This window comes from Ranitomeya variabilis, chromosome 4 (genome assembly GCF_051348905.1).
Source record: "Ranitomeya variabilis isolate aRanVar5 chromosome 4, aRanVar5.hap1, whole genome shotgun sequence".
NCBI classification, from domain to species: Eukaryota; Metazoa; Chordata; class Amphibia; order Anura; family Dendrobatidae; genus Ranitomeya; species Ranitomeya variabilis.
The window spans coordinates 226,941,687-227,065,569 of NC_135235.1; the positions used below are offsets into that span (position 1 = coordinate 226,941,687).

Sequence of the window (123,883 nt, forward strand, 5' to 3'; positions counted from 1 at the left end):
CTCTCCTGTGTGGTACTGACTGAGCTGTGTATCTAATCCTATCCTGTGTGATACTGTGCTGAGCTGTGTATCTAATCCTCTCCTGTGTGATACTGTCTGCTGAGCCATGCATCTAATCCTATCCTGTGTGATACTGTCTGCTGAGCCGTGTATCTAATCCTATCCTGTGTGATACTGTCTGCTGAGCTGTGTATCTAATCCTATCCTGTGTGATACTGTCTGCTGAGCTGTATACCTAATCCTCTCCTGTGTGATACTGACTGCTGAGCCATGTATCTAATCCTATCCTATGTGATACTGTGCTGAGCCTTGTATCTAATCCTATCCTGTATGATACTGACTGAGCTGTGTATCTAATACTGTCCTGTGTGATACTGACTGCTGAGCTGTGTATCTAATCCTCTCCTATGCACTCCTCTCCCCCGTTATGTGTGATCTATATGGCGGTATTATGTGTGATCTATATGGCGGTATTATGTGTGATCTATATGGCGGTATTATGTGAGATCTATATGGCGTCGTTATGTGAGAAGTATATGGCGGTACTGTGTGTGATGTATATGGCGGTATTATGTGTGATGTATATGGCGGTATTATGTGTGATCTATATGGCGATATGTGAGAACACTGGTGGTATTATGTGAGATTTATATGACGGTATTATGTGTGAAGTCTATGGCGGTATTATGTGTGAAGTATATTGCGGTATTGTGTGCTCTGTATTGTGTGTGCTCTATATGGCGGTATTATGTGTGCTCTATATGGCGGTATTATGTGTGCGCTATATGGCGGTATGCTCTATATGGCGGTATTATGTGTGCTCTATATGGCGGTATTATGTGAGAACACTATGGCGTCGTTATTTGCGATCTATATGATGGTATTATGTGAGAACTATGGGACAGTATTATGTGTGCTCTATACGGCGGTATTATGTGATCTATATGGCAGTATTATATGAGATCTATATGGCGTCGTTATATGAGAAGTATATGGCAGTACTATGTGATGTATATGGCGGTATTATGTGTGAAGTATATTGCGGTATTGTGTGCTCTGTATTATGTGTGCTCTATATGGCGGTATTATGTGTGCTCTATATGGCGGTATTATGTGTGCTCTATATGGCAGTATTATGTGTGCTCTATATGGCAGTATTATGTGAGAACACTATGGAAGTATTGTGTGCTCTATATGGCGGTATTATGTGTGCTCTATATGGCGGTATTATGTGTGCTCTATATGGCAGTATTATGTGTGCTCTATATGGCAGTATTATGTGAGAACACTATGGAAGTATTATGTGTGCTCTATATGGCAGTATTATGTGAGAACACTATGGAAGTATTATCTGCAGAAAGGGGACCCAATCTAGGGTGGTTCCGGTTGAGCAGCTGCACGCGGGTCTGGGGTAATAGCATGACCTCCAGTTAGATGCAGTCAGGGGAGGGCTGGTAAGGCAGCTGAAGAAAGGGGTCTCATGTTTATCGTTACTATATGGCTACATTTCCTTCCCAGCATCACCCCGGACTGCGCCTGTCACCTCGCTTTCACACATCGCCAGGACAGGATGGAGAAGACAGGATCTGAGGAGGGGAATGGGGTCTTTGCATGCAAAGTCTGGATCGGAACAGGCCATCAATCAGCAGAAATGTTTCCTGGATTTCTGAGGAGACGGTCCATCCATGTGTATAAAAGACAGCGCTCTATGTACAATCCCTGGCTGCTCCGCGCACCAAACAGGGTGCCCCCCATAGACCAGCACACTGCTCTCCTGAAATACTCTGTGCTGCTGTCACCCTGCTCCCTCCACCATATATCTCCCAGAATCCTTGCTGCCTGCCATCCTCGGTGACTGTCTACTTGTCAGTATAACTTTGCAGTCACCAACAAAATGGCTGCTCACTGTGTTCCTGAATCCTCTCATCCCTTAGCAAACACCAGAAGGGGAGGAGAGGAGTGACATCACACACGTCAGCAGACTCAGCCCATAATTACTGCAGTGCAGTAATGTGAGCTAGTTGTACACTAGGTTTTTGTCAAATTTCATTAGCTGCTCCCCCTAGTGTTTAAAAGTGGAAATGCCAAACCTTTTAGGCTACGTTCACACGATCCTTTTTTTCATCCTTTTTTTTTCAGGTCCTGTTTTGAAAAACCGCAGCTAAATTCAGCGCTGATCCTTTTTCTTCTGCGGATTCCACTGCGGGTTTCCAAATGCAGTTTCCTATTGGTGCTGCTGGAAACCCGCAGCGGAATCTGCAGAAAGAATTGACATGGTACTTCTTTTTTCTGCAGGCAAAACCACTTCGGATTTGCCTGTGGAAAAAAGGATCGTCGGCACAGCGGGTCCTTTTTTCCATTGGGTTACATTGTACTGTAACCTACATGGAAAACTGCTGCGGATCCGCAGTGCAATTCCGCTGCGGATCCGCAGCAAAAACCGCACCGTGTGAACATAGCCTTAAAATTATTTTTTATATTTTACTAAATTAAAAATAAATGATAATATTTTTTAAGAAAATGTAAACATTAATTCTTTACATTTTTTCAATCGCTGGAAAAAATTTTTTTTTGGATGGCACCTTCCCTTTAAGAGATGTGAGTCCTCTTTTCAGATCTGGGGGGATGGAGGCGACAAGTGCAACCAGACTAATCTCTCAGTCAGCCCTCATAGATCCATTGATAGCCTAAATAATATGGGATCAGAAGAATTTTCTGAAAATATAGCTGCATCAGGCTATATTAAAACTGACTTATCTGACTATACTTTATCTATACACTCTTCAGTTAGTGACGTTTTGTGTGAGAACCATTCACAGGTTGAAAACTCCGATATAGGTGGATCCTCTCCTAGTTTACTACTTATTGAAGAGATCCCTGCATCGGACAATCAGCCAACGGAGCGTTTAATGATTGATATACCTTTTGAAAAATGAAACTAATGGGGATAGGGACAGGGACTTACTACATGACCATAACAAACAAAACAACCCTATGGCATCTGAAACTTTTATAAAAAAACTTTTCAAAGACACGCTACTATCCGTGACTAATGACGCTGATTTAACTAACTCAGAATCCCCCATGGGTCCAAACTACGCTTCTGAGTCAAAAAACCCTGAATCAAAAAACGAAGTAAAAGTCTCCCAAAGCTATTACCTACCCCTAAAATCACTGGATAGGATTCAAAAGGATATTTCTGCCCTCAAAACTAATTTGGCTGAATACAAAAACTACAAAAGACAGAACAATGTTAAAATAGAGGAATCCCAGAATCAGTCCAAACTTTCTAGCTCAAAAATTACATTACATCAATGGTATCTCACTTGTTTTCCAACATCAGCGAAAAATTCTTAATAAACAGACTGTTCAGAATATGCAGGCCATCATCTCTCCCCCAGGACGTTTCGAGGGATGTAATTGTCACCTTCTATCCTAATTGGATAAGAAATGCACTCCTCAACATATCAAGGGAATCAGAATTTCGTGCTTCGCCATATAGCCACCTGGTCTTCTTTAAAGACCTATCAAAAGAGACTCTACAGAGAAGGAAAGATTTTTCCCACATCAACTGTGGACTCAGAAGGGCCGGGATCCTCTACACTTGGACACGGGAATCGACTCTCAAGGTGAACTATGCCTCAAGCCTTATCTCTATCACCTATCCGAACGAGGGTAAAGCGTTTATACAATCAGCCGGATTACGACTTCCTGCGGCCTCCTCTAGGTCTTTCTCCAGATCCTCCTCTATGCCGATGGAGCGACCCCACACCGCCGCAGGGCCGAGGGGTACCCGGAGCCGGGCCTCTGGGTCTCAGTCCTGGGGTTGTCACGGTGGCTAGACCCGGTCCGTGGCCCTGTCTGTCAGTGGGGGACGTCCGGTGCAGTAAGTGGTGTTGTAACGGTGCAGTTGTGGGGTGCAGGTCGCGGTAAATAACGAGGACACCAGGTTGCAGTCTCTTTACCTCTTTACTGGAGATCTCTGAGTCCTCAGTCCAGAATACGGTTCACCAGGCTGCGCAAGTCCGGCCGGTCCAATGGCACCTCCAGAGTTCACTTCACAGGTGGAAATCGGTGCCTTCCTTCTTAGCGCTATGTGTTGTAGTCCTCCCCTGCTGTGCTTACGGAAAGTACCCCACAACCGTTGTGTCTGTTTCTTAAGTTCCCTCACAACTCGATTAAATGATGTTCTTCTAATCTTCCGTCCCTTCCTGATGTTACAGTTAGAACGGCACCCGTTTGTCGGATAGGCCTGGAGTTCTTCCGGGACCCTAGAGACGCCCCTCTCCCGCAATTGCCTCCCAAGACTTCATAGGTGATATGTGTTAGACAGCCCGCCTTAAACTGACTGTCCTGCCGCTGTTTAGAGTATTGCTTGAAGCTGAATGTTATAATACTCCCTCGGCGTTCCGGCCACCGGTAGTGCGCCTCAGTAGGGTGTTGCTTCGGTCTTACAGCACGACCCCTACTGGAATTCTCCTATTGCTTGATCTCGTTTCTCACTCAGCACAATCTATCTCGCTTCTAGTCCTTCCTTGGATCCCGCCGCTTCCCGGAGCTGGTGCGGACCCGTTACGTTCTTTTCAATGCCAAGCCTCTGTCAGGATCCCACCCCTGACAGAGACCCTACTGTCTCTTCCTCCACAACACCCTCTGCCACTAGGTGTTGCTTCGTCCAATCCAGTCAGCTTTTCTGATCTAACTTCCTGCCTGACCCCCAGTTTACCCACTATGGTGGGGAGTGGCCTAATGAATAGAACCCTTAGCTCCCCCCGGAGGCCCGGCTGTGAAATGTATTGGTGTCTGTGATACCTGGTCAGATGAACTCCTTCAGTGCCATCGGACGCACCATGGCTCCCCATAGTGGCGGAGCCACAGTACTGCAACGACCAGGACTCTGGGGCGCTGCACCGACACCAGATCTGAACTCCGATGGAAGACTACAACATCCTATGACCTCCTCTGGATCTCCCTCTACGCTGACATCAGATCTGGACTCCGACGGGGGATTCTGAACCAGACTTGTCTATCTCCACTTGGAGCTTTTTGATTGAACCGAACATTGGCCCACAATGGGTCTTAAGGTCACCTAAAGGTGCACTGGGACCAGACAGACGTCCATATTTATATGTTGGTAAATGCATACTGAAATAGCCATTCTTTTTTTTCTCCTAGGTACCAAATTTAAGCAACAGACTTTTAGCTAATTTTAAGCATATGTATGTCTGTCACTTCTTTTTCAGGTATAGATACTAAGCAACTGATCCTATGGTTAATCCTACTTGTATTTTTATATGCCTGTCTTTCCTTCCCTTCCCCATGTCCTTTTCCCCTCCCTTCCCTCCCTTTTCCCACCTCCTCTTCCCCAATTGAGAAGCAATCTATTATCTACAAATGCAATGTTAATGTTAAAAATGTTCAATAAAATTATTTGAAAAAGAAAAAAATAGAAATAATTACAGAATTTCTTAGAAAAAACTGTTTTTGATCATTAAAAGTATAAAAGCCATCCTACAGCGTCAAGGTGTACCCAAATCGGGATGGTGTCATTCTTTCTCTAGTATTGAAACCTTACCTTGTGTTAAAAAAAACCCAAAAAAACTCAATGAGAATAAGGGAAGAATCGGGGCCCAACTATGGACACCCAACTATGCGATTCTATATAAATGTAATATCCAGCTCACAAAAGGGAGGTCTCACCCTTGTCTGCACTGAGTGCAAGAACCTAAAGCAAAATTGATAAAAATGAACTGGAGTTCAAGTTGGTATGCATGCACATTGTCGGAGCATGTTCACACTGGCCATTGAAAGAGAAAACCTAAGAAAAAGAGAAATGAGCATGTACCCTGCTGTAAATAAGTAAAAAGTAATAGTACTTATTTTAATACTAGAGATAGTTTAGGACATCCCAATTTGGGTACACCTTGTCATGGTGGGATTGCTTTAACGCTTTTTTTTAAAATCGAAAACAGTGTTTACTATGCTCCCCATGTTATTTATGCACACTATGACTTTTTATTTATTTACAGAAGGGTATATGTTCATTTTGTTTCTAACTTAGGTTTTGTCAATAATGTGCAGAAGAAAGACCATCCAAATTCCTTGCCTGAAATAGGCACGACAAGTCTCTTTCAATTTTACAACAAAAGTATAGAAAGGATAGTTGTGCTATATTGACCTTTAATGACTCCCATTAACGTAATGAAGTTAATTTTTTAGCCAATTGACTATGATCAGGGCTCGATCCCTTTTCTAGCTCTTTAATAATAGATGTCTATATCTGTGATGGATGAAATAACAGCCAAGATCCTGCAAGATATGTATCTAGTCTTGTTGGGCCTCTTTTATATGTCACGTACTACAGAAAGCCAAACATATTTTTGCCATGTCTCCCTGGTTGACATCTCTAGCAAGCACAAAAAGCAGAAGACAAATCATTAACCAGGTAAATCAAGAACAATGTCATATTCTCTAGCAAATGAGTTTCTTATCTTAAGAATGAGTCTGACAACTTTATGGCTTTATAACTAATGATTAGTGAGTAAAACTGCTGTTACTGCATTCACTGGAGAGAAAGTTTTGGACTAGAGACATCTAGGCAGGGTTTAATATACTGTAGCTGTGGCAGAACTTGTATATCACTGCTGCACTGGTAAAAAAAAGTCCTTCTCAGGGCTAAATATTTTCCTTACTGTAGTAAAACCGGTGTTACCTGCATTCAGCAGAGGGATAGTTTTGGATTAGAGTCATCTAGGCCATGTTTAATATTACTGTTGCAGCACTTGTATATCGCTGCTATGACGTTAAAGAAAAATCCTTTTCAGGGCTACATATTTTCTTTTCCCTACCGGAAAGTTTGCAGGCATATATTATATGCATAATTTAAAATTTATGAGATGTGCGGTACGGGACAGGGAAATGGGCGAGTTGTTGATAGCGCCCACAGAGGCCGAGGACATGGGCCAGATAAAACTGTGCCTGCTGTCAGAATACAACAAACACGTTCATCCAAGAATCCAATCTTCCTGTCCCACTTTGCATGGGGGCAAATTATACCACTCTTGAAGCCAGAACCATGCAAACAGGTTGTCAGTTGGATGGCAGATAATGCTTCCAGTATGTTTCCCAGCACCACCCTGTCTTCCAGATGGTCCAGTTTCACTAACAAATAATCTGGACCACATAATCCTCACCCTCATCCTTCTTCCTGTCACCATGGTGACTCCCAGGAAACAAGTGATCCCACACTTGGACACTCAGAGGAGCTCCATACATTTCCATTAATTGTTTCTGGCCTTTTGCCCTGCACATTTTAAGTGGGACATGAAGAGAATGTGTGTAGTGATGCCCAAATATTTGAGCATGGTCAGCTGAGGACAATTGTTGGGAACAGGAATTAGTGTCCCAAGAGGTAGAAAATGATAAAACACAGTTGTCAACAAGTGATGTTGTTATAAGTCAATAAGCCAGGAGGACCAGAGTGCAGATATGGAAGGCGAGGTAGTGGATGATGAAGTTACTGATCCAACCTGGGATGATACCATGTAGATCGCAGAAAGCAGCACAGAAGTGGAGGATCCACACTACCACACCAGGCAGGAAGGACAGTGGAGTGGCCAGAAGGATAAGATAAGCAACTCCCCAGAGCACCCACACACGGGAAGTTACTCAGGCCAAGGGTTATGTGTTCCTCAGTCTGGAAATTATTTTAAAGAACGTGTGGATGATAAAAGAATGGTCATTTGCAACCTGTGCCATACCCATATCAGCAGGATCCTGATCACTATCAGCCTGACTACCACCAGCATGCTCAGGCACATGTCCTCAAAGCACCTTACTAGGTGGGCCGAATGCCTTGGTCCACAATCCGTGTCTGCAAGTGACACCGCTGCGTCTTCCCCTGTGCTATGTGCTCCCATCTTGCTCCTGTCGTTGCACATTCGCAAACAGCATCAGCAACAACGTTCACTTCTTTGACCCAGAGTTCAGCTGTCCCTACCCCAGGTCTTGGAACAGCAGTAAAAATACCCAGCCAAAACCCACAGGCCCAAAACACTGAAAGGTCACATTTCCAGACTTCTTGCCCTAGAAATGTGGCTGTTTCGGCTTGTGGAAACTGTGGCTTTCTGCAACCTCATAACAGCAGCCATCCCTCAGTACTCAGTCCCCAACTGCCACTATTTTTCCCAAAGTGCCATCCCTGCCTTACACCAGCACATGTCCAATAACATCACTCATACCCTGACCAATGCAATTAATTGGAAGGTCCACTTAAAAACCGAAGTGTGGACAAGTGCTAGTTCAGCGCCCCAGTGTCCTGGTCGTTGCAGAACTGTCGCTCCGCCACTAAGGGGAGTGATGGTACGTCTGATTGCACTAAAAGAGTTCACCTTGCAGGTATCACAGACACACATGACACTTCACACTCCGGCCGCCAGGGGGAGCAAAAGGTCCTATCTACTAGGCCACTCCTCACACATGGGTAAAACTGGGGGTTGGATAGGAAGTCAGGAAGAAAGTAGCTGGGGTGAGCTTGAGAGAGGACCTGTCAGGGGTGGGATCCTGACAGAGGCCTAGAAAAGGACAGATCGTTACGGAGCCATGCCTGTGCCTTATAGCGGCAGACTCCTAAGAAAGGACATGAAGCAAAGCATATTGTGGAGAAGTGAGAATCAGGATCACAGCACAAAGGAGATAGAACCAGAAGGAGTCGTGCCTCAAGATCAGCAACATCCTTCTGAGGCGCGTAGCCGGCGGCCGGAACGCCGAGGAAGTAAGAGACTCTGTGCATTACTTTGAACTACGGCCGGGCAGTTAACTTTAGGTTGGCTGTCTCACCCTTACACCTAACGAAGACAATGAAGTAGTGTTGAGCATTCCGATACCGCAAGCATTGGGTATCGGCCGATATTTGCTGTATCGGAATTCCGATACCGAGTTCCGATATTTTTGTGATATCGGAAATCGGACTCTCCTTCAGGCCCCGGGATCCATATTCATGTAAAAAATAAAGAACAAAAATAAAAAATATGGATATACTCACCCCTCCGGCGGACCCTGGACCTTAGCGATGTAACCAGCAGCCTCCGTTCCTAAGAATGCAGAGTGAAGGATACCGATACTTTCGAATATCGGAAGGTATCGCTCAACACTACAATGGAGGCAATTGTGGGAGAGGGGCGTCTCTAGGGTCCCTATAAAATAACTCCAGGCCTACCCCGTCATACGGGTGCGTCCTATCCATATCATCTGGGGGACAGAGAGAAAGAACAGAAACATACACGACAGTTGTGAGGACTATCCCGTGGTGCTCAGCAGGGAGGTCCTACAACACACAGGCGCACACAGGTAGGAAGGACACTGATTTCCACCTGTAAAGGGAAATCTGGATGTGCCTTTGGAACGGCCGGTGTCAGCCAGCCCTGTTAGCAGTGCTCTGGATTGCGGATGCCGAAGCCTTCAGTAAAGAGGTAAAAAGACTGCAACCCTGTGTCCTCATTATTTACTGCGATCCACACCGTCACCTACACCTTTTATTGGGCGCCCCTTAGCAGGACCACGGACCGGGTCGGGCCACCTTGACATCCTCAGAACCGAGAGACCCGGATCCGAGTACCCCGTTGTCCTGTGTTTGGGGGCCGCTCCAACTTGGCGTCACGAACAGGATCTACTTAAGCCTGAAGAATCAGCTCATGTGTGCCTTGGTACTGTGATTGAATTGTGCTTGAACCGTGATTTATTGCAAAGACTGTGTATTGCTATTTGCCGCCAAAATCCGCAATCGCCGCGCACGAGGGGAGGAGCCATAGCTTCGTGGGCAGAGCCGGCCAAAAAGAGCGCTGAACAAGAAGACGCGGTGAGGTGCCAATTCCGGAAGAGGAACCCCGACTTCCAGTAGGTTAGCAGGGGGGAGGAACGGCCATGTCTGATTCGGGAGGAGACCCAGGGGCGCCTCCGGGCCCCGCAGTAGACACAGCCGCGGGCCTTCTACCACCGCCGGTTGCCGCAGAGCTTGCCGCCCCCATCAGCCAGCCGGATACTGCCGCGGATACAGCAGCCTTAATGCCCTTCTCCATGCCGTACCTACCTGGAGCAGCCTGGCTCCCGCGATACTCTGGAGAATCACATACACTAACTGACTTCAAAGAAGGGATCTGCAGCCTGCTCGAGTTCTATCCCTTGACAGAGCCCCAGAAAGTTCATATGATAACAGGCCAACTCTTTGGAGCGGCTCTGAGAGAAGTGAAGTCCTGGCCCGCGGCGGATAAGAGAACTGCGCAGCAGGTCTTTGCAAAGCGTAAAGCCACCTTTGACACCCGCACCGCTACAGAAATTAAATTGAAGTTCTATGGGTGCAAGCAGAGGCCGCAGGATAGCTTACAGGACTATGCCCTTAATCTCCAGGAGGCACTGCGGGCCATCAAGCAGAGTGACCCAAACAGCATGCAAGATGAAGATAAACTCCTGAAAAAGTGGTTCATCGAGGAGCTCCTGTGCAGTCATCAAAGGGCTCAATTACACTTCCTGGCCATGCAGAATCCAGACCTGACTTTTGCGCAATTCAAAGATAAACCATCCAGGTGCTACCGGAGCGACAACCCAGCTGTGCCGTACTTCCCAGACGTCAAGCCCTCATGTACCACCAGGAGGTGGCACCGGATATGCCAATTTCCGCTGAGGCCGATGCCCAGATCCTGGAAGATGACTCCCCTGCAGGACTGTGCCTCCAGATGCAGGAGCTGACCAAGAGCGTTGCTGCCCTAGCCCGGACCGTACAGTCTCTACAGGAGGCCCCCAAGGAGAAGATCCATCTGGCTTCCAGACCGGAAGATGTCCCCTGGCAGCGACATAGGAGGACTCCGACGACCAGAGGCAGGGACGGACGACCTATCTGCCGCCACTGCCACCAGGTGGGCCATCTTGCAAGGTACTGTCATTTAAACGAGCAACCCCTGGGGCAGAGGGCCAACCCCCAGGAGTAGGATGATCAGGCCCGCAAAACTGGAGAGCCAAATACATCGGGGGCGACCAGTTCTCCCCATCGTGATCGACGGTATCCCCATGAACGCTTTGCTGGACACCGGTTCCCAGGTGATGACTATGCCTTACATCCTTTATAAACATTATTGGGAGGACACCGACATTACCCGTGGCCCCGATGATGATTTCACCATAATAGCCAGTAATGGTCAGCCATTGCCACAAGTGGGGTATAAAGAGGTCACCATCAAAGTGGGGCAGGCAGAATTGGAGGCCCAAGGGATTGTAATTGTTGATATTGACCACCGCGAATGTAATCCCATGATGACCATTGGTACTAATGTCATGGAAAACTGTCTTGCAGAAGTTATTGTTTTGTTACAGCAGGTAGCAGAAACAGCTGGCTACAGTGAACAACGCGCCCTACAAAAAGAAATCAGGGCTCTGATGCAGAGACAGCAGGTGGAGCTGACTGGTGGTGAAATTGGTCGTGTCACAGTGAGTGATTCAAACCCCATTGCGATACCCCCCAGGAGTGAAATGTTAATATGGTGTCGGGCAGCCATAGGCCTCAGGGGTAAAGACTATCAGGCCCTGGTAGAACCCATTTATTCAGATAATAGGCCTACCCTCCTGACAGCCAGGGGGGTGGTTGACGTCCGCAAGGGGAGGGTGCCAGTACGTGTTCTTAACTGTGGGGAGGAGGAAGTCCATCTAACCAAATATGCCACACTTGCCAAACTGTTTACTGTTAATAATAGCGTGATACAGGCACCCGGACCCTTGGTCCCGTCCAATCCGGCGGAGAACAACGGTTCTGCAGGGCAACTGAAGGATTGGTGTCGGGAATTGCACATGGGCACTGACTCTACCCCATCTCACCAGAAACAGGGGGCCTACAGGGTGGTTCACGAGTACGAGCGGGTATTTAGCAAACACCCCCTAGATTTTGGGCAGGTAAAAGGGATTCAACATCATATCCCCACAGGAGACCATCGACCCATAAAAGAGAGATACCGTCCTGTACCCCCAGCTCATTATCAGTGTGCCAAAGACATGTTGCGAGAGATGAAGGAGGCTGGGGTAGTGAGAGACAGTTGTAGCCCCTGGGCAGCCCCATTAGTCATCGTTAAGAAGAAAGATGGCACAATGAGGATGTGTGTTGATTATAGGCATTTAAACCGCATTACACATAAGGATGCATACCCACTGCCCAGGATAGAGGAGTCCCTGGCTGCTTTAAAATCTGCTAACTACTTCTCTACCTTGGATCTCACCAGTGGGTACTGGCAGGTTCCCGTGGCAGAGGCGGACAAGGAGAAGACGGCCTTCACGATGCCGATGGGTCTCTGCGAATTCAACTACATGCCCTTTGGATTGTGCAATGCCCCGGGAACGTTCCAGAGGATGATGGAGTGCTGTCTAGGGCACAATAACTTTGAAACCGTGTTGCTATACCTGGACGATGTCATCGTCTTCTCCAAGACTTATGAGGACCATGTGAAGCACCTTGCCGAGGTGTTCGAAGCCCTGTCCAACTTTGGTCTAAAGGTAAAACCGTCCAAATGCCATCTACTAAAACCCAAGGTGCAGTACCTGGGCCATGTAGTGAGTGCTGATGGGGTGGCCGCAGACCCCGACAAAGTCACGGAGATCAAGGACTGGCCAAAGCCCGGCAACCTCCATGAAGTCCGGCAGTTCCTCGGGTTGGTAGGCTATTACAGGAGGTTTATCAAGGACTTCACCAAGAAGGCCGCACCATTGCAAGATCTGTTGGTGGGCCAATCCAGGAAGACCAAGGGTAAGAATACCCCATTTGATTGGAACGTGGGACTGGAAGAATCGTTCACTTGCCTAAAGTTGGCGCTGATGGGAGAAGAGGTACTGGCCTACCCTGAATATGATCAACCGTTTGTGCTGTATACGGATGCCAGCAACGTGGGACTGGGAGCCGTGTTGTCCCAGGTCCAGAAAGGCAAGGATAGGGTAATCGCTTACGCCAGCAGAAAACTTCATCCCACTGAAAGGAATCCGGACAACTACAGTTCCTTTAAGCTGGAATTCCTCGCCATCATTTGGGCAGTGACGGAGAGGTTCAAACACTACCTGGCCTCAGCAAATTTCACCAACTTCACAGATAACAATCCACTAACGCATCTGGACACAGTAAAGCTCAGTGCCTTGGAGCAGCGGTGGATGGCCCGGTTGTCCAATTATGACTTCACCATCAAGTGAAGGGCAGGGCACGAGAACGCGAATGCCGATGCATTGTCCCGGATGCCCAACTTGCCAGAAACGGGAGAAGACCCTGAAGCACTTGAAGAGGTAGAGCTGCCTGCTTTCCATCGCCCCAAGGCCACCCAGTGTTCCCATCAGGTGGAGAACAGGCGCAGGAATAAGCAGGGCGCCACGCTGAACCCTCTGCCCCATCACGGGTGGGCAGAGACCCAGGATGGTGACCCAGCGGTCCGTCGGGTGAAAGAGCTTCTGACGCAGGCAGGTTTGCATCCCGGCCCAGATGACCCACAAGAGACACAACAGCTGTGGAGGGGGAGAGGCAAACTGTTTATTCACGATGGTAAGCTGTGCCGGAAAAGCATCGACCCACGCACTCATGAATTGGTATGGCAGATAGTGGTCCCAAGACAAGATGTGCCAATGGTTCTGGGAGCGTACCACGATGGGGCAGGACACTTCGGATGGAGGAAGCTGGAGAGGCTACTCCGTGGGAGGTTCTACTGGATTGGCATGAAGAAAGCCATCGAGAAGTGGTGTCGAGAGTGTGGCCCATGTAGCCTACGAAAGAAGAACCGTGACAGCCAGCGGGCTCCCTTGCAGCCCATCATCACCAAACGGCCACTCGAACTGGTCGCGCTAGATCATGTGAAGCTAACACCTAGCCGGTCAGGCTATATCTACGCCACTCACCATCGTGGATCACTACTCTAGATTCCTGGTAGCCGTGCCCATCAAAGATCTAACGGCCAGGACGGCCTCCAAAACCTTCCAGCAGTACTTCTGTAGACCTCATGGGTCCCCGGAAAAGGTACTGACCGATCAGGGGCCAGCATTTGAAGCGGAGATGTTCCAGGAGTTCTGCAATCTGTACGGGTGTAAGAAGATCAGAACCACACCGTACCATCCACAAACCAACGGGATGTGTGAGAAAATGAACCAAGTGGTAATTGACTTACTGAAGACCTTACCTGTGGAGGAACGGAACTTGTGGCCAACAAAGTTGCCCGACTTGGTAGACATGTACAACCATATCCCAGTGAATTCCACCAACTGCACTCCAGCGTACCTGATGCGAGGAAGATCTAGCAAGTTGCCTGTTGATCTGGACATGGGGGTCCTAACCCTGAAGATACCTCGCCAGATGCAGATTGGGATACAGAAAGGCAGCAAAGGTACCGCAAAGTACAAGAATGCGTGGAAAGAAGTCTCGCCCAAGCCAGACAAAAACAAGAAAGGGACTACAACCGGCATGCTCCTGCTATTCCCTTGTCACCCGGTGAGCAAGTACTCAAATGGAAGATGAGGCTACACAAGCTTGACGACCAATGGGAAGCGGAACCGTATACCATCCTGCCATCCGATTTCGACAACACGAAGGTCTGTCTCATCAGCAAAGATGGAGGGGAAACCTCAACGGCAATATCCAGAGACCACCTTAAAATATGCCCTGATAAGTTGAGAGAGAGGGAAACAGATCCAGGAACCTCTCCACCTGAAGAAGAGGAGAAGATGATACACACTGTTCTTGGCGATTTTCCCCAGTATTGGACTCAAATAAATCAGGCCATCGTTGTACCTGTCTTAACATTTCGTCAACTGCAACCACCAGAACTAAATGTGGTGCCAGATCCTCCAGACCCGCAATCGCAGCAGACCCCACCAGAGGATGCCATGCCAACCGTTGAACCGGCAAGTCCTCCCTCTGCTATCGGTGAATCTGCCATACCCACCATTAGTAGTAGCAGCCCCGAGGGCTCCAGCATGCCGGTGCTACCCAGACTCACTAGAAGTGTAGCTAGAAGACAGTGCACTACACCAGTGATAGTAGGCATAGCGGGCCCTGTTAGGCCAATAGCAACCCCTGCACTGCGGAGGTCTACACGTAGCACAAGAATCAGACTCCACTTCGCTACAAAACTTGGAGATATTAACGATAGTTGCTGTTTGGTTGAAAATGTTGTGTAAATATCTTTGTTACAGGTTTAAAAATGGACAATGGAGTAATGGACAGTGAATTGCTCCAAAACTTTCACAGGGACCCCTTTGTTTAAACGGGGTCCCTGCTGTTTCAAGGTTGCACCCACTGAACTGGGAGTCATGAACTGTGCATGACCAAACTTTCGCAATGTTTAAGTGTTCTCACCTCCCATAAAGGGAAGCACTGTTAAACTTACTTGTTTATTGCATTTCAAAATTTTGTATGTCTTTTGCTAACATGTATTGTTGTTCTTCTTTCCCAGTCCGGGAGTACTGGATTTAACTGGGGGGGAGTGCAGCGCCCCAGAGTCCTGGTCATTGCAGTACTGTCGCTCCGCCACTAAGGGAAGTGATGGTACATCTGATTGCACTAAAAGAGTTCACCTTGCATGTATCACAGACACACATGACACTTCACACTCCGGCCGCCAGGGGGAGCAAAAGGTCCTATCTACTAGGCCACTCCTCACACATGGGTAAAACTGGGGGTTGGATAGGAAGTCAGGAAGAAAGTAGCTGGGGAGAGCTCGAGAGAGGACCTGTCAGGGGTGGGATCCTGACAGAGGCCTAGAAAAGGACAGATCATTACTGAGCCTTGCCTGTGCCTTATAGCGGCAGATTCCTAAGAAAGGACACGAAGCGAAGCATATTGTGGAGAAACGGGATCACAGCACAAAGGAGATAGAACCAGAAGGAGTCATGCCTCAAGATCAGCAACATCCTTCTGAGGCGCGTAGCCGGCGGCCGGAATGATGAGGAAGAGACTCCACGCATTACTTTGAACTACGGCCGGGCAGTTAACTTTAGGTTGGCTGTCTCACCCTTACACCTAATGAAGACAATGGAGGCAATTGTGGGAGAGGGGTGTCTCTAGGGTCCCTATAAAATAACTCCAGGCCTACCCCATCATACGGGTGCGTCCTATCCATATCATCTGGGGGACGGAGAGAAAGAACAGAAACATACACGACAGTTGTGAGGACTATTCCGTGGTGCTCAGCAGAGAGGTACTACAACACACAGGCACTGGTAGGAAGGACACTGATTTCCACCTGTAAAGGGAAATCTGGATGTGCCTTTGGGCCGGCCGGTCTCAGCCAGCCCTGTTAGCAGTGCTCTGGATTGCGGATGCCGAAGCCTTCAGTAAAGAGGTAAAGAGACTGCAACACTGTGTCCTCGTTATTTACTGTGATCCACACCGTCACCTACACCTTTTATTGGGCGCCCCTTAGCAGGACCACGGACCGGGTCGGGCCACCGTGACATCCTCAGAACCGAGGGACCCGGATCCGAGTACCCCGTTGTCCTGTGTTTGGGGGCCGCTCCACTTGTGGCCAGGGACACTAAATTTCCCTGATGGCACACTAGGTGAACCTAGTGGAGGCCAGGACCGACTCAAACCCTGGGATGGCACATGTGCTATTGACTCAGAGAGTTGCAAACCCTAGATATATCATGTTTTTCCCCCATCCTCCTATACCAGTTCCTGCAGCCCCTCCTCATCCTCCATCTTCGAAGTGTCATCTTGGAGTTCGTCAACCTTATCAGTCGAAAGCTGGAACCAACTCAGTGAAGCGGCAAAAGGCTGAAAACTAATTGGTTTGCGTAACAAACAGCATACCGTCGCATAATTTTGGAAAGGCCTAACAGACCAGAAAGATCTGTAGCTCTCGCTGCTATACCTAAATCCAGGCATGGTCATGTTTGATAATGGCCATTACCTGGTGGCAGCTCTAAAACTTGATAAAGTTTGCCTGGCCCACAAGCTCAACTTAGTGATTCAGTGCTTTATAAAAAACTACCCAGGCCTGCATGAGCTACTTGTGAAGGGTCGCTGCATGTGGGGCAATTTCCATAAGTCAGCTATAGCTGCAACCGTTCCGGCGGAGCTGCAGCAGCGCTTGCAAGTTCCAGGTCACATACAGGTACGTGACGTGACCACGCTCTTGAACTCCACCTTACACATGTTGACAAGGCTTTGTGAGCAGCAGAAGGCAGTAGTTGAATACCAGCTACATCATGCACAACAGTATTTTGGTCAGCCTCTGTACATAAGAGTTGATGAGTGGGCGTAGATGTGTGACATCTGTGAGGTTCCACAAAACTTCGAAGAATCAACCAAGATGGTGAGTGGCAATTATGTCATAATTGGAGTAACCATCCTGCTTCTGTGTTTATTCAATTGATCGTTGCTCAGAATTAAAAGGAAGCTGTACATGTGGAGATGTTGGAAGAAAGGACACAGGGTGATACTACTCACCCCAGCCTCATCCCTGTTAGAAGTAATGTTAGGAGTTGAGTTCCCACCGCTGCACAGGAGGAATCTTGAACCATCTCTGCTGCGGTCTCTCATTCTGCATCAGCTGCAGTGGAGCCTGCTCAGCGGAGACGTCGGTCCCAGCGTCTCTCTCAGTCTGATTCTGAGCAAAGAGTTACTGCTGCATTTCCAAGCTCTGCCATTGTAGCCTGTACTGATCAGCAGCGAGCAGACATCTCTGGGACTAAGTCCTGCTTTTCCCCTTCTGAGCATGCCCAAAGGAAGACCTCTCAGTGGAGGTCTGGGGTCACATGCTCAGGTACTTGCAGTAGCTCCTATTGGTCCTCTAGGAAGGTCCTGAAGTTGCTCAGTTACTGTAACAGTTCTCATTGGTCCTCTAGGAAGGTCCTGTACTTGCTGCAGCTATAAAAGGTTTGCATGGCCACACAGCCATGCGCTAGTATACACTTGTTTATTTGTGTGTGTGTTGTGAGTGAAAGTCGCTCTTTAATCATCCCCTCCCTTGTGTTTGAATGCTCGCGTAAGGAGGATGATTGTAATCTAGCGCCCGACTTGTTACCAACACTTGTGCCCAAACAGCGTCTATTGCTGTGACCGACAGTGCGGCGCCGCGCGCTATCATCGCACTTTCCAAACCCAAGTCTGGGTGGTTAGTAGCATCGGCCAGTGCGGCACCGCATGCACTTTCGTGCTATTTTATTTATTACTTCTGTTACGTGCGGTACTGCGGCCCTGTGACGCAACAGGGTTCGCTTCTTTCACACAGGATGAAGCTAACCCGTGTGTGTATCTTCATTGTACCGCCATATAGTCCTTCATTGCTTAGCAGCAGGTTCCCTCTCTGCACGGTGGATCCCGGGCTGCGAAGACACCTTATTCCTTTTCTCTAATTATTTGGAGCGTTCCGCTAGCCCTATCATTATACTAGCGCAGAGGTGTCAAACTGCATTCCTCGAGGGCCTCAAACCATGAGTGTTTTCAAGACTTCCTTAGCATTCCACAAGGTGCTGGAATCATTCTGTGCAGGTGATTAAATTATCACCTGTGCAATACAAAGAAATCCTGAAAACATGACCTGTTTGCGGCCCTCGAGGAATGCAGTTTGACACCTCTGTACTAGCAAAAACACAACAAAATTCTCCAATGCTGATGGTAATAGAACGTATAGCATCCTCTACCCTATCACGTGTAAGACAACTGCGGTTATTTATTGCGCTAGCTGCCCATGTGATCTTAAATATATTGGTTTAACCTCAAGGGAACTAAGACGGAGAGTGAGGACACCTTTTTTAGGGGCATATTACCTATAGCACTACGTTACTTGCGGTAGACGGGATTTACTGGTTGCCTTTACTCTGATGTAGGACGCTAATTGCTGCGGTAATGCGTTGCCCAGGTTTCCATTGTGGCTGTGCAGGCTCCGTAACGCCACTTCCGGTTTTACTCCGTAACGTCACTTCCGGTTTGGCGGTGACAGCTCTGGGTCTGTGCTCCACATAGTGTTTCACGATTTTACTCCTTTTAATGAGATTGGTCACTTTGGTATTGTATTCCCCTCTGTTTATGTGGTAATTGTATATGTATATATATGTATAGATGTACACAATATGTTACTTCCGGTATCGCCGTATAATGGGCTTAATGCTCATGTTATTTTATTACATTCACTGCTGTGCACTGTTTAATGTGATCGGTTACTGTCAGATCATGTATTGATCTCTTTTATGCGAGGTGCCTGTTCCTTTGTTTATTTATGTTAATTTATATAGGAATATGTCACTTCCTGTCTTGCCGTATTTTGTGTTTTATGTTTTTCTAATTTTATTATATATTAAGTGTTCATTGTTCTAGGATGTATTTTAATGAGTGAAACATTGGATTCCATATATATATTTATATATATTTTTTTTTTAGCAGGGTTAATTATTTATTTTGCTCACATGATTCCTCTGATTCCATTTGATTGGTGGGGGCTATGTATAAGAAACACCTCAGTCTCACTTTGTCTTCACTCCTTGAAAAAGCCACTTAGGTGAAACGTACGTTGGGGTCGGAGTCCTTGAGGGCCACAGATCATCTTCACACTGGTACTAGTATTTTTCCAGAGATTTATGCACTTTAGTTGTCTGGGTTAGACTATTTATTATTGATGCATATGCACTTTATTAGGATAGATGGCCTATTATTAGTACCATCTATTGTTTTTTTCTTTTTGCACTTTGGAAGGCTATATATATTTATATGAGTTTTTCATATTTTTCTAGTATCTTTTTTATTATATGGATCTGGTCTCCTCATTAAATATATACTTTGTAAGATGATGTAGTATTATTTGTTGTTTTTCTTCTTTTCTGTAATTTTCATTATTTCTTATTCTAAATAAAATTATCTTTTAATATATATTTTTTCTATGTGATTATTTGATCTATGTTCACTTTTGATATTGGTTTCACCTCTGTACTAGCGCCAGAGTCTGGCTAAGTAATGACGGACAAACAGCGATTGCAGGGGTACATCCAGCTACAGGAGGGCAGGTTGGCGGCTCTCGAGCGTGCAACCTCAGCGGTGGATGTTACCGCAATAGCTGTTCAGGCTGCTAGCGTGGCTGCGGCAGCTTTACCCACTGCCATATCTGTTCCGACCTTATCTCACCTCCCGCTGCCAGAGAAATACTCTGGTGAAAGTAAATCCTGTAGGGTTTTCGTGCACCAGTGCGGTATACACCTCAAGCTCCTGGCTGCACGTTTTCCCACAGAGTGGGCAAAGGTGGGATTCATAATTTCTCTGCTGTCGGACAGGGCATTGAAGTGGGCTACGCCACTGTTTGTAATAATTATAGGGGATAATTCAGGAGACCCTTTGTGTGGAACAAGACAACTACAGGACACAGTTTTATAAGTGGTAAAGTCTATATTATCACACAGTGATTCAAACAGGTGCAGAGAGAAACTCAAGTCCACAACACTTGGTGCAAATAATAAACGCAGCTTAGCAGTCTATAGGAAACTTCAGAGGAAAATGCAATCAAGCAGAACGTCTATGAAGCACAGTTATTCTTGAGGATACTTGACACGAATAAATCCTTGTCTTAGTCCAGGCACAGATAGATATGCTTATTAGGCAGTTCAAATCATATCTTAGCTCAAACAGGGAGGCCTGGTTAATAGTCTCAGGTTACTGCAAAGCAGCAACAGCTTACATGACCAGCAAATGCAGATGGAAGTAAACACGAACAGCAGATGGAGGATTACTGGAAACTTGTGTATGCAGCAGGAACTCAGAGCAGAGTAGCAGGATCACCACACAGGTTCACAGGAGCAGGTGCATAGCCAGGGAGTAATCAGAGGTCAGGAGCTGGATGCAAGGCAGAATACTCTAGCACAGACTGAAGGCTGGAGTGGAGTTTTATAGCAGGAGACACAGTGCACATGAGACCAAAGATGCCATCTTGAAAAAGGGCAGTAATGCACAAATGTAAAAAATGTTCAGAGTCCTGACACTGTGGGAGCGCGACGATCATGTGGTGCAGAGTGCTCTTCGGTTTTTGAGCACTCTGAAACAGGTCTTTTTAGGACCCCAAGTCACCCATGATACGGCCCTCCAACTGCTGGCATTGACTCAGGGTTTGTCCATGGTCAGCCATTTTGCTGTCCATTTCCAGACATTAGCGTCTGAGCTGGAATGGTTGGATAAAGCCCTTATCCCGGTATTTTGGAGAGGGCTGGCTGACCATGTGAAGGACGCTTTGGCCACTAGGGAGATTCCCGCCACACTGGAGGAGCTCATAGCTTTGTCAACCGGCATCGACCTTCGTTTTCATGAGTGAATGTTGGAGCAAACCCAGTGTAGGCAGAGGTTTTGGCTGGCTCCCACCTTCGCCAAACCTCAGGAATCTCTGGTCAAGGCATCTGAGCCACATGAGGCCATAGAGGCGTTGCATGCGGAATCTAAGTCCCGGTCCACTCATGCACTTATAGTCTGTCATGTTTGCCGGCAGTCAGGACATCTTGCTTCCAAGTGTTCTCAGCGGTCGGGGGAACGTCGGCGTCTAGTGGTAGTTGGAGGAGGTACACTAGACACTGAGACGTTTTCCTCTAAATTGTCCTTCAAGGATACAATTACCATAGGCCCATCCACTCTTATGGTAGAGCTTTGCCTGGACTCCGGGGAGGAAGGAAATTTCATGTAATCTGCTTTCTCCCAGCGTCACACAATACCCCTGGTGATGCTCGCCAAACCTGTGACCATTCGAGTGGTAAATGGGTCGACACTACCCTCACAAATTACACATCAGACCATTCCATTCACTCTTTCTATGTCTCCATCACATGAGGAGATTATCTCCCTATTAGTCATTCCTGAAGGAATTGATGAGGTCTTATTTGGGATACCATGGCTTCGCTATCATTCTCCTCATATAGAGTGATCCTCAGAGAAAATTTTGGGATGGAGTAAATCATGTGAGGATAGATGTCAGAGGTAGTGCGTTCAGGTTGCTTCTACAGAGGTACCCGCAGATCTTTCCTCTCTCCCCAAGCACTATTGGTCCTATGCGGACATGTTCTCCAAAAGGGCTGCGGAGACCCTTGCGCCCCTATGACTGTCCTATTGACCTCTTGCCTGGTGCAGAGCCTCCCCGGGGTTGAGTCTATCCATTGTCTCTCCCGGAGACGGAGGCAATGTCCCAGTACATTCAAGAGAATCTGGCAAGAGGATTCATTAGGAAGTCAGTGTCACCTGCAGGGGCTGGGTTCTTCTTCGTGCAGAAGAAGAACGGAGAACTACATCCATGCATAGAATACAGGGGTCTTAACGCAATCACTGTTAAGAATAAATACCCACTACCCCTGATATCTGAGCTTTTTAATAGGCTTTGAGGAGCAAGGGTATTTACTAAGTTAGATCTGCGGGGTGCTTACAACCTGAATGGCATCCGTGAGGGGACAAATTTAAAACAGCTTTTAACACCAGGTATGGGCACTATGAATATCTGGTGTTGCCCATCGGGCTCTGTAATGCCCCAGACTTTGTGAATGACATCTTCCGGGAGATGCTCTCCACCTCAGTCGTAGTCTGTCTGGATGATATTCTCATCTACTCTCCAGATATTGACTCCCATCGGATAGATGTTCGCAATGTTTTCAACCTCTTACGGGCAAACTCCCTCTTCGCCAAGTTGGAGAAGTGTGTGTTTGAGCAGGAGTCCTTGCCTTTCCTTGGCTATATCATCTCTGCCCAGGGATTGGCTATGGATCCTGCCAAACTACAGGCTGTGATGGACTGGCAGGAACCCCATTCTCTTAAAGCAGTGCAGCGCTTCATGGGGTTCATTAATTACTATCGCCAGTTCATCCCACACTTCTCAACTTGGTTGACCTCACCAAGAAGGGAGTAAATTACAAGTTGTGGTCGGAGGAGGTCTCCAAGGCCATTCTCTCGATTAAGTCACACTTCGCTAGCACTCCCATCCTACATCGCCCCGTTATAGATAAGCCATTTATTATGGAAGTGGATGCCTCATCCGTTGGTGCTGGAGCAGTCCTCTTCCAAAAGGATGCTCAAGGTCGGAAGTATCCTTGCTTCTTCTTCTCCAAGACCTTTTCACCAGCGGAGAGGAATTATTCCATTGGGGACAGGGAGTTGCTAGCAATGAAGTTGGCTTTCTCAGAGTGGAGACACCTCTTGGAGGGAGCACGCTTTCCCTTCCAAGTGTTCACAGACCACAAGAGCTTGGTGCACTTACGGACGGCCCAGCGGCTGAATTCTCGCCAGAGTAGATGGTCCCTGTTCTTCTCCCAGTTCCATTTTACTCTCCATTTTCTCTCCGGGGAGAAGAACATTCGTGCCGACGCTCTCTCTCGCTCTGTTGCATCATCTGAGGAGGAGGAAGAGGAGCCTCGGCTTATTGTCCCTTCTGAGAGCTTGAGAACCTTGGCACTGGTTTCGCTAGAGTCTATGCCCCCGGGCAAGACTTTTGTACCAACTAATTTGCATCCGGAGGTTCTCTCTTAGGCTCACTTGTCCAGGGTGGGTGGACATTTTGGGACCAAAAGGACATTTGAGCTGCTGGCGACGACGTCCTGGTGGCCGCATACGGCCTGTGACGTCAGAGACTATGTTCGGGCATGTGTCTCCTGTGCCAAGAACAAGTTCCCTCGACAACGGTAAAAAATAAAGAATAAAAATAAAAAATATGGATATACTCACCCGTCCAGCGGCCCCTGGACCTTACCGATGTAACCGGCAGCCTCCGTTCCTAAGAATGCAGTGAGTTTATGACCTGCGATGACGTCGCGGCTTACATGACCGCTTACAGGCAGGGCAGTAGCGTTTTATCAGAGAGGGTTTTTAGTGCCACCAGAAGCATAATAACTAATCGGCGCATCCACCTGTCAACTGAAACTGCTGACAGGCTGACTGTTATCAAAATGAAGAAGGCCTGGATTGGCCCAGACTTCTCACTTCACTGGATGATAGCAGCGGAACATAAAGCCTATTGAAATGTTCCTTTTTTCTGATCTGTTCCCATGCATCCCTTCCCACCCAAAAAAAGGGTACATGGTTCCTGGTTTTTTGTTTGTCTTGTCACCCTACTCCACCTCCACCATATGAACAGGGTCATCGAGGGGCCCTTGATCAAAATCTTTATGGGGTCATCAGGCAGTCCTCACTCAAAATCTTTATGGGGTCATCACTCGGCCCTCACTCAAATTTGTTATAGGGTCATTAGGCTGCCCTCACTCTAAATCTTTATAGGATCAAAGGCAGCTCTCATTCAAAATCTTTACGGGGTCATCAGGCGGCCCTCACTCTAAATCTCTTTAGAGTCTTCTGGTGATTGGGTCATCAGGTGGCCCTCACTCAAACCTTTTAGAAGTTCATCTGGCAGCCCTCACTCAAAATTTTTAGAGGTTCATTAGGCAGCCCTCAGAAAGTCCCTTCTAATTTTTTGCAGTCCCTGCACTTAGTGCATAGGCTTTGTGAGTCTAGAAGTCCCAATACCTAACAACTTTAACAGAATGTGTATGGGACCCTCCTTTATGTACAGGGTGTATCTGCATCCCACTTCCTTCTAAGTTTTGGCAGTTCTTGCACTTAGTGCATATCGTTGACCAGTCTAGGAATACCACTCCTTAAAAATGGGAAAAAATGTTTTCTAAGGTCCACCTCTATGTGTTTTCCAGGGTGTATTGCAGCTCCTCCTTCTAATTGTTTGCCTGTCCTTGCACTTAGTTTATAGGCTTTATGAGTCTAAAGGTACCTTCACACGAAACGACTTTGTAACGATATCGCTAGCGATCCGTGACGTTGCAGCGTCCTCGCTAGCGATATCGTTTAGTTTGACACGCAGCAGCGATCAGGATCCTGCTGTGATGTCGCTGGTCGCTGAATAAAGTCCAGAACTTTATTTGGTCGTCCGATCGCCGTGTATCGTTGTGTTTGAAAGCAAAAGCAACGATACCAGCGATGTTTTACACTGGTAACCAGGGTAAACATCGGGTTACCAAGCGCAGGGCCGCGCTTAGTAACCCGATGTTTACCCTGGTTACCAGCGTAAAAGTAAAAAAAACAAACAGTACATACTCACCTGCGCGTCCCCCAGCGTCTGCTTCCTGACACTTACTGAGCGCCGGCCCTAAAGTGAAAGTGAAAGCACAGCGGTGACGTCACCGCTGTGCTGTTAGGGCCGGAGCTCAGTCAGTGTCAGGAAGCAGACGCTGGGGGACGCGCAGGTGAGTATGTACTGTTTGTTTTTTTTACTTTTACGCTGGTAACCAGGGTAAACATCGGGTTACTAAGCGCGGCCCTGCGCTTAGCAACCCGATGTTTACCCTGGTTACCCGGGGACCTCGGCATCGTTGGTCGCTGGAGAGCGGTCTGTGTGACAGCTCTCCAGCGATCAAACAGCGACGCTGCAGCGATCGGCATCGTTGTCGCTATCGCTTCAGCGTCGCTTCGTGTGAAGGTACCTTAAGAGTCCTACTATCTAGCAATTTTAACAGAATGTGTATGATCCCTTCTTGATATGTAATACAGGGTGTACCGGGGTCCCTCTTCTTTCTAATTTTTGGCAGTTCTTGCATTGTCTCCATAATCTTTGTGACACACACCACATGTCACACACATCACATGCGCAGATAAGGTATTAAAATGTTAAAAAATTCATTTACCGGTGACTACTGTTGGGTGTAGCTTTATTTCTTAATCTACTATGTCATTTACTTTAGTCATAGGCGATTGGGAAATAAGGTGAGAGATAGCCCGGTTGTTAAAGGGTGGAGGAAACAATATATATTTTTGTATTTTATTTTGCCTTATATACAAGTCATTTGATCTTGGATTTTGTATGTTTTATTATCAGTCCATAAAAGTGGCATAAAACTCTGACAACATTGTTCACAGCAACGACCTGGGAGTCAGAGATGCACCCAGGCGTCTTCCCCATGCTGTTCCCATTCCATTTGAGAACTGTTTCCATCCATTTCAGTGATTTTCCCGAACCTCCCCCAGCCCTCCATTTAGGGTCAGCCGGAATAATGCTCAAGTTTCCCAATGACTTCCATTATACTTGTTACTCGAGTCGAGGCCACCCGAGCATCCGACCTGCTTGATTCGAGTACTGAGCACCCGTGCATTTTAGTGCTCACTCATCTCTAATCATAACCAATGGAAAAATCATCCAAATAACCAAGCCTTGATAATCAAATCTTGCTTAGTTCTCATTTTTGAAAGTTTCGTAGCTATTAGTCTTATCTATGTTTATTATGAATCATGGGTAATTAATGAGTTTCGGCACACTCCCATAAATTACCCATAATCTTTAGAGACAGTTGATCAATAATGTCATGAAACTGTACTATTACTTACATGTGATCTCTTACAATAAAATGATCTATTTATGAAATAAAAACCTTGTGTTTAGCAGTCCTGAGTCTGTTACATATAGATTAGAATAAATTGTAATAAATGTAAAGCTCTACGGCAGACCCTGATTAGTTTAGTGACTTTATTTGGACTTATCATCATTATTGGTACAGTGATGTTAAAAAGAACTGTTTACATGTCAGGGCGTTTTCATTCAGTATGCTGTATATAAAATACGTATTATTTCACTATTTTTCATATACAAATTTAAGAGGAAATATGAAACACATTTTGCAATATTCAGTCAGGTCGCAGAGCTTTTTAAAAGTATGAATAGTCCGGTTCTGTAGAGAGAACATTTTAAAAAAAAATCATCTCAATATCATCACAAGCAGGATTATAAGGTATTGAAAACATAATATACAGATAACACTGGATCTACCATTCACAATAGGTGATGTCACAGCTCACCTCCTCCTCCTGTACAATGACTGATAGCACCTCTATAGATAACACAGGATCCACCATTCACAATAAGTGATGTCACAGCTCACCTCCTCCTCCTGTACAATGACTGATAACACCTCTATATACAGTAGATAACGCAGGATCCACCATTCACAATAGGTGATCTCACAGCTCACTTCCTCCTCCTGTACAATGACTGATAACACCTCTATATACAGTAGATAACACAGGATCCACCATTCACAATAGGTGATGTCACAGCTCACCTCCTCCTCCTGTACAATGACTGATAACACCTCTATATACAGTAGATAACGCAGGATCCACCATTCACAATAGGTGATCTCACAGCTCACTTCCTCCTCCTGTAAAATGACTGATAGCACCTCTATATACAGTAGATAACATAGGGTCCACCATTCACAATAGGTAATGTCACAGCTCACCTCCTCCTCCTGTACAATGACTGATAACACCTCTATACACAGTAGATAACGCAGGATCCACCATTCACAATAGGTTATGTCACAGCTCACTTCCTCCTCCTGTACAATGACTGATAACACCTCTATATACAGTAGATAATGCAGGATCCACCATTCACAATAGGTGATGTCACAGCTCACCTCCTACTCCTGTACAATGACTGATAACACCTCTATACACAGTAGATAACACAAGATCCACCTTACACAATAGGTGATGTCACAGATCACCTCCTCCTCCTGTACAATGACTGATAACACCTCTATATACAGTAGATAACGCAGGATCCACCATTCACAATAGGTGATCTCACAGCTCACTTCCTCCTCCTGTACAATGACTGATAACACCTCTATATACAGTAGATAACACAGGATCCACCATTCACAATAGCTGATGTCACAGCTCTTCTCCTCCTGTACAATGACTGATAACACCTCTATATACAGTAGATAACACAGGATCCACCTTACACAATAGGTGATGTCACAGATCACCTCCTCCTCCTGTACAATGACTGATAACACCTCTATATACAGCAGATAACACAGGATCCACCATTCACAATAGATGATGTCACAGCTCACCTCCTCCTTCTCCTGTACCATGACTGATAACACCTCTATATACAGTAGATAACACAGGATCCACCATTCACAATAGGTGATGTCACAGCTCACCTCCTCCTCCTCCTGTACAATGACTGATAACACCTCTATATACAGTAGATAACACAGGACCCACCATTCACAATAGGTCATATCACAGATCACCTCCTCCTCCTGCACAATGACTGATAACATCTCTGTATACAGTAGATAACACAGAATCCACCATTCACAATAGATGATGTCACAGCTCACCTCCTCCTCCTGCACAATGACTGATAACACCTCTGTATACAGTAGATAACACAGGATCCACCATTCACAATAGGTGATGTCACAGCCCACCTCCTGTACAATGACTGATAACACCTCTATATACAGTAGATAACACAGGATTCACCATTCACAATAGTTGATGTCACATATCACCTCCTCCTCTTCAATGACTGATAATACCTCTATATACAGCAGATAACATAGGATCCACCATTCACAATAGGTGATATCACAGCTCACCTCCTCCTTCTGTACAATGACTGACAACATCTCTATATACAGTAGATATCACCGGAATAACCATTCACAATAGATGATGTCACAGCTCACCTCCTCCTTCTGTACAATGACTGATAACACCTCTATATACAGTAGATATCACAGGATCCACCATTCACAATAGGTGATGTCACAGCTCACCTCCTCCTCCTGTGATCTCACCTATTCTGAATGGTAGATCCTGTGTTATCTACTGTATATAGAGGTTTTATCAGTCATTGTACAGGAGGAGGTGAGCTGTGACATCGCCTATTGTGCATGGTGGATCCAGTGTTATCTACTGTATATTCGTGGTATCAGTCGTTGTACAGGAGGAGGAGTTGAGCTGTGACATAACCTATTGTAAATGGTGGGTTCTGTGCTGTCTACTGTATATAGAGGTGTTATCACTCATTGTACAGGAGGAGGAGGTGAGCTGTGACATCACCTATTGTGAATGGTGTAACTTGTGTTATCTACTGTATATAGAGGTGTTATCAGTCATTGTACAGGAGGAGGAGGTGAGCTGTGACATCACCTATTGTGAAGGGTGGATCCTGTGTTATCTACTGTATGTAGAGGTGTTATCAGTCGTTGTACAGGAGGAGGAGTTGAGCTGTGACATGACCTATTGTGATTTGTGGATCCTGTGTTATCTACTGTGTATAGAGATGTTATCAGTCATTGTACAGGAGGAGGAGGTGAGCTGTGACATCACCTATTGTGAATGGTGGATCCTGTGTTATCTGCTGTATATAGAGGTGTTATCGGTCATTGTACAGGAGGAGGAGGTGAGCTGTGATATCACCTATTGTGAATGGTGGATCCTGTGTTATCTACTGTATATAGAGGCGTTATCAGTTATTGCACAGGAGAAGAGGTGAGCTGTGACATCACCTATTGTGAATAGTGTTGAGCATTCCGATACTGCAAGTATCGGGTATCGGCCGATATTTGCTGTATCGGAATTCCGATACCGAGTTCCGATATTTTTGCGATATCGGAAATCGGAATCGGAAGTGTTCCCAGTCATCTTCGGCGTGTGCGGTCCGTATGGTTCCCAGGGTCTGAAGGAGAGGAAACTCTCCTTCAGGCAGTGGGATCCATATTCATGTAAAAAATAAAGAATAAAAATAAAAAATATGGATATACTCACCCCTCCGGTGGACCCTGGACCTAGCAGTGTTAACCGGCAGCCTCCGTTCCTAAGAATGCAGTGAGTGTAGGACCTGCGATGACGTCGCGGCTTGTGATTGGTCGCGTGAGCGGTCACATGAGCGGTCACGCGACCAATCACAAGCCGCAACGTCATCGAAGGTCCTTCACTCTGCATTCTTAGGAACGGAGGCTGCCGGTTAACACCGCTAGGTCCAGGGTCCGCCGGAGGGGTGAGTATATCCATATTTTTTATTTTTGTTCTTTATTTTTTACATGAATATGGATCCCAGGGCCTTAAGGAGAGTTTCCTCTCCTTCAGACCCTGGGAACTATCCAGGATAGCTTCCGATACTTGTGTCCCATTGACTTGCATTGGTATCGGGTATCGGTATCGGCGATATCCGATATTTTTTGGATATCGGCCGATCCCATCCGATACCGATACCTTTGAGTATCGGAAGGTATCGGTCAACACTAATTGTGAATGGTTGATCCTGTGTCATCTGCTGTATATAGAGGATTTATCAGTCATTGTACAGGAGGAGGAGGTGAGCTGTGACATCAGCTATTGTGAATGGTGGATCGTGTGTTATCTACTGTATATAGAGGTGTTATCAGTCATTGTACAGGAGGAGGTGAGCTGTGATATCACCTATTGTGAATGGTGGATACTGTGTTATCTACTGTATAGAGAGATGTTGTCAGTCATTGTACAGGAGGAGGAGGTGAGCTGTGACATCACCTATTGTGAATGGTGGATAATGCGTTATCTGCTGTATATAGAAGTGTTATCAGTCATTGTACAGGAGGAGGTGAGCTGTGATTTCACCTATTGTGAATGGTGGATCCGGTGTTATCTACTGTATATAGAGGCGTTATCAGTCATTGTACAGGAGGAGGTGAGCTGTGATCTCACCTATTCTGAATGGTAGATCCTGTGTTATCTACTGTATATAGAGGTTTTATCAGTCATTGTACAGGAGGAGAAGGTGACCTGTGATTTCACCTATTGTGAATGGAGGATCCAGTGTTATCTACTGTATATAGAGGTGTTATCAGTCATTGTACAGGAGGAGGAGGTGAGCTGTGACATCACCTATTGTGAATGGTGGATCCTGTGTTATCTACTGTATAGAGAGGTGTTATCAGTCATTGTACAGGAGGAAGAGGTGAGCTGTGACATCACCTATTGTGAATGGTGGATCCTGTGTTATCTACTGTATATAGAGGTGTTATCAGTCATTGTACAGGAGGGGGAGGAGAGCTGTGATATAATTTATTGCGAATGGTGGATCCTGTGTTATCTACTGTATGTAGAGGTGTTATCAGTCATTGTACAGGAGGAGGAGGTGAGCTGTGATATAATTTATTGTGAATGGTGGACCCTGTGTTATCTACTGTATGTAGAGGTGTTATCAGTCATTGTACAGGAGGAGGAGGTGAGCTGTGACATCATCTATTGTGAGGCCATGTGCACATGTTCAGTATTTTTCGCGTTTTTTTCTCGTTTTTTCACTATAAAAACATGATAAAAACGCGAAAAAGACGCAAAAAAACGCTTACATATGCCTCCCATTATTTTCAGTGTATTCCGCATTTCTTGTGCAAATGTTGCATTTTTTTCCGCGAAAAAATCGCATCGTGGAAAAAAAATCAACATGTTCATTAAATTTGCGGAATTGCGGGGATTCCGCACACCTAGGAATGCATTGATCTGCTTACTTTCTGCATGGGGCTATGCCCACCATGCGGGAAGTAAGCAGATCATGTGCGGTTGGTACCCAGGGTGGAGGAGAGGAGACTCTCCTCCACGGACTGGGCACCATATAATTGGTAAAAAAAAAGAATTAAAAAAAAAATAGTGATATACTCACCTTTGATGGCCCCCGGAGTCTTCCCACCTCTCATCGGTGCACGCTGCCACTTCCGTTCCTATAGATGGTGTGTGTGAAGGACCTGCGATGACGTCGCGGTCACATGACCGCGATGACGTCGCGGTCACGTGACCGCGACGTCATCGAAGGTCCTGCACATACACACACCATCTATAGGAACGGAAGCCGCTGAGGAGATCGGCTGTCTGCAGGTGAGTATAGCCATTTTTTTAATATTTTTAAACATTCTATCTTTTACTATTGATGCTGCATAGGCTGCATCTATAGTAAAAAGTTGGTCACACTTGTCAAACACTATGTTTGACAAGTGTGACCAACCTGTCAATCAGTTTTCCAAGCGATGCTACAGATCGCTTGGAAAACTTTAGCATTCTGCAAGCTAATTACTCTTGCAAAATGCTAAAAAAAAACGCGAAAAAAACGGGAAAAAAATGCAAAAACAAAAATGCGGATTTCTTGCAGAAAATTTCCGGTTTTCTTCAGGAAATTTCTGCAAGAAATCCTGACGTGTGCACATACCCTGAATGGTGGATCCTGTGTTATCTACTGTATATATAGGTGTTATCTGTCATTGTACAGGAGGAGGAAGAGGTGAGCTGTGACATCATCTATTGTGAATGGTTGATTCTTTTGTTATCTACTGCCTCTAATTTTAAAGAAAGTGTGAGCCAAATTATACAAGACTACCGTAGTATTTTTTTTAAATTATTATCATATTATAAATGTAAAACATTCCTAATAAAAAAAATACATGTAATACAATTATCTTACTGAAACAAACGGTCATTTTCTGTCTACAGCTTCCTGTTAATCACACTACCGCAGTCAAGTGCAGAGTTAAATCTCATCACCTTTCCATTAACTTGGGTGTGCCACAGTTAGAAGTAAACGGAATAATATCGGAAGTCAGCCCGGGACTTTTTTTAGTAATGGGCAGATTTTTAATTGTTTGGAATTACTGAGGCCCATCCTACCTCCACTCCTCAAAAACCTAAGTGATAAGTACTGTACTTCATCCAAAGTTTCCATCTCACAATAAGACACGTTCCCAGTTGAAGAACGATGAGCTCGCTGATTGGAATTCTGATTCTCCTCTCTGCTCTCGCAGCAACAAGCAAGAATTTTCAAAAACCTCCAAATTTGAATTTTTATTTTGTTTTTCATTTTTTTGCAATTTTTTATTTTTTTATTTTTGCAATAGTATTCTTATCAATATTATAATTATTATTATTTATTTTTTTGCTTTATTATTGTTATTGTTATGATTCTTTTTTATTTTTGCATTTTCATTATTATTTTTAAGATTATTACTGTTTTTTTGCATTATTATTGTTATTATTATGATTCCTTTTTTATATTTGCATTATCATTCTTATTATTATTATTATTATTATTATTATTATTAATAAGATTACTACTGTTTTTTGTTTTTGCACTATTATTATTATTATGGTTATTATTATTATTCATTAACCTGTGAGTTAAAAAGTGCAATTTCTGAGCTGCCAAAAATATTCTGAGTTATTATGTTGTTAATGCCTGATTTTGGGTGTAAACTCCTTAATATATCCCCCCAAAAGTGTTAACTTTATTCTTTGGGTCAGTAACAAATTGGTGATAACAGATTTATATCGTTTTATTATTACGTACAATAACCTCACAATTGCAAAAACAATCATTTTTTTATCGGTGGCCAAATTCTAATTTTCCATCCATTGTACAATGGCTTGTGTTTCGTATGGCAAACAAAAGCTTTTTTTTCACACGATTTTTCAGAACTTATAACTTTTTGATCAGTTTTTATTAGACTCTTCTTCACCATTTGATATGATTGTTATAACATCTATACGCCATGGGGCGGTACAATGCACCGTTATATAGGTGATTTATACCGCCGTTGATTACAAACATGGCGCTTTCAAATATGTGTTATTTTTGAGATTTTTCTTTTTTTACAACTACATTTCTTATTATTAATCCCTTAATGACCACCGATACTCCTTTTAACGGTGGTCGTTAAGGTCCTTTTTCCTCAGCACTGCCCGGCGGCGGCAATTCCCACGGGTGCCAACTGTTCATGACAGATGACACCCTGTAGTATCGGTTTTTAAGCCAATCGGGGCCGAATAACCACTTAAATGTATCTAAGTGGATACAAGGGGGTCAAAAGACCCCTTTAGTAACCATCGGACCCCCTTGATGAGAAACGCGGTTCCTGATGGTTATCATGGTACCCTGAGGTCATGTGTTGACCCCAGTGTTCGGTGGCCTGTGAGATCCAGCTATAATCTGAGTCTCACGGTGACTCACTGACTGGTCTCATGCATTGCAGTACACAAGTACTGCAGTGCATGAGATCAGTGATAAAAATTATACATGCCCCAACAGTGGGACTAAGTGAAAAAGTGAAATAAAATATGTAAAAAAAACCCACAAAAATGCACACATAAATCACGAAAAGCCATTTCGCCACCCAAAACGTAGCATTTGTGAAAAAACTAAAATAATCAAAAAGTATACACACTTGATTACGCTGCATCCGGAACGATCCGCTCTATAAAACTGGCACGTTATTTATTCAGTGTGGCGACCGTCGTAAAAAAATAACTAAAAAGCATGCCAAAAATATCGCTTTTCATCATACTGACTCACAAAAAAAGTGAATAAAAAGTAAAAAAAAAATGGTATATCTGAAAACGCCAAAACCGTCCTGCAAATAAAAAGCCATTCGGCAAAAAAATAAAAACGTTACTTACAGCTCTCAGAATAAGGGGATGCAAAAATTCATTTTTGTAAAATATTGTTTTTAGTGTGTAAAAATACCAAAAGCATAAGAAAAAATCGTACCGACCCGACGAAAAAATCGGTTTTATGGTGAACGGTCCAAAAAGTAAAATAAAAACAATAACTGAATTGCTGGTTTTTGTTTATTCTGTGCTTGAAAAATCTGAATAAAAACGATAAAAAAGTTATGTGCCCCAAAATGGTACAATAGAAAAAACTGCAACTCATTCCCCCAAAAATAAGCCCTCATACAGCTCTGCTCGTCAAAAACTTAAAAAGTTACAGCTCTCAGAATATGGTGATGAAAAAAATTACTTTTTCTAAAAAGCATTTTACTGTGTGATAGTAGAAAATGTATGGGGTAGTACAATATATGGGGACCTACACTTTATAGGGGCACAATTTATGGGAGTGGTATGATATATGGGGGGATCTACACTTTATTGGGGCATAATTTATGGGAGTGGTATGATATATGGGGGGATCTACACTTTATAGGGGCACAATTTATGGGAGTGGTATGATATATGGGGGGATCTACACTTTATAGGGGCACAATTTATGGGAGTGGTATGATATATGGGGGGATCTACACTTTATTGGGGCATAATGTATGGGGCAGTACAATATATGAGGCTCTACACTTTATAAGGGCACAATGTATGGGGGCAGTACAATATATGAGGCTCTACACTTTATAAGGGCACAATGTATGGGGGCAGTACAATATATGAGGCTCTACACTTTATTGGGGCACAATGTATGGGGGAGTACAATATATGAGGCTCTACACTTTAATGGGGCACAATATATGGGGGCAGTACAATATATGAGGCTCTACACTTTATAGGGGCACAATGTATGGGGGCAGTACAATATATGAGGCTCTACACTTTAATGGGGCACAATGTATGGGGGCAGTACAATATATGAGGCTCTACACTTTATTGGGGCACAATGTTTGGGTCAGCACAATATATGAGGCTCTACATTTTATTGAGGCACAATTTATGGGGGCGGTACAATATATGGGGGATCTACACTTTATAGGGGCATAATGTATGGGAGTGATACAATATATGAGGCACTACACTTTATTGGGGCACAATGTAAGGGGGCAGTACAATATATGAGGCTCTACACTTTATAGGGGCACAATGTATTTTATGAAACTATTTTTTGTGACATATCTCTCTGATTTAAGGGCATAAGAACTAAAATTTTGAAAACATTTTGAACATTTTCTACATTTTTGCCAAATTTCCAATATTTTAAAAAATAAACGCAAGTCATATCGAACAAATTTTACTAGTATCATAAAGTACAATATGTCACGAAAAAATATTCTCAGAATCACCGGCATCCATTGAAGCATTTCAGAGTTATTAGTGGCACTGCTCAGATTTCAACTATTTGGCCTGGTCATTAAGGTCAAAATTGGATATGTTTTTTTTTTACATTTAATAAGATATTTTTTACAACATCTACTGGTCCCATAATGGGTCTTGGTCCTCGAATTCATTGACCACAGTAATAATACACTCTAATATTTATGTATTTTACTTATTTTTGCATTTTTGTCTCCTCACTTTTTATCAGTCCTAATTTTATATTTTTTTTCATTAAAGGGGTTGTCCATTTCTAAGATAATTCCCTTCTTGCTCTGAATGTTTGGCGCCAATAAAATGAAAACATTTCTACTCACCTCCGATGCCAACGGGTTCTAGCGGCATCGGCACTCATGTTCCCTCGTCTCACATGCGCCAAATCAGAACTTGCTTCACTGTACTTACCTTAGATCAAATCGAAAATCAAGAGGAAGTCAGAGAGCAGACTTCCTCTTGATTCGTCCAAAGGTGGTGGACAGTGCAGCCGGCACTGACTTGGCGCAAGGCTTACCTGTCATAATAACCGCACATGAGCCCTGGGAACGCGAGTGCCGACACCGCTGGAACAGCGCCGGCACCGCTGGAACAGCGCCGGCATTGGAGGTAAGTATAGGTGTTGTTATTTTATCAGCGCCAAAGAACTGAAAGAATTTTTTGCGTCAAACATATCGCAATAATATCAAATTTAAAAGCCCCCTATTGATCTGCATAAAAGACCGCCAACCATTAGCAATAAGTTGGTTAGTGCACACTATTGCTCCGTTACAATTGCAGGTAATAGAAAAGGCAACAATCTCAAGAAGACGGGATAATATTAAAAAAAATTCTCCATAGAGAGGCATACTGAATACATACTCTTAACTCACTATCGAGATTCTGAAATATTTTTGTTTGTTTTTTTTCTTCAGTTTTTTTTTTTCTACCAATTTTGCTGTTTTTTTTCTATGTTTTAAGATGTTTTTCTTAGTTTCTTATAGACATCCCATGTGCTCTAATTCACAGTAATGGGTTCTTCTAAGAAAAGATATACGAAAAGAGTGGATTTAGATAAATTGTATATGAATAAACTTGATTACGTATTTATACTCTATCGCTATTATATTTATGGTATGTGAAACAATACTTGCAAAATAATAATAAATATTTAAGAAAAAAAAATCATTAAGTATTCATCAACAATAATATACAAAAAAAAATCTTTTTAACCTATGTAATTAGTTAATCGATCCACTGTATATCTGATCCATTCCCAGTGCAGTAATAGATGTATTTACATCAATAACACCAATATTTGTATTTTTATCATTTTTAAAAATAATATATTTACATATTTGTCCTATTTTTATTCTTGTATTTATTTTAGAAAAAAAAATATGTAAATTGTATCTAATATATTACTGTCTTCACACCTTATTATGTAATTTCTTTGAATGTGACCCTGTATAAGTAAAGTCTTGTATTCTTACTGCACTATTGAAAAAAATTGTTACATTTTTCAACATTTTTTTTTTTTGTTTTATACTTTTTCCTCCCAATAACCTGTTAAAAAGTTCTTACGGTCATGTGAATTCCTACTATAAGTAGATATTTTGTTTTTATGAAATAAATCTGTTACTTGCCAAGTGCTATGTACCCAAAGGAGAAGACAGTGGTGATAAACAGCGTCTGCCTTCTCCCATTGTCCATAGCCATGTGTGACAGTCATGACTGGAACTGTTTCAGGTAGATTGCAAGAGAAGGAGCTTTAACCCTGCTCTGGTTAAAGTCCAGAAGCAAGCGCCAGAAATATATTGCACTTGCTCATTATCTGGATAATAATAATAATTATAGAATAATATTAATGATAATAATAAAAGTTATACAATAATAAATACTAAAAATAAATTTGCAGTATTTCCAAAAAGTGTTGATAAATACTATAACATTGTCATAGAGCAATGGGCTGATCGATGTGCTGTTTGTGATTTAGGTGATGCTCTCTCGTGCACGCACTGTATGTCTGACACGACTTCATGCACGGGCAGCAGCGTGTCTTGTTCTTCTGGACAATTGTGTGGAACCGTTTACTCCGACAGTCGTGCTGGTGAGTTATACCATTGCATTTCTCAATATAAGATTTAGTAGACTTGAGGAGGCTGATGTGCTTACTTCGAAACTCCGCTTGTGAATGCCTTGTAATTCCTTGTAAAAGATTATCTCCATCATTAGGTCCATCATTCTAAAAAAACAACAACGTTTCAACAAACATCTAAGCCTTTGTTTAGCTTGTTTGATAAATAAGATGACTTTTTGATATTATATATCCTATGTCCTTTCTACTTTTTTTGAGTTCTGGTGGGGTTGATGGACTCAGGCCTTTATTGGATGACCTGAATTACCCTTAGGCCTGTTTCACTCGTCAGTGGCTCCGGTACGTGTGGTGACAGTTTTCTCACGTACCGGAGACAATGACTCACGTAGACACATTAAAATCAATGTGTCTCTGCACATGTCAGCGTGTATTCACGGACCATGTGTCCGTTTGAAAAACACGGAGACATGTCAGTGTTCGTGGGAGTGCACGGATCACATGGACCCATTAAAGGGGGTGGAGCCGCATATTCATCACTGTAACGAGCGGTACCATGTGACCGCTCACACAGGACAAGCTGCGGCGCTGAGAGGAAGCATCGCGGGAGCTGGGTGAGTATTTTAATGCCAGCGGGCGGGCGCACAGGGGATGGGAGGCGGGAGGTGACTAGGAACTTTATTTTAAACACAAAAAAATAAAAAAAAACTAGATTTTTAATTCCTTCTCTCCAGCGAATGCTGCTGGGGAGAAGGAAGGAATGAATGCCGGCTTCAGCACCACACGCAGGGGGGACAGCGCTTAATCTAGCGCTGTCTCCTGCATGGTCCGTGTGGTCCTCAGTCGGCACATGGCTGCCGCACGTGTGCCACACTGATGTGCCACGTGAGCACACGGACACACGGACATGGATAACTCCGGTACCAATTTTTCCAGAACCAGAATTTTCTGGACGTGTGAGACTGACCTTATAGAGCAGTTATTTTGTCTCTTCTTCCTTTTATATCTTCAGTCATGACAACTTTCAAATAGAATCATAAAACCAATGTAACAGGTATTTTAATAAAAAGTACAACAGCGTCAAATAATAAGTACAACAGCGTCATTGACTCTAAGTGTATGTGCACATTGATCTTTTTTTCAACTTTTTGGAGCAGAAATTGAGCCGATACTGCAAGTTTTTGAGTTTTCAGGACTTGGACACTTTCTGCTTAGTTTCTGCTATTTCATCTTCAAAACTTCTCAAAAACTTACGTGTGAATATACCCTAAGTGAACTATTTGACAATGAATGTGGTTCTGAATTCAATTTTGCTTTTTTTTAATTCCTTCCTATTTTAAAATCCCAACCTGTTGTCAGTGAATGGACAGATTCCTGTTACATCCAGAGGCTGAAAACGTATAAAGACCTAATAATTGTCAGAGCTGAGAAATTGTTACAATTGTATCCAGTCGAGACAATCTTCTGTAAGCTAAGAATCTGGAGACTAGGCTAAAACATCTTATGTCTACTGTGAGATTATAGAAAAGTATCAAGACAGGTAAGAGATTAAATCTGCATTTTAGCTCACAGAGGATTATCTACACTAATGCAATGTTACAATTCCAGCATCTGTGAGAGCAACACTCAGTCAACATTGGATTTCAGTATATAATGGTTAGGAATTCAAAGGATGGCAAGTATATCATCATAGTAATAACACATTTTTATTTCTATGGAGACAACATATTCCAAAGCACTTTTATAATGATTCCACCCCTCAGTGTGTCTTAAGATGCTGTGATTCATAGCTCAGTCATCTAGTCTGATGCAGGGGCATGCTGAGCTGTCTGTATTTTGATTGACAGCTCAGTTGTCCAGTCTGAAACTAAGAGGTGCTGAGCTCTCGTTTGCTGCTCCCTGTTCCCTGGGAGTTGCTGAACTCTCATCAGGTGCTCCCTGGGAGGTGCTGAGTTCTCATCAGTTGCTCGCTTTTCCCTGGGAGTTGCTGAGCTCTCGTTAGGTGCTCCCTGTTCTCTGGGAGTTGCTGAGTTCTCATCAGGTTCTGCATGATCCCTGGAAGGTGCTGAGCTCTGGTTAGGTGCTCCCTGTTCCCTGTGAGGTGTTGAGCACTCGTCAGGTGCTCCCTGTTTCCTGGGAGGTGCTGAGCTCTCGTCAGGTGCTCCCTGTTCCCTGGGAGGTGCTGAGTTTTTGTCAGGTGCTCCCTGTTCCCTGGGAGTTGCTGATCTCTTGTCAGGTGCTCCCTGTTCCCTGGGAGGTGCTGAGTTCTCACCAGTTGCTCCCTTTTCCCTGGGAGTTGCTGAGCTCTCGTCAGGTGCTACCTGTTCCCTGGGAATTGCTGAGCTCTCGTTAGGTGTTCCCTGTTTTCTGGGAGTTGCTGAGCTCTCATCAGGTTCTGCATGATCCCTGGAAGGTGCTGAGCTCTGGTTAGGTGCTCCCTGTTCCCTGTGAGGTGCTGAGCACTTGTCAGGTGCTCCCTGTTCTTTGGGAGGTGCTGATCTCTCGTCAGGTGCTCCATGTTCCCTTGATTACTCAGCTACATAACTAGGCTGGCAGTCAAAGAGATCTGTCAGCTGTAGCTTCAGCTTAGTGTGGTTAAGTTTCTCTGTGCATATTGCTTTGCTTGTTGATCTATCACTGCCTGATCTTGGACCTCATTCTGACCAACTGTTTGTTTAACCCTTTGTTCTGATGCACTATGCTCCCAGTATGAATGGTGATCATATACATAATTAATATGAAGGTTTAATAACATGACTAGTTATTTATAAGGGATCATGGTCAGGAATCCTATCTAAAGAAATATTTTTTCTACATAATAGCATATTATCGGGACCTAGTGTATCACAGCTGTGACAACAATCTTAATTGCTGGGATCCTATGTGCATCCACAATGGTTTTTAACATAACTATTTACTAAATAAGAAATAAAAGTTAATTTGTATTCACACTTCTTTCTCTTTCCCCTTCCCAACTAATCTACTAACTACACTTTTGTCTTTTCCCTTTGTTTATGATGTACCCTCGTGGCTTTTGAACTTGGACTCCTTGACTATCCCGACTCTCGGCTCATCCGTGAGATACGACTTAGCGTCACAACTTTATAATTAAGTGGGGACATATACAAACAATAAAGACATGACAAAGTAACACCTTGTTCACCAGTTACAGGAGGAGTGAGGTCCCTACTCACAAGCTTACAATCTATAAGGAAATAGGGGGAGACATAATATGTAAAAAGTGTTTGTCATTTATGATCCACTCATCATTATAATAAATTGGGTATTTAAAACAGAACTGCATGATCCAGTCACCAGCCTGGATCTCTCTAGGTACAGTTGCCAAGTGCTATTGAGTGTATGAAAGATGTGGACACGGATGAGTAGAAAGGACCAGAGTCTGAGAAAAATTTAGAAAGAGGGAACAGAGAAAAGTTAGATCAATTAAGTGTCTAAAGAAATATGTTTTTGAAGCACGTTTAAAATGTAGGCCTAGGTATTAGACAATCTGCCCAGGGTAGTGCATTCCAGAAAACTAGTGCAGCAGAAGAGAAGTCTTGGAGATGGTGTTGAGAGATTTGGATTATGGAGAATGTTAATCATAGATCAGCTGCAGAATGGAGGGCACGGGTAGGGTGATAGACAGAGATGAGGCAGGAGGTACATGCAGAACTATGGAAAGCATTGTGGGTGAGAAAGATAAGTTGGTATTGTATTCTGTAGTGAATGGATAACCAGTACAATGACTGGCACAAGGTGGAGGCATTGGTGTAGCGGCTGGACAGAAATACGACCATGGCTGCCACATTATCTCTTCATTACACTATCATCTCTGTCTCTCCCATCTTTTGACAGCAGGAACTGATGACAGGGGCAATGTGATGGTTACAAAAAAACCTAATGTAAAATCCAAGCTTTTTTGTTACTTGATTAAAATGCCATGGTACTCCAATAGAATACCCATAGATGAGTAGAAAAGTGATGCGTTTCGATCAGACTCCTGCAGTTCTTATCGGTTCTCTGATTAGGATCACAGGGTCACACGTCATTTTTTTCTCCATTCTGGGTATTTTATTGAAGTGTCATGGAATTTTAATTATGTTACAATAAAGCTTGGATTTTACATTAGGAGCTGTAATGCACGATGCTTTTTTGCATCTGTGTGCATGTTTCATCAGAATGGAGTTCCGTGCACCTGTCACAATTTGACTTACCTGGTGAGCTGGCTATATTGGCAGTGATGGTGCAGAGTTCTGCCCAATTTTATTACATGGACTGATAAAAAAAATCATCAATGGTGGTAAGAAGGAATCAGAGAAGAGTCCAAGAGTTGCCACTTAGAGTGACTGATAGAGATGCCACTAGACTAGCAAGGAGTCTAGTTGCAAAGACCAAAAGAGTATTCAGCAGCCTCTATGAGTATACCCCAGGACAGTCCCTGTGAGAAGACATGAGTGGGTCAGGAAAAATTCTAATTTGCATATTTGAGTGTATTTTCCCAGGCAATTTGAAAGTTATTCTATGCAAAATTAAAGATGTTGTCCACTATTTTTTCATTTACTAGCCTGTACTTAGGATAGGTCATCAATGTCTGATATGTGGAGGTGTGATACCCACCACCCCACTGATCAGCTGTTCTTGACGTCAGCCGCAGATGGAACTGCTCAGTTACAGAACCGCACAGCTCCATCAACTCTATAGTGGCCGCGCAGGGTACTGCACATCCGCCCCCTATTCAAATCTATAGGGGGTTAATGTGCAGTATCCTGCCACAGCCACTATTCCAGCACTAGACCTGTGCTGTGCAGCTCTGTGACTGAGCAGTTCTAACTGCCTCTGACACCAAAAACAGATGATCGGCAATTGTGCCGGGTGTCGCACCAGCACCGATCAGACATTGAGGAGCAATCTTAAGGATAGGCCATCAATTTAAATGTAGTGGACAACCTATTTAATATCTCTTATTACAAAAGGGATATTAAAAGACCACAGAGCATAATAAATGTAATATGTAAAAAATAAACCAAATATTTATACTCACCCTCCGCTCACTTCTCTGGCTCTTTGCTCTTCACCTTCACCCGTCTTCACCACAGCTTCAGATTGCTGCAGCTCAAGCTGAAATCCACAGACTTCTCACGATTATCCAAGATTTATGGCTTTGATGTGCACCAGTAGGGTTCTGCTCAGGTTCTTGCAAGGTCACATCACACACCATAACATTATGATGCCATGACCTTGCACAGAATCCTCCTGGGCCCTTCACGCTAGGCCAAGACTTCCGGTTTTGATGAGGACAGGATGAGCAACAGGGAGGACTGGGAGAAGTGAGCAGTAAGGATTTTCTTAAAAATGTTTAACATTTTGATGGATTTCTACCAGTCAGTAAAATGGTGGGCCACAGGCCAAATCCACACGGAACCAAATTCCCCCCCAAAAAATCTACATTTTGACAATTGTGGATTTTTGTAAACTTTGATCAGACTTCAATTTCACTTGGATTTATTCACTCATTTCCACCTGTGAGGCTAGTCAAGGTGAGACTTAGTGGCTGCCATGAGAAAGCAACACGCGAAACACGCATTGGGTATTTGAGGAGGACCATGTATTAACTACACTATGGGTCAGCACTTGTATACCACTGAGTAAATAGAGTGGCGGCTGTAACTGCTCCCCCAGCCTTTACTAACAGCCTGCCCCAGTGAATGTCAGTCAGGGCTGGGGGTGCGGCTACAGCCGTCATTTGATATACTCAACGGTGACTCAAATCAGTGACTGGACAAACGCCGGCGCCTTCCCCATGATTAAGACCATTTGTGCAGGTTAATAGTCTTTTTTTCTGGTGACAGGTACCCATTAACTATGTGCATCTTTTCACTTGTCTATCTCCTTACCCTTTGGCCAAAATTAAAGGGACTTTAAAAAATGCTGACACCCAGTATCCCTTTTCACCACACAAAGCATTGAAGAGATTGCTGTCTACGGAAAATCCATTCCCATAAACCCTGTTGGAGAATTTGTAATTATTAGAGGGGAGGTCCTCTATTCTGGATCCACATCTCTTGCCCTGATTTTAGAGTTTTTCTTTCTTTATAGCGGACATGTCCTGTAGTAAAATTACAACCCATTGATTTGAATGAACACTGATTTTTTTAATTCAGTAAAAACAAAAATATTTGCTATGTTTATTTGTAGGTTCACTGTCGTCTACGAGTTTCATCAGGTCATGCACACCGTCATCTCAATGTAACTTCACAGGCAGCATGACCATACAGAATGGATATATGAGGATGGCCATTTCATGCTGCAACACTGACAACTGTAATTCTAATGTTCCTTCATGTAAGTCATTCATTTCTGCTTTTTTTTCTACATGCACCTGTAATTTGGTAAAAGAAAAAATGGATTGACTCTATGGTCCATTGGTAATAGCAGAGCCAAAATCCCGCATTATTACAGATGTCTTCTGGCGGGTGTGCACAGTACTGGTTCATACCCCCTTCACACTTCCATTTTTTATGTCTGCATGCGGCCTGTTTTTTAAGGACAGCAAGTACAGACATAAGAACACCTATTGTATTCAATGGTGGTGCACAGATGTCAGATTTTTCACACGGACTGCGTGTCCGTGTGAAATACCCTCAGACATGTCAGTTTTTTTGTGTAACACTGGACAAAATGCATGCTGCACATATGCACACTGATGACTAACAGATTATATCTGCGTGTTATTAGCGTGACACGTCCTGGAGCCTGGAAAGAAGCAGTACAGTTCATGCTGTTCCAAGGTGCTGGCCGGCTGCTCACACTAAGATCAATGTAGCCAGGAGCAAGGTGCTGGCCGGCTGCTCGCGCTAAGATCAATGTAACCAGGAGACAATCATGGGAGTTACAATCAGCAGCTGTGTAACTTCTGTAGAAAATAAATAATTACATTTGAAAAATGGAGTGGGCTCTGGCGCAATTTTCATAACCAGCAGGGGGAAAGCCCACAGCTGGGGGCTGATATTAATAATCTGGGACAAAGGACAATACTCCATGTGGGTCTATCTATTAACAACAGCTGTCATCTGTTTGCTTATCCCTTATTTGTGAATTTACAGGGGACGCCAGAAACAAAATGACATAGGTCCTCTCTATTAATTCAAACCAGCAAAGGCTAAACAGACAGCACTGGGTTGATATTAATAAACTAGGAATGGGCCATGGATATTGTCCCCACTCCCAGGCTACCAAAATCAGCCCTCAGCTGCTCTATAAATGGCGCATTCATAAAATGCACCAAATCTGGCTCTTAGCCTCATTCTTCCCACTTGTTCTGTGGCGGTGGCAAGTGGGGTAATGTTGGTAGCCTGGAGGGTGGAAATATCTCTGACTACTTCCCAAGCTAATAATATCAACCCACAGCTGTCTGTTTAGTCTTTGCAGGTTGAAGTTATAGGGGAACCCTTCATCATTTTTTTCTGAGAATCCCAGTAAATTCACCAGTAAAGGCTAAGCAAACAGCTGTGAACTGTTACTAATAGACTTGAAACTTTATGGGATATTGTCCCTTGTCCCAGATAAGTAATGTCAGCCCCCGACAATGGGCTTTCCCTCTGCTGGTTATAAAAATTGCACAGGAGCCCACAATATGTTTTATTATCTAATTCTTTATTTTACACAGGAGGGACACAGCGGGTGCTTAATACAACTCCCACAATTGTCTTCTGGTTGCGCTGATCTTAGCGCAAGCAAGACACAATGATGAGATCTGCCTTCAGCAGCTGGTGCCTGGGATCAGCGCTAACTGTACCACTTCTTCCCAGGCACCGGTAGGTGTTTCATGAATGGCACACTGATGTAACACACGTACACACTGACACATGGATGACACATGGATGTCACATAAGTACACACGAGCCACAGATCTCACCAGTACTGATTTTCCTGTACAGCAATCATCAGGACGTGTGAAGGAGGCCTTAAAGTGGTAAATGAACAAAAAATTGCACTCCCCTCCTAAATGCCTTTTGCTGCCCTTGTTAATCATTTTGTCTATTCTTAAGCCAATACATTGCTCATGCTTCTTCTTAACGTTTTACTGCAGAAACCGATCACAAAGTGGCAAATGAACAAAGACAAATGCAAAATGGCGTCAATAGTTAATTCAATGAGATAGTTGTAAAGAGGATTAAAGTAACATGTCTAAAGGTACCTTCACACTAAACGATATCGCTAGCGATCCGTGACGTTGCAGCGTCCTGGCTAGCGATATCGTTTAGTTTGACACGCAGCAGCGATCAGGATCCTGCTGTGATATCGCTGGTCGTTGAACAAAGTTCAGAACTTTATTTGGTCATCAGATCGCCGTGTATCGTCGTGTTTGACACCAAAAGCAACGATACCAGCGATGTTTTACACTGGTAACCAGGGTAAATATCGGGTTACTAAGCGCAGGGCCGCGCTTAGTAACCCGATGTTTACCCTGGTTACCAGCGTAAAATGTAAAAAAAACAAACAGTACATACTCACCTTCGTGTCCCCCGGCGTCCGCTTCCCACACTGACTGAGCGCCGTAAAGTGAAAGTGAAAGCACAGCACAGCGGTGACGTCACCGCTCTGCTGTTAGGGCCGGCGCTCAGTCAGTGCAGGAAGCGGACGCCGGGGGACGCGAATGTAAGTATGTACTGTTTGTTTTTTTTACATTTTACGCTGGTAACCAGGGTAAACATCGGGTTACTAAGCGCGGCCCTGCGCTTAGTAACCCGATGTTTACCCTGGTTACCCAGGGACCTCGGCATCGTTGGTCGCTGGAGAGCGGTCTGTGTGACAGCTCTCCAGCGATCAAACAGCGACGCTGCAGCGATCGGCATCATTGTCGCTATCGCTGCAGCGTCGCTTAATGTGAAGGTACCTTAAGAGATCACCTAAGATGGATCTCTGACTCAGGGATTCATTCTATTTGACAGATGTAGATTCGAAGAAATTTTTTTTCTACAATGTAGACTTTTTAGGTGTAATAATTGGTTTCTGCTTCATTGCAAAGAATGTATTGAGATTGGTCGATTTATGTGATTTTTCAACCATACTAACTACACTATATGAAGAAGAGTACTGAGACACATATCTTAATAATTTAATCGTGATTTCTCCTACAGTCTGATTAGCCACAATTGTATATCCTACAGCTTCATTGCCCCAGTGTATAACCTACGGCCAATCATCCCCCCCTCCGGGTGTATAACCTCTGGTTCCTCATCACCCCCAGTGTATATCATCTTGCCCCTCACACCCAGTCGAAAACATCCGACCCCCACCATATCTTCTGACTTTACTAACATGACATAATGGCCGGTGGTGCAGAGATTACTTATACCAGCGCGGTCCTATAATAGGAGCCATTGGTGTAATAAGTCTGTTCATGATATTTCTTTCTACTGAATCTTCCTCGTTCACCTGTGAGTGATATTATTGAGTAGTTGAAGGAACCGCAGCAACTTAGGCATGAGGGAAGACCCCGTAAGGTCATAGGGGTAGAGGGATGAGGAGCAGAGGACAGAAAAATTACCACCGCTCTGCTGACCTCACAACTCCAGAACCCAGACCTCCTCTGGTATCAGCACAAACACCAGGAGCTTCATGGCCGAGCAGCTGCATGAAGCTGTTCATCACCAAGCACAATGCCGAGCGTCAGATGGAGCGATGTAAAGCTGCCAGTACAGGACGTTTTCCGTGCAATGGCAAATCGCATTTCTCTATCTGGCATCTGATGGAGGAGGAGTCTGAGTTTAGTGAATGCGAGGAGAGTGATACCCACCTGGCTTCATCGTGCCCACTGTGCGGTATGGTGGAGGAATGGGTAATATTGTAGGCTTGTAATGGGGTCGACTTTGGCCCTTTGTTTTAGAAAAGGGAAATCATAAGACTTCAGGAAACCAATACATATTGCACAATTGAATGCTACCAATGTTTCGGGTACAGTTTCGGGAAAGGCCCTATGACTGTGCATCAGTACATAAAGTACATGAAGAAATTGATGGTGGAAGAACATGAACGGCTGCAAACAGCCCTGAATTCATCCCCATCCAACATCTTTAAGGATACAGTAGATTGTGATCCTGTTGGGACTCATATTTCTACTCCTGCTCAATGACTTCTGCTTAAATGTATGACAACAACGTTTGAGCGTAAATGGGATTTCTGTCTCTATATTTGCCCAGATAGCAAATGTCATGTGTTACCTCTAGAATCAATTAGTTAGAGCAAAAGGCTGTTACCATAAGTCAGATTTGGCACTGGAGAGCCACTAGTGTCTGTGTATTGCATGGATCACTTGACTTCAGTCCATGGAGACGGCGACCACTGTAGGCTTTGGCAGAAGGACAACCCCTTTAGCAAAGAGAAGGATGAATGAATGCTGAAAATTCTTCATAGGTTCATACATGAAAAACTTTATAGTGTTAAAGTAATAACAGTAAGATCTGATTTTATTTCCATTTCTCTCCCCTTCAACTCCAGTGCCCAAGATGAATATGACCAAGAATGGACTCGTCTGCCGCTCCTGCATATCTGGTGACTCCGACTGGTGTTACACTTCAGAAACAATGCAGTGTACAGGGGTTGAACATATGTGTTTGCTCCAAAGAACAAAAGCAGGTACCAAAAATAATTTATCTTTTATTAATCACTGTAAAAAAGGAACCGAAGGCAAAGACTGATCTGATCTCTAAATAAGATTTTTGAAAATGAACACAAGGAGGCTAGAAAAAGAGATGTACTGTGCATGTGAAAAGAAAATAGAAAAATAATTTATTAAAAAAATAAGTAAATATAGAAAATATTGTGATAACATAATTTCTAAATGAATTAAATTAGCGAATCTTTCTTGTTTTGTCTATGGAGATAATGATTACAGTACAATGAAATGGCTGCTATCTTGTTACACTGGCAGAACCATGAATATTCAGGCAGGTGCTTGTGAGCAGGTGCAGTCATAATCTCCACATCTTCCTTTATTTGCTGTAGGAAGCTTTGTGCTGGGACCTGAGAATCACTTTTGTCATAAACTTCAGGGCAGCGGAGATTTCTACTGCACATGCTCATAGACACTTGACTTTCATTTCCCCTTTCCCTTCCCATTCCTCTCCTTTTCTTTTGCTTTCCTTTCCCTTTGGTTCAATTCCTTTCCTTTTCTTTCCTTTTCTTTCTTTTTCTTTTCTTCCCTTCCTTTCCTTTGTTTCCTTGGCCTTCCTTGCCTTTCCCTTCCTTCACTCTCCTTTCCTTATCTTTCCTTTACCTTCCTTTTCCTTTTCTGCCCTTTCCCTTTTCTGTCTTTTTCCTTTCCTTTAATTTCCCTTTGTTTCCCTTCCTTTTTATCATTTCCTTTCTTTCTCCCTGTTTCCATTCCCTTCCTTCCTTTTGTGTCCTTTTCCTTTCTTTCCTTTCCTTCCCTTCCCTCTCCTTTCCTTTTGTTTTTTTTTCTTTCCTTCCCTTTCCTTTTCTGTCCGGTCCTATCCTTTTCTTTTCCTCTATTTTCCTTTCCTTTCCTTTCTTTTTCCCTGTTTCCTTTCCCTTCCTTTCTTTTGTGTTCCTTTGCCTTTCTTTCCTTCCCTCTTCTTTCCTTTTGTTTCTTTTTTTCCATTTCTCTTTCCTTTTCTTTTCTGCCCTGTCCTATCCTTTTCCTTTCCTTTATTTTCCTTTCTTCCTTTTCTTTCTCTTTTTCATTTTCTTCCTTTGTCTCTGTAGACCCTATAGCATAATAAAAAAGAACCTCAATATTCACCAACCCATTCACCGGTCCTACCACCCCCACCCCCCACTGCCCTCTGTCTGCTGCTCCGTGGCTGATCTTTCCGGCATCCAATGCCATCTCCAGCCTCTTCATTCTAGGCCAGGACTTCCAGACATGAGCAGGCATAGGACATTCCTGTGCCTCATGCCAGCACAATGTATGTCATGACATAACAACGTATGTCATGACCTTATGATGCATAGTGGCCTGATCACGCCTAGAGTGAAGGCCCGAGATGTGGCATGTGACTGCAGAAAGGAGTAACACGTAGGAAATGGACAGCAAGTAGCTGGCAGCAAGTGCAGCACCACAAAGGAACAATTAGGTGATTCTTTCTTCTTTTTTTTTGGCAGCCCTTTATAATTCAACAAAATGGCACGGCGTGAACTGAAAAAAAAATCTAAATTCCAGAAAATGTGGATTTTTGTGAAATCCCACTTGAATAAATTTTCCCATCTCTATTATCAAGCTTTTCATTTAGAAATACAAGAGACTAATATAAACTATATTCCATAAACCTAATTTCTGAATACTGTACGACAGAAAAAAGGAGTTTTCCATGAAAATATATAAAATGAAAACTCAACTGTAAATGGTCTCTGCTGCCAATGAGAAAACGTTAAAGGTCAGACCATGTTCCTAGATAAGGTGTAATATTGACTTAATTTTTTTATCTTTTTAGGATCTATTAAAACAGCCATCAGGGGATGTGCAACAAAATCCATCTGTGATCTTGGGAAATGGACAGAATATATTGGAAGTACAGCAGCCGAAGTGAAGTTCACCTGCACTAGTGGTGGCATAAGTGTCCATAAAGTTCTCCTGACTCCGGCCATCGTGTGTCTCCTGCTGATGAACTTTTTCTTCTAACAGTTACCGTATTTGGGATCTTTGGATGCAGTAGGCCAAAAAGGATGACCACTGTGTACAGTGTAGAATTTGATTTATATTATTCTTTCATTTTTTTTCTTATTGAATTTTGCCACTAAAATATCCAGGAAATGAAATAATAGAACTTCATTTATTAAAAAAAAATTACTCTTGTTTTGAAAAAACTGTTTCCATTAATTATAACTTATGACTTTGTGAAATGCACCTCAACCACTTACACAAAAAATATACAACTGATTTAGGAATTTGGAGAGAAAATTTCAATTTGGAAGATTCGCTCATAATCTGTAGGGAAATTTTGATTCACAATAAAGTTAAATGAGAAAATTATCCAGAAAGAGGAAAAAAGTGGCACTCACCCTCCAAATAAAACGTTACATTTTTCATCTTGTAAAAAAGTTCCAGCAAGAGAATAGTGGAACACTTCCAAGGACGATGGCCGCTTTGCGCTTCCTGGGGGTCAACAGAAGTATAGGACCCGTTGAAGCGCAGATGGGGAGAAATGGCCATTGTCCTAAGAGTGTTCTATTATTCTCCCGCTCCAACTTTTTTACAAGATGAAAGATTATACATTTTATTTGGAGGGTGAGTACCACCTTTTTTCTGTTTCTGGACAATTGTTCTGGCGTCCAGAAGGACCGGAGGTTTTATGCAGGTTGATGAGGTATATTGTGGTGGCAAGACATAGGGGATCTGGTGCCGGTATTTTCTCTGGTCTTGTGAAAAATTGAATGAGACTCGATTGCTGTTAAAAAAAAAAATCAAGAAAAAACAAAAATAAAACAAAAACACTGATTTATTATGCTCTAAGGTCTCCCAACCCTGTAGTATAAAAAATGGATCGGCCTGGAAAGGGGTGAAATAACAGTAATGATAATAATCACCTAGTTCTTCACCTGATCCCCCGATAGCTTTGTAAGGCCCCCACTCCACTCTGCCATTGGTCTCCTCTTCACTCTCTGTCAGCGTTGACCAAACCTCAATTAAATTTCTGATGTCTTGACAACATGAATTTCCCAGCTCTACCGCTGGCTTCCATTTTCAAAAATTGCTAGAATAAAATTTCCCCAAATTTGGAATTACTAAATTCCAAACATTTTTGGAAATTATAACGAATTTGAATTTATTGAGAATCAGTTTTTTTATATCTTTTTGATGCTGGAAAATATGACTTGATTTTCATGAGAAATCCAAGACTTTTTTTTAAGAGGTTTTCTAAAGTTATTTTCACACGTTGCATTTTTGAAGATTTTTTTTTTTTGCTGTGTTTTTTATGCAAATTAAAAGCTGCTTTTTACAGTGCCAGAAAAAGCTATGAAATTACAGAAATCTCATGCACATGATTGATTTATTTTCTTCTGATTGAATTGGAAAACAGCTGAGATTTTAAATACTGGAAGATGTCAATTTTTTAAGCTTTTTTGCATCATTTTTTTCACCGCAGAAAGCAACAGGGAAGTGCAAAAAGGCAGCAAAGGACCATGCGATTTTGCTGAATAAAACTAAATATGTACTTTAGGCAAATGACACATGTAATCTGCACCAAAAAAGGAATTCTCTGCATTGTGCCGCACTGCTCATTCATTCTTCTTTCTGCCCATTGCTGAGTGAACATGCACAGTAAGGCTATCGTCACACTATCAGTTTCTTGCTGGCAGCTTCCTTTAGGCTGGTCGACTGATGTTCATTGGTAACCACTCTCACTTCCCTTTAAATAGTCACATGAGCCATCAGCTGATCGTCAGTTAGAGAGGAACTTCTATGCAGACTAGGTAGGTGTGTGAAGCTCTCCTGTAACTGGTATTGCCGCTGTTGGAGTCAAGCTATCCTGGTGCCATTTTCTCTGCTGCTGTAGAGTACCAGATTCTGAGCTGAGTTGTATTCTTTCTGTCAGTTCCCTGTTTGTCTCTTTCCCTGTGTAATATTACCTGCAGTGACAAGGCTAGTGTCCTTACTGGCCAGTGCATAATACAGGTTTAGTAGAGGTGAAAGCCAGGGACTAGGCATGTGACAACAGCGGGGGGCAGGACTCACATAGGGCATTAGGGGAGCTTAGGGTTAAGCACAGGTTGATGTCAGGAGGTGTCTCATAACCCTCTCCCTAACGTTAGGGCCTTCCTCTCCCTTTATTATCCTGTTGTACGCATATGTTGTGTCATCCGCTGGACATACCCGTGTCTTTTCGTGACACATAGCTCTTTTATGCGCTGCGCCACCCTTCTGCTACGTAAATATCCATCTCGGCACCGTCAAAAAACTAATAAACCTGCTTTTCATGTTGTTTTCAGAGGCTTTTTCTACACTTTGAAGATTCGCCAACTATTCCAAGAGTTTAACATTTTTTCCATATTTTTGAGAGATGGGGGAACAATTTAGGAGAGTTCGCATGTAGGCAGTAAAGGAAAATTGCTCCTGCCCCAATCACATCTAAAAATTACCAATTCTAAAGCCCATAAATAAAAACCCGAGATCAGAACCAATATCTCGTTATGAAGCTGAGAAAGTTTGCAGCTGCACCATGTTTGGGACCCACACAGAAGCAGTAACAGTTGCTGCTCACATTTGATCCGCAGACATTATTGCATGTCACAGTTTCATCATAGTTTTTGATGCAATTTAACCTAAAACTTAGAAACAGCTCCCACCGACCCTGTTTTTTTGGGGGTAGCTAAATAGGTTTTCAAGCTTCTACTAGGATCCAAGGGGTAATGTTTCTCCTCGCGCAAAGTGACATGTCAAGTCTGACATACCGATTTGAGGAGACTTTTATGCCTTGCAATGCTCCTCTGGGAAATATGCAAATTGTCTCTTCAGAAAGGAAGAGAACTAGAACTCTACTGCCACCTATTGGAAGTAGCAATTCTACAAGTCAATATCAATCATCTGAAGAGCCTTGCCAGATGACTTAGGATAAAAGCCAAAAGCAATCTCTTAATTTGCAGACGCTGTGTTTCGGGGTATTTTCTTTGTTTCATTTTATCAGCTGGAGTCAGCACCCTCCGCTCTCAACTCTTTATGTTTAGGGTTGAATATGCTGTCAGTGCACATATTTGTCTGCAAGAGTAGAAGTGCAGAATGTTCTATGCTCGAACACGTGGGTCTTTTTTTTTATCATGTGCAATAACAGGTGAGTGTTGAAGAACGTAGATGTTTTTTATACGCCAGGTTACAGGTGCAGATTTTTTATTTCTATATTTCCTTATTGCAGCAAAGGACAATTCCATTATTGATCTTTGATGTTTGCTACCTTATTTGTTACCTACACGAATGTTCACAATTACAACGCACTTCCTGAATGTTTTTGCTATTATCTATGTAATTATTTATATACATAGGAAAATATTATATATATGTATATATATATATATATATATATATATATATATATATATATACATACATATATGTAATGCTCAGGGGCATAATCTAGGAAGGGGAGCGCCTATCTCAGCTTGATGTGCTAGATTGATCTTTGATAGGTATGATTCCCATCAATTGTATGACTCTTTGAGATTGATTCATTTTCTAGCCCTATAATGATAAATGCCTATGGGTGAAATAACAGCAAAAGAGTGTGGAGGATAAGTAGGTCATCTTTTGGGGCATCTTTTACATACAGTGGGGAAAATAAGTATTCTCCTGTATGTCCTGTAGCCCATCCCAGCTTTGTGCAGGTCTAAAATTTTGTCCCCGCTGTCCTTAGACAGCTCTTTAGTTTAGGCCATGGTGGAGAGGTTAGAGTGTGATGGAGTGTGTGGATAGACTTCTTTTATACAGATAACGATCTAAAACAGGTGCAATTGCTAGACGTAATAAGTGCAGAGTAGGAGAACTTCTTAAAGAAAAACTAACAGGTCTGTGAGAAGCAGAATTCTTGCTGGTTGGTCGGTGATCAAATACTTATTTCATGCAATAAAATGCAAATATAATTATGTGAAAATCATACAATGTGATTTTCTGTTTTTTTTTGTTTTTAGATTCTGTCTCTCACAGTTGAAGTGTACCTATGATAAAAATCACAGACCTCTCCATTCTTTGTAGGGGGGGGAAACTTGTAAAATCGGCAGTGTATTAAATACTTATTTTCCTCACTGTAAGCAAGCGCTTAAAAAAATTAAAAAATACAACCTCGTTGTTGCCATGCTTCACTGGTTAAAAACTGTATAAGCAGGGAATGAAGAGTTAATCAGTAATACCTTGGCTCTAGTCCTCAGAAACTTTGTTGCATACAGCATCAGCCCAGGAATCAAGGAGAATATCACTATCTCTGGCAGGTGAGATTCTTACCAGCTTGCATCATTCTCCCCTGCTAGCGCTGCGATCTGTGCTAGCAAGGGACAATGTTGAGAACTGTATTCAGCTGATAGCAGAGAAAGCAGGTAGCGGCTGATAAATACTTTCACATGACATCAGCCCACTTCTTACTAATGGAAAGGCGTCTATAAGACACCTATCCATTACTAATCCTATAGTTGTATTGTAGATAAACACACAGCCAGAATACATTCTTTTATTAAAAATAAAGCAAAACACACATTTACTTTTTTATTTAAAAATAACAAACACAGTTATATTCACCTAACGGCTATTCTATTGAAGCACTTGTCTCCTGTAATAAAACAAAAATGAAAAACAACAAAATCCCTCACCTCTCTGTTGTTCTGTCCTATACCGTAATCCATGTCTGGGGATAAACTGCTTATCACGTGGACGGTGCCAAGATGTGACCAAAAAGAATGAGAACCTCTGAGGAATGAGCTACTGTGAGCGCTGCATCAGTGACCAGCGGTGACTTAATCGAGGTTACCACAGGTCACTGAGGCTGCGTTCCCAGCTGGGAACTGCAGTGACCTCAGCACTGTGAGAAAAAGTCAGTGAGTTCACCGCAGTTCAGCTCAGTGAGTTCAGAGCAGATCACCGCAATTCATTCTGCAGTGAACTCACTGACCTGAACTGCGGTGAACTCACTTTTTCTCATGGTGCTGAGGTCACCACAGTTCAGCTCAGCTGGAAACACAGCCTCAGTGACCTGCAGTAACCTCAGTGAAGTGAACATTGCCCACTGATGCTGCTCTTGAAGAAGCTCATTTATCAGTGGTTCTCAGCCTGGACAGATGCATCTTGACGGACAGGTGAGGGTTTTGGTTGTTCTTAATTTTTGTTATATCACAGGAGATGAGGGATTTAACCCCTTCATGACCCAGCCTATTTTGGCCTTAATGAGATTCTGAGATTGTTTTTTCGTGACATATTGGGCTTCATGTTAGTGGTAAATTTAGGTCGATAATTTCTGAGTTTATTTGTGAAAAAAACAGAAATTTGGCAAATATTTTGAAAATTTCGCAATTTTCACATTTTGAATTTTTATTCTGTTAAACCAGAGAGTTATGTGACACAAAATAGTTAATAAATAACATTTCCCACATGTCTACTTTACATCAGCACAATTTTGGAAACAATTTTTTTTTTTGCTAGGAAGTTATAAGGGCTAAAATTTGACCAGTGATTTCTCATTTTTACAACAAAATTTACAAAACCATTTTTTTTAGGGACCACATCACATTTGAAGTCAGTTTGAGGGTTCTATATGGCTGAAAATACCCAAAAGTGACACCATTCTAAAAACTGCACCCCTCAAGGTGCTCAAAACCACATTCAAGAAGTTTATTAAACCTTCAGGTGTTTCACAGCAGCAGAAGCAACATGGAAGTAAAAAATGAACATTTAACTTTTTAGTCACAAAAATGATTTTTAGCGAAAATTTTTTTATTTTCCCAAGGGTAAAAGGAGAAACTGGACCACGAATGTTGTTGTCCAATTTGTCCTGAGTACGCTGATACCTCATATGTGGGGGTAAACCACTGTTTGGGCGCACGGCAGGGCTCGGAAGGGAAGGAGCGCCATTTGACTTTTTCAATGAAAAATTGGCTCCAATCTTTAGCGGACACCATGTAGCGTTTGGAGAGCCCCCGTGTGCCTAAACATTGGAGCTCCCCCACAAGTGACCCCATTTTGGAAACTAGACCCCCCAAGGAACTTATCTAGAAGCATAGTGAGCACTTTAAACCCCCAGGTGCTTCACAAATTGATCCATAAAAATGAAACAGTACTTTTTTTTCACAAAAAAATTATTTTAGCCTCAGTTTTTTCATTTTCACATGGGCAACAGGATAAAATGGATCCTAAAATTTGTTGGACAATTTCTCCTGAGTACACCGATACCTCACATGTGGGGGTAAACCACTGTTTGGGCACATGGTAAGGCTCGGAAGGGAAGGAGCGCCATTTGACTTTTTGAATGAAAAATTATCTCCATCGCTAGCAGACACCATGTCACGTTTGGAGAGCCCCTGTGTGCCTAAACATTGGAGCTCCCCCACAAGTGACCCCATTTTGGAAACTAGACCCCCCAAGGAACTTATCTAGAAGCATAGTGAGCACTTTAAACCCCCAGGTGCTTCACAAATTGATCCATAAAAATGAAAAAGTACTTTTTTTTCACACAAAATTTTTTTAGCCTCAATTTTTTCATTTTCACATTGGCAACAGGATAAAATGGATCCTAAGATTTGTTGGGCAATTTCTCCTGAGTACGCCGATACCTCATATGTGGGGGTAAACCACTGTTTGGGTGCACGGCAAGGCTCGGAAGGGGAGGCGCACCATTTGACTTTTTGAATGGAAAATTAGCTCCAATCGTTAGCGGACACCATGTCGCGTTTGGAGAGCCCCTGTGTGCCTAAACATTGGAGCTCCCCTACAAGTGACCCCATTTTGGAAACTAGACCCCCCAAAGAACTTATCTAGATGCATAGTGAGCACTTATAACCCCCAGGTGCTTCACAGAAGTTTATAACGCAGAGCCGTCAAAATAAAAAATAATTTTTCTTTCCTCAAAAATGATTTTTAGCCCAGAATTTTTTATTTTCCCAAGGGTAATAGGAGAAATTGGACCCCAAATGTTGTTGTCCAGTTTGTCCTGAGTACGATGATACCCCATATGTGGGGGTAAACAACTGTTTGGGCGCACCGCAGGGCTCGGAAGGGAAGGCACGCCATTTGGCTTTTTGAATGGAAAATTAGCTCCAATCATTAGCGGACACCATGTCGCGTTTGGAGAGCCCCTGTGTGCCTAAACATTGGAGCTCCCCTACAAGTGACCCCATTTTGGAAACTAGACCCCCCAAGGAACTTATCTAGATGCATAGTGAGCACTTATAACCCCAAGGTGCTTCACAGAAGTTTATAACGCAGAGCCGTCAAAATAAAAAATAATTTTTCTTTCCTCAAAAATGAATTTTAGCCCAGAATTTTTTATTTTCCCAAGGGTAATAGGAGAAATTGGACCCCAAATGTTGTTGTCCAGTTTGTTCTGAGTACGATGATACCCCATATGTGGGGGTAAACCACTGTTTGGGTGCACCGCAGGGCTCGGAAGGGAAGGCATGCCATTTGGCTTTTTGAATGGAAAATTAGCTCCAATCATTAGCGGACACCATGTCGCGTTTGGAGAGCCCCTGTGTGCCTAAACATTGGAGCTCCCGCACAAGTGACTCCATTTTGGAAACTAGACCCCCCCAAGGAACTTATCTAGAAGCATAGTGAGCACTTTGAACCCCCAAGTGCTTCACAGAAGTTTATAACGCAGAGCCATGAAAATAAAAAATAATTTTTCTTTTCTCAAAAATGATTTTTAGCCCACAATTTTTTATTTTCCCAAGGGTAACAGGAGAAATTGGACCCCAAATGTTGTTGTCCAGTTTCTCCTGAGTACGCTGATACCCCATATGTGGGGGTAAACCACTGTTTTGGCACACGTCGGGGTTTGGAAGGGAAGTAGTGACGTTCTGAAATGCAGACTTTGATGGAATGCTCTGCGGGCATCAGGTTGCGTTTGCAGAGCCCCTGATGTGCCTAAACAGTAGGAACTCCCCACAAGTGACTCCATTTTGGAAACTAGACCCCCAAGGGAACTTATCTAGATGTGTGGTGAGCACTTTTAACCCCCAAGTGCTTCACAGAAGTTTATAACGCAGAGCCGTGAAAATAATAAATGTGTTTCCTTTCCTCAAAAATATTTTTTTAGCCCAGAATTTTTTATTTTTGCAAGGGTAACAGGAGAAATTTGACCCCAAAAGTTTTTGTCCAGTTTCTCCTGAGTACGCTGATACCCCATATGTGGGGGTAAACCACTGTTTGGGCACATGCCGGGGCTCGGAAGGGAAGTAGTGACGTTTTGGAATGCAGACTTTGATGGAATGGTCTGCGGGCATCATGTTATGTTTGCAGAGCCCTTGATATGCCTAAACAGTAGAAACCCCCCACAAGTGACCCCATTTTGGAAACTAGACCCCCCAAGGAACTTATCTAGATGTGTGGTGAGCACGTTCAACCCCCAAGAGCTTCACAGAAGTTTACAACGCAGGGCCGTGAAAATAAAAAATCATTTTTCTTTCCTCAAAAAAGATGTTTTAGCAAGCAATTTTTTATTTTCACAAGGGTAACAGGAGAAATTGGGCCCCAATATTTGTTGCCCAGTTTGTTGTGAGTGTGCTGGTACCCCATATGTGGGGGTAAACCACTGTTTGGGCACACGTCAGGGCTCGGAAGGGAAGTAGTGACATTTGAAATGCAGACTTTGATGGAATGGTCTGCGGGCATCACGTTGCATTTGCAGAGCCCCTGATGTGCCTAAATAGTAGAAACACCCCACAAGTGACCCCATTTTGGAAACTAGACCCCCCAAGGAACTTATCTAGATGTGTGGTGAGCACGTTCAACCCCCAAGTGCTTCACAGAAGTTTACAACGCAGAGCCGTGAAAATTAAAAATCATTTTTCTGTCCTCAAAAAAGATGTTTTAGCAAGCAATTTTTTATTTTCACAAGGGTAGCAGGAGAAATTGGACCCCAATGTTTGTTGCCCAGTTTGTTGTGAGTACGCTGGTACCCCATATGTGGGGGTAAACCACTGTTTGGGCGCACGTCAGGGCTTGGAAGGGAAGTAGTGACATTTGAAATGCAGACTTTGATGGAATGGTCTGCGGGCGTCACGTTGCATTTGCAGAGCCCCTGATGTGCCTAAACAGTAGAAACCCCCAAGTGACCCCATTTTGGAAACTAGACCCCCGAAGGATCTTACCTAGATGTGTGGTGAGCACTTTCAACCCCCAAGTGCTTCACAGAAGTTAATAACGCAGAGCTGTGAAAATAAAAAATAATTGTTCTTTCCTCAAAAATTATGTTTTAGCAAGTAATTTTTTATTTTTGCAAGGGTAACAGGAGAAATTGTACCCCAACAGTTGTTGCCCAGTTTGTCCTGAGTATGCTGGTACCCCAAATGTGGGGGTACACCACTGTTTGGGCGCACGTCGGGGCTTGGAAGGGAGGGAGCACCATTTTACTTTTTGAACGCAAGATTGGCTGGAATCAATGGTGGCACCATGTTGCGTTTGGAGACCCCTGATGTGCCTAAACAGTGGAAACCCCTCAATTCTAACTTCAACACTAACCTCAACACACCCCTAATCCTAATCCCAACTGTAGCCATAACCCTAATCACAACCCTAACCCCAACACACCCCTAACCACAACCCTAACCCCAACACACCCGTAACCCTAATTCCAACCCTAACCCTAATCCTAACCCTAATCCCAACCCTAACCCTAATCCCAACCCTAACCACAACTGTAACCCCAACACACCCCTAACCCTATCCGTAACCCTAACCACAAGCCTAATCTTAACCCTATTTCCAACCCTAGCCCTAATTCCAACCCTAACTCTAATTCCAACCCTAACCCTAAGGCTATGTGCCCACGTTGCGGATTCGTGTGAGATTTTTCCGCACAATTTTTGAAAAATCTGCAGGTAAAAGGCACTGCGTTTTACCTGCGGATTTACAGCAGATTTCCAGTGTTTTTTTGTGCGGATTTCATCTGCGGATTCCTATTGAGGAACAGGTGTAAAACGCTGCGGAATCCTCACAAAGAATTGACATGCTGCGGAAAATACAACGCAGCGTTTCTGCATGGAATTTTCTGCACCATGGGCACAGCGGATTTGGTTTTCCATAGGTGTACATGGTACTGTAAACCTGATGGAAAACTGCTACGAATTCGCAGCGGCCAATCCGCTGCGGATCCGCGGCCAATCCGCTGCGGATCCGCGGCCAATCCGCTGCGGATCCGTGGCCAAATCCGCACTGTGTGCACATGCCATAACCCTAACCCTAACCCTACCCCTAGTTCTAACCCTAGTTCTAACCCTAACCCTAGTGGAAAAAGAAAAAAAATATATTTTCTTTATTTTATTATTGTCCCTACCTATGGGGGTGATAAAGGGGGGGGGTTTATTTATTATTTTTTTATTTTGATCGCTGTGATAGAACCTACCACAGCGGTCAAAATGTACTTTGTAATGAATCTGCCGGCCGGCAGATTCGGCGGGCGCACTGCGCATGCGCCCGCCATTTTGGAAGATGGCGGCGCCCAGGGAGAAGACGGACCGACTTCGGGAGGCTCGGTAAGTATGAGGGGGTGGTGGGGGGGTGGATCGGAGCACAGGGGGGGGATCGGAGGACGGGGGGAGCGGACAGGAGCACGGGGGAGCGGACAGGGGGACGGAGGGGGGTACCGGACAGAACGGAGGACTGGGGGGGAGATCGGGGGTGGTGGGGGGGGGCAGAACATGATTTCCAGCCATGGCAGATGCTATTGCAGCATCGGCCATGGCTGGATTGCAATATTTCACCATTTTCATAGGTGAAATATTGCAAATTGCTCTGATTGGCTGTTGCACTTTCAACAGCCAATCAGAGCGATCGTAGCCACGTGGGGGCAAAGCCACCCCCCCTGGGCTGAAGTACAACTCCCCCTCTCCCTGCAGATCGGGTGAAATAGGAGTTAATCCTTTCACCGGATCTGCAGGGACGCGATCATTCCATGACGCCACATAGGCGTCATGGGTCGGATTGGCACCGACTTTCATGACGCCTACGTGGCGTCAAAGGCGGGAAGGGGTTAATGAAATTAGGCGTTAGGTGAGAATAACTATGTTCGTTATTTTTAAATAAAAAAGGAAAACTGTGTTTTGTTTTATTTCAAATAAAGGACTTTATTCTCATTGTGTCTTTATTTGCAATAGAACTATAGGATAAGTAATGGATAGGCATCTCATAGAAGGTAATGTCATAGCTTACCGCCTCCTATAGTGGCCACTGTGCTCTGAAAGCTTGCAAACATATTATTTTCTGGTTAGCCAATAAAGGTATCACTCCTAGAATACTTCTGTCATCATTGGGCAGAAAAGTATTCACATCGATTTTTCTGGCTAACACGGTACCACAATACAATTTGTTATTGTACAGCTAGGTCATTATTAGTAATTTGAACTGAATACGCTGAGGGAATGGGAGCCAGTGAAGAGATTTGCAGAGGGGAGAAGTGGTGGAGTAGCGAGGAGAGAGATTAATTAGTCGGGCAGCAGAGTTAAGGACGGACTGGAGAGGTGAGAGAGTGTTAGCAGGGAAGCCACAGAAAAGGATGTTGAAGTAGTCGAGGTGGGAGATAAAGAGGGCATGCATAAGCATTTTAGTAGATTGAGGGTTGAGGAAAGGACGGATTCTGGAGATATTTTTGAGCTGGAGGCGACAGGAGGTGGAAAGAGCTTGGATGTGTGGTTTGAAGGACAGGGCAGAGTCAAGGGTTACTCCGAGGCAGCGGACTTTAGGTACGGGGGAAAGCGTAATGTCATTAATGATGATAGATAGATCAGGTAAGGAAGATCTGTGAGATGGAGGAAAGATGAGGAGTTCAGATTTGTCCATATTGAGTTTGAGGAAGTGAGAGGAGAAGAAGAAGGATATGGCTGATAGACACTCTGGGATTTTGGACAGCAGAGAGGTGACGTCTGGGCCAGAGAGGTAGATCTGAGTGTCATCAGCATACAGGTGGTACTGGAATCCATAGGACTTTATGAATTGTTCCAGGCCAAGTGTATAGATTGAGAAGAGTAAAGGTCCTAGAACAGAGCCTTGGGGGACTCCAACAGAGAGAGGGTGGGATGAGGAGGTAGTGTGGGAATGGGAGACGCTGAATGTGTGGTTAGAAAGGTATGAGGAGATCCAGGATAGGGCAAGGTCTTTGATGCCAAAGGAGGAGAGGATCTGTAGTAGGAGGCTTTGGCCGTAAGTAGGTCGTTAGTAATTTTGGTCAGAGTAGTCTCAGTGGAATGATTGGGACGGAAACCAGATTGTAGATTGTTAAAGACCAAGTTAGAGGAGAGGTGGGAGGAAAGTTCAGCGTGGACGTGCTGCTCCAGGAGTTTGGAAGCTAATGGGAGCAGCGATATTAGGCGATAGCTAGACATAGCTGTTGGCTTTTTAAGGATAGGCGTGATTGTGGCATGTTTGAAAGCAGAAGCGAAGGTGCCAGAAGTTAGTGACAGGTTGAAGAGATGGGTTAGGGATGGGATAAGTGTGGTGGTGAGGTTGGGGAGGAGGTGGCATGGGATGGGGTCCAGTGCACAAGTGGTGAGGTGTGATTTGGAGAGGAGACAATAAAGCTCCCTTTCAGTGATGTTGGACAGAGAGGTTATGGGGATGGGCATTGGTCTGGTATACAAAGGGGTTGTGGTGGTTGAACAATAAAGACTTGCCTTGTTTGGTCGATCTTATTTTTGAAGTGTGATGTCACAGTTCACCTTCTCCCCTTTCTGTACAGCGACTTATTCCTTGTCAAGTGCAGGGATTAAAAGTCAGTACGTTTTATGCAAAACTTCCATAAACTGGGGTTTATCACAGTAAATGCATAACTTTGGTTATAAAAGGAAGTCAAGTTATTGCTTTGTTTATTAGAGTACAGGTTTCTATTTCTTTAGAATTCCTGAAACCCACCCCACCCCCACTCCTCTATAACCCACAATAAGATGTGTCTTCACTGGCAGAACAATGATCTCCCTTATTGGAATTCTGAGTCTCTTCTCCTCAAAATGGGAAACATATATTTCAGGAAGGAGGACATTTAGTTGTGTGAAAAAGTGTTTGTCCCCTTCCCGATTTCCTATTCTTTTGCATGTTTGTCGCATTTAAATTTTTCCGATCACCAAACAAATGTAAATATTAGACAAAGATAACACAAGTAATCACAAAATGCAGTTTTTACATGAAGGTCTTTATTATTAAGGGAAAAAGAAATCCAAACCTACAGGGCCCTGTGTGAAAAAGTGATTGCCCCCTTAGGCGATGCATTTACGATATCGCTGTGTCTGACACGCTACTGCGATCCGGATCCCCGCTGAGAATCGTACGTCGTAGCAGATCGTTTGAAACTTTCTTTCGTCGTCTAGTGTCCCGCTGTGGCAGCATGATTGCATTGTGTGACACAGGTTGTATACGATTGGAGCGCCCCCACACCGCCGCAGGGCCGAGGGGTACCCGGAGCCGGGCCTCTAGGTCTCAGTCCTGGGGTTGTCACGGTGGCTAGGCCCGGTCCGTGGCCCTGTCTGTCAGTGGGGGACGTCCGGTGCAATAAGTGATGTTGTAGCGGTGCAGTTGTGGGGTGCAGGTCGCGGTAAATAACGAGGACACCAGGTTGCAGTCTCTTTACCTCTTTACTGAAGCTCTCTGGGTCCTCAGTCCGGAATACGGCTCACCAGGCTGCGCAAGTCCGGCCGGTCCAATGGCACTTCCAGAGCTCTCCTTGCAGGTGGAAATCGGTGCCTTCCTTCTAGCGCTATGTGTTGCAGTCCTTCCCTGCTGTGCTTACGGAAAGTACCCCACAACTGTTGTGTCTGTTTCTCGTGTTCCCTCACAACAACTTAATTCGCAATGATCTTTCTCGTCCCTCCAGATACTATGGTAGGAACGCACCCGTATGACGGGGAGGCTCGGAGATCTTCCGGGACTCTATCTGCGCCCCTCTCCTGTTGGTACCCCCCTTTGCCTTCCTGGGTGATGCGTGAGACAGTCCGCCTCAAGCTAACTGCCCTGCCGTAGGTCTGAGGTATGGCTTGAAACTCTTTACCTCCTCGGCGTTCCGGCCACCGGTAGTGCGCCTCAGTAAGGTGCTGCCTCTTTCAGCACAACCCTCACTGGTATCTCCTTTCGCTTGATTTCGTTTCTCACTCAGCACAATCTATCTCGCTTCTTAGTCCTTCCTTGGGCACCGCCGCTATGCTGAGCAGGCACGGTCCCTTTACGTTCTTTCCATGCCAAGCCTCTGCCAGGATCCCACCCCTGGCAGAGACCCTACAGTCTCTCCCTTCACAACACCCTCTGCCACCAGGTGTTGCTCCGTTCAATCCCGTCAGCATTCTCTCTAACTTCCTGCCTGACCCCCAGTTTACCCACTATGGTGGGGAGTGGCCTAATGAATAGCACCCTTAGCTCCCCCCGGAGGCCCAGCTGTGAAATGTCTTGGTGACTGTGATACCTGCTCAGAGAACTCCTTCCGTGCCATCGAACGCAGCATGGCCCCCCTTAGTGGCTGAACCATGCTACTGCAACGACCAGGACTCTGGGGCGCTGCACTCCCCCCTGGTTAAACACAGTACTCCGGGACTGGGAAGAAAAACAACAATACAGGTTAGCAAAAAGACATACAATTTTGTTGAGTGCAAATAACAATAAGTATACTTAAGTAGGCTTCCCTTTATGGGAGGTGAGGACACTTGTAACGTTACAAACATAATTAACCTTATAATTTACAGAGTATAAATAACTTCTGTTACCCAACCGGGTATTCTATTTAGTGCAATTTTTGAAATAATAACTTAACATTGCCTTTAAGAAACTCACACTCTTAGTCTATCAAAGGCCTTCCTATAATCACATTATAAGGCATTTCAACTTTACATTCTCCTTCTTGTGAACCTGCAGGACCGCCTGTCCCTACGGCACCAGACCTACTGCCTCTCCTTTCTTCTACAGGACCGCCCTGTTCAGCCAGGGCCTACTGCCTTTCGCTACTATACACAGTATAGACATAACATTCCTTTCGGTTGAAGAACTCTGAGCCAGCTCTACTCGGCCCCTTTAAGGACTCACTCTCTAACCCCTACGGGTTCACTCTCTGTCCTTAGCAACAAAGTAACTTTTCAATGGGGACGCAGGGTTTACCTTCTATCCTCACCCTCATTATTACTTCTCTTACTTTCAACTATGCAGACCTCCACTTCTACCCCTACGGGCTCTCTGCATCCTTCCTGTCTTCAAAACATTATTCAAATTTCACATTTTAACAAATTCAACACATATAACTCGGCATGTAAAACAGTTACATTTTCTTTTCAAGGCATCATTACCACATTACTATTCTGTAACAGTATCGCTTTCAAGTACAATTCTTCACATCCCCTTTAAGAGGGGACCAGGTCTCTCTGAGGTAGCTCGTCTTCTCAGCCTACCAGTCTCATGCAAAGTTCCGGTCCGGTATCTTCACAAAGTGTCTTTAACTAGGACCAGTAGGAACGGTTTCTTCGCAAAGTGTCTTTTGACTAAAACCAGTAGGGAGCACCTTTAAGAAAGTGCAAACTATTTACAAGGGAAAGTTTGAATCATGCGCAGTTCATGATTTCTGCAGTTCTCTTTTTTTTAAAACTGTATAAACTTCGGGAAAACAACAGTGACCCCAGGTCAACAAAGGGGTCACCTTTAACCCTAGACGGGTTTAGCAGCAAACAGGAACAGTTAAAGGAATGAACAGTTAACTATTTACATTTTCATGGTATCGAGGTTTATTCTCCTTCCGGTGGCTTTGGTTCCTGGACCCCGGTCACTGTGACACGGATTCCAGCGGCAAGCTCCACAGGGGCCACCAGGTCACTCGGTGTCTGGATTTGAAGACTAACCCGGCGGGCAAGCTCGGGAGCCACTACAAAGCGCACCGTGGAGATAGTAACGAGATCCGGCAATTCTGGATCACCCGTAATTGGGGCCACAGGTGAGACTCTCTCAGGCTCACATCGCCGCACCTTCCGGGCACGCCATCCTTGCGCATTCTGGTGGCGGGTGTACGTCACTTGATCTCCCTCCCGTAGCGGCTCGCCCTCCCGATCACAGCAGGGGGTGTCCACGTCGTAGCCAGCAACGAAGATGCCAGTAGGTAAACCTGATTCCCAAATGGAGCCCCACCCTTTCTTGGGGTAGAAGGCCGATACAATTCCTCGTCTTACTGCGTCCTTTCCACCATATATAAACTTCTTACTTTGCATCTCCTGTTTTTCAACTTCTTCGCGCTGCTTCCAGTGTTGGAGTATGCATTGTTTGTACTGTTCCCAGGTAAACACCGCAATAGTGAGACCATCCACTGGAACCCCGTCCTGCTCGACCCAGGGGGTATCCCATCGAAACATCACTCCTCCCGGGTCCATCTCTATGGGTTCCCCCCACTTGGTGGGTAATGGTGGTAACAGTTTCCCCATCGCGCCAGGGGTGAGGATCGCCCGGTCAATTGTGAAGGAAGGGTTACTGTTGCGGGGGAAATCGGTCGCGGGAGCGGGATCGAGTGCGGGGGCAGGGGCGCCTTTCGTACCTGCGCCTAGTGTGGTCCCACCGTGGTCGATCTGGTCCGCCGACAAGGGCGCTGGAGTCGGCTGCAGCCCGGACCGTGGCTCCTCCAATGGGATTCTCGGATTCGGTTCCGCTTGCTGTGGTTCCTCCTCCTCCAACTCCGAGGTCGGGATTGGTGGAGGTAATTCCGCTGTCAGCTTCACAGGCTCCCGGTCTGTCGCTGGTGAAGGATGGTAGGCCGGGATCGCTTCTTCCTTGCTCAGGCACTTGCTGCTCGTCATCGCCGCCTGATAGTCGCCGGCAGTGCATGCACCTAACTCCGCCATTTCTCCGAGGTCGGGCTTCCCGCCGTTGCATCTCAGGGGGTTGTCTTCTGTTTTGGGGCAGGTCATCTCTTTGCAGCCAGAAGTGCAGGGGGCGGTAGCCATTTCTCGCGCCACACTGGGAGTCTCCGCCCATAACACACCCTCCTTCTCCTGGGGTGTAGCAATGGCGGCGCCTTTTGGCGGGAACTTCTGGCGGCCAATGGCGCAGCACAATCTTGCAATAAAGTACAGTAAATCACAGTCTCTAGGCACACATGACCTGATTCTTCAGGCTTAAGTAGATCCTGTTCGTGACGCCAAGTTGGAGCGCCCCCACACCGCCGCAGGGCCGAGGGGTACCCGGAGCCGGGCCTCTAGGTCTCAGTCCTGGGGTTGTCACGGTGGCTAGGCCCGGTCCGTGGCCCTGTCTGTCAGTGGGGGACGTCCGGTGCAATAAGTGATGTTGTAGCGGTGCAGTTGTGGGGTGCAGGTCGCGGTAAATAACGAGGACACCAGGTTGCAGTCTCTTTACCTCTTTACTGAAGCTCTCTGGGTCCTCAGTCCGGAATACGGCTCACCAGGCTGCGCAAGTCCGGCCGGTCCAATGGCACTTCCAGAGCTCTCCTTGCAGGTGGAAATCGGTGCCTTCCTTCTAGCGCTATGTGTTGCAGTCCTTCCCTGCTGTGCTTACGGAAAGTACCCCACAACTGTTGTGTCTGTTTCTCGTGTTCCCTCACAACAACTTAATTCGCAATGATCTTTCTCGTCCCTCCAGATACTATGGTAGGAACGCACCCGTATGACGGGGAGGCTCGGAGATCTTCCGGGACTCTATCTGCGCCCCTCTCCTGTTGGTACCCCCCTTTGCCTTCCTGGGTGATGCGTGAGACAGTCCGCCTCAAGCTAACTGCCCTGCCGTAGGTCTGAGGTATGGCTTGAAACTCTTTACCTCCTCGGCGTTCCGGCCACCGGTAGTGCGCCTCAGTAAGGTGCTGCCTCTTTCAGCACAACCCTCACTGGTATCTCCTTTCGCTTGATTTCGTTTCTCACTCAGCACAATCTATCTCGCTTCTTAGTCCTTCCTTGGGCACCGCCGCTATGCTGAGCAGGCACGGTCCCTTTACGTTCTTTCCATGCCAAGCCTCTGCCAGGATCCCACCCCTGGCAGAGACCCTACAGTCTCTCCCTTCACAACACCCTCTGCCACCAGGTGTTGCTCCGTTCAATCGCGTCAGCATTCTCTCTAACTTCCTGCCTGACCCCCAGTTTACCCACTATGGTGGGGAGTGGCCTAATGAATAGCACCCTTAGCTCCCCCCGGAGGCCCAGCTGTGAAATGTCTTGGTGACTGTGATACCTGCTCAGAGAACTCCTTCCGTGCCATCGAACGCAGCATGGCCCCCCTTAGTGGCTGAACCATGCTACTGCAACGACCAGGACTCTGGGGCGCTGCACGATGTGCGCACAATAACCAACGGCTTCTACATCGCAAATACGTCATGAAATTATCGCTCCAGCGCCGTGTATTGCAACGTGTGACCGCAGTATACGACGCTGCAACGTCACGAATCGTGCCCTCGTAGCGATGAAAATGGCACTGTGTGACGGTACCCTTAGACTAATAACTGTTTGAACCACCTTTAACAGCAACAACTACAATCAAGGGTTTGCCATAACTGGCAATGAGTTTTTTACAATGCTCTGGAGGAATTTGGGCCACTCGTCTTTACAGAATTCTTGTAATTCAGCCACAATGGAAAGTTTATGGGTATGAACTGCATTTTTAAGGTCATGCCACAGTATCTCAATTGGACTGGTCAGGAATTTGACTAAGCCACTACAAAGTCTAAATTTTGTTTTTCTTAAGCCATTCACAGGTGGACTTGCTGGAGTGTTTTGGGTCATTGTCCTGCTGCATAACTCAGCTGCGCTTCAGCTTGTGGTCATGAATAGATCGCCGGATATTCTCCTTCAGAATTTTTTGATAAACAGCAGAATTCATGGTTCCATTTACCACAGCAAGTCTTCCAGGTCCCATCAAAACAGCCCCAGACTATCACACTACCACCACCATTTTTTACTGTTGGTATGATATCCTTTTCTGAAATACTGTGTTACTTCTATGCCACATGTAATGGGACATACACATTCTAAAAAGTTTAACTTTTGTTTTGTCAGTCCACAGAGTATTCTTTCAAAAGTCTTGGTTATCATCAAGAGATTTTCTGGCAAAACTGAGATTATTCTTACAGCAATTCGGATTAAAATTTAACTTTTAATATCAATGTCCATAAAAGTATCACAAAATAATCTTCACCACAAAGTGCAAGGTGCATAAGACATACAACACTAAAACATTAATAGACAAACAACGGAGTGCATATAATCAATGGGGTACTATATACACTAGCCCCTTATATGCAGGAGCCTGACCGTCATATCCGACTGCATGCTGCAGGTGGGGTATTTTTTGTGTAAACCACTCGTATATAGGAAACCGACCATCAAATCTGCTCATAAACACCAAATGAATGGCCCGGTTTCGTGGGCACTTATAAACAGTATGTGTTACCCCCTAGTAGCTCTGCTCCATGTATTTCAGCAATCTCAGCATCACTTATTCAGCGTCTAGGATAGAACCTGCTTCAGCCTTTTTACGGTCCATTCCAGGTTAGCATATAGGACCCTTCCTTATGTACGGAAAACACATAATAAGGGTCATTGATAGTGTTGAGCATTCCGATGCTGCAAGTATCGGGTATCGGCCGATACTTGCTGTATCGGAATTCCGATACCGGGATTCCGATACTCTTGTGGTATCGGGTATCGGGTATCGGAACAACATTAATGTTAAAATGTGTAAAATAGAGAATTAAAATAAAAAATATCGCTATACTCACCTGTCCGACGCAGCCGGGACCTCAGCGCAGGAACCGGCAGCGTTGTTTGTTTAAAATTCCCGCTTTTACATGGTTACGCGAAGTCCCGGCTTGTGATTGGTCAGGGCGGCCATGTTGCCGGGCCGCGGACCAATCACAGCAAGCCGTGACGAAAATACGTCACGGCTTGCTGTGATTGGTCCGCGTCCCGGCAACATGGCCGCCATTAACCAATCACAAGCCGTGACGTCACGGGAGGCTGGAAACGCGCTCATTTTAAAAAGGGCGCGTGTCCAGCCTCCCGTGACGTCACGGCTTGTGATTGGTTGCGTCGCGGTCAACCAATCACAAGCCGGGAGGCTGGACACGCGCCCATTTCAAAATGAGCGTGTCCAGCCTCCCGGCTTGTGATTGGTTGATCGCGGCGCAACCAATCACAAGCCGTGACGTCACGGGAGGCTGGACACGCGCCCATTTCAAAATGAGCGCGTCCAGCCTCCCGGCTTGTGATTGGTTGATCGCGGCGCAACCAATCACAAGCCGTGACGTCATGGGAGGCTGGACACGCGCCCATTTTAAAATGAGCGCGTGTCCAGCCTCCCGTGACGTCCCGGCTTGTGATTGGTCAGGGCGGCCATATTGCCGGGACGCGGACCAATCACAGCAAGCCGTGACGTAATTTCGTCACGGCTTGCTGTGATTGGTCCGCGTCCCGGCAACATGGCCGACCTGACCAATCACAAGCCGGGAATTCACGTAACCAAGTAATAGCGCGATTTTTAAACAAACAACGCTGCCGGTTCCCTCGCTGAAGTCCCGGCTGCGTCGGACAGGTGAGTATAGCGATATTTTTTATTTTAATTCTTTCTTTTACACATTTATATGGTTCCCAGGGCCTGAAGGAGAGTTTCCTCTCCTTCAGACCCTGGGAACCATCAGGGATACCGTCCGATACATGAGTCCCATTGACTTGTATTGGTATCGGGTATCGGTATCGGATTGGATTCCGATACTGTGACGGTATCGGCCGATACTTTCCGATACCGATACTTTCAAGTATCGGACGGTATCGCTCAACACTAGTCATTGAGTGTTCATAACATAGTCCTCCCAAATGGTGCAGTCTAATAATAAAATTCAATTTCTCTATTGCTTAATAGCTGCTAATACCAATCATAGGAGTTTACAGACTAATATTGTTTGAACATATGTGGCAAATTAGAGGGATCTCACCCATCTGGAAGTTGCTTCTAAATAATACCCTCCATTCCAAGATGCAGTGGTGGACCCTGTCCCCCTCTGTGCCCGACGCGTTTCGTTCTCCTCTTCAGGGGATAGCACTGGGGCCAATATATCTATGCCATCAGTGGGACGCTCTCATCACACGTGTGTTGTGCAGCGCTATATGGCCTTATATACGTGCCTTGCATTCAAACATCTACTTACTTCTGGCTTGGGCATTGCGTAGTGTCCAGCTTCCCGGGCCGGACACGCCCACCGGATATGTGCTCAGTGGAACGCAGGAGTACAAACACAGGTACGTGCCTGCGTCCCCGACACCATCATGCCACGCGCGCGCCTCACCCGCGCATGCGCGTATTACATTATATGCTTGCCGCTCATCATTCACTGGCGGCGGGGCTACGTAAGATACTCCGCCCCCTACCAAGGGCAGTTAGGATGACACTTCCATTGCCGACACTCAGAATGAAGCCAATGGAAAATGCGTATCAAACTTCCACTTAATTACGTACAGGTTATATCTCGCAGATATCATTACACAACAACATCAGGGCTTTTTTAGTAGAGAGTAACCCCTACAGGAAACGATAACAGAAAAAAACAGAAGAAACTGTCATGTCAGACGCTGTTCGGACCAGGTCGTTCGACAGACAGCGGTAATTCCGCTTTTCACCACTATTTGCTCATTGGCGTCGGCTGGATTTTGTCTAGCTGTTCTGGGGTTAATTTACCTGTTCCTCGGATTGGAAGCTGGGCCATGCCCATTGCCTTTAAATAGTTCTCCTGATCATTGGGCATCGCTGATTATAGCTTCTGTCTTGTGCGTTGTTATCTCGGTTCGGAGTGGAGAGCTGGTTGTTGGAGATTCGTTGCTGGTGGTGTATTTTCCTTAGTCTTATTTACTCCTTCCTATATTTGTATTTATTTTGCCCTGCACATTTATAGTGTATTCCTGTGTGACTGCGGCGTGGTGTATATTTTCCTTTATCCTTGTCTGTGCTAACTGTGGGTATTGGTGTATTACCTCTTCACTGGGTGGTGGGCGGTTGGTTTCAGCCTAGGGTTGAAACAGGAGACAGGGTGAGGTTCGAGGCCATCAGTGTAAACTCCAGGTAGAGGGTCAGTCAGTATTTCCCTAGTCTGAGTGAAATTGCAGGGGCCCGGGTTATTAGCTCTCGCTCACCTAGTCTCCCCGTGACATTATAATCGGCCCAACAACAAAAAAAAGAAAAAAAAGGGGTTTCCTTTTTTTTTCTCTTGTCATGGATCCCATGACTTCCATAACCCGCCAGTTGGAGGTGCTGTCCCTACAGGTCACTGAGTTGAGGGGGGCAGTTCAGCAACAGGGACTAGCAGTATCTAATGTGCAAGATGGAGCGACAGGAAGAGTTGCTGAGCCTAAATTCCCTTTGCCTGAAAAATTTGCTGGGGAACGCAGTAAATTTGTTTCTTTTTGTGAAGCTTGCAAACTATATTTCCGTATGCGCTCGATCTCCTCGGGTAATGAGGCTCAGCGTGTGGGCCTGGTGTTGTCATTGTTAAGCGGGGATCCCCAAGCATGGGCGTTTTCTTTGCCATCTGATTTTGCTGCATTTGACTCTGTGGAGAGTTTTTTTTCTTCTCTTGGGAAAATCTACGATGAACCTGACAGAATGGCTCTAGCAGAATCTAAGATATGTACTATTCACCAGGGGGAGCGAGTTGCAGAGGATTACTGTTCTGAAGTTCGACGCTGGGCGATCGATACACAATGGAATGATCCAGCATTGCGGAGTCAGTTTATTCATGGGGTTTCTGGAAGGGTTAAAAAAGCCCTTCTGATGTAGGAGACTCCTGCTTCTCTATATTCCGCTATGAGTCTGGTTGTCCGCATTGATCGCCGTTTGCGTCAGGGGGAGCATGAGACACCGCCTATGGAAGAGGGTTTAGGTTCACGTGTGGTTGCTGCAGGTGAGCCCACAGAGCCTATGCAAATCGCAGGGGTGTCACATGTGAAGCGTCGAGCCCCTGAGCTCAGGAAGCAGGGAGCCTGTTTTTACTGTGGTAAAACTGGTCATTTTATTAACATCTGTCCTCTGCTGTCTAAGAAAAATGCAACGGCGGAAAACTTCTAAGCTCAGATGGTGTGGAGGAGACCAATCAGAGCTTATGTATATCCTCCATGGTGGTTTCTCAATCCATGCTCCCTGCTAAGGTTATAATAGCTGGCAGTGAGATGCCAATTACTGTTTTTGTGGATAGTGGTTCAGCCACAAATCTCATTGATGAGGAGTTTGCGCGCACAGCAGGTTTTAGGATTGAAAAACTGTCTCATCCTATCCGTGTGGTCACCATCAATGCTGCTCCTCTCTCTCAGGGGGAGATTACTGAATTTGTGGCTGAGGTGAAACTCCACATTGGGGTTCTACATTCCGAGCGGGTTACATGTAAGGTGCTCAGGAATCTTCCTGCTCAGGTGGTTTTCCTTGGATGTCCATGGACAACCCGGTAATTGATTGGAAAACTCAGGACATAATTCAGTGGAGTGAGTTCTGCCAGGAGAATTGCCTGGCCACATGTGTGGCTGCGGTGACTTCAAGCGTTCCGGAGTCACTTCTGGATTTTGTGGATGTGTTCTCTGAAAAGGGTTGTTAAGAGTTGCCGCCACATCGTCCCTATGACTGTTCTATCAGGTTTAAACCAGGGGCCAAGTTGCCTAAAGCAAGGATGTTTAACATCTCCGGTCCGGAGAGACAAGCATTAAAAGATTATATTGCTGAAAGTTTGAGCAAAGGGCACATCAGGCCGTCATCTTCGCCGGTGGCAGCAGGGTTCTTCTTCGTGAAGAAGAAAGATGGCGGATTACGCCCGTGTTTGGATTTCAGGGAGTTGAACCAGATTATGGTTCGTGATCCATACCCGATGCCACTGATACCAGATTTGTTCAACCAGGTGGCGGGTGCTAAGTGGTTTACCAAGCTTGACCTCAGGGGGGCGTACAACCTCATAAGAGTGCATCAAGGTGATGAGTGGAAGATGGCTTTTAATACCCCTGAGGGTCATTTTGAAAATTTGGTGATGCCTTTTGGGTTGACTAACGCACCTGCAGTGTTCCAACATTTCATCAATGATGTGTTCTCGCATGTTTTGGGGAAATTCGTTATCGTGTACCTAGATGACATCCTCATATATTCTTGCGACCGTGATGCTCATTTAAATCATGTCAGGCAGGTGTTACAGCTTCTCAGAGAGAATAAGCTGTATGCTAAACTTGAGAAATGTGTATTTTCTGTTCAGGAGTTGCCGTTCTTGGGTTATATTGTGTCTGCTTCTGGTTTTAAAATGGACGCTGCTAAGGTGCAAGCGGTGCTGCATTGGGAACGTCCTGATAACCTGAAAGCACTTCAGCGGTTCCTTGGGTTTTCTAACTACTATAGGAAATTTATCAAGGATTTTTCCATCATTGCTAAACCGCTAACTGACATGACTAAAAAGGGTACCAATTTCTCTGTTTGGCCTGAGGCTGCTGTGCGCGCATTTGAATTTCTTAAGAACAGTTTTGTTTCAGCCCCCATTCTTGTGCAGCCAGACGTATCAAAACCCTTTGTTGTGGAAGTCGACGCGTCTGAGTTTGGTGTTGGGGCGGTACTATCTCAAGGCTCATCTTTGAGTGATTTGCGTCCGTGCGCCTATTTCTCCAAGAAACTGTTGTCCGCCGAATGTAACTATGATATCGGCAACAGGGAGTTGTTGGCAATCAAGTTGGCCTTTGAGGAATGGCGACACTTCTTGGAGGGGTTGGTACATCAGGTTACTGTTATTACTGATCATAAGAATCTGCAGTATTTGGAGTCAGCCAAGCGTCTGTCCCCCAGGCAGGCTCGCTGGGCATTGTTTTTCACGCGGTTCAATTTTGTGGTCACTTACAGACCAGGGTCTAAAAACACTAAGGCGGATGCTCTGTCCAGGTGTTTTCCGGGGAGTGAACCTCGGGAAGATCCAGTACCCATCCTCCAAAAGGGTGTTGTGGTTTCGGCTCTCACTACCGAGGTTGAGGCTGAGATTGCCGAGGCTCAGGAGGAGGTACCATCTGAGCTTCTCATCAACAAATCTTTTGTACCACTTCATCTCCGCTTGAAGGTTTTGGCGGAGCATCATGATGCTGTCCTGGCTGGTCACCCAGGGGTTAGAGGTACCTTGGAGTTGGTGTCACGTTGGTTTTGGTGGCCCAAGATCCGACAGGACGTGGTCTCATACATGTCAGCTTGTACCACATGCGCTAAGGCTAAGACGCCCCGCTCCCGTCCTGTTGGCACACTACTTCCTCTTGAAGTACCTAGTAAGCCATGGATGGAAATCTCCATGGATTTCATCACTGATTTGCCCTCATCAGCTGGGAACACGGTCATCTTGGTGATTGTTGATCGGTTTTCTAAAATGTCGCACTTTGTGTCTTTGCCTTCGTTGCCTAACGCTAAGACTCTGTCTCAGGTATTTGAGCAGGAGGTGGTCAGACTTCATGGGGTTCCGTCTGACATCGTGTCTGATAGGGGGTCTCAGTTTGTGGCAAAATTTTGGAAAGCATTTTGCTCATGGCTGGGGATCAAGTTGTCTCATTCTTCGGCGTTCCATCCTCAGTCAAATGGTCAGACTGAGCGTATGAACCAAAATTTGGAACAGTACTTATGCTGCTTTGTCTCTGATAACCAGGAGGAGTGGTCTACCTTTCTTCCATTGGCTGAGTTTGCCATCAATAATCACCGCCAGGAGTCATCTGGGGAGTCTCTGTTTTTTTGTGTTTATGGGCTACATCCTCAATTTTGTACCTTGAGTCAGAGGGGCTCTTCCGACGTTCCAGAGGAAAATCAGTTAGAAGCATAATTGTCATCAGTCTGGAGGAGAGCCTGTTGAGTGTGGGTGCTAGGTACAAACGTGTGGCTGACAGTAGGCGTGTGCCAGGTCCGGACCTGAGTGTGGATGACTGGGTGTGGTTATCCACAAAAAACATAAGACTCAAAATACAGTCCCTTAAATTGGGTCCACGGTTTATTGGTCCATTTAAGGTCACCGCCGTCATTAACCCAGTAGCGCACCGATTGGAGCTCCCTACAGTGTATAAGATACACAACGTGTTCCACAGGTCTCTTCTAAAGAAGGTGGTGGGTTCTGCGGACGCGGCGCCTATGCCACCTCCAGTCTTGGTGGATGGTAATTTGGAGTTTGAAGTCTCCAAGGTGGTTGACTCTCGTGTAGTGCGTCGCACTTTACAGTACTTGGTACACTGGCGTGGTTATGGGCCTGAGGAGAGGTCCTGGGTACCAGCCTCGGATATTCATGCTGATCGGCTGGTCAGGTTTTTTCATTGTCGCCATCCAGACAAGCCGGGTCCTATAAGCCGTGAGGGCCCTGGGGTCCCTCGTAGAAGGCGGGGTACTGTCATGTCGGACGCTGTTCGGACCAGGTCGTTCGACAGACAGCGGTAATTCCGCTATTGACCACTATTTGCTCATTGGCGTTGGCTGGATTTTGTCTAGCTGTTCCGGGGTTAATTTACCTGTTCCTCTGATTGGAAGCTGGGCCATGCCCATTGCCTTTAAATAGTTCTCCTGATCATTGGGCGTCGCCGATTATAGCTTCTGTCTTGTGCGTTGTTATCTCGGTCCGGAGTGGAGAGCTGGTTGTTGGAGATTCGTTGCTGGTGGTGTATTTTCCTTAGTCTTATTTACTCCTTCCTATATTTGTATTTATTTTGCCCTGCACATTTATAGTATATTCCTGTGTGACTGCGGTGTGGTGTATATTTTCCGTTATCCTTGTCTGTGCTAACTGTGGGTATTGGTGTATTAACTCTTCACTGGGTGGTGGACGGTTGGTTTCAGCCTAGTGTTGAAACAGGAGATAGGGCGAGGGTCGAGGCCTGGACATGCACACCATCAGTATAAACTCCAGGTAGAGGGTCAGTCAGGATTTCCCTAGTCTGAGGGAAATTGCAGGGGCCCGGTTTATTAGCTCTCGCTCACCTAGTCTCCCCGTGACAGAAACAGAAAAAAGAATCCCTATACCTAGCGCATACATCCTAGAGATCTATAACCACTGGCAATGACGAGGCCGAGTGTTATGACCCCAATGGCAGAGGGTCTCAGAAGTAATTACCAAGTCTGCAAACACAAAGAACCAGCTCATAGGGCAGTGGTAACTGGGCTGACCATATATCTAATCCTAGCACCACAAATAGCAGCAGCCGGGGAACGTGCCTACGTTGGTTCTAGACGTCTCGCGCCAGCCGGAGAACTAACTAACCCTAGAAGGGAAAAGATAGACCTTTCTTGCCTCCAGAGAAAAGACCCCAAAAGTTGGATACAAGCCCCCAACAAATAATAACGGTGAGGTAAGGAGAAAAGACAAACGTAAGAATGAACTAGATATTTAGCAAAGAGAGGCCCACTGACTAATAGCAGAATATAGTAAGATGACTTATATGGTCAGCAAAAACCCTATCAAAATTTCCATGCTGGATATTCAAGAACCCCCGAACCGTCTAACGGCCCGGGGGGAGAACACCAGCCCCCTAAAGCTTCCAGCAAAATCAGGAATCACATTTAGTACAAGCTGGACAAAAAATAAGAGCAAAGCAAATAGCCAAAAAACAAGGAAGCAGGACTTAGCTTAATTTTGCAAGATCCAAGACCAGCAGACAGGAGCAAACAGAAAGGAACTGATTACAACGATGCCAGGCACTGGACTGAGAAACCAGGAAGTTAATATAGCAACACCCCTGGACTAACGACCCAGGTGGGTGCCAAACTGAGGAAAGACAATCCCAGAGTCATATCACTAGTGACCACAAGAGGGAGCCAAAAAAGTCTAATTCACAACAGTACCCCCCCTTTAAGGAGGGGTCACCGAACCCTCACCACGACCACCAGGGCGATCAGGATGAGCAGCGTGAAAGGCACGAACTAAATCGGCAGCATGCACATCAGAGGCAACCACCCAGGAATTATCCTCCTGACCATAGCCCTTCCACTTGACCAGATACTGAAGCCTCCGCCTGGAGAGACGAGAATCCAAGATCTTCTCCACCACGTACTCCAACTCGCCCTCAACCAACACCGGAGCAGGAGGCTCAACAGAAGGAACCACAGGTACAACGTACCGCCGCAACAAAGACCTATGGAACACGTTGTGAATGGCAAACGACACAGGAAGATCCAAGCGAAAGGACACAGGATTAAGGATTTCCAATATCTTGTAAGGACCGATGAAGCGAGGCTTAAATTTAGGAGAGGAGACCTTCATAGGAACAAATCGAGAAGACAGCCATACCAAATCCCCAACACGAAGTCGGGGACCCACACCGCGGTGGCGGTTGGCAAAACGCTGAGCCTTCTCCTGTGACAACTTCAAGTTGTCCACCACATGATTCCAGATCCGCTGCAACCTATCCACCACGGAATCTACCCCAGGACAGTCAGAAGGCTCCACATGTCCCAAGGAAAAAGGAGGATGGAAACCAGAGTTGCAAAAAAATGGCGAAACCGATTATTAAGGGCAAACTCAGCCAACAGCAAGAAGGTCACCCAATCATCCTGATCTGCAGAAACAAAACACCTCAAATAAGCCTCCAGAGTCTGATTAGTTCGCTCCGTTTGTCCATTAGTCTGAGGATGAAAGGCAGACGAAAACGACAAATCAATGCCCATCTTAGCACAAAAGGATCGCCAGAACCTGGAAACAAACTGGGATCCTCTGTCAGACACAATATTCTCAGGAATGCCGTGTAAACGAACCACATTCTGAAAGAACAAAGGAACCAGATCGGAAGAGGAAGGCAGCTTAGGCAAAGATACCAAATGGACCATCTTGGAAAAGCGATCACATATCACCCAGATGACAGACATGCCCTGAGACACCGGAAGATCTGAAATGAAATCCATGGAAATGTGTGTCCAAGGCCTCTTCGGGACAGGCAAGGGCAAGAGCAACCCGCTGGCACGAGAACAGCAAGGCTTAGCTCGAGCACAAGTCCCACAGGACTGCACAAATGACCGCACATCCCGTGACAAGGAAGGCCACCAAAAGGACCTAGCCACCAGATCTCTGGTGCCAAAAATTCCCGGATGCCCTGCCAACACCGAGGAATGAACCTCGGAAATGACTCTGCTGGTCCACTTATCAGGAACAGTCTGTCAGGTGGACAAGAGTCAGGTCTACCAGCCTGAAATCTCTGCAACACACGTCGCAAATCCGGAGAAATGGCTGACAGGATAACTCCCTCTTTGAGAATACCAACATGTTCTGCGACTCCAGGAGAGTCAGGCACAAAGGTCCTTGAAAGAGCATCAGCCTTCACATTCTTTGAACCTGGTAAATACGAGACTAGTGTTGAGAATTCCGATACTGCAAGTATCGGGTATCGGCCGATACTTGCTGTATCGGAATTCCGATACCGAGATCCGATATTTTTGTGGTATCGGGTGTTGTGAATTTGCTTTTTGCTCCCTCTAGTGGTTACTAGTTTTTTGACTCTGGTTTTTCTGTCATTCCTTTTATCCGCACCTGGGTCGTTACTTAGGGGTGTTGCTATATAAGCTCCCTGGACCTTCAGTTCTATGCCTGGCAACGTAGTTATCAGAGCTAGTCTGCTGTGCTCTTGTCTACTGATCCTGGTTCCAGTTATATCAGCTAAGTCTGCCTTTTGCTTTTTGCTATTTGTTTTGGTTTTGTATTTTTGTCCAGCTTGTTCCAAATCTATATCCTGACCTTTGCTGGAAGCTCTAGGGGGGCTGGTGTTCTCCCCCCGGACCGTTAGACGGTTCGGGGGTTCTTGAATTTCCAGTGTGGATTTTAATAGGGTTTTTGTTGACCATATAAGTTACCTTTCTTTATTCTGCTATCAGTAAGCGGGCCTCTCTGTGCTAAACCTGGTTCATTTCTGTGTTTGTCATTTCCTCTTACCTCACCGTCATTATTTGTGGGGGGCTTCTATCCAGCTTTGGGGTCCCCTTCTCTGGAGGCAAGAAAGGTCTTTGTTTTCCTCTACTAGGGGTAGCTAGATTCTCCGGCTGGCGCGTGTCATCTAGAATCAACGTAGGAATGATCCCCGGCTACTTCTAGTGTTGGCGTTAGGAGTAGATATATGGTCAACCCAGTTACCACTGCCCTATGAGCTGGATTTTTGTATTCTGCAGATTTCCACGTTCCTCTGAGACCCTCGCCATTGGGGTCATAACAGTTTGCCAGGCCAGTATTAAATGTTTAATGCATTGCAGAAGAGGGATTATAAGAAAGAAGATTCTGAGTTTTTTTTTTTTTTTTCTTCTTCCCCTTTACCTCAGAGTGGCTATGCTTGCTGCAGACATGAATGTCCAGACCTTGATTACAAGTGTGGACCAGCTGGCTACTCGTGTGCAGGGCATACAAGACTATGTTATCAGAAATCCTAGGTCAGAACCTAAAATACCGATTCCTGAACTGTTTTCCGGAGACAGGTTTAAGTTTAGGAATTTCGTGAATAATTGTAAATTGTTTTTGTCCCTGAGACCCTGTTCATCTGGAGATTCTGCTCAGCAAGTAAAAATTGTTATTTCGTTCTTACGGGGCGACCCTCAGGATTGGGCTTTTTCGCTGGCGCCAGGAGATCCGGCATTGGCTGATCTTGATGCGTTTTTTCTGGCGCTCGGTTTACTTTATGAGGAACCCAATCTTGAGATTCAGGCAGAAAAGGCCTTGCTGGCTATGTCTCAGGGGCAGGACGAGGCTGAAGTGTATTGCCAAAAATTTCGGAAATGGTCCGTGCTGACACATTGGAACGAGTGTGCACTGGCCGCTAATTTTAGAAATGGCCTTTCTGAAGCCATTAAGAATGTTATGGTGGGTTTTCCCATTCCCACAGGTCTGAATGATACTATGGCACTGGCTATTCAAATTGACCGGCGGTTGCGGGAGCGCAAAACCGCAAATTCCCTCATGGTGTTGTCTGAACAGACACCTAATTCGGTGCAATGTGATAGAAAAACCGCAAATTCCCTCATGGTGTTGTCTGAACAGACACCTGATTTAATGCAATGTGATAGAATCCTGACTAGAAATGAGCGGAAAATTCATAGACGCCGGAATGGCTTGTGCTACTACTGTGGTGATTCTACACATGTTATCTCAGCATGCTCTAAACGTATAGCTAAGGTTGTTAGTCCTGTCACCGTTGGTAATTTGCAACCTAAATTTATTCTGTCTGTAACTTTGATTTGCTCACTGTCATCTTATCCTGTCATGGCGTTTGTAGATTCAGGTGCTGCCCTGAGTCTCATGGATCTCTCATTTGCTAAGCGCTGTGGTTTTACTCTTGAACCATTAGAAAATCCTATTCCTCTTAGGGGTATTGATGCTACACCATTGGCAGCCAATAAACCGCAGTATTGGACACAGGTTACCATGTGCATGACTCCTGAACACCGCGAGGTGATACGTTTCCTGGTTTTACATAAAATGCATGATTTGGTTGTTTTAGGGCTGCCATGGTTACAGACCCATAATCCAGTCCTGGACTGGAAGGCTATGTCAGTCTCAAGTTGGGGCTGTCGTGGTATTCATGGGGATTCCCTGCCTGTGTCTATTGCTTCTTCTACGCCTTCGGAAGTTCCGGAGTATTTGTCTGATTATCAGGATGTCTTCAGTGAGTCTGAGTCCAGTGCACTGCCTCCTCATAGGGACTGTGACTGTGCTATAGATTTGATCCCAGGCAGTAAATTTCCTAAGGGAAGACTGTTTAATCTGTCGGTACCTGAACATACCGCTATGCGTTCATATATCAAGGAGTCTCTGGAGAAAGGACATATTCGTCCGTCTTCTTCCCCTCTTGGTGCGGGATTCTTTTTTGTGGCAAAAAAGGACGGATCTTTGAGACCTTGTATTGATTATCGGCTTTTAAATAAGATCACTGTCAAATTTCAGTATCCTTTACCGCTGTTGTCTGACTTGTTTGCCCGGATTAAGGGTGCCAAGTGGTTCACCAAGATAGACCTTCGTGGTGCGTACAACCTTGTGCGCATTAAGCAAGGTGATGAATGGAAAACCGCATTCAATACGCCCGAAGGTCATTTTGAGTACTTGGTGATGCCTTTTGGGCTCTCCAATGCGCCTTCAGTTTTTCAGTCCTTTATGCATGACATTTTCCGGAAGTATCTGGATAAATTTTTGATTGTTTATCTGGATGATATTTTGGTTTTTTCTGACAATTGGGATTCGCATGTGGAGCAGGTCAGGTTGGTCTTTAAAATTTTGCGTGAAAATTCTTTGTTTGTCAAGGGCTCAAAGTGTCTCTTTGGTGTGCAGAAGGTTCCCTTTTTGGGGTTCATTTTTTCCCCTTCTGCTGTGGAGATGGACCCAGTCAAGGTCCGAGCTATTCTTGATTGGACTCAGCCCTCGTCAGTTAAGAGTCTTCAGAAGTTCTTGGGCTTCGCTAACTTCTACCGTCGTTTTATCGCTAATTTTTCTAGCATTGTGAAACCTTTGACGGATATGACCAAGAAGGGCTCCGATGTAGCTAACTGGGCTCCTGCTGCCGTGGAGGCTTTCCAGGAGTTGAAACGCCGGTTTACTTCGGCGCCTGTTTTGTGCCAGCCTGACGTCTCACTTCCCTTTCAGGTTGAGGTGGATGCTTCGGAGATTGGGGCAGGGGCCGTTTTGTCGCAGAGAGGCCCTGGTTGCTCTGTTATGAAACCTTGTGCCTTTTTCTCTAGGAAGTTTTCGCCTGCCGAGCGAAATTATGATGTGGGCAATCGGGAGTTGTTGGCCATGAAATGGGCATTTGAGGAGTGGCGTCATTGGCTCGAGGGTGCTAAGCATCGTGTGGTGGTCTTGACTGATCACAAAAATCTGATGTATCTCGAGTCTGCTAAACGCCTTAATCCGAGACAGGCCCGCTGGTCATTGTTTTTCTCCCGCTTTGATTTTGTTGTCTCGTATTTACCAGGTTCAAAGAATGTGAAGGCCGATGCTCTTTCTAGGAGCTTTGTGCCTGATGCTCCTGGAGTCGCTGATCCTGTTGGTATTCTTAAAGATGGAGTTATCTTGTCAGCTATTTCTCCGGATCTGCGACGTGTGTTGCAGAGATTTCAGGCTGATAGGCCTGAGTCTTGTCCACCTGACAGACTGTTTGTCCCGGATAAGTGGACCAGCAGAGTCATTTCCGAGGTTCATTCCTCGGTGTTGGCAGGTCACCCGGGAATTTTTGGCACCAGAGATCTGGTGGCCAGGTCCTTTTGGTGGCCTTCCTTGTCAAGGGATGTGCGGTCATTTGTGCAGTCCTGCGGGACTTGTGCTCGAGCTAAGCCTTGCTGTTCTCGTGCCAGCGGTTTGCTCTTGCCCTTGCCTGTCCCGAAGAGACCTTGGACACATATCTCCATGGATTTCATTTCTGATCTTCCGCTATCTCAGGGCATGTCTGTTATCTGGGTGATATGTGATCGCTTCTCCAAGATGGTCCATTTGGTTCCTTTGCCTAAGCTGCCTTCCTCTTCCGATCTGGTTCCTGTGTTTTTCCAGAACGTGGTTCGTTTGCACGGCATCCCTGAGAATATTGTGTCAGACAGAGGATCCCAGTTCGTTTCCAGGTTCTGGCGATCCTTTTGTAGTAGGATGGGCATTGATTTGTCGTTTTCGTCTGCTTTCCATCCTCAGACTAATGGACAGACGGAGCGAACCAATCAGACTTTGGAGGCTTATTTGAGGTGTTTTGTCTCTGCTGATCAGGACGATTGGGTGACATTCTTGCCGTTGGCTGAGTTTGCCCTTAATAATCGGGCTAGTTCCGCCACCTTGGTTTCGCCTTTTTTCTGCAACTCTGGTTTCCATCCTCGCTTTTCTTCGGGTCATGTGGAGCCTTCTGACTGTCCTGGGAAGGATTCTGTGGTGGATAGGTTGCAGCAGATCTGGAATCATGTGGTGGACAACTTGAAGTTGTCACAGGAGAAGGCTCAGCGCTTTGCCAACCGCCGCCGCGGTGTGGGTCCCCGACTACGCGTTGGGGATTTGGTATGGCTTTCTTCCCGCTTTGTTCCTATGAAGGTCTCCTCTCCCAAATTTAAACCTCGTTTTATTGGGCCTTACAAGATATTGGAAATCCTTAATCCTGTATCTTTTCGTCTGGATCTTCCTGTGTCGTTTGCTATTCACAATGTATTTCATAGGTCCTTGTTGCGGCGGTACATTGTGCCTGTAGTTCCTTCTGCTGAGCCTCCTGCTCCGGTGTTGGTTGAGGGCGAGTTGGAGTACGTGGTGGAGAAGATCTTGGATTCTCGCCTCTCCAGGCGGAGGCTTCAGTACCTGGTCAAGTGGAAGGGCTATGGTCAGGAGGATAATTCCTGGGTGGTCGCCTCTGATGTTCATGCGGCCGATTTAGTTCGTGCCTTTCATGCCGCTCATCCTGATCGCCCTGGTGGTCGTGGTGAGGGTTCGGTGACCCCTCACTAAGGGGGGGGTACTGTTGTGAATTTGCTTTTTGCTCCCTCTAGTGGTTACTAGTTTTTTGACTCTGGTTTTTCTGTCATTCCTTTTATCCGCACCTGGGTCGTTACTTAGGGGTGTTGCTATATAAGCTCCCTGGACCTTCAGTTCTATGCCTGGCAACGTAGTTATCAGAGCTAGTCTGCTGTGCTCTTGTCTACTGATCCTGGTTCCAGTTATATCAGCTAAGTCTGCCTTTTGCTTTTTGCTATTTGTTTTGGTTTTGTATTTTTGTCCAGCTTGTTCCAAATCTATATCCTGACCTTTGCTGGAAGCTCTAGGGGGGCTGGTGTTCTCCCCCCGGACCGTTAGACGGTTCGGGGGTTCTTGAATTTCCAGTGTGGATTTTAATAGGGTTTTTGTTGACCATATAAGTTACCTTTCTTTATTCTGCTATCAGTAAGCGGGCCTCTCTGTGCTAAACCTGGTTCATTTCTGTGTTTGTCATTTCCTCTTACCTCACCGTCATTATTTGTGGGGGGCTTCTATCCAGCTTTGGGGTCCCCTTCTCTGGAGGCAAGAAAGGTCTTTGTTTTCCTCTACTAGGGGTAGCTAGATTCTCCGGCTGGCGCGTGTCATCTAGAATCAACGTAGGAATGATCCCCGGCTACTTCTAGTGTTGGCGTTAGGAGTAGATATATGGTCAACCCAGTTACCACTGCCCTATGAGCTGGATTTTTGTATTCTGCAGATTTCCACGTTCCTCTGAGACCCTCGCCATTGGGGTCATAACAATCGGGTATCGGTATCGAAACAACATTAATGTAAAAATGTGTAAAAGAAAGAATTAAAATAAAAAATATTGCTATACTCACCTCTCCGACGCAGCCTGCACCTTACCGAGGGAAGCGGCAGCGTTCTTTGTTTAAAATTCGCGCTTTTCTTTCCTTTACTGAAGTCCCGGCTTGTGATTGGTCGCGTGCCGACCATGTGGCCGGGACGCAACCAATCACAGCAAGCCGTCACGTAATTTCAGGTCCTTCAGGATTTTAAAATTACGTTCCGGCGTTGTGATTGGTTGCGTCGCAGTCACATGGGCAACGCAACCAATCACAGCAAGCCGTGACGTAATTTCAGGTCCTTAAGGATTTTAAAATTACGTCCCGGCTTTGTGATTGGTTGCGTCGCAGTCACATGGGAGACGCAACCAATCACTAGCCGTGACGTCACGGGAGGCTGGACACGCGCGCATTTTAAAATGGGCGCGTGTCCAGCCTCCCGTGACGTCCCGGCTTGTGATTGGTTGCGTCGCGGTCAACCAATCACAAGCCGGGAGGCTGGACACGCGCGCATTTTAAAATTTTAACCATTTTAAAACATTCAACCTTGGCCTGGCATACTGTTATGACCCCAATGGCAGAGGGTCTAAGTAATTACCAAGTCTGCAAACACAAAGAACCAGCTCATAGGGCAGTGGTAACTGGGCTGACCATATATCTAATCCTAGCACCACAAATAGCAGCAGCCGGGGAACGTGCCTACGTTGGTTCTAGACGTCTCGCGCCAGCCGGAGAACTAACTAACCCTAGAAAGGAAAAGATAGACCTTTCTTGCCTCCAGAGAAAAGACCCCAAAAGTTGGATACAAGCCCCCAACAAATAATAACGGTGAGGTAAGGAGAAAAGACAAACGTAAAAATGAACTAGATATTTAGCAAAGAGAGGCCCACTGACTAATAGCAGAATATAGTAAGATGACTTATATGGTCAGCAAAAACCCTATCAAAATTTCCACGCTGGATATTCAAGAACCCCCGAACCGTCTAACGGCCCGGGGGGAGAACACCAGCCCCCTAGAGCTTCCAGCAAAATCAGGAATCACATTTAGTACAAGCTGGACAAAAAATAAGAGCAAAGCAAATAACCAAAAAACAAGGAAGCAGGACTTAGCTTAATTTTGCAAGATCCAAGACCAGCAGACAGGAGCAAACAGAAAGGAACTGATTACAACGATGCCAGGCACTGGACTGAGAAACCAGGAAGTTAATATAGCAACACCCCTGGACTAACGACCCAGGTGGGTGCCAAACTGAGGAAAGACAATCCCAGAGTCATATCACTAGTGACCACAAGAGGGAGCCAAAAAAGTCTAATTCACAACAGCCGAGACAACTCAAAAAGAAGGGGGGAAATGGTAGAATTGGATAAAGGATCCCATATAACCCCTTAATTAATATGTCACAAAAGACAGAATCATCCCATATTAACCCTTTAGTTAGTATGTCTCAGGAGACTGGATGTGAGAATTGGGAAAAATGAAAAGAGAGAGTAAGGGAAAGCCTATAAATACCCTAGGGTGCCCTATACTGACTAATAGCTACCTAACGCGGAGGTTGGGACCCTACATCCTGCGCAATGGCGCCCCCACTCGTCGGCGGCTGTCCCTCTCTAATGGCTCTACATCGAAGGAAAGAGGCAAAGGAGAGTTGATCATTCAGACCATTCGGACATACAGTTTGCAACCAAAAGATCCATTTACACTCCTTGTGGAGGATTATTTGGTCCCAATTACCTCCTCTAACAGGAGGATTGATTCTGTCAATTCCCACAAACGAGACCTTTTTGGGATTGCCTTGATGGTGTCTGTTTACATGATTTGCTATGGAGGTATCCCTTTTGTTAATAATATCACGGACATGTTCCCCTATCCTCCTACAGAACTCTCTTTTAGTTTTCCCTACATATTCTAGGCCGCAGTCACAAGTTGCTTTATATATGACTTCCCTGGTTTGGCAATTAATAAATTGTCTAATGTGATTTGTCCTACCCGTGTTGTTACTTATGAACACTTTACTCATTTTCAAGGAGTCACATGCTTTACATTTTCCGCATTTGTAACATCCTGCGGGCTGTGTACCTAACCAAGATTGAGCCTTTGGGCTCCGGTAATGGCTGTGGACGAGCCTGTCTTTGAGGGATTTTCCTCTACGGAATGTGATCTGTGGAGAGGCATTAATCGCGTCCCTGATGTCTGCGTCCATGCACAAGATCTGCCAATAGCGCTGTAGTATACTTCTGATCCCTTCCGCCCCATTTGAGAATTTTGTAACAAAGCGTGTAGTCTTTTCCTCTACCTTCTCAATTGCTGGTATAAGTAGATCCTTACGATCTCTTAGAAGAGACGACTTATATGCTTCTTTTAGCATCCCATCTGGGTACCCCCTATTTCGAAACCTGTTTCTCAAATAATCCGCCTGCTCCTTAAAGATTCCCAGGTCTGAACAGTTTCGATGAATTCTAAGATACTGCCCCTTTGGAATACCTCTTTTTAGGGGCCTCGGATGACTACTATCCCATCTCAAAAGGGAGTTGCGGTGGGTTTACGATAATTCTTAGTGATGATTTCGCCATTTTCACCTCTCTGGATTAGGACATCTAGGATTGCCAGTTTATGCCTATCGGCCTCATAGGTGAAGTGTAGGCCCAGATCGTTCACATTCAAGTCCTCAACAAACCTGCCAAAGTCTATCTCTGTGCCTCTCCAGATCACAAACACGTCATCAATATTACGCAGCCAAAGCACCACCCTATCCTCTGGGGTATATGATGTGCTATTGAAGACTATGTTTTCCTCCCACCAGCCCAGGAGCAGATTAGCATAAGTGGGCGCACAATGGCTACCCATTGCTGTGCCCCTGAGCTGGTGGAAGTACTTACCGATAAACAGAAAGACATTATTCGTGAGGCAAAATTTTAGAGCCTTCAGAACAAACTCATTATGTCTCCTGTATTGACATCCACTTGTTTGCAGATACTCGTCCACAGCCATCAAACCCACTTCATGGGGAATCGATGAATATAAAGCTTCCACATCTATGCTGCCCAAAATCATATCGGTTTCTACGCAAATACCATCCAGCCTCCTGAAAAGATCAGTTGTGTCACGCACATATGAGTTCAGAGACGTCACAAATGGTCTAAGTATTTGGTCAACATACAAGCCAAGGTTCTGTGTCATGCTGTTAATCCCTGCCACAATAGGTCTCCCCTTTAAAGGGTTTACCCCTTTATGAACCTTAGGCAGGCAGCAGAACGTGGCCATAGTTGGATGAGTGGGGATACGAAATTCTCTTTCATTGGTGTCTAATACGTCAGTCTCAAAACCATAGTTGATAATTTCCCTTAAATTTTTCATTATCTCATTCATGGGGTTCTGTGACAGAACCTCTAAGACCATTAGGGTCTTCCAACAATGAGACACAAAGAGATATGTATTGTGATTTGTGATGTGTCCATAACAACCACATTCCCCCCCTTATCAGAGGGTTTGATTGTTATGTTAGAATCCTTTTCTAAGTTGCTCAGACTCGTCATTTCCTCCTTGGTAAGGTTATGATGTTTGGCATTAGTGGATTTGGGTAATCTCAAAAGGTCCTCTGTTACCAGGTTAACAAATGAGGTCGCTCGTCATGGGAGGCATTTTCTTACTTTTATTTTTCATTGGTGAACGGACCATCCCCTCTGGTATTGGGATTAACATCCCCCCGATGAAACAGCAAGCGTACATCTGACAGCATACTGTCAGGAATCCCCAATTCGGTCCATGTTTTTCTTTCTTCTTTCATAAAATGTTTTCGCCATCTTAGTTTGCGTGCAAACAGATGAAGGTCCTTAATCGTCTCAAAGGTATCATAGTCCGTGGTGGGGACAAAAGATAGCCCCTTACTCAAAACGCACATTTCACCATCAGAGCAGAGCTACTAGGGGTAACACATGCTGTTTATAAGTGCCCACGAAACCGGGCCATTCATTTGGTGTTTATGAGCGGATTTGATGGTCGGTTTCCTATATATGAGTGGTTTACACAAAAAATACCCCACCAGCTGTATGCAGTCGGATATGACGGTTAGGCTCCTGCATATAAGGGGCTAGTGTATATAGTACCCCATTGATTATATGCACTCCGTTGTTTGTTTATTAATGTTTTAGTGTTGTATGTCTTATGCACCTTGTACTTTGTGGTGAAGATTATTTTGTGATACTTTTATGGACATTGATATTAAAAGTTAAATTTTAAGCTGTAAGAATAACATTGGTTGGATTATACCACTGGCTGATAATTGCAAAACTGAGATTAACCTTAATGTTGTTACTGCTCAGCAGTGGTTTTTGTCTTGGAACTCTGCCATGCAGGCCATTTTTGCCCAGTCTCTTTCTTATGGTGGAGTCATTGACACTGGCATTAACTAAGGCAACTCAGGCCTGCAATGGTTTGGATGTTGTTGTGGGGTCTTTTGTGACCTCTTGGATGAGTCATGACTGCGCTCTTGTGGTAATTTGGTCAGCCGGCCATTCCTGGGAAGGATCACTACTGTTCCATGTTTTTGCCATTTGTGGATAATGGCTCTGTGGTTCGCTGAAATCCCAAAGTTGTAGAAATGGCTTTATAACCTTTTGCAGACTAATAGATCTCAATTACTTTGTTTTTCATTTGTTCAAGAATATGTGTGGATTATGTAATTTCCAACTTTTGAGGTCCTGTAGTCTACATTATTTTGTCAGGCAGGTCCTATTTAAGTGATTTCTTGATTGAGAAAAGGTGTGGCAGTAATCAAGCCTGGGTGTGGATAGGGAATTTGAACTCAGCATCCAAAGTTGTGTTAAACCACAGTTAATTAATGTTTTAAGGGTGGTAGGCAATCACTTTTTAACACGGGGCACTGTAGGTTTAGATTTATTTTCCCTTAATAATAAAGACCTTCATTTAAAAACTACATTTTGTGTTTACGTGTGTTATCTTTGTCTCATATTTAAGTTTGTTTAGTGATCAGAAACATTTAAGTGTGACAAATATGCAAAAGAAAAGGAAATCAGGAAGGGGGCAAACCCTTTTTTCACACAACTGTATATACCATGAAGGGGACATGTATATCAGAATGTAGGACATATGTACCGGGATGGGGAGATATTCATCAGTAAGGGGACATGTATACCAGGATGGGGCACATATTTACCAGAAAGGGGGACATGTATACCAGGATGGGGGATATATATACCACAAAAAGGCCCAAGATGGGAGACAAATACCTGGAAGGGGCCTAAGATGGACTGATATATATACCTAGAAGTGGCTCAGGATGAAGGTTAAAACTACATAATCAAGGGGAGTAGGTGAACACATATGTCTTTATAGAATTTAGAGCACTACAAGGGCCCATACATCTGACTAACGTGCAGGGGGAACCAAGGTCCAAATTATGCACCTGGGCCCATCGGACTCTAGTTACACCACTGAATATGCTATTGTATATAGGAGAGAGACAGACCATCCAAATTCCTTGCCTGAAATAAACAGGGCATGATGTCTCTTGTTTTACAACAGAAGTAGAAACAGAATAATTGTGCTAGATTAATTTTTAATGACAAATACTCACATCACTTTGTGTCATACCATAAAAGAATATAGTTGTATAGGGACAGGCGGGGGGCGGCACCTGAGCAAGTTTTTTTTTCTCTCTTTTTTTTTTTTATACTAGTCCTGTGCGTCCCTTCCTGAAGACAGGGGGCGGCAGAGCGGCAGCCAGAACACGTGGTGCTGGTGCCGACTCTCTCTACTCCCCCTGCTGAGACACAGTGACCGCCTGCTCACAATTAGGCTACGTTCACATTAGCGCTGTGCGCCGCGACGTGTTTGTGTGGGTGCGGGCAGCGGAGCTGTGTGTGTGTGTGCGCGGCTCCTATGTGTGTCTGTGTGTGTGTGTGCGGAGCTCTGTGTGTGCGGAGCTGTATGTATGTGTGTGTCTGCAGAGCTGTATGTGTGTCTGTGCGGTGCTGTATGTGTGTGCGGAGCTGTATGTGTGTGGGGCTGTATGTGTGTGTGCGCGGGCAGCGGAGCTGTATGTGTGTGGGGCTGTATGTGTGTGTGTGCGGGCAGCGGAGCTGTATGTGTGTGTGCGCGGAGCTGTATGTGTGTGTGTGTGGAGCTGTGTGTTTGTGTGCGGAGCTGTATGTGTGTGTGTGCGTGGAGCTGTATGCATGTGTGTGTCTGCGGTGCTGTATGTGTGTGCAGAGCTGTATGTGTGTTTGTGCAGAGCTGTGTGTGTGGTGCTGTATGCTTGTGGAGCTGTATGTGTGTGTGTGTGCGGCGCTGTATGTGTGTGGAGCGGGCTGTATGTGTGTGCGGAGCTGTCAGTGCCAGTGTGTCGCCCCATCCCGGACCAACTTTTTACTATTGATGCAGCATCAATAGTAAAAAGATATAATGTTAAAAATAATTAAAAAAATTAAAAATTGTGCTATTCTCACCTTCCGCCGTCCACTGATATGCGCGATGCTGCCGCCAGCTTCCGTTCCCAGTGATGCACGGAAGCTGGCAGCAGCATCTCGCGCATCGGGACAGCTTCAGTGGATGCCGGAGGGTGAGTATATAACTATTTTTTATTTTAATTCTTTTTTTTTTAAAAGGGATATGGTGCCCATACTGCTATAAATTATGTGGGCTGTGTTATATTCTACGTGGGCTGTGATAAATACTGCATGGGCTGTGTTATATACTGCCTGGCTGTGTTATATACTGCGTGGGCAGTGATATATACTGCGTGGGCAGTGATATATACTGCGTGGGCTGTGTTATATATTACGTGGGCTGTGTTATATACTGCGCGGGCTGTGCTATATACTACGTAGCTGCAATATACTACATGGCTCCTATATACTACGTGGCTGTGTTATATACTATATAATACAGCACTGAGGGGGTATAGAGCTGGAGTAACAGATCTACTCCCTCATTTGCATATGTATGCAAACCGATTTAAGCCGAGTGGACTGAGCATGTAAAAATATTGCTGGAATTGTCTTTGAAAGAGCTACATGGGCATAAACATAGATTTGGACCCCTTACTGGTTCCCTATGGGACTTGCGAACATGTGCAGCATTTGCGGTTTTACACGATGAGACAAAAAAACACTGCTAGCAGCGTTTTTTTTTCTGTTGCTGCAAGTACCGCATTTACCGGATCGCGGCAAAACTGCAAGTGCAGCATATGTCCGCAAGTCCCACAGGGAATGAATGAGAACAAACGCAGTGTTGCAGTAAGTGATGCGTTACGTGGCAGATGCAGAAAAACTGCCGGATCTGCCACAAATGGTAAAAATCGCTGATGTGAAAGTAGCCCAAGTCACTGTCGACAGTGTCTGCATTAGGCTACGTTCACATTTGCGTTGTGCGGTGCAGCGTCGGCGACGCAACGCACAACGCATGCAAAACGCATGCACAACGCAGCGTTTTGTGACGCATGCGTTCATTTTTTGCATGATTTATGGCGCAGAAAAAACTGCATCATGCAGCGTCCTCTGCGCCCTGACAATTGCGCCAAAATGACGCATGCGTCACAGAACGCAAGACAACGCATGTCCATGCGCCCCCCATGTTAAATATAGGGGCGCATGACGCATGCGTCGCCGCGGCTGCGCCCGATGCTGCGCCCCACATCGCTAATGTGAACGTAGCCTGAGTCATACTCACCAGTGGGGGAGGCAGCACGAAAAGTGCCTAGGGCAGCAGAAACTCTAAATACGGCCCTTGCTAGATCCATTTTCTAGCCCTATAATTATAAATGCCTGTGGGTGAAACAACAGCCAAGAGTGTGCAGAATAAGTATATAGTCTTTTAAATAAGTCGAGCAATTAAAAAAAAAAAAAACAATCCCATTGTTGCCATGTCTCACTGGATAAAATCTCTAATGAGGGCAATAAACAAGGAATGAAGATAAAGATTTTGCATTTCGATCCAAGTAAAGGGTCGAACACCAAAGAGATCCTTATAAAACGTCATTTTATTCAGTTAAATTTAAAACATAAGAATGTCACAATAGGGGACACTAAAATCAGACTGAAAGGGTGTGCAGTAAGCCAATGTATTCAATTGATCGATATACCAGTGCAAAAAATACAAAAGGTTCCTCAATATTCAAATCAATTAGATTATTACATGATTATTACATAGAATTATTCACATAGATATTGCAGTTGCTGATTTTCAATAATGATGTAATCAAAATCTGCCATAATATTTATATTTTCTAACCGTAAATTGATAAATCCGTATTCTTAGCAGCCCTAAATTGATCCACCATTCAATATTATTAACAGAAAATAGTCTGTCTACCACATGCCCCCGGAAGAAGCTGATGGCGAAACGCGCGTCGGGGTGAGGGGACGCTAAACAGACCTTGGGCAGCAGAGCCATCACGAACACTACATCATCAGGTATCCAATGCACAGCACTTTGCACTTTATTTAAATGTGTTCCCATATCTATCCATAACTTGCTGGGCACCACAGCTTATATATATCTGGTTGGGAAGAGATATATATTAATACAATGCACCCAGAAGGCTTTTGGTAGACAATGCACCCAGCAGGCTTTTTATTATGTTTTAAATTTAACTGAATAAAATGATGTTTTATAAGGATCTCTTCAGTGTTCGACCCTTTACTTGGATCGAAATGTAAAATATCTATTGTTGAAGTGCCTATAAGTAACTTATTTTGGACATTTTCATAAGAATGAAGATAAAGAGACTCGAGGGGCAATTGGTTCTCATGTCCATTGGTCCGGCTGTCTTTAAAAAAACCACATTGGCTTGGACTAATCCCACTGAATGACCATATTCTTTCCCCATGGGAACACTATTCAGACAACACAGGGTGAGGGTGCCACACTTAGGTAAGAAATTATTGGGTCACCAACAGTTAACAACATATATTACATTTATAGTAAGGGCACAAGTTGGTGCAAATGACAGAGTCTCACACTTCTGCTGGCTCACCGGGGATTAGAATCTCTGCAACTTCTGGGCATCCAGGGACAGCTATCCCAACCAGCTGCATACCGCTTCTGGTGGGCACCCAGAGAGAGGAGGTAGCGTCTGAAAGCTGAGCAAGCACGGAGAGGTATGTGGCCAGGTGACCTGATTGTCCCAACCTGGGTTATGCAAATGACTTTGTTGGCTCATTGTTGGCCAGTGCAGCACATCTATATTCAACCAGCTGGAACCATGGTACCTGGGCTGACATCCTGTAGAATCACATCAGTGAGTGGAGTAAGGCCTTTTATAATGCTCAGCTTCCATTACAAGGCATTGTCCCTCAGGATTGGGTGGAGGTAGTCATGGCTGTCCCATCATTGTTCGAATGTTCAATTGGTCTGAATAATTGTCCTCCAAGTATTGCTGACTAGTACACCATAGGGGGCTGATGCAATAGGTAATCAGCAGGAATTCTGCAAATTAACATACAAAAAGGGACATTGGAAGGAGTCACATGAAACAATGGCTCATGTCCCTTGATTTACTAAACAAAGAAATAGAATGCCTGATATGATTAACTCCTTTACTTCCCAAGGCTGTTTGCACTTTCATAAGCATGCCAAATTTTACAATTCTGACGAGTGTCAATTTATGTGGTAATAACTCTGGAACTCTTCAACGTATCCCAATGATTCTGAGAATGTTTTTTTTTGTGACATATTGTACTTCTCGCCCTCCGAGGAAGCACTGATAGTGAAACGCACATTGGAGCTCTCTTTCCACGCCTGGCTGGTAGGTTGACACTGCTATTATTACCTTATTTATGTTCTCTCCCCTTTATCTATTTGGACATTTATATACCTTCATGTTAGAGGTTATAGCTGGTAGCAGTGGACTTTGCATAAAACTTGGCTGAGTTGAATCTGGCTCCTGTCATCACATTGCATTGATTTGATTTACTTACTTGTATTGCACTTGAGCTCTTTTTTGAGCCATGTTGTAGCCTTAAATTGGACTATCCACTATTGCCCCATTACCTCTTTTTACATTGCCTTCATCGACCAATTCTCCACCTGGCTCCTTCACTTTCTCTCTGCTGACATCCCCACCATCATCATGGGTGACTTTAATATCCCTACTGACACCCGCCAGCCAGCAGCCTCCAAGCTACTGGCCCTTACTTCATCCTTTGGACTCACCAAGTGGTCCTCCACAGCCACCCACACAGACGGACATACACTAGACCTCATCTTCACCCGCCTCTGTTCCTTATCTAATCTCGCAACCTCTCCCTTCCCCCTATCTGACCACCATCTACTCACCTTCTTATCCTTGTCCTCCTCACCTGCCCCCCATGTCCAGCCATTACCACATCCACGCAGAAACCTTGCACATCTAGACATTCACAGACTCTCAGACTCTCTCCTACCCCTGTCCTCCATATCTTCACTCCACAACACGGACAGCGCCAACGCGTTCTATAACTCCACTCTCACATCAGACATAGACTCAGTCGCCCCTCTCATGCATGGCAAAGTGCGACGAACCAATAGGCAACCTTGGCATAACAATCTCACAAAAAACTTGCGACGTTGGAAGAAAACACGCCTGCCAGATGACTTCACAGCTTTCAAACAAGCTACATTTGACTTCAAATTAGCCCTCACCTCCGCTAAACAGACTTATTTCACTAAAATTGTATCTTCACTATCCTACAACCCAAAACAACTGTTCAGCACATTTAACTCTCTCCTCCGCCCACCACTGTCTCCCCCAACTCCCCTCATCTCCTCCGAGGTCTTTGCCACCTACTTCAAAAACAAGATCGACCAAACAAGGCAAACCCTTTTTATAACTCTACCCTCACATCAGCCATAGACACAGTCACCTCTCTCATGCATGGCACAGTGCGAAGAACCAATAGGCAACCTTGGCATAACAATCTCACAAAAAAACTTCGACAAGCATCTAGGGTTGCGGAGCAGCGTTGGAAGAAAACACGCCTGCCAGACGACTTCACTGCTTTCAAACAAGCTACATTAGCCCTCACCTCCGCTAAACAGACCTATTTCACTAACCTTGTATCTTCACTATCCTACAACCCAAAACAACTATTCAGCACATTTACCTCCCTCCTCCACGACTGTCACCTCCAACTCCCCTCATCTCTTCCGAGGACTTTGCCACCTACTTCAAAAACAAGATCGACCAAACAAGGCAACCTAACTGTTCCACGTCCCCAACCACTCCATATACCAGACCTCTGCCCTTCCCTAATAACCTCCCTCTCCAACATCACTGAAGGAGAGCTTACTCGCCTCTTCTCCAAATCACACCTCACCACCTGTGCACTTGACCCCATCCCCTCCCACTTGCTCCCCAACCTCACTAACATGCTCATTCCAGCCCTAACCCATCTCTTCAACCTATCGCTATCTTCTGGTATTTTCCCCTCTGCCTTCAAACATGCCACCATCACACCCATCCTCAAAAAAACTAACCTTGACCCAACTGCTATGCCCAGCTACTGCCCCATATCACTGCTCCCGTTTGCTTCAAAACTCCTTGAACAGCATGTCTATGCTCAAATTTCCACCCACCTCTCGTCTAACTCTCTCCTTGACAACCTCCAATCTGGCTTCCGCCCTAACCACTCCACTGAAACTGCCCTGACAAAAATTACTAATGACTTACTCACAGCCAAAGCTAACAGACAGTTCTCCATCCTCCTCCTTCTTGACCTGTCCTCTGCTTTTGACACAGTCGATCACTGCCTACTGATACAGATTCTTTCTTCCCTTGGCATCAAAGACCTTGCCCTGTCCTGGATTGCCTCATACCTTTCCGACTGCACATTTAGCGTTTCCCACTCCCACACTACCTCCTTATCCCACCCTCTCTCTGTTGGAGTCCCTCAAGGCTCTGTCCTAGGGCCCCTACTTTTTTCCATCTATACCCTTGGTCTAGGGCAACTCATAAAGTCCCATGGCTTCCAGTACCACCTGTATGCGGACGACACTCAGATCTACCTCTCTGGCTCAGATGTCGCTTCTCTTATGTCCAGAATCCCGGTGTTTCTGTCAGCCATATCCTCCTTCTTCACCTCTCGCTTCCTAAAACTCAATGTAGACAAAACCAAACTCATCATCTTTCCCCCATCTCACGTATCCCCCCTACCTGATTTATCTATTATGGTAAACGGCATCACGTTTTCTCCCGCACCTGAAATCCGCTGCCTCGGGGTAACTCTCGACTCTGCCTTGTCCTTCAAACCACACGTTCAAACTCTTGCCATCTCCTGTCGCCTCCAACGCAAAAATATTGCCAGAATCCGTCCCTTCCTAACCCCACAATCTACTAAGACTCTTGTGCATGCCCTTATCCTCTCCCGCCTCGACTACTGCAACACCCTCCTCTGTGGCCTCCCCGCTAACTCTCTTGCACCACTCCAGTCTGTCCTCAACTCTGCTGCCCGGCTAATCCACCTCTCTTCTCGCTACTCCCCTGCTTCTCCCCTTTGCAAATCCCTCCACTGGCTCCCAATTCCCCAACGAATCCAGTTCAAACTACTAACACTGATCTACAAAGCCATCCACAACCTGTCCCCTCCCTATATCTCTGAACTAATCTCCCAATACCTTCCTCACATAATCTCCGATCCTCCCAAGACCTCCTACTCTCCACCACACTTATTCGGTCCTCACACAACCGCCTCCAAGATTTCTCCCGAATATCCCCCATCCTCTGGAATTCCATGCCTCAACACGTCTGACTATCCACCACCCTCGGATCCTTCAGACGGAACCTGAAAACCCATCTCTTCAAGAAAGCCTACAGCCTGCAATAACCATTCTGCCGCCTCGCCATCGCCAGAGCAGCCGGCCTCACCACCGCCAGAGCTGGTGCACCTCCGACCTTCTGTCTCTTCCCCACTATCCCATAGAATGTAAGTCTGCAAGGACAGGGTCTTCTCCCCTCTGTACCAGTCTGTCACTGTAAACTCGATTACTGTAAACGATATTTATAACCCTGTATGTAACCCCTTTCTCATGTACAGCACCATGGAATTAATGGTGCTATATAAATAAATAATAATAATAATAATAATAATAATAATATGATCTATAGTATTCTGATGGATTTTTCTTGCTACTTGTGTTTTTGTAGCGCCCCCACTGCCGCAGGGCCGAGGGGTACCCGGTACCGGGCCTCTGAGTCTCTGCTCTGGGGTTGTCACGGTGGCTAGACCCGGTCCGTGACCCTGCTGAGGGGTGTACAGTGATAGATGTAGATGGTGATGTTGCGGTGCAGTGTAGGTTGTAGTAAATAACGAGGACACCAGGTTGCAGTCTCTTTACCTCTTTACTGAAGATCTCTGGGTCCTCAGTCCGGAATCCAGATAACCAGGCTGCGCAAGTCCGGCCGGTCCAATGGCACCTCCAGAGTTCTCTTAACAGGTGGAAATCTGTGCCTTCCTTCTAGCGCTAGGTGTTGCGGTCCTTCCCTGCTGTGCTTACGGAAAGTCCCCACAACTGTTGTGTCCGTTTCTTAAGTTCCCTCACAACTCGATTAGATGATGTTCTGCTAATCCTCCGTCCCTCCCTGATGTTGCGGTTAGGACGGCACCCGTATGACGGGTAGGCTCGGAGCTCTTCCGGGACCCTAGAGTCGCCCCACTCCACAAGTTGCCCCCCAAGACTGCATAGGTGATTTGGGTGAGACAGCCCGCCTTAGACTGACTGTCCTGCCGTTGGTTTAGAGTATTGCCTGAAGCTGAATATTGAAATACTCCCTCGGCGTTCCGGCCGCCGGTTTTGCACCTCAGTAGGAGGTTGCCTCGGTCTCACAGCACGACTCCTACTGGTATTCTCCTTCTTGCTTTGATCTCGTTTCTCACTCAGCACAATCTATCTCGCTTCTAATCCTTCCTTGGGCACCGCCGCTATGCTGAGCAGGCACGGTCCCGTTACATTCCTTCTTGTAGCCAGGCCTCTGTCAGGATCCCACCCCTGACAGGGACCCTACCGAATCTTCTCCCACAACACCCTCTGCCACAAGGTGTTGCCTGGTTCCAACCCAGTCAGCTTTCTGAACTAACTTCCTGCCTGACCCCCAGTTTACCCACAATGGTGGGGAGTGGCCTAATGAATAGAACCCTTAGCTCCCCCTGGAGGCCCGGCTGTGAAATGTATTGGTGTCTGTGATACCTGGTCAGATGAACTCCTTCAGTGCCATCAGACGTACCATAGCTCCCCTTAGAGCTTCCCTTTATGGGAGGTGAGGACACTTGAACGTTACAAACATGGTTAAATACTTTTAAATAGCTTTTCGATAAATAACTCTCTTTACCCAACCGGGTATTCTACTAAGTGCAAACATTTTTTTTTTTTTAAACATTAATTCAACGTTGCCTTTAAGGATGTACACTCTGAATCCACTAAAGACCTTCTTATAACACACTATAAGGCAATTAACTTCATTCCCCTTCTTTAAATCTGCAGGACCGCCTGTCCTAACGGCTCCAGACGTACTGCCTCTCCGTTCTTTACAGGACCGCCCCTTTCAGCCCGGGCCTACTGCCTTTTCAACTACTATACACAGTATAGAACATAACATTTACCTTCAGTTTGAAATCACTGAGCCATCTCTATCTGGCTCCTAAGAGGACTCACCACTAACCCCTACGGGTTCACTTCCTGTCCTCGTTCTTCCATCAACATTATCAAACACTTTTCACATTTAACTAGTTAGGTACATTTAACGTTTACATATCAACATTATTACTTTCTTTCTTCTAAGACATTATTGCCCTCTAGCGGTCTCAAGGCAATACCATTCCCAGAGGCAACGTGTGAACATCCCCTTTAAGAGGGGACCAAGTCTCTAAGGTAGCGCAGCTTCTTCAGCTACCAGTCCGTACACAGTAAGGACTCCGGTGCGGGTTCCAAGAACCGTATCTTCGCAAAAGAGTCCTTCTTGTATGTAAAACCAGTAAGGAACACCTTTAAGAAGGTGGAAACTATTTACAAGGAGTTTGTATCATGCACTGTTCATGATCCCAGCAGTTCTTTTCAACAGGAAACAAAAGGTAGAAAAACAACCAAAAAGCAATAGGGATCCCGGGTCAACAAAGGGATCCCTTTAAGAGCTAACCCTAGTCGGGTTTAAAGTAGCAAAAAGCAGGAAAACAAACAGTTAACTATTTACAATCTTCGGTTCTCCGAGGTTTAGTTGGACGGCTTCCAGGGCTGCACCTGGCACTTAACCCCTCTTGGCCTGGGAAAAGTGAGGTCCAGGGTTACACCCAGTGCTGGACAAACGCCGTTAATCCGTCCTTCTTGTACAGTTAAATCATGCGCTGCGATGGAGATCTGCGCAGCTTGAGTATGGGCATCTGCTGCAGCAGGGGTAGTGGCTGCTGCAAGATCAGTCACTGGAAACGGAGTCAGCAGCTGTGGCACTAGCAGTCACTGGAGTGGTGTCGGTCGTCAGGACAGGGTCGTCCTTCATATCTGCTTCAGATGCGGTCCCTCCGGTGCCGGGCTGCTCCGTCTGCGCTGGGGTCTGGAACGCTGGTTGCGGGGCCTTGTGCTGCGACGTTGTCATCTCTGCTTGCATCATCTCGCTTTCCGGCAGGGCCTTGCCTTCTGGCTTCGGAGCGCTGGAACTTCTTTCTTGCTCCGGACCAAGCGAGGCTGCCGACAGACTCTGGGGCGCTGCATTTTTATATTTCAACCTCGCCGGACGTGGCACTTAGGTGTCACTGTCCCTGTTATATAAATTTTTGTATGTATTTTAATGATCATCCTTATTTGAATTATTCATTATTAAAAGACAATATTTAAGTTTCCTCCCACATTCCAGTTTCCGGTTTCCTCCCACACTCCAAAGACATACTGATAGGGAATTGAGATTGTGAGGCCCAACAGGCACAGCGATGATAATGTGTGCAACCTGTAAAGCGCTGCGGAATATGTTAGCGCTATATAAAAATAAAGATTATTATTATTATAATAAGTAAATCTTGCTCTGAGACTCACTTTACTCTGTTTCAAATAATATTTCAAATTTAATGTGATAGAGCTATTATACTTACTGGCTGTCCCTTTGGTTAAATTCATGACAGTGATCACCTGCGACATTATACATAGGAGCTCTGTATATAGTGTCAGTGTACAGATAATACAGAGATCACCAGTGACATTATACACAGGAGCTCTGTATATAGTGTCAGTGTACAGGTAATACAGTGATCACCAGTGACATTATACACAGGAGCTCTGTATATAGTGTCAGTGTACAGGTAATACAGGGATCACCAGTGACATTATACACAGGAGCTCTGTATATGGTGTATAATGTACAGGTAATACAGGGATCACCAGTGACATTATACACAGGGACTCTGTATATAGTGTCAGTGTACAGGTAATACAGGGATCACCAGTGACATTATACACGGGAGCTCTGTATATAGAGTCAGTGTACAGGTAATACAAGGATCACCAGTGACATTATACACAGGAGCTCTGTATATACACTATGTGCAGAATTATTAGGCAAGTTGTATTTTGATCACATGATACTTTTTATACATGTTGTCCTACTCCAAGCTGTTAAGGCTTGAGAGCCAACTACCAATTAAGTAAATCAAGTGATGTGCATCTCTATAATGAGGAGGGGTGTTTTTTAATGACATCAAAACCCTATATAAGGTGTGCTTAATTATTAGGCAACTTCCTTTCCTTTGGCAAAATGGGTCAGAAGAGAGATTTGACGGGCTCTGAAAAGTCCAAAATTGTGAGATGTCTTGCAGACGGATGCAGCAGTCTTGAAATTTGCTAAACTTTTGAAGCGTGATCACCGAACAATCAAGCGTTTCATGGCAAATAGCCAACAGGGTCGCAAGAAGCGTGTTGGGCAAAAAAAGGCGCAAAATAACTGCCCATGAATTGAGGAAAATCAAGCGTGAAGCTGCCAAGATGCCATTTGCCACCAGTTTTGCCATATTTCAGAGCTGCAACGTTACTGGAGTAACAAAGTGCACAAGGTGTGCAATACTCAGGGACATGGCCAAGGTAAGGAAGGCTGAAAAACGACCACCTTTGTACAAGAAACATAAGATAAAACACCAAGACTGGGCCAAGAAATATCTTAAGACTGACTTTTATAAGGTTTTATGGACTGATGAAATGAGTGTGACTCTTGATGGGCCAGATGGATGGGCCAGAGGCTGGATCAGTAAAGGGCAGAGAGCTCCACTCCGACTCAGACACCAGCAAGATGGAGGTGGGGTACTGGTATGGGCTGGTATCATCAAAGATGAACTTGTGGGACCTTTTCGGGTTGAGGATGGAGTGAAGCTCAACTCCCAGACCTACTGCCAGTTTCTGGAAGACAACTTCTTCAAGCAGTGGTACAGGAAGAAGTCGGTATCGTTCAAGAAAAACATGGTTTTCATGCAGGACAATGCTCCATCACATGCTCCCAAGTTGGGAGTCCCAACTACTCCACAGCGTGGCTGGCCAGTGAAGGTCTCAAAGAAGAAAAAATAATGACATGGCCCCCTTGTTCACCTGATCTGAACCCCATAGAGAACCTGTGGTCCCTCATAAAATGTGAGATCTACAGGGAGGTAAAACAGTCCACCTCTCGGAACAGTGTCTTGGAGGCTGTGGTGGCTGCTGCACACAATGTTGATTGTAAACAGATCAAGCAACTGACAGAATCTATGGATGGAAGGCTGTTGAGTAGTTGTGAACTATGCTGCCTATTGGGTACCTGTGCTGCCTATTGACTACTATGCTGCCTATTGTGGACTATGGTGATTATTGGGGACATTTGCCTGCCTATTGTGGACATTTACCTGCCAATTGGGGATATTTACCTGCCTATTGGGGACCTGTGCTGCATATTGGGGACTATGCTGCCTATTGGGGACTATGCTGCCTATTGGGGACTTGTTCTGCCTATTGGGTACCTGTGCTACCTATTGAGGACTATGCTGCCTATTGGGGACTATGCTGCCTATTGGGGACATTTACCTGCCTATTCGGGACCTGTGCTGCATATTGGGGATTATGCTGCCTATTGGGTACTTGTGCTGCCTATTGGGGACTATGCTGCCAATTGGGGACTATGCTGCCTATTGGGGACATTTACCTGCATATTGAGGACTCTCGCACCACACCAGTCTGAGCCAGTCTGAGCCAATATGGGCACTGGTGAGGCTGAAAGGATTTTGACTGGCAAGTCAGCATTGATGGGCACTGGTCAGATGGTATTGATGGGCAGTGCAGTCTATATGTCTCTGTGTGGGCAATTTTATTGCTGGTGTATTGTTTTTGTAGCGCTGTACATATATTGGTATCTTACTAATAGCAATTTGGAATCCCTAGGAAACCATGACAACAAGAAAGAGAACAATTGCTTCACTTGTTACGACTAGCAGTGACAAATATGGAACTGGACATTGACCATCTCATTAGCCAAAAGCAGGCCCATAGTTCCCACTGAAATACCGGTAAGTTTGTTGATTTAACTTTACTTGTTCTTCATTTGAAATATTGTATTTGTTCCTGTTTTATTTATTTTTTTACTTCAAAATATGATTGGTGCAGTGTGCATAGGAATATGTTCATAGTTTTTTTTAAACTATTTTCCAGCCCTCCAATGGTCTGAGGGACTGTGAACTGGCCCCCTGTTTAAAACGTTTGTGGAACCCTGACCTAAGTGGAAATTCTTCTAGGTGACTGGTGAATTATTGGCGTTCTAATGGTTTATCATACTGACCGGTCATGAATTGGAAGGTATGAGATTATACCTGCAACATTCTACTGTTATGTTGTAATTCGGGTCTATGTTCTGCTGCTGTGATGCTGTAATTTCCCCCCAGGATCAATAAACTGTATCATATCGTATCGTAATCCCTTGGCTCTAGTCCTCGGAAACTCTGTTACATACAGCTGAAAGAATCAAGGACATATCATTATCTCTCGCAGGTGAGAATCTATAAGTGAGTCTGGTTATCGCTGACAACTTTATGGCATTATAAACAGTCTAAAAATCATTCCAATAACTGAGCCTTGATAAGTCAACTTTGCTTAGTCTTCATCCTTGAAATTTGCATAAGGATTAGTCTTTCATAAATTCCTGTTTCATAGTTTAATAATGAAGAAAAATGCCATGAAACTTTACTGTTACTTACACGTGATCTGCGGACCCTCCAAAAGTGTCAGGAACTATTTGTAAGGAAAAATCCTTGTGCACCTTGAGACTTTTATGTATAGGTTTTAATAAATTGTGATAAAGGTTATATTTTATATTAGTCGCTGATCAGTTCAATGACTTTCATTTTAGTTGTGGATTTTAATATCATATAACACAGGATCCACCATTAACAATAGGTGATGTCACAGCTCACCTCCTCCTCCTGTACAATGACTGATAACACCTCTATATACAGTAGATAACACAGGATCCACCAATAACAATAGGTGATGTCACAGCTCACCTCCTCCTCCTGTACAATGACTGATAACACCTCTGTATACAGTAGATAACACAGGATCCACCATTCACAATAGGTAATGTCACAGCTCACCTCTTCCTCCTGTACAATGACTGATAACACCTCTATATACAGTAGATAACACAGGATCCACCATTCACAATAGGTGATGTCACAGCTCACCTCCTCCTCCTGTACAATGACTGATAACACCTCTATAAACAGTAGATAACACAGGATCCACCATTCACAATAGGTGATGTCACAGCTCACCTCCTCATCCTCCTGTACAATGACTGATAACATCTCTATATACAGTAGATAACACAGGTTCCACCATTCACACTAGGTGATATCACAGCTCACCTCATCCTCCTGTACAATGACTGATAACACCTCTATATACAGTAGATAATGCAGGATCCACCATTCACAATAGGTTATGTCACAGCTCACTTCCTCCTCCTGTACAATGACTGATAACACCTCTAGATACAGTAGATAATGCAGGATCCACCATTCACAATAGGTGATGTCACTGCTCACTTCCTCCTGTACATTGACTGATAACACCTCTATTTACAGTAGATAATGCAGGATCCACCATTCACAATAGGTGATGTCACAGCTCACCTCCTCCTCCTGTACAATGACTAATAACACATCTATATACAGTAGATAACACAGGTTCCACCATTCACACTAGGTGATATCACAGCTCACCTCCTCCTCCTGTACAATGACTGATAACACCTCTATATACAGGTGATAACACAGGATTCACCATTAACAATAGCTGATGTCACAGCTCACCTCCTCCTCCTGTACAATGACTGATAACACCTGTTGTGAATTCCGTTCTCGGGCTCCCTCCTGTGGTCGTGAATGGTACTTTGGTGAGTTCTGCCTTGGACACCCTCTGGTGGCTTTAAGTGGAATTGCTGATCTTTGAGGTTGGCTTTCTCAGCTGCCCTCGTTTATTGCTGCTGCTGGCTTCCCTATTTAACTCTGCCCAGGTCGTTAGTTCATGCCAGCTGTCAATGTCTCAGTACTGGTTCAGATCTCTCTTGGATTTCTCAGATGACCTGTCTACTCCAGCAGAAGCTAAGTCCTCGCTAGTCCATTTGCTGTTCATTGGTTTTTGAATATATTTCTCAGTACATGCTATGTTTCTAGTCCAGCTTGCTATTATGATATTTCCTTGCTAGCTGGAAGCTCTGGGGGTGCAGAGCTGCACCTCCACACCGTGAGTCGGTGTGGAGGTATTTTTGCACACTCTGCGTGGTTTTTGTAGTTTTTAATACTGACCGCATAGTTCCCTTTCCTATCCTCTGTCTGTCTAGAGAAGATTCGGCCTCCTTTGCTAAAATCTGTTTCATTCCTGTGTTTGTTACTTCCTCTTAACTCACAGTCAATATTTGTGGGGGGCTACCTTTACTTTGTGGAATTTCTCTGAGGCAAGGTAGGCTGCTATTTCTATCTTTAGGGGTAGTTAGCTCTTAGGCTGTGAAGAGGCGTCTAGGGAGAGTTAGGTACGCTCCACGGCTATTTCTAGTGTGTGTGATAGTATTAGGGATTGCGGTCAGTAGAGTTACCACTTCCTCAGAGCTTGTCCCAGGTTTTTCCATTTTAACCATCAGGTCATTTCGGGTGCTCCTAACCACCAGGTCCATAACAGTACAGCTGGCCAACAAAGTGTTAATGCATCTCAAAAGATGGAAAAGAGAAGTTCTGAGTCAATATTTTTTTCTTTGCTGCTTGTTTTGTCTTTCTTTTCCCCTTAACCTCTGGGTGGTTCAGGACTCAGGTGTAGATATGGATATTCAGGGTTTGTCCTCTTGTGTGGATCAACTCGCTGTTAGGGTACAGAGTATTCAAGATTATGTAGTTCAGAATCCAATGTTAGAGCCTAGAATTCCAATCCCTGATTTGTTTTCTGGGGATAGATCTAAATTTTTGAATTTCAAAAATAATTGCAGACTGTTTCTTGCTCTGAAACCCTACTCTTCTGGTGACCCCATTCAGCAAGTAAAGATTGTTATTTCTTTGTTGCGTGGTGACCCGCAAGACTGGGCATTCTCCCTTGAGCCAGGAAATCCTGCATTGTTTAATGTAGATGCATTTTTTCTAGCGCTTGGATTGCTTTATGACGAACCTAATTCTGTGGATCAGGCAGAAAAGATCTTGCTGACTCTATGTCAGGGCCAGGATGAAGCAGAAGTATATTGCCAGAAGTTTAGAAAGTGGTCTGTGCTTACACAATGGAATGAGTGTGCCCTGGCAGCAATTTTCAGAAAGGGTCTTTCTGATGCCCTTAAAGATGTTATGGTGGGGTTCCCCACGCCTGCTGGTCTGAATGAATCAATGTCTTTTTCCATTCAGATTGATCGGCGTTTGCGCGAGCGCAAAGTTGTGCACCATTTGGCGGTGTCCTCTGAGCAAAGGCCTGAGCCTATGCAATGTGATAGGACTTTGACCAGAGCTGAACGGCAAGAACACAGACGTCAGAATGGGCTGTGTTTTTACTGTGGTGACTCTTCTCATGCTATCTCTGATTGTCCTAAGCGCACTAAGAGGTTCGCTAGGTCTGTCACCATTAGTACTGTGCAGCCTAAATTTCTCTTATCCGTTACTCTGATTTGCTCATTGTCGTCCTACTCTGTTATGGCATTTGTGGATTCGGGCGCTGCTCTGAATTTGATGGACTTGGAGTTTGCCAGGCATTGTGGTTTTTTCTTGGAGCCTTTGCAGATTCCTATTCCTTTAAGGGGGATTGATGCTACGCCATTGGCCAAGAATATACCACGATGAGGAAGGTGCTCACTATGAGGATATAAGGTGCTCAGGAGAAAAACAGTAATATATGAGAAAAACTCCGGCACACTATAATTGAAAAATTTCAAAGTTTATTTTTAACATTCTCCAATGTGATCAGGAAATAGGGTTTCAAAAATTAGGAATAAATGCATATACTTCTTCAATACACTTGGTTTGGACATATACAATTTCTTTCTCAACGTTTCGGCTAAAAGCGCCTTTTTCAAGAGATTAAATGTCCCTCTGAAATATACATAAGAATAATTATACATAAGATTACATAAGGAAAATCAAACATCATACAAAGAGAAGTCCTATGGAAAAGGAAAAAAAATTAAAATGAGGGTGAACATTCTCCTCATGTCACCCTACTTTATTTAAGATAACAAACCACAATAATGTCATGTGACCAGTGGCAGATTCTAAGAGGCTTGTACTGTGAAAAAGAGGGCCAAAACAATGGTCTAAGAAAATAACGGCACACTCAGGATACATATCAAAAGGAAAAAAGGAAAAAAGAAAAAAAGAGGAATCATACATGAAATAAGGGACATGAAACCCCCAAACCAGTATATTTTTAGGAAAAAATAACCGCACCACAAAGTGTAAGGAAACTAATAAAAAGGAGGACCATACTTATTGGTATGAAGAGCCAGGTAAGGAAACCCACTGTTGAGATAAATATACAAAAAGCCCACTGTTGAGATAAATATACAAAAGTTCACTGCGTGTTAGCGCAGATGTACTTGCAGCACATGTAAGCTCCAAAAGTGCACCTGAATAAATACCTTGATTGGAATATCTCACTTGTGCGTGGTGTCCGAAACGGAGGACCGGTGAGCTGTGACCGCTGTATGGGAGGCACGTGTAAAAGCTGGCGTGCGGGCGGCTATTTACCTGTTGGAGGTGAAAGTAGTTCCGGGTGAAAGCTAGAGTGAGACGCGTGCACCGGAACTATGGGTAAAAGCCGACAGGACGAAAGGAGCCGGAGAATGCCGAAGCAGTGCGCATGCGCAGTAAGATCCAAGACCGAACTCTAAGTTCCGCTCGTGAACTGTAAAAAGAGAGAAAAAGAAACTGTTATAAGAAACAAAGTGGTAAATACTTAATTAACTATATCTGGTCTGGTGACCGGAATTATAGAAATTCATTAATGGAACTACAAAAAAATGAAAAAAAATGAAAAAAAGAAAAAAAGAAAAAATGAAAAAATGAAACAAATGCGGAAGACTTCAATAGCAATATACAACAATATCTAGGTTAGGCATATATAAAGGGGGATGAGAACCATTATTGGAGCCCATAATAACAAGATGAAGGCCACCACTGGTGTAATGAAAACATTAGCAGGACCCACATACAGAAATCCAGCACATCATACAATTAATAGGGGAATCAATAGGAGACCTCATATTCCTTATTTAGGCCAGATGGGGACAAGGTTTGTAACGTGTGAATCCAAAAGGATTCACGTTCTTTAAGTTTCTTTATCCTGTCACCCCCCCGTCTGGACAATGGTACATGGTCAATTACTTGGTACTTCAGCTGTGCTATAGTATGATTATTTTGCAAAAAATGAGCTGGGATTGGCAAGAGAGTCCTCCCGCAGCGAATAGTAGACTTATGTTTAGAAATCCGGTCTCGGACATGTTGGGTAGTTTCTCCAACATATCCGAGACCGCAGGGGCACTTAATCAAATATACTACGAACGAAGAATTACAAGTGAAGTATCCCTTAATGGGGAAACGTTTCCCAGACCGTGGATGGGTAAAGGAGTCACCTTTTGATATGTTGGAACATTGGTAACAGCTTAGACATGGAAAGGTACCATTCCGTGGAGAAGAAAAAACTCTCTGTATTTTTCCTCTATTGGCAGGGCCCACATCAGCCCTGACTAAGTGATCCTTAATATTGGAGCAGCGTTTGCTGCAAATAATTGGATTCACATTGAATTCCTGTACTCGTGGATATGCACTCTTGAGAATATCCCAATGTTGGAGGATGCATTTATTGATGAGATGATTCAGAGGATGAAATGTGCTAACAAAAGCCAATCTAGGTGTTTTAGGTTGTGACTCAAATCTGGTGATATTCCTTGTGGGTGTCAGGACATGATCGGGATAACCCCTATTCCTGAACTTGGTGTTCATTTCTTGATGTCTAAGATTGCCAGTCATGGGATTAGATACAATATTATCCACCCTATCGTGCTGAGATTTGGGGAGGGCTCTCTTGACGTGGTGAGGGTGACAGCTTTCATATCTCAAGAGGCTGTTCCTATCGGTAGGTTTAACAAACAAATCCATCTCTATGGTTCGATCTGTAGTAATAATGACTCTAGTATCTAAAAAATTCATAGAACAGGGGTCATAAGATAATGAGAAAGTTAGACCTGATAAACAGGAATTTAGGTCTTTATGAAAGTCCAGAAGAGTATCTACGTCACCAGTCCAGATAAGAAAAACGTCGTCTATATAACGCCGCCAATAAATGGCGTGAGAGACAAAGCTGGAGTGGGTATAGACGTATGATAGCTCAAATTGATCCATGAAAATATTAGCATAGGGGGGTGCCATGTTGCTTCCCATGGCAGTCCCCCTCTTTTGAATGAAGAATTGATCCTCAAACATGAAAAAATTACGAGTCAATACCATGGTGAGAGAATCTTTACAAAATTTATGTTGCAGATCAGTGAAGTCTGTATGTCGGGTCAAAAAGGACATGACTGAATCAATTCCGCCCGAGTGACGGATGCTGGTGTACAGACTATTAACGTCCATAGTTGCTAAAATACAATTGGTGGGTAGTTCACCTATGTCTTTCAGGGAAGTCAAAAACTCTGTTGTGTCCTTAAGGTAAGATTTAATTTTCGGTACCAAGGGGGATAGAATCTTATCAAGAGTGATAGCTAATGGGGATAGTAGTGATTCCGTGGACGCCACGATGGGTCATCCTGGGGGCTTCACGGGATGTTTATGGATCTTGGGGAGGGTATAAAACACCGGTATCACCGGGTGTTGTTTGATTAAAAATTCTCCCAACTTTTCATCTATCGTCCCCATAGTAGTGTGGTGAGTCACTAAGTCTTTAATTTCTTTGCTTATATCGAAAGTAGGATTATGGTTTATAGGTAGATACGTGTCTAAATCGTTAAGCTGCGTCCTAATTTCACTCATATAGTACTCTCGGTCCAGTACCACAATTGAACCCCCCTTGTCGGCTGGTTTTATTATGATATGTTTATTCTCCTTGAGGGATGTCAAAGCCCTGTTCTCTTCTATGGTAAGATTATGTTTTACATGGTAGTCACCCCTTTCTATAGATGCCAACACTTTCCTAATGTCATTTCTGATAAATTCTATATACGTTTCTACTGGGTGATAAAGATGTGGTGGTTGGAAGGAACTACGTAATCTTAAATTTAGGGCACTTAAAGTAAATTTAGAACCAGTAGAATCATGTGCAACAGCAGAAGTGGCTAATTCTGTAGAAAAATGAGCCTTGAGACGAACATTTCTGAAAAAGCGATACAATTCCTGGTCTAACTGAAATGAATTGAACCGTGGGACCGGACAGAAACTCAGTCCTTTCTGTAATACAGTCATTTCCGAGGGGGATAGACATGTGGAAGAGATATTGTAGACAATGTTGTTGGTAATTCCATTACCTGTGATCTCGTCGCCATTCTGCGTTGTTCTTGTCCGTGTGCGTTGCCCCCTCCTCGTTTTCCTCTGTAAGTACGTCCTGGGCGCTGCTCTAAAAAAGTGGAGCGAGAGGTACTGAAATCGCTCTCTGAGCTTGTAGAGAATGGACTGTAGTCCCATCTTGCTGGTCTCCGATATCTGGAATAATTGGAAAATTGCCATTTATAAACTTGGTTATTCCTGTAGTCCTCGACGACAGGAACAACAACTCAGGAGCACATCTTTACCGGAGGACTTCAAGGCGTTAAAAGACAAAGTTGACAAATCTATATCTGACCTACGTGAGAATCTACAAATCAAGAAACGCAACAAATTTCTACGTGATACCGAGGACTACAGGAATAACCAAGTTTATAAATGGCAATTTTCCAATTATTCCAGATATCGGAGACCAGCAAGACGGGACTACAGTCCATTCTCTACAAGCTCAGAGAGCGATTTCAGTACCTCTCGCTCCACTTTTTTAGAGCAGCGCCCAGGACGTACTTACAGAGGAAAACGAGGAGGGGGCAACGCACACGGACAAGAACAACGCAGAATGGCGACGAGATCACAGGTAATGGAATTACCAACAACATTGTCTACAATATCTCTTCCACATGTCTATCCCCCTCGGAAATGACTGTATTACAGAAAGGACTGAGTTTCTGTCCGGTCCCACGGTTCAATTCATTTCAGTTAGACCAGGAATTGTATCGCTTTTTCAGAAATGTTCGTCTCAAGGCTCATTTTTCTACAGAATTAGCCACTTCTGCTGTTGCACATGATTCTACTGGTTCTAAATTTACTTTAAGTGCCCTAAATTTAAGATTACGTAGTTCCTTCCAACCACCACATCTTTATCACCCAGTAGAAACGTATATAGAATTTGTCAGAAATGACATTAGGAAAGTGTTGGCATCTATAGAAAGGGGTGACTACCATGTAAAACATAATCTTACCATAGAAGAGAACAGGGCTTTGACATCCCTCAAGGAGAATAAACATATCATAATAAAACCAGCCGACAAGGGGGGTTCAATTGTGGTACTGGACCGAGAGTACTATATGAGTGAAATTAGGATGCAGCTTAACGATTTAGACACGTATCTACCTATAAACCATAATCCTACTTTCGATATAAGCAAAGAAATTAAAGACTTAGTGACTCACCACACTACTATGGGGACGATAGATGAAAAGTTGGGAGAATTTTTAATCAAACAACACCCGGTGATACCGGTGTTTTATACCCTCCCCAAGATCCATAAACATCCCGTGAAGCCCCCAGGACGACCCATCGTGGCGTCCACGGAATCACTACTATCCCCATTAGCTATCACTCTTGATAAGATTCTATCCCCCTTGGTATCGAAAATTAAATCTTATCTTAAGGACACAACAGAGTTTTTGACTTCCCTGAAAGACATAGGTGAACTACCCACCAATTGTATTTTAGCAACTATGGACGTTAATAGTCTGTACACCAGCATCCGTCACTCGGACGGAATTGATTCAGTCATGTCCTTTTTGACCCGACATACAGACTTCACTGATCTGCAACATAAATTTTGTAAAGATTCTCTCACCATGGTATTGACTCGTAATTTTTTCATGTTTGAGGATCAATTCTTCATTCAAAAGAGGGAGACTGCCATGGGAAGCAACATGGCACCCCCCTATGCTAATATTTTCATGGATCAATTTGAGCTATCATACGTCTATACCCACTCCAGCTTTGTCTCTCACGCCATTTATTGGCGGCGTTATATAGACGACGTTTTTCTTATCTGGACTGGTGACGTAGATACTCTTCTGGACTTTCATAAAGACCTAAATTCCTGTTTATCAGGTCTAACTTTCTCATTATCTTATGACCCCTGTTCTATGAATTTTTTAGATACTAGAGTCATTATTACTACAGATCGAACCATAGAGACGGATTTGTTTGTTAAACCTACCGATAGGAACAGCCTCTTGAGATATGAAAGCTGTCACCCTCACCACGTCAAGAGAGCCCTCCCCAAATCTCAGCATGATAGGGTGGATAGGATTGTATCTAATCCCATGACTGGCAATCTTAGACATCAAGAAATGAACACCAAGTTCAGGAATAGGGGTTATCCCGATCATGTCCTGACACCCACAAGGAATATCACCAGATTTGAGTCACAACCTAAAACACCTAGATTGGCTTTTGTTAGCACATTTCATCCTCTGAATCATCTCATCAATAAATGCATCCTCCAACATTGGGATATTCTCAAGAGTGCATATCCACGAGTACAGGAATTCAATGTGAATCCAATTATTTGCAGCAAACGCTGCTCCAATATTAAGGATCACTTAGTCAGGGCTGATGTGGGCCCTGCCAATAGAGGACCAATACAGAGAGTTTTTTCTTCTCCACGGAATGGTACCTTTCCATGTCTAAGCTGTTTCTGCAGCGCCCCAGAGTCCTGGTCGTTGCAGTACTGTGGCTCCGCCACTAAGGGGAGCTATGGTACGTCTGATGGCACTGTAGGAGTTCATCTGATCAGGTATCACAGACACCAATACATTTCACCGTCGGGCCTCCGGGGGGAGCTAAGGGTTCTATTCACTAGGCCACTCCCCACCATAGTGGGTAAACTGGGGGTCAGGCAGGAAGTTAGATCAGAAAGCTGACTGGGTTGGAACCAGGCAACACCTTGTGGCAGAGGGTGTTGTGGTGGAAGATACAGTAGGGTCTCTGTCAGGGGTGGGATCCTGACAGAGGCTTGGCAACTTGAGCGAACGTAACGGGACCGTGCCTACTCAGCATAGCGGCGGTGCCCAAGGAAGGATTAGAAGCGAGATAGATTGTGCTGAGTGAGAAACGAGATCACGCAAAAGGAGAAATACCAGTAGGAGTCGTGCTGTAAGACCGAAGCAACATCCTACTGAGGCGCACTACCGGTGGCCGGAACGCCGAGGGAGTATCATAACATTCAGCTTCAAGCAATACTCCAAACAGCGGCAGGACAGTCAGTCTAAGGCAGGCTGTCTAACTTAAATCACCTATGCAGTCTTGGGGGGCAACTTGTGGAGAGGGGCGACTCTAGGGTCCCGGAAGAGCTTCGAGCCTACCCGTCAAACGGGTGCCGTCCCAACCAGAACATCAGGGAGGGACGGAGGATTAGCAGAACATCATCTAATCGAGTTGTGAGGGAACTTAAGAAAAAGAGACAACAGTTGTGGGGACTTTCTGTAAGCACAGCAGGGAAGGACCACCACACCTAGCGCTAGAAGGAAGGCACAGATTTCCACCTGTGAAGAGAACTCTGGAGGTGCCATTGGACCGGCCGGACTTGCGTAGCCTGGTTATCCGGATTCCGGACTGAGGACCCAGAGATCTTCAGTAAAGAGGTAAAGAGACTGCAACCTGGTGTCCTCGTTATTTACTGCACCGCACCACTACAGCCTCACCACCACCTCCACCCGTCACATCCTTCACTGTGCGCCCCTCGGCAGGGTCACGGACTGGGCCTAGCCACCGTGACAACCCCAGAGCAGAGACTCAGAGGCCCGGTACCGGGTACCCCTCGGCCCTGCGGCAGTGGGGGCGCTACATTACCAATGTTCCAACATATCAAAAGGTGACTCCTTTACCCATCCACGGTCTGGGAAACGTTTCCCCATTAAGGGATACTTCACTTGTAATTCTTCGTTCGTAGTATATTTGATTAAGTGCCCCTGCGGTCTCGGATATGTTGGAGAAACTACCCAACATGTCCGAGACCGGATTTCTAAACATAAGTCTACTATTCGCTGCGGGAGGACTCTCTTGCCAATCCCAGCTCATTTTTTGCAAAATAATCATACTATAGCACAGCTGAAGTACCAAGTAATTGACCATGTACCATTGTCCAGACGGGGGGGTGACAGGATAAAGAAACTTAAAGAACGTGAATCCTTTTGGATTCACACGTTACAAACCTTGTCCCCATCTGGCCTAAATAGGGAATATGAGGTCTCCTATTGATTTCCCTATTAATTGTATGATGTGCTGGATTTCTGTATGTGGGTCCTGCTAATGTTTTCATTACACCAGTGGTGGCCTTCATCTTGTTATTATGGGCTCCAATAATGGTTCTCATCCCCCTTTATATATGCCTAATCTAGATATTGTTGTATATTGCTATTGAAGTCTTCCGCATTTGTTTCATTTTTTCATTTTTTCTTTTTTTCTTTTTTTCATTTTTTTGTAGTTCCATTAATGAATTTCTATAATTCCGGTCACCAGACCAGATATAGTTAATTAAGTATTTACCACTTCGGTTCTTATAACAGTTTCTTTTTCTCTCTTTTTACAGTTCACGAGCGGAACTTAGAGTTCGGTCTTGGATCTTACTGCGCATGCGCACTGCTTCGGCATTCTCCGGCTCCTTTCGTCCTGTCGGCTTTTACCCATAGTTCCGGTGCACGCGTCTCACTCTAGCTTTCACCCGGAACTACTTTCACCTCCAACAGGTAAATAGCCGCCCGCACGCCAGCTTTTACACGTGCCTCCCATACAGCGGTCACAGCTCACCGGTCCTCCGTTTCGGACACCACGCACAAGTGAGATATTCCAATCAAGGTATTTATTCAGGTGCACTTTTGGAGCTTACATGTGCTGCAAGTACATCTGCGCTAACACGCAGTGAACGTTTGTATATTTATCTCAACAGTGGGCTTTTTGTATATTTATCTCAACAGTGGGTTTCCTTACCTGGCTCTTCATACCAATAAGTATGGTCCTCCTTTTTATTAGTTTCCTTACACTTTGTGGTGCGGTTATTTTTTCCTAAAAATATACTGGTTTGGGGGTTTCATGTCCCTAATTTCATGTATGATTCCTCTTTTTTTCTTTTTTCCTTTTTTCCTTTTGATGTGTATCCTGAGTGTGCCGTTATTTTCTTAGACCATTGTTTTGGCCCTCTTTTTCACAGTACAAGCCTCTTAGAATCTGCCATTGGTCACATGACATTATTGTGGTTTGTTATCTTAAATAAAGTAGGGTGACATGAGGAGAATGTTCACCCTCATTTTAATTTTTTTTCCTTTTCCATAGGACATCTCTTTGTATGATGTTTGATTTTCCTTATGTAATCTTATGTATAATTATTCTTATGTATATTTCAGAGGGACATTTAATCTCTTGAAAAAGGCGCTTTTAGCCGAAACGTTGAGAAAGAAATTGTATATGTCCAAACCAAGTGTATTGAAGAAGTATATGCATTTATTCCTAATTTTTGAAACCCTATTTCCTGATCACATTGGAGAATGTTAAAAATAAACTTTGAAATTTTTCAATTATAGTGTGCCGGAGTTTTTCTCATATATTGGCCAAGAATAAACCTCAGTACTGGACTCAGCTGACCATGTGCATGGCTCCCGCACATCAGGAAAATATTCGCTTTTTGGTGTTGCATAATTTGCATGATGTTGTTGTGTTGGGTTTGCCATGGTTACAGGTTCATAATCCAGTACTGGATTCGAAATCAATGTCTGTGTCTAGTTGGGGTTGTCAAGGGATACATACTGATGTTCCTTTGATGTCAATTTCTTCTTCCACTCCTTCTGAAATTCCTGAGTTTTTGTCGGATTACCAGGATGTATTTGATGAGCCCAAGTCCAGTGCCCTACCTCCTCATAGGGACTGTGATTGCGCTATTAATTTGATTCCTGGTAGTAGGTTCCCTAAGGGCCGACTGTTTAATTTATCTGTGCCGCTATGCGGAGTTATGTAAAGGAGTCCTTGGAGAAAGGACATATTCGCCCGTCTTCGTCACCGTTGGGAGCAGGGTTCTTTTTTGTGGCCAAGAAGGATGGCTCTCTGAGACCCTGTATAGATTACCGCCTTCTCAATAAAATCACGGTCAAATTTCAGTACCCTTTGCCTCTGTTGTCTGATTTGTTTGCTCGGATTAAGGGGGCTAGTTGGTTTACCAAGATTGACCTTCGAGGGGCGTATAATCTTGTGCGTATTAAACAGGGCGATGAATGGAAAACAGCATTTAAGATGCCCGAGGGCCATTTTGAGTACCTGGTGATGCCATTCGTGCTTTCTAATGCCCCATCTGTGTTTCAGTCCTTTATGCATGACATCTTCCGGAAGTATCTGGATAGGTTCATGATTGTATATTTGGATGATATTTTGGTCTTTTCGGATGATTGGGAGTCTCATGTAAGGGAGGTCAGGATGGTGTTCCAGGTCCTTCTTGCTAATGCGTTGTTTGTGAAGGGGTCTAAATGCCTCTTTGGAGTTCAGAAGGTTTCCTTTTTGGGCTTCATTTTTTCCCCTTCTACTATCGAGATGGACCCTGTTAAAGTTCAGGCCATTTATGATTGGACTCAACCTACATCTGTGAAGAGTCTTCAGAAGTTCCTGGGCTTTGCTAATTTTTACCGATGCTTCATCGCTAATTTTTCTAGTGTGGTTAAGCCTTTGACTGATTTGACGAAGAAAGGCGCTGATGTGGTGAACTGGTCCCCTGCGGCCGTTGAGGCTTTTCAGGAGCTTAAACGCCATTTTACTTCGGCCCCTGTGTTGCGTCAGCCAGATGTTTTGCTCCCTTTTCAGGTCGAGGTTGATGCTTCTGAGATTGGGGCAGGGCTGTTTTGTCTCAGAGAAGTTCTGATGGCTCTTTGATGAAGCCGTGTGCTTTCTTTTCTAGAAAGTTTTCACCTGCTGAGCGTAATTATGATGTCGGCAATCGGGAGTTGTTGGCTATGAAGTGGGCATTCGTGGAGTGGCGACATTGGCTTGAGGGAGCCAAACCTCGCGTGGTGGTCTTCTTGACTGATCACAAGAATCTGACTTACCTCGAGTCCGCCAAGAGGTTGAATCCTAGACAGGCTCGATGGTCACTGTTTTTCTCCCGTTTCGATTTTGTGGTCTCATACCTTCCGGGATCTAAGAATGTGAAGGCTGATGCCCTTTCTAGGAGTTTTTTGCCTGATTCTCCGGGAGTCTCTGAGCCGGCTGGTATTCTCAAAGAGGGGGTGATTTTGTCTGCCATCTCCCCTGATTTGGGCGGGTGCTGCAGGAGTTTCAGGCTGATAGACCTGACCGCTGTCCAGTGGAGAAACTGTTTGTCCCTGATAGATGGACTAGTAGGGTTATTTCTGAGGTTCATTGTTCAGTGTTGGCTGGTCATCCTGGGATTTTTGGTACCAGAGATTTGGTTGCTAGGTCCTTTTGGTGGCCTTCCTTGTCACGGGATGTGCGTTCTTTTGTACAGTCCTGTGGGACTTGTGCTCGGGCCAAACCTTGCTGTTCTCGTGCCAGTGGGTTGCTTTTGCCTTTGCCTGTCCCGAAGAGGCCCTGGACGCATATTTCCATGGATTTCATTTCTGATCTTCCTGTCTCTCAAAGGATGTCTGTCATCTGGGTGGTTTGTGATCGGTTTTCTAAGATGGTCCATTTGGTACCCTTGCCTAAATTGCCTTCCTCCTCTGATTTGGTTCCATTATTTTTTCAGCATGTGGTTCGTTTGCATGGCATTCCGGAGAACATTGTGTCGGACAGAGGTTCCCAGTTTGTTTCTAGGTTTTGGCGGTCCTTTTGTGCTAAGATGGGCATTTGTCTTTTTCTTCAGCGTTCCATCCTCAGACAAATGGCCAAACCGAACGAACTAATCAGACCTTGGAGACCTATCTGAGATGCTTTGTCTCTGCTGATCAGGATGATTGGGTGACCTTCTTGCCATTGGCCGAGTTCGCCCTTAATAATCGGGCTAGTTCTGCTACTTTGGTTTCGCCTTTTTTTGTAATTCTGGTTTTCATCCTCGTTTTTCTTCAGGGCAGGTTGAGCCTTCTGACTGTCCTGGTGTGGATTCTGTAGTGGACAGGTTGCAGCAAATTTGGACTCACGTGGTGGACAATTTGACGTTGTCTCAGGAGAAGGCGCAACGTTTTGCTAACCGCCGTCGCTGTGTTGGTCCCCGACTTCGTGTTGGGGATTTGGTTTGGTTGTCTTCTCGTTTTGTTCCTATGAAGGTTTCTTCTCCTAAGTTCAAGCCTCGTTTCATTGGTCCTTATAAGATTTCTGAAATTATCAATCCTGTGTCGTTTCGTTTGGCCCTTCCAGCTTCTTTTGCCATCCATAATGTGTTCCATAGGTCGTTGTTGCGGAGAAATGTGGCGCCTATGGTTCCTTCCGTTGATCCTCCTGCTCCGGTGTTGGTTGAGGGGGAGTTGGAGTATGTGGTGGAGAAGATTTTAGATTCTCGTATTTCGAGACGGAAGCTTCAGTACCTGGTTAAATGGAAGGGCTATGGTCAGGAGGATAATTCCTGGGTTGTTGCCTCCGATGTCCATGCTGCCGATTTGGTTCGTGCCTTTCATTTGGCTCGTCCTGATCGGCCTGGGGGCTCTGGTGAGGGTTCGGTGACCCCTCCTCAAGTGGGGGGTACTGTTGTGAATTCCGTTCTCGGGCTCCCTCTTGTGGTTGTGAATGGTACTTTGGTGAGTTCTGTCCTTGGACACCCTCTGGTGGCTTTAAGTGGAATTGCTGATCTTTGAGGTTGGCTTTCTCAGCTGCCCTCGTTTATTGCTGCTGCTGGCTTCCCTATTTAACTCTGCCCAGGTCGTTAGTTCATGCCAGCTGTCAATGTCTCAGTACTGGTTCAGATCTCTCTTGGATATCTCAGATGACCTGTCTACTCCAGCAGAAGCTAAGTCCTCGCTAGTCCATTTGCTGTTCATTGGTTTTTGAATATATTTCTCAGTACATGCTATGTTTCTAGTCCAGCTTGCTATTGTGATATTTCCTTGCTAGCTGGAAGCTCTGGGGGTGCAGAGCTGCACCTCCACACCATGAGCCGGTGTGGAGGTCTTTTTGCACACTCTGCGTGGTTTTTGTAGTTTTTAATACTGACCGCATAGTTCCCTTTCCTATCCTCTGTCTGTCTTGAGAAGATTCGGCCTCCTTTGCTAAAATCTGTTTCATTCCTGTGTTTGTTACTTCCTCTTAACTCACAGTCAATATTTGTGGGGGGCTACCTTTACTTTGGGGAATTTCTCTGAGGCAAGGTAGGCTGCTATTTCTATCTTTAGGGGTAGTTAGCTCTTAGGCTGTGAAGAGGCATCTAGGGAGAGTTAGGTACGCTCCACGGCTATTTCTAGTGTGTGTGATAACACAGGTTCCACCATTCACATTAGGTGATATCACAGCTCACCTCCTCCTCCTTTACAATGACTGATAACACCTCTATATTCAGGTGATAACACAGGATTCACCATTCACAATAGGTGATGTCACAGCTCACCTCCTCCTCCTCCTGTACAATGACTGATAACATCTCTTTATACAGTAGATAACACAGGTTCCACCATTCACACTAGGTGATGTCACAGCTCACCTCCTCCTCTTATACAATGACTGATAGCACCTCTATATACAGAAGACAACACAGGATCCACCATTCACAATAGGTGATATCACAGCTCATCTCCTCCTCTTGTACAATAACTGATAACACCTCTATATACAGTAGATAACACAGGATCCACCATTCACAATAGGTGATGTCACAGCACACCTCCTCCTCCTGTACAATCACTGACAACCTCTATATACAGTAGATAACACAGGATCCACCATTCACAATAGGTGATGTCACAGCTCACCTCCTCCTCCTGTACAATGACTGATAACCTCTATATACAGTAGATAACACAGGATCCACCATTCACAATAGGTGATGTCACAGCTCACCTCCTCCTCCTGTACAATGACTGATAACCTCTATATACAGTAGATAACACAGGATCCACCATTCACAATAGGTGATGTCACCGCTCACCTCCTCCTCCTGTACAATGACTGACAACATCTCTATATACAGTAGATAACACATGATCCATCATTCATAGGTTACATAGTTACATAGTTATTAAGGTTGAAGGAAGTCCATCTAGTTCAACCCATAGCCTAACCTAACATGCCCTAACATGTTGATCCAGAGGAAGGCAAAAAAAACCCATGTGGAAAAGAGTAAGCTCCACATTGGGGAAAAAAATTCCTTCCCGACTCCACATACGGCAATCAGACTAGTTCCCTGGATCAACGCCCTATCAAGGAATCTAGTGTATATACCCTGTAACATTATACTTTTCTAGAAAGGTATCCAGTCCCCTCTTAAATTTAAGTAATGAATCCCTCATTACAACATCATACGGCAGAGAGTTCCATAGTCTCACTGCTCTTACAGTAAAGAATCCGCGTCTGTTATTATGCTTAAACCTTTTTTCCTCCAGACGTAGAGGATGCCGCCTTGTCCCTGTCACCGGTCTGATTAAAAAGATCATCAGAAAGGTCTTTGTACTGTCCCCTCATATATTTATACATTAACATAAGATCACCCCTTAGTCTTCGTTTTTCCAAACTAAATAGCCCCAAGTGTAATAACCTATCTTGGTATTGCAGACCCCCCAGTCCTCTAATAACCTTGGTCGCTCTTCTCTGCACACGCTCCAGTTCAGCTATGTCTTTCTTATACACCGGAGACCAGAACTGTACACAGTATTCTAAGTGTGGTCGAACTAGTGACTTGTATAGAGGTAAAATTATCTTCTCCTCATGAGCATCTATGCCTCTTTTAATACATCCCATTATTTTATTTGCCTTTGTAGCAGCTGCCTGACACTGGCCACTGAATATGAGTTTGTCATCCACCCATACACCCAGGTCTTTTTCATTGATGGTTTTGCCCAGAGTTTTAGAATTAAGCACATAGTTATACATCTTATTACTTCTACCCAAGTGCATGACCTTACATTTATCCCCATTAAAGCTCATTTGCCATTTATCAGCCCAAGCTTCTAGTTTACATAAATCATCCTGTAATATAAAATTGTCCTCCCCTGTATTGATTACCCTACAGAGTTTAGTGTCATCTGCAAATATTGAAATTCTACTCTGAATGCCCCCTACAAGGTCATTAATAAATATGTTAAAAAGAAAAGGGCCCAATACTGACCCCTGTGGTACCCCACTGCTAACCGCGACCCAGTCCGAGTGTGCTCCATTAATAACCACCCTTTGTTTCCTATCCCTGAGCCAGCTCTCAACCCACTTACACATATTTTCCCCTATCCCCAGTATTCTCATTTTATGCATCAACCTTTTGTGTGGCACCGTATCAAAAGCTTTTGAAAAGTCCATATGCACTACATCTACTGGGTTCCCTTGGTCCAGTCCGGAACTTACCTCTTCATAGAAGCTGATCAAATTAGTCTGACATGAACGGTCCCTAGTAAACCCGTGCTGATACTGGGTCATGAGGTTATTCCTCTTCAGATACTCCAGTATAGCATCCCTTAGAATGCCCTTCAGGATTTTACCCACAGTAGAGGTGAAGCTTACTGGCCTATAATTACCGAGTTCAGTTTTTGTCCCCTTTTTGAATATTGACACCACATTTGCTATACGCCAGTCCTGTGGTACAGACCCTGTTATTATGGACTCTTTAAAGATTAAAAATAATGGTCTATCAATAACTGTACTTAATTCCTGCAGTACTCGGGGGTGTACCCATCCGGGCCCGGAGATTTGTCAAATTTAGTGATTTTTAGACGCCGCCGTACTTCCTGCTGGGTTAAGCAGGTGACACTTAATGGGGAATTTTTGTTATCACTAGTCATATTGTCTGCCATGGAATTTTCTTTTGTAAATACTGATGAAAAAAGTCATTTAGCATATTGGCTTTTTCCTCATCCTCATCCACCATTTCACCCAGACTATTTTTAAGGGGGCCAACACTATCATTTTTTCGTTTCTTACTATTTATGTAGTTAAAGAATATTTTGGGGTTATTTTTGCTCTCTCTGGCAATGAGTCTCTCTGTCTCAATCTTTGCTGCCTTGATTTGCTTTTTACAGAATTTATTTAATTTTTTGTATTTATTTAATGCCTCCTCACTACCTACTTCCTTTAATTCTCTACATGCTTTCTTTTTGTCCCTTATTGCGCCCCTTACAGCTCTATTTAGCCATATTGGTTTCCTCCTGTTTCTAGTATGTTTATTCCCATACGGTATATACTGTGCACAGGTCCTATCCAGGATGCTAATAAACGTCTCCCATTTTATTTGTATATTTTTATGTCTCAGGATATCATCCCAGTTAATTGCACCAAGATCCTCTCTCATCCGTTGAAAATTTGCCCTCCTGAAGTTAAGTGTCCTTGTAACCCCTCTACTACCCATCTTATTAAAGGATGCATGAAAATTTATTATTTTGTGATCACTATTCCCCAAGTGACCCCCAACTCTTATATTTGATATGCGGTCTGACCTGCTGG

The 123,883-nt window shown here is 44.7% G+C and overlaps 1 protein-coding gene and 1 long non-coding RNA gene across 3 annotated transcripts; both read left to right on the forward strand.

The window, feature by feature from the left end:
• Positions 1–32,407: 32,407 nt before the first annotated feature.
• Positions 32,408–51,141, forward strand: LOC143770465 (phospholipase A2 inhibitor and Ly6/PLAUR domain-containing protein-like). 2 transcript variants are annotated; one of them, XM_077260106.1, is made up of 5 exons: positions 32,408–32,601; positions 37,629–37,742; positions 43,923–44,069; positions 48,228–48,365; positions 50,183–51,141. In XM_077260106.1, exons 1-5 carry the CDS (start codon positions 32,550–32,552, stop codon positions 50,368–50,370), a joined length of 639 nt encoding a protein of 212 aa, XP_077116221.1. In that variant the 5' UTR covers positions 32,408–32,549; the 3' UTR covers positions 50,371–51,141. The 2 variants fall into 2 exon arrangements, with proteins under 2 accessions (XP_077116221.1, XP_077116220.1); XM_077260105.1 differs by lacking the exon at positions 32,408–32,601 and adding an exon at positions 36,620–36,766 and having other exon boundaries at positions 50,183–50,549.
• A 2,216-nt stretch (positions 51,142–53,357) lies between these two features.
• Positions 53,358–104,218, forward strand: LOC143770468 (uncharacterized). Its single transcript, XR_013214637.1, has 3 exons — positions 53,358–53,518; positions 93,904–94,020; positions 103,961–104,218. It is a non-coding gene; the product is annotated as an uncharacterized LOC143770468 (long non-coding RNA).
• Positions 104,219–123,883: the final 19,665 nt, after the last annotated feature.

Coding starts and splice junctions, on each gene's coding strand:
- LOC143770465 (XM_077260105.1), top strand. CDS start 36,664: ATGGGTTCTTCTAAGAAAAGATATACGAAAAGAGTGGATTTAGATAAA. Junction 37,743..43,922: donor TTACTCCGACAGTCGTGCTG/GTGAGTTATACC, acceptor GTTTATTTGTAG/GTTCACTGTCGTCTACGAGT. Junction 48,366..50,182: donor GCTCCAAAGAACAAAAGCAG/GTACCAAAAATA, acceptor TTATCTTTTTAG/GATCTATTAAAACAGCCATC.